This window comes from Rhea americana, unplaced genomic scaffold (genome assembly GCF_003343005.1).
Source record: "Rhea americana isolate MKP2758 unplaced genomic scaffold, rheAme1 scaffold_43, whole genome shotgun sequence".
Lineage (NCBI taxonomy): Eukaryota > Metazoa > Chordata > Aves > Rheiformes > Rheidae > Rhea > Rhea americana.
In genome coordinates this window covers 5918339-6062517 of record NW_028186568.1, presented here as the reverse complement: position 1 = coordinate 6062517, position 144179 = coordinate 5918339, and the positions used below count along the sequence as shown (strand labels likewise).

Genomic DNA, 144179 nt, shown 5'->3' with positions numbered 1-144179 from the left:
TGCTGTAGTTGACTGAAGTTATATAGGGCTTGGCCGGTCTGTGTCCAGTGTTGGATCTTGTTGGAGTGATCCTATATAAGCCATGAAGCTGTTGTTTTGATGTCCCCAATCGTAGTAGTCTGGAGAGAAACTTAAAAAGAAAATGGAAGAATTGGTGACTGGCACATTGGTTCTCAAGATACTTGGTTTCTTCTGGAGGTACTYGATTGGTGAATGGGGACAAATGTAATTCCATAGATGCAGTTCTCACACTGAAGTGCAGAAACAWCCCTTTCTCTTCTCTTCTTCCTGCTTTGCCCTCCCCTCCCCCCAAGCCCATCTTTGGGCTGTTGGTTACATTTATGATCTGTCAATTATTTCAGTTAAAGCATTTCCAGCTTACTGTCTGTTTCTTGGTTCTGCTAGTTCATTAAAGAGTCCCTGTTTTCTGCTTCACTAAACCAGAAGGTGGTTGAAAGTCCCAGTGCTGGACTATAATGCTTCTAAGCTACATAAACTTCTGTCACTACAACAGAGTATCAGTGRCAGACCTAAACCAGTGTTCATGTACGAGAGACTCGTACTAGGTCAGCAACTCTGGCAAAGCGCCTCTTCTCGCACAGGCAGAGTGAGACAGCTCCTGTGGCTGGCTTGGTTGCCACTGCAGCTGTGCCCCTGTTGCCTGGGTGGCTGGTTCCTTCACGTCTTTGTGTGGAAGGCTGTCCTTAGCTGTACGCTGGATACTAGCCTGGAGTGCACCACCTCCAGCATCCTCCACAGGACTAGTCACTAGCTGGAAAACTAGTGCACAGGTAGGATGAGATCTGTAAATAGTGAATACCTAACTTTACTCAAGCATGGTTTGGACTCAGAGTAAGTGACTGCATAACCTTAGGTAAATGAGTGATAGGAACTGGATTGATTACACTGATCTACTACAACCATATTGCAGATACAGGAAGAGTGCTTGAATTACAGCTGCTGGGGTCTCCTTTTAGGACAGGACGGGGTTCTTACAGTTCCTTCCCTTTTCTGAATTAYATGCTATCATTCTTGCTGTGAATTGCTGTTCTCTGGAAGTGTGGGCTAATCATTTTTTACAGGTCTGCAGGGAAAACAGGCTTTCTGTGCCATCCCCAAGTTGTGTTGTAGCAGTTAAGAGGGTTTGCTAAGCTTTTGTCAACTGGGAAAGCAAATGTCCCTTTCACTTCAGGTAGACCCCAAGTCATTTAGCCAYGCTACACAGCAACCAAAGTCTGAGCAGCTTCTTCTTACTGCCACTGTCACAAACTGCTGCCTGTGCTTTCGAGCTTTTCTTTCCCYGAAGCTGGTTAGCTGTTTTTCTAGGCCACCTTGCTCTCACACATATACCAGTAAATGGCACTTCGGCTACTATTGAAAGAAATAGAGGGCCAAACTTGCACCCCAAAGGTCTGACCTTACTTTTTCTTTCTCTCTTTTTAAGGGAAGCACACTGTTGTAGTTCTTAAATTACGTAACTGTTTTCATGAGCTCTCTGAGTGGCCCTTGGATCCTTACAGTCACTCACTGCTGCTTTTTCACTTTAGCTCCCCCATTTGCTTGCCTGCCTCTGGSCAACTCACATGAAAATTTGAGCAGAACAAATTGCAGTAGTATTCTGCAGTGTGACATCTCCCTCCTCTAGCCATTCCTGTCATGAGAAGCAAGCTGTTCCCTCTTGTATCTCACCTGCCTTGTGCCCCCTGTGGTGCAATATTCCATGCTAGATCATCATCGCTGTCGTATCTGCGAGGGTTGTCAAAGAAATAAGATCTGGGACTGAAGCCATGGCTTGGGACCATTCCTGCATTGGCCTGAGGGAAGGAAAATGTCAGTCATCAACTGTAACAGATAAACTACTTGGTGCCTCACTTCTAAAATAAGTCACTGCAGACTTGCCTCCTGGCTTCTGACATAAAATAGACCATCTTAAATTTGCTGTATACAATACGAATCCCTTTGCATTCTCTTTCTCCACCAGTATWGTGATAGCCTACTGACCTTAAGAGCTTTTCCCTTCCTTGCAGCTAGCAGGTATGACCCACTTCCTAAATCACTCTCCAGTAAAACTCTAGTTTGCTGAATTCTTGTCTGTCCTGGACATTTGCTGCTTCTAGCCAGTTGTCCTGAACTAAGCAGCAGATGAGCTGTATGTAAAGAGATTTGGTTTTACCTCCCACRTTTTGGAGCACTTCTGGCTGGCATGTTACCTTCCTCATCTTGGGAACAATCATGTAGAAACTTGGCACCCGGTTAAGAAATTATGACTAAAAAGCTGCCAGGACCTTGCTCAGCATTTTCAATGCCTACCCAGTGATTCAAGGGTCAAACCCAAGGAAATATCCCTTGGTAAAACAGAGAAAGGGGTATATGTGTAACTCCTTCATTTACAAAGCAGTTTGCTTTTTATTTCCCTGTGAGTGAGAGTGGAAAACATACAGGATTCAAAGGGTCATTTTGATTCTTGAAACAGTGCATAGAGACTATGCACTAGCACTCAGCTGAGCCTTTTCCACTGATCCACTGTTAGTACCCCCAGGAAAAAGTGTTCCCTRTGCCTGGGAAGCTTGAATGACGTCTTCTCCTGGGCCTTAAGCCCAGGAGAAGCCTTAAGAGTTTAACCTCTTAYTATTTTTTATATGTAAATATCTTTGATACAGATGAACTAAAAACATGTCCCTCTCYGTCTCTTCTCCATTTCCCATGTTTGTCTGTCTGAAGGTCTGGCAAGGCAAAGGACCAAGCTGACCAGTTACCCTGTGTCAGCACCAAAGCACAGAGATAGCAAGTCCCCAGACTATAATCTTATTTGAAGAGTAGAGATTTACATCTAAACAGTGCTAAATGTTACCTCTACTCATACTTTTCATTCCTGAAGTCCTGAGTCAAATATATAAGCAAATCACAACTATTTCTTGGGGCTTTTCCCTTTCTACAAATAAAGAACACTCTAGATTTTTACTAAATTAGAGGGGGGGGGTTGTTTCTTAACTGAAAGAGGGTTTGTTTTAATTCTATCCTCATGCTTTTTGGGCAAATGTTTTCTATCGCTGGACCATTTRGTACTTAACAGCTGTAACAGTTTACTGAACACATTGGACTATAGTGCTGTGGCCCTTCGTCTCCCTCTTGTGGTAAATTTTCATTGAAGTTCAGTTTTGCCTTGCTACAGAATCTTTTGKTTTTTTTGTTTCTTTTCAACATTGTTCTTTTCAGTTTTCTTCTTACGATGATGTTTTCTAGCAAAATTTTTTTCTGCGTAGAAAAATTTCATCGCTGACTGATCTGCTACGACAGATAATGTTCACCCGAAAAGGTACCCGTAAAAGAAGTGGTATCTCTGATTGACTCTTCTGAACTGTATCTTTAAGTTTGAGATTTAATGCTGTCTGAAAATCAAAATACAAAATATAATACTGTCTGTGCTAACTGCAGTGCTTTTTGACTTGTGAGAGAAAACTGCTTGTTTGACTTCATTGGAACTCTCATCTGAGTAGGATTATGTCCTTATGTGGTCGTCTTCTTTTTGGAAAGTAAGATCAGACATAGCCCTTATTTTTCTTCTCTTGTGAATCTCTTTCACACTGTCCTAAATTGACCACTACATCTAGCCTTGCCAAACTGATAAATAAATGAGATCTCTTTGTGCTCACATTTTAGAAGAACAGCGTCACTGGGCTGYCTTTTTTAAAAATATTGATTCTTTTCTTTACAATTGTCCAGGGCTAATGTGTTGGCAGGAGCAGCCCTGAGGTTTTTGGAAGGATGCTGGAGTAAAGGGCAGCTTCCTTAGTGTGAGGTCATGGATCACAGGTGAACAGTAAGAAGGGCTCACTGATGCTGTCAACTTACTGTTACCCTTTCAGGTGCRGAATTTTTATTTCCTTGTTAGGTTTGCCTTCATTATTGTGTCTGAAATTTGCATGTGAGAATAAAGACATGACCTTATCTAACAAGTTATTCTATGAATTGCTTCACTTGCTGCTGAATTTTCCATTTGCATCCYTCTTGGGGAATATTAGCTTTGGTTTGGTTTGTCCTACAGAAACAGACCCACTAGGTAATCCTAGAACAGTGCTGATACTCTGCATGTGCCTGCCAACATATCCCAGGCTAATCTGGAGAGGTTGCCTGCCGCTGTAACAAGATGCTTGTCCATCTATTGATTGTTAGGTATAGTGAGCACATTTAAAGGTATCCTTACAACTTTCACCTTAATTTCTGTTTTACTGAAACAGCAACAAAAATTGCTATCAGTCTTTGACATAGAAATAATTCAATATGTGCACAATGCTGAAAGAATCCAATCTCTACGATCCATATGCCATTAAACAGTTAGCAAGCAATTGTTTTCACTGCTTTCTATCTATGTGATAAAAGATTCTAAGTTTGGATAGCACACTTATTTTCCATGAACTCAAATAAGGACTATATTAACCCAAAAGGAAAATGACCCTCAGTTTAAACCAATTCCTGACTTTTAAGATAAACTACTTGTCTGTCTTCTGGGTAAATATTTCTTGAGTTCCTCCCATGAGGACTTAGTACAAAGAAGCGGGAAGTGTGGTTTGTTTTTATTCTGCGAAAGACACTTTGAAAAAGAGAAGTTAAAATGTATAAAATGTAAAGCAAAAACTCCCTCAGAAGCTGCACTTCCCAGACCTGCCTGGACATTACACTACCAAAATACATAAGAAGTTCCACTCACTAGATCTTTTGCAGGGTTTCGGACACGGAAGAAATACACAACCAAGGAAGTTGGCAACAGCTCCCAGATGAAGAGGATCACTCCAAACACAATGTAACCTGCRTCTCCCAGCTGACATTTCAGATCTGCCTGTTGAAATGCCAAAGAGAAAAATGTTTACAAATGAGAATGGTAGCTTGTTTAAAAGGTGTAGAAGGCAGCAAGTCTTATTATAAAGACCTATATTTAAGCAGCTGAAACGCTTAACAGCATGGCCAGAAACTCCATCTGGTAAGGCTGGATTAACCCAGCTAATGATTAAAGGCCTATGAAAAAGAATCAATATTCCATGTTGCTGGGTCCATGGCTTCCCTTTCCTTCTAACTTCCTTCCTTCCCATTTCTCTTTTTTCCACKTCTTTTTTGATGAAATCTAAGTTCAATAGTTGCTTGCTAGGTTTTCAGACTGGGAAGAAAGTGATAAAATCAAAGTAATGAGAAACTAGTATTCTAGCCCCTTTCCAGGTGGGAATAATATGTGATGGAACAAACAGTGCCTAAGCCTTCAAGGGCACTGCTGGAAATCTGGCTTATAAAAATTAAGGGTTGGATCCCTTCAAGATGGTGCACATTGTTAGCTTGAACAACTGTGCTGTTAGTCTAGYGTTATGTTTGAACTCCTAGCTACCTTCCTCTCTATCATTCACTGTAGTTGCAGAGGGCGTATTCTGTCCTTTTGTGTGTTCTGTACAGGGGAAAGCAGGGYAATGTTTCTGGCAGGTGATCTGAGGAAGTACCACAGTACAAAAATGGGACTATACTATTAAAAATGACTATTCTGGTACCAACATGAGCACCTGCCCCTTCAGTTCTAGGCCCTTTTCATACAGCTCAGATTGATTGCCCCAAATCAAGGCAGCCCTAATGTCATATCAGATTGGATGTTCAAAAATCAGCAGCTGTGTTCTAGGTSCTGAAGCACTCCATTAAGTTCCCTACAGTCATGGCCTCGGTGTGGGAAACTGGACCAAATATTCTGGCCATAAAGACCCAGCATGTGTATTCCAGGTTGGCAGCAGTTAGCCCAAGAGGTGCCTGCACTGCAAGTCCCAAAGAGCGTTGCAGCCACTGCAACACTCCAAGCCTCCAACAGGAGGTAAATTCAGGAGAGGAATCACAGCCTAGTACCCTTCTGCCTCAAATTAGTGCCTTCTAATCACATGGAGYGGCACAGCCTAGCTGCACTCCTCTCAGCTACGCTGCAGCAGGAGAGATCAGCCATCCCTCGACATACTCAAGTAGCTCTTAACGAGGTCCTCCAGGCAGTCTTACCCTACTGCTTACCTACTTATTTGCAATTGTATCTGCTGCTCAGCAGAAAACTGTACTGGTTCCAGCTTTGCTCCATGTGGCACTGTGAGGCACTTGGATGGCTGGGAACATGGCTTGTGCTCTGCAGATGCTTGTTGAGAGGGTGAGGAAACATCAGGTGTCTGGGGCTTTGAGGCCAAACAAAATTTACTCGTGGTCCAGACCCAGACCAGAGCCTGCCATTCTGGCTAGCCTTGAAAGAGTTGGAAAACTGCTGAGACCTCAACATTATTCTCTCAACTCGTAAGGTGATTAAAAAAAAAAAAGAAAAAAAGGTCTAAATCTACATGTTTCAATACAAGAAAGGAGTCAAATGCCCAAACTTCATAAAATTCAACAAAGAATCACCCACTCGTATCCTTAGGCACTTTTATCACTGTTAGTTTTCAATCATCTGACTTGTCATTTGCAATTAAAAGCTGACAAAAATCATAGTCTGAGAYTGTATGACTGATAGAATTAAATAACTCCATTGCACTGGATGGCAATGGAAGGTTTTACAACAGCTTCAGAATTTAACATTTTAGTGGAATCAAGTATTGTTTTTCTTCCCTCTCCAAATACAGTGCATTCTGGCTAATGGACAAAACATTCTTCTTAATAAAAGGATTTATTTTTTTGAACATTATAATCATGGTAAATAAAATACCTCATTAACTAAAAGACTGATTTTTTAAACTGATTAGCTAGTGCTCTATTTTAGCMCTGTTTCCCCTTCCCTGCCTTATGCTGCTATTACCAGAAGCTCATATTTCTGGAACAAAGCCATCTTAGTGCATTCAATAAAAAAAAATCAATAGGATTTTATTATGTAAGTGCCTCTTGTCACAGTATTTTGGAAATTAGCCACCACATATAGAATGAGTTTTTCTTATCAGCACTTATTTTCATACTTGCCTGATCAGATACGTTGTACCAATCATAATCAAAAGAATTGACTTTCTTGGTTTGAGAAAATGATAAGATGAACAAGTTGTAACAGGCTCGTGAGGTATAAAGTAGTATAACAGTCACTCCTATACTTGTCACCTGACAGACAGATGAGCCCTAGAAGAGATTTAACAACATAGGTTATTACTCAAAAGGGAACTTGATAAGAACATTGTTTTGTATGGACTTTGGGGATTGTCATGCTACTCTGCCTAATGTGACTGATYTTTTTTTCTCTTTCTTTTTACAGTATTTGACCACCACTTTCCAGCTGATGGTAGCAGCTCCAGCCCCACCCAAAATGGCCTGTATCTCATTCCTGCTAATGTCATAGGAGTGCTATTTTCAGAGCAATGGAAGTATGTAAGAATTACACATGGTAGCAGATGGAGCAAGAGAATTCAGCCTCCAGYTCTGCATTAGCTGTAGAGCATCCTGTATCAGATGCTGACTAAAACTGGTATGATGCAMTCTTGCATCTTTTACAGCTGCTTGCTGTGCACCTATTTTCCCCTCTAAGTAAAGAGCAGACAGTAATAGTCTGCAGTTAAACATAGTGCGGACAGGAACAGAACATCCTGCCTAACTAATGTCAGCGTGGAGGTGACAAAGTGGGAGCATAGCCTACAAGTGCAGTGACCACGGCTCTGGCGTGGGAAGAGGAAGGAGACTGCAAGAATGTGAAATCAGAACAGTTTCTTAGTCCTAGGGAAGAAAATGGACAGAGCAAGGGAAACAGCCTAGTCCTGTGGCAGGAATGAGAGAGGCACCCAAATGCTGTGCACAGGACTCAGGGTGTAGAGAGACCAGCACAGGGAGCCCACAGGTGTTGCAACAGCAAGAAAGGAAGGATCCAGGAGCCAACGCTACAAGGGTCAGTGTGTGTGATCATGGAGGCAGACACATGCACAAAAACCAGACTGGCTTTAGAAGAAGAAGCTCAAAGGAAATTCTGCGCAGCTAGTCCTGCAGTAGTGCACAGCCAGAGCAGGAAAGACAGGTTAGTGCTTTGTGCCCTTTCAGAGGAACAAAATGCCTTGAGTCGGTTTGCTTCACTAGCCCTCCCCTCTCCCTCTTCCAGCAGAGACACACCATGCAGATGAGCTCCTCTCATCTGTGTGAGAAAGAGGAGCATCAAGGGCAGTTGTTCCTCCCCTCACAGGACCCTTTAGGACACCTTTACAGCAGTGCAGGAAGCACGAAGGTCTAACATCCCATTCCCTCCATTCTGCTTCCTGATTTGCAGGCTGTAGAGGTCCAAAGAGCCGTGGCAGGTAGATCACACATGTACCAGAGTGATTACTGAAGTATGGGGAGTTATCAAATCACCATGCCTGAAGCCCTGGCTTTCAGGAGAGTACTGAGCCACCTTTGCTGCTCATCCCTGCTTGTGGCTGTTGTCCTGTGGCTCTGCTAGCCAACCTCCTCGGGCTGGGTGTTCCCTGATCTCATTAAAGAGGAGTTCAGGGACTGGTCAAAAAAGCTAGCAGAAAATTARTTTGCCTTCTTTCCCACCAAAATAATAAAACACATGAATTCAGAGAACAGTCAGGCTCAGGAATATTACGAAATCCACAGTGCAGTCAATCTCTCTGTTTGACTCTCTGCTTAAAACAGTACTGCAACTGCCCCATCAAAGGGGCTATAACCTGCAGTGAGGTCAGGAGTGAGCCAGGAGCCTGCTGTTATATGTGAACTGTAAATATAGTTTCTGTATTTATTCTGTACTGTATTTCTGTAAATACAGAAACACAGTATGCAGCGGTGAGAGCAGTGGCAAGACCAGCAAGCAGGAAATGCCACAAAGAGGAAATGTTTGCTAGGCACTTCTCTATTCTCCTTCTGTATTAGCATGTCAGCAATGCTGTCATGGAAACCAAGGGTGAAAGAGCGGCGAGAAGCTGCTGACTGGCACATACTGTATCCCCCTGTTCAGTGGCATTTACGGACTGGAGATAGCAGAACTACAGAGCAGAAAGGGGCTGGTAATTCCCTGTATGTCTTTCCCCATCTAGCTGTCATTCTTGGGAGGAAGCTTGTGGTACAGGGACTTTAACATTTAAGTATGCCACAGGCTTAACAAACTTTAATAAAAAGATACTTATCCTATTTTCACCGTCAGTCAAATGTACGTCGTGGGTTGTTGAAGGGAGAGTGCCAGGGTAAYGTAAAGGCAGAGGAATCCTTTCGCAGTCACAGGAGAGGGGAGCCCTGCGCTGGTAGCACAGCCAGCATGGAGCCAGCCCCAGGCAGCAGCTAAGCGAGGGCTGTGCACCTCCTCTGTGCTGCCTTAACCTTGGTGTGCAGGGCCAGGTCTGTCCCCTAGGCCAGAGCATGGAGGGGAACGCAGTACGTCTGCATGAGTTTTCACCTTCTGACAAATCCCTATCTCCATACACTCAGCGTGTATGGATATTATATCCAGCTCTACTAGAGAATGGATTTTTCTTTTTACCTAGTGTTTCAGCACAACAGTAGCAGATTAAACCAGGATGTTTTTTTCATTGCTGGCTCCAGCCTTCAGTGTCCATAAATATGTGCAGTCAAATCGTACTGGAAGTCCCCAGAGGAACTTCAATTTCAGGTCAGCAGAAAGAAGTAAAGCTCTCATTAATTCTCATTTTCCACAGTCAAACTTTCAAGCAAGTGTTCTGACTTTTCCTTTCTGTAATGTTAGAGTTTGTTCGTTTTCTGTGAAATAGCTTGAAATAGGGAAGATCAGATTTCCAACAGGAGAAGGAAACRGAACCAAGTAATCTACCAAAGCCTCCCTTAGGTTAACACTGATTAGTTACAGAGATTTATGTTTGTGAGATTTGCAGCAATAGAAAAACTTTTCTAACTAGTAAAAATAATCCATTGCTCATGCCCTTTGGTCAGCAAATGACAGATTTGAAAGAAACAAAACAAACAAACAAAGCTGTGTTTTTAAATCTTCCGTTCAGCCGCAAACTTTCAGTTGTGCTCTATGGCCAGATTTGATTAAACAGGAAAAATATTCCTTTCACCTGATTAAGCAAATGGAGAGAAGAATTCTACTGTAAGATTTTCTAAATAGTAGCTGAAAAGTATTTTTTTTGGAAAGGGTTGCTATGGTAATCAGTATTAGTTAAACTCTATTTATTTTAAGAATTAACCATTTACTGCCAATTGTGTGATGCCACCAGTAAACCCAGCCATTTGACMACAGAAGATGTCCGAAGCTGTTAACCTAAAAATATTTATTTAAAAAACATTTTGTAATAAAAGAGACTTTCCCCTACTTCTACCCCCTGGTCTGAATTTATAATGCTTTATAAGTCTTTTAAAATGCACTCTCGCTATCTATAGGACAGTATACAGATTAATAAAGGGAGTTCATATTCCTCTTTCTGGCTCTTCCTCAGCACACTGCTACCTTAAATATTTAAAATAATCAGTCAATAATTAGACAAGGTGAAGGATCCTAAAGTATAGACCATCTTTATATAGTAGTACTGAAATGAAGAGGTCTTCAAATGGGAGTCTGGAGAAAGCCGTATCCAACTGGAAAACAGCTGTGAGAAAGTCCAGCTACCACGTTCTGTAAATTGTCTCACACTTTGTTTTGAGATTTCTGGTACTAGCCAAAAGCACCTGTGCTACAACCTACTATTTAGTATTTCTGTGGGCAGGATGGACAGCCAGGTGCAAGCTGTGAAGTTTAAGGCCTCCAGCTCTCAGGGGATCTAAAGAATTGTAGGCCTTTGCCTTGCACTGCCACTGTCTCCAAGAAGGTACTGTAAAAGAAAACTGAAAATGTACCTTACCTTGGACTCCAAGTAAATGTTGGCTAAAGACATCTTGGAAATCTTATACAGGCAGATGGAGAGTGAGACAGCGCACAGCACAAACAACGTGTCATTAATTGCCACTCGGACAGACACAATGACTTTTCTCTCTGAATTCTCTGTTCTCACCAATACCGCACATGTTAAATTCACCAAGAGGAAGAGGAGACTTATGAAAAGAGAAGCCAGGTAGAGAGGCAACCTGGGAGGGTGAGGAGAAAACAGAGTTTTAGCAACATTGTTCAGCAAGTGTCAGTCATGAGATTGGTGCTGTGCTCTGAGCAATGGAGGCACATGTCCTGGGGCTGCAAGAGCTCGCAGAGAAACCAGCTGCCCAAGCCTAAATCAAAGTGCTCCAGCTTGCTGGAGAGATGAACATTGCTCATTTCAAACCTGCTTTTAAAGTTCTACAATATGCCAGAACAAACTAATAGCAAGCAACAAAACATGAAAGTGTCTGTAGCAGAAATACAATGGCACAGTTCTTATAAATGATTTTAAAAAATGCATGTGCTTTCTTAGAGTATGCACTTCATACAGCACAGACCTATTCTTATGTGACTACTCACTTGCATAAGAAACCTTGTAAAAGACTGAGCTGCTCAGAAAGGACTGGTTTTTATCTTGGTTTTTGTACATGATTATTCCCATGAACAGCATCACTGACTGCCAATGTCTGCAGTCAGATTGCATAATAAATTAACAAAGTGTCTAACAAAAATCTCTCAGGTACTATCTCCTCAGCTCCTTTCTCTGTCCCTTTTCCTAAATATTGTGATCATGAGCAACTTTTTGAGAGGAGAATCAAGAATTCTCCTTTCAAATATGAAATAATCACACTGATTCTGATTTTGCATTTGTCATCCATGCTAGGCAAAGGGTTCATTTGCACAACCACGGGAGCAGAGCTGGAACAGAAATATGAGAGAGAGAGAGAAGCTCAGAAGCTGGGCCATTTTCTCCCATCTCTTTTATCAATCTCCCCAGCACTGATACCTGCAACACAAGTATGCCATATACTGAAGGAAGGCTGCTTTTAATTTCTCTTTACTCCTACGCACAGCTGTAGAGCTTTTCGTTTAAAAAAATGAAGTGTTTTTCCATTTCTAGGGTTGCTTATTTCATTATCACTGCTGACCAAGGCAATTTCAGATAAGGTTCATGAACTGCAGTCACTGAACAAGAGCTTTTGGTCCACAGCCGTTCGTGTTTGCTGGGAATTTTGAATTTGGCTGATAGGAAATGCGCAGACTGTCTCCGAGGAATTGAAATCTGATTGTTTAAAAATACTTTCACCCAGTGGTGATCTTTTATCTCCACATGCTCATATCGTTTGATGGTATCAACCCAGCTACAAACCTGAAGACTAGCTGGCTTTCTTTTTGAGGACAGGAAAGGAAAGGGCCTTCAGATGTGTAACTGGGAGAACTGAAGGCCTGAAAGTCTCTGTTTATGTTTATGAATCAATGCCCTTGTTCTCAGTTATATCTGGCAGTGACCAGGGCTGCTGTCATTTCTTTGTCAGCCATGGAAATTCCCTCTTCTGGGGGGTGGGGGGAAGATTGTGCTCATTCTTCACTTTCTGGAGGAGGGCTCTGGTTTTAGGATAAGTGGCTATAGATCACTCTTATAAACCTCACAGTCTAATGCTGGAATCACTGCAGTTCTGAACTCCYCTCTCACATGGCTTCCTCTGGAGAACTCAGTTCCCAGCTGCAGCGGTAGTATCTTTACAGCTTGTATTTATTAATACTTCAAAAGACTTTAAGTGATGGTCATGTGTCCTCCTTTCCCTGCTCCCCCAAAGCCCATTTAATGGACTCATCTCTGCTCCTTAGCCGCAATGCAGGTAAAATATTCTCATGGGCGCCAGGTTGAGGAGGAAAGGTAGGCTCTTACATCCTGCCAGCTTGCGGGAAGAACATGTTCTCTGGCTGCTCAACTTAGGCAGGGGGACCTTCTGCTTCACTGCAGCCTGCATGTCCTTAACGGTAGCTTGCCACTAGCGAGGCTTAGAGGCTTCCAGGCCAGGCTCCTCCTTGCCTCGGTTTAGCCAAAAAAAAAAAAAAAAAAAAGCATTGTAAGGCTGTCATACCCACACACTCCTGTGTGTGCCAGGGTGAGCTGTCATGGCCAGTCAGTTGTGCAGTTCTTCACATAATGATCTTCCACCCCCCTTATTAACATGATGCGGCTGGGGAAACGGCTGCCTGTTTTGACAACGGCGGCATTGTTGCTGAGCCTCTGAATAAGCACCCATGGCGATGAAGGCTACATCTCCCAGGGCAGTTTTAGGATCTCTGCAGCTGCAGAAGTGCAGAAAGCATTACTGCCTCACTTAAAAGGAAAATGTGTCACTAAATCTCAGTTACCAGGGCACCTACAAGGAATGAATAAACATTTTTTCAGAAAACAGAAAGGAAGGGCAGGGAGATGCTCCCACATTACACCAGTGACTATTTGTCCAGCCTATTGTGCATAATCCTCAATTTGGGGCTAGTCCCTGAAAAGGAGCTCTGTATAATAAAAAGGAGCTCTGGGGAAGGCATGTGCTAGGGTGTTCTGCTCTTGCTGTGCTAGGCTAGATGCACCCTCTAAGTTTCCCTTGAACCTAAAATCAAACTTCAGATGAATGCAGTGAATTTTGGCTGGCTTAATGGGAAAAGCTGTGTGAAACTACTGCATTTTGTACATGGTTTCCTCAGAAACCATACAGGGTCTAAGGCTTGTGTGTAACCAGGCATACACGCACAGTAACAGTAAGCCTATCCAAACCCAATTTGTTTAAGAAATCCCCAGGCCCAAGGAGATGTGCAGCAGGGCTGTTTAAATATGAAGATGGTTTGGAACAGGCCTGGCCATGAGCTCTTTTGCTATAGTGAACAACAACATGAAGGTTGTGCTGAGTAAAGTTCACTTTAGATTCTGGATCTCTGATAGCATTTTATCATTTTTTCCTTATCATCTGGAAAGATTCTGATTTCTGAGACCTGTGTCAATACATAGATGCAGTCCTACTTCACTGCTGCCTGGTTCCTGTAGTYGTTACCTATTGCAGGAATGACAACACCAGGCAACAAGGCCTGACATTTATTAAAGAAAATGAAAAAAAAAATCAAAAAGCAAACATTCAGCAATGAAGAAAAATCAAATTCAGTAAGTGCAGTAAGTCCAGCCCCCATCTGTAGGCTGAAATAATTCATCTCTCACTGGCCTATTATAGTAAATACACACTGCTGTATAAACTATCTGAGTGTATATGTATTTACACCACTTCAGTTACCCTGTATGAGAAAGGAAACCAGGTCAGCTTTATATGGCCCTTACAGGCAAGCTAACCACACCATCTAACAGCTGCAGACATTAAAAAAATGCTAATCAGGTCTTTCACCAGTAGAGCTGAACAAGAGGAAGAAGACTAGGCCAGACCCAAGAGTGCTCTGATAGAAACGCAGGAGACAAGAGGCAGGGTAGACATGAAGGTGTTGTGGAGTGGGTAGTCTGTACAGGAGTAACTCAGGTCACACTACATAGGTATTTAGGAATGGAAAYGCTCCAAGAGCTATGTGCAGGGTGCTGACATACTCATTTCATACCCATTGACTGAAAGTCACAAGCTCCCTTTGCTTTAGGAAAGATACTTTCAAGCATTTTTCAAGAACAAAGCCTTGCCACAAATACCAGTAGCAGGCGAGGTTCAAAGCTTCTGCCTCACCTTTAAAGCCCGTCAGGAACATGCTCACAGACCTGCCTCGCACCACCCTATCCTACAGCCCAGGCTTTCTGCAAAGCCTCTTTGTTCCTCCTGGCTACGGGTGCTGTCAGAGGCAGGCATACTCTGCTGCTCACTCTAGGGGCTGGCTGGGGACCTGTCTGGTGCGTGTCCTGGTTTTTGGCCAGCCCACACTCCAGGGTTTCCTTCCCACAGAAACTAAAGCAGAATGCCTATTTGTGTACCATGGTGCTGACCAGAGAGCATCTGACTCTTGCCCCTTGTGGTTTGGGATGTGGCCAAGGTGTGCGCACAGACCCACTAACTTGGAAACACTCCTGGGTCCACCAAACATGCAGTCTTTCTGTTCTCGCCCTTACATTTGCTGCATCAGTTGTTCTTCAGCAAGGAGCCCCTCATCCCTCACTCAGCCGGCAAGCCCTGCCTGGCCCATACTTTACTGGTCACCAGCTCCAGCACAGCCTGTCCCAGTCCTGCTCTCATTGTACAGGTTTCTGAAACACTTGCTTCAGACCTCTGCCTCTCCAGCTGTATCAAAGCCAAACCTGATAACAAGTTTTCCAGGGCAAATTTGACCTGTTGATACAGTACCATATTCTGCTGAACAGTCAGCAAGTAATGGGTCAGGTTATAGTTGCAAATTACTCTGCTTTCCTATCCCAACTTTAGATTGTAAATTCTTTAGAGAAGAGACAGTCTCTCTCTTATCCTAACTAAACAACTTTGCCCTTGACTGAGGCTTCTAGGTATTGCAACAACAAACACTTATTAATGAGCTCTTCTTCAGCTTCATGGACATCTACCACCTTTGGGGCACCTTTTAAGTATTCTTGACAATTCCTCCAGCTCAAACAAGATCTCAAACAAATCCCTTACACAAATGCAAAGTTGCCRTAACCTCAACTCTCTGGAGTTATGGGAAGTTATCTGTTAGCTCCCAGACACATCACCAAGTTGAATCCATTTTCTCTACCTCCTTCCCTTCACAACTCTTCTCCCACCTTCTCAAAGCTTTTCAGTTTCTCTTTTATTACCTCTGGCCTCAATTCTGAATTAAGACATATCCAGTCTCATTCATTCCTGTCACAATGAATACATCACTCTGCTACCTTTACCAAAGCACTGGATCTGAATTCATCAAAGTACATAGCTTCTTTAAGAAACTGTAAACAGATCACCAAGGTCAGTGTTTCCTGCCTGCAACTGAAACACTTGCCTTTGAAATACCTGAATGTCTAAACATGGTGCTTGTGTTAGGATATGACACAGACTTCTAAATGCTACAGCAGAGAAGTTGGTGTCAGAACCATCATTCATCATTATAAAACTTTTGTATATAAATATGAGTAATTATGACCATTGCATATTATCAAAGATGTAGTGTTTCTCCAAGTGCATTGCTACTTTTCTTTATCACAGTTCTTACCTGTATTTGAGTAGTTCTGGGGAATATTTTGACTTAGCCTTGAAAATCACCTGCAAAAAAGAAAAATATTGCAACAGACATAGTATACATGCAAGTAAGGAAAGACACTGTGATCCACAGGAATCCTGTCTCACATCACATCACAAATGTAACGACACTTTTCATTACACAATAAATTTGCATTTACGGTTTACCCATGGCAGGCAACCTATAAAGAAACTATTTATACTACTCAGCAGCAGATTAAGATATACCTGTATACAAATTGTCTGCATCATTATTTTTGCTTATTTTGGCTTGGAATAAGGTCCTTTATACCAACATTCATAAGAGGACCAATGCCAGTACAATCAAAAAGGTAAATAATTATGCCTGTATGTGACCTATCAGTACATGTCTCTCATGCAGATCAGCTCATACTGGCATATTGGGTCAGATGCTCTACTCATATAAAGAGCCCTTAGTAACCTGCCCATAGTACACTGGCCTTAAATTGGATATATGTGTTTAAACATGTTATATTACCAGAAGGATATTGGTGAGAACCAGACTCTTTGTTTTACTCTGAGGTGTGTTTGGCTTCCACTGACTATACATTCACTAAGAGAACAGTACATATTTTTACAGTGAGATAGCTCAGGCACAATAGTTATCTTGCTGTAGCAGAAAAGACAAAATATTGACACTGTTGTTGCTGCACAGTAGCTATGTAATATCAGTCCCAGGTGTTTAACCACCATCAGAAATTATAGAAAATATATTAACAAATTTTTGCATCTTAAAAAAAAAAAAAAAAAAAAAAAAGCTTAAAGGGAAGCATCATTGCTTTTTCACAAGCTAACACAGCTCCAAGCAAACCCAACTTATAAAGGTCATTTTAAAAAATTCAGCAGCCTATATTGAAACACATCAATAACTAGTATTACAAAAAAATCATGCCACATGATTTATTGTGAGCTATTTCCTAATCATTTTCTTCTCAACTTATCCTGCCTTACCCATTTCATTTGGTTTTGCATACACTTTAATGTATATTGCATAACATTTGTTAGGATTACCATACTTTCCCAAGGAAACAGGACCTACATGATCATTACGAATGTGTAGGCATGCATCTGCCTGTGAACTTGTCTACCTGTACCCTACTATATTTTAAATGGTCTGGTCAGAGAACTGAAGACAGAATTCTTGACGTGTCAAAGATATGACCTTTCTATCACCCTCTTCAAAACAGTTAGTCGATAGAAGTGAAGGACCCTGTAAATGCATCTCATATATGCCCTCTGTATGCAGAATATTGCATAATGATCCTACACATCACCCAAAATGAGAAACTCTGCATAGGAAAGTACCGTAAGCAATGCCCCAGTTACAGAAACAGCTTCAATCACAGCTCAAAGTCAAGCATGAGACATAGATCTGGAGAAATCAGGCTTCACTTGTTCCAGCGCTCCCGGAACAACTTGTCATTTAACTCCTATTCACCATAAATAGCTGCCTTAACATGGAAATTATTTCTGTGGCACATCAGTCTGCTTAGCACTAGATGAAGCAGTAGAGAGAATGGAGCTTTTTAGCAGGCCCTGAAAAAATAAAAAAATTGAGAAATTAAAAAAAAAAATCCCTAAAAATATTCTGCAACCATTGATACTGTTTTTAAACAGCTAACACTTCTGGCACTATCCCTAGAGAAGACTTTTGTGATTCATTATCTAAATATCATCATGAATTCTCACGGGAATTCAGGAACAAATTTTGTGTGACTTACTTGCTACTGGAAGGAAAGTTTAAGAAACTGGTGAATGTTTCATGTTTCCGTGGTGCAGCTGGGCGCTGGCATTTTTTAGAGGTGGGATAGGGCTCCAACTATTTCCTGTACCCTTTTTGTATGAGAYATTTTGCCTACCCTGTTTATTCTGGATGACATTGTGGTCAACTRGGGAGTAAGCAAATTCCTGACCTCATTTAAACTGAACAAGTAAAACTTGTCTCTTGGGCCATTCCACGATCCCCACCTGCTCTAAGTAGCACTTACTCACACATATTGTACCGTTAATTTTGGTAACTTTCAAAAGCAGGGCTGAACGGAAGTGTTCAGAGCTAATGTATGGAACCACACACGACAAGCAATCTGCAGTGGGCCATGAGTTACTCCGGGTCCACAAAACCTAGGAGATTCACAAGTTCTGGAATGCCATCTCCTGTGGTCCCCCAACAAGGACCCACTCACCGCTCTAATGTCACTCCTGTCACAAGACACAGTGCAAGTCTGCCCTACTCAGCAAAAGCTCCATTGCTAACTTACCTAAAACCAGACGTGACATGTGCATGTTGCGTATAATTTGCAGGACAACACCTCTAGAGGGGAGATTGCCTAAATGGCTGCTTTATCGTACCCCTACATTTGGTGGAACTGTCCCAGCAGGCAACACGCTTCTGAATTTTATCAGAGTAAATGACCATTAAGAAAGAAAATGGACACAACACACAGTAAAGGCTGCAGTGTAAGGCATAGGCACTCTTACAAATTCATCACCAGATAGAAAAACAGGTGGCCAGGTTCTGCTACCTTTGCTTACACTGATAATGCCTTATTCCATGAGCACCCTTGCTGGAAGCAGTGTGACTGTCACAAAAAAAGGGCTGTTCAGTGGGACTAAGGAGGTCAAAAGCTGATCTCAATACACTTTACATGTGTAGGTGCAGCTTTTTGCTTTAAACAGTCATTTAACTCAAAGCACCCTGCAAGAAAAGGCTGGTTGCTCAATGTCCCCTCCCCACAAGTGTTGAGAAAGCTTCCAGTCAATATCTGAGTCATCTAAGCAAGTCTTCCAGCAAACCAGAACAAACCAGGCTACTCCTAAGAATAGACTAAAGAGCAAGCAGAAGGCAGACTTTTTAAAAAAGATCTTTCAGAGAGCCCCAAGATGAATACCAACAAGGAAAATATCAGCTAGTGAAATTCCTTGCTAATTTTCTGATGTCTAAAAGATTACTTTTTCTTCTTAAAAACATCCCTCATTTTGCTTGTTCTTTAAAGTAGAAATACACTGTTCTGATTCCTTGTTTTTGCTGAAGAACTGGAAACCTCAAACGAGATTCTCACACTCCCTCCTCCACTCCCCTGAGGTATACGTCCGGCATACAGAACTCCAGCAGTACAAAAGGGCTCCAAAAAGCCCTTGAGCCAAGGAAAATTCCTCTCTTGCAGGACTGATGCAAACAGCTGCAAGCTAACCTTGCAGGATGTCCTACCAGGGCCTCAGCAGAAGAGCAGTGGGGTTGGCAGGAGGGCCCGTGTTCAGTGCAGCTGGAAGTTAAGGGGGCTCCTGCTATGGCTATGCAAGTTACATTAGGAGCCACTCAGGTCCTTTAAGTAGGTGTCCATGTGTCAAAACCAAGTCACATATGCTCAGAGCAAAAGAAAAAAAAATCCTCACTGGAGCAATTTTCAATCCATGCTTTGATTTAGCTCAACTGATATGAATGCTGGCATAGACCTCCAATGTACCCCTAAGTCTAGCTAATCAATTCACTTTTACAGGAACCACAGCTCTCCATAAAGCCTCAGGTATGCGTTAAGTGCTTGCAAACGTTCTCAAGCTGGCTTTCTGTGCAGGAATGAAGTTTACCTTTATTTACTAGTTCTCATTTCAGAAAATTGTAGAGTTCAGWGTGTAATTTTCCCTCTCAGATTTTTTCACCACTGCCCCTCCCCCTTCCGCTCTCACATTCCATGCAAATTTTTTTTGCACCCTGAAAATCTGCCCAATGCAGGCCCAGACCCACCTCCATCAGCTTGTACACCTTTCCTCCACTGTGTATTTCCCAGTCCAAGGCCCACTTTCCCCTCCTCTCCGTTTCCCATATTCATTCTTTCATGTTAAATATTCTTACATTTGGATCAGATTCCCCCAGATATGCACAGTCTTCTTTCTACTCTATAAACTCCACATGACTTGCAAAGTTGTCTACTGACATGGACAACATGACTCACTACCATATGCAGCCTTGTGTAACTTCATAAATCTAGTACAGGTAGGAGAGGGACCATCATGGGTGTGGTAGTCACTGTAAACTTGCATGTTTAGCTCTCCCATCAGATCATTTGCTAACTCAAATCACCTTATTCCTTCTGCCAGATGCTGTCAAACAGCATCTCTCTGTGCAGTTCTGACTTCTCTCCTATAGACCCAACACATTTGTTGATGCTTTACCACCTGTATTTTGAGTTTTGTGTAGCCTATGTACATCTACAGCATGCTTTAAATTAATATAAAGCACTGTAAAAATGGTGTATTGTTTTTCATTAAATATAAATACTAAATAAAAAGCTCTTTYTGTTCTCTCACTGGTGGTATTACTTCTAAAATTCTATCCAGAGTCATTAGAAGATAAGTTCTCTTAACTTTCTTCATAGAGATAACATGTACCTCAGTTACAATTCCACTGAGATATGTAGCCTCTATGAAAGTGTTGCACTGGTAATACCTCACCCTTCAAAGYACTTCTAGCATGGCCAGCTCCTCTCCAAAGGACTCCAAACTGTCTTACCCTGCACAATTTCTCTTCATTTGAAAGTCTCTGATTTTTATCAGCCCTACCTGGGAGGCAGAGTAAACTTCCCAGTCTGGATGCCAGAGAAAGGGAAGATGGTTAGGGAAGAGGAAGGAGAGGTAAATCCACCCACCAGACCCTCTCCACCTGTACAGCCTCTCAGTTCTTTAGCATAGTACCATCTTCCCCAGGTGCTTGAGAATGCAATGGTTAAACCTACAGCCCACAAAATAGCTCGCTGTGCCTGGTCACAGATGGGGGATGGGATTTCCAGCATCCCCTGCCACTCACAGTCTGTGGTCTTGACCCTGTTTTTTGAGTCTGTAACCCTTCATCCTAGCCTTCCTCCTCCTTCATTTGTATCCTGTTCCCCAGGGAAATGTAAAGTCTAAGAGAAACAGAACAAGTCGAAGCAAGCCCTTCTCTGCCTCCCCCCACCCTACCACCATTAAAGGCAATTTTTTATTTTCTTTTTTTTTTCCCCAGATCCTCTTTAAACTTATACCCATGGCACTGACTGTAAAGTTTGAGGACTCATCTCAGTCTCCCCTTGCCATTGGCAGGGAAGAATGGAAGATCTGGCGAGGAAGGACACCAACAAAAGAGCGTTTGAGTGCTGGGATCCTTGCTGTCTGGATTTGGTTAAAGTGGAAAATGTTATTTGCCAATTTACAGTCTTTATTTTATCAAACAGCCAAAATAAACCCGTGGGAGGTGCAGGTGTGAGGCAAACAGATCTATGGGCTTTTCAGTCTCTGTAAGTAGAAATGTACGTTTTTGTTCACCATCTAATAGACCAGGAAGTTTTCCTGGCTTTGTACTATGTGGTTATTTGCAAGTGTTGGGCTATTGTTTTATAAAACTGCCACAGGATCTTATTTTTATTTAAGACTTATTTTAATGATTTCTAAGTAAACAGAGGCTTATCCTGAGAGGTAGGTCAATATTTCTTTCCTTTTTAAGAAATGAGAATGAATACAGACAAAGGATTAATAAATTGTCTTTGGCTGTCTTACTAGAGACCACATACATTTTCTTCAGTACATGATTTCTGAGAGGAGGCAACATTATATAGGCCTTACCTTCAGCACCCCTTTTATTCTGCCAGAAATAGGGTATCAAAACAGTAGGAAAGGACTCTGAATTTGGCACTCAACTTAAAGACCCCTAAGGAACTGTACTGAGTCAAAACTATTTTGACTGTAACTTCTCTCCTCTCTACTGGTCCCCTGGTTTAGCATCCTGCCCCAATGCATTAGAATTCCTTCTGTCTTTCTGTTGAAGTTGATGTGCAAATCTGGGAATAACCCCTGCCCTGCTGATACTATCATGGCTTATTTGTCCTTCTACACAAAAGATACAGTCCAAACTTGTGACCCCATTGCTTAGGATTACCTATTATAAAGAGAACAGTTGTGGATAACTTCCTGTCAGATTCAAAGCTGCTTATTATTAAAAAAAAAAAAAAAAAAAAGGCACTTAAGCACTTGTCAGATGAGTTTTTTTCTTCGGCTAGGAGGATCTACAATTTTTTGGAACTAATATTTCATCTTGTATCCATGTCTAAAAGTGTTCTTAGCAGTGCCCCATGCAGAAATGCTGTGTGCCATACAGCAGATAAAAAACACTCCCAAGTTCCTGACTCATGAGGTCTCTTCTAGTCCTCTGTCCCTAGGCCATACCTAGATTACTTCTTTTCCTCTAGCTTAGCACCAGTTAACTAGCATGGTTTCCATGCAATGAGACATAGCTGTAGTCCCTTGACTTCTTTCTGGAGAAAAAAGAAAAAAGGATAAAAGTTGCTTCTAAACAGGACTGTGAAGTTATAAGCCATTATTGAAAACAAAATTCTTTCTCCCCACCCCTTTCACACTAGTTCTTTCTTGTCTGCTGTGGAAAGCTGGATGCACATTAAAAATACAGTCTCAAGAAGATGCTGAATTTCAAGCCAAACCACCTTTTAATGGTTAGAAGTAAAGAATTAATAACAGTGAATTAAAAGAGTGCGCATTGATTCCATGTCTTCCATTACATTCTTACATCGGCTGTGCTTGTATTTCTTACGGCTTTGTTTTGGCTGGGTCGATATTTGAGATGAGATTTCACAGGAGCAACCAGCTCCAAAGCAAACAGTAATACTAATAATATGCTTGTCTACAGTGGCTCACAATCTTTAAAGACTGTGAGACATATCACAAAGTCTTAAAGTCCTTTTAAATACTGTTTCGAAAGCTTCAAAACAGCTATGTAAAACAGGTAACCATTACACTCTTTTACAGAAGGGCTCAGAGGAAGATTGTGAGGGCTCATAGTGACAAAGCAGAAACTGCGTTAAAGGCAGAACCAATAGCCTTAGCATTTTTCATGTTTCCAACCACTGACTCGTATTTCCTTAATGATATCAGACAGCAATGCCAAAAATAGGCTAAAAGGATGTATGAGAGCATTCTGTATGCTCTCTTCTTGGATTTTTCCTCAGACAAAAGGAATTGGTTACTATTAACACTAAGCCCCTGATTGCTGGCACTCCAATGCACAGAGTGCAGACTGCACTGCATTCTCTGTGCTCACTTCATTCTCAGCTTCTCTCGCCTAAGAACCAAGACTCTGCCTTCACACTTCAATGGGAGCTCTACATGTGTGTCTGAGGAAAGAATCTGTCCCAGGGTTATGATTTAGTCTCAACTGTTGCAATAGTGGTGGACTCTGCCTGATGATGGACACTTGCCCCTTGGGAACTGCACCATCATTAAATGTTCTCGCAACAGCCACAGGATAAAGCATAGGTCACTACACGCCTGAGTTGGATTTGAGTAGCATATAAATGAAAGGTTCCTGTAACCCTGTAATATATCTCAAATCCAGGGGAGAGGAATAGAGTGTGTTAGTAGGTGTTTCAGAAACTGAATCCAGAAAAGTAAATAAACATGCAAAAACGTGTAGGTGGTTCTGAGCATTTAATATCCTCTACTAAAGCCCTCTTCTAGCTTTCATGCCTACCACCTCTGCTTTTACATCTCTGGGTTGGCAGCTCTCACAAGCAGCCTGATCTCTCCAGCCAGGCTGTTCGGAGTTTACAGGCCTGTGGTAGCTGTAACCACTACAGAGACACTCAGATTCAGGCTCTGAGCTGGTCCCTAGCAGGGCTCATGGCAAAGTCCAAAGTGTCCTGAGCACTGCTGCAGGTGCTGGAGAGCTGGCTGGTGCTCCTATGGACAGCTACACCTGTGCTGGGAAAGCAGCCTTTGCCATAGGTCATCGGAGGGCAGGCTTGGCTTCCTCCTCAAGGTACCAGAGTGAGATTCAAGAGTTACTGAATCAAATCCCTGCCCTCCTGGAAGCTTCCTGCAAGTTCTCAGGCAAGTCAGGCAGCCTCTCTTTGCCATCCCAGCCTGTAGCCCAGTGCTGAGACACTCACTCCCACTGTAAGTGCTTCCAGGCAAGTCTAACTGCAGCAACACGGAGCACTGTGCAGCCTAATCCTTCTGGCTWCTCAGCTGTCCACAGCATAGATACCCTCTCAAGGCCTCTTTGTAAAGCACAGATACTACTCTCTTCCCCCTCTATACAGCTAATTTACCTTWACATCACAGTGCCCTTGATGCAGAAGGTATATCTCTGTACAGCACCTAGCACTTAAGGGGCCTAGACACAAAGAGCATTCAGCGCTATTTGTAATACAGATTATGATAGAAATTTGGGGCTGAAGTAGGACTCKGTCAACAATTTGACTATTGATACACAGAAATCTACTCACTCAGAAACATGTTAGTCAACCGATATAAAATCTGGAGGGGTGGGGGTAGCTGTCAGCAAAATTAGAAATTACAATTCTGACTGCACACAGGGGTCAGGCTTGCTAAGCCAGGAAGCTTATGGGGTCTACTAACAACAACAATAACAATAAAGAATAAAAAGGCACTTTGGAGGTCTAAACTTTGAGCTCTCCTATAAATTTTTTTCCCAACCTTTAAATTAAATAACAWCATTTTAATAGACAGTAGATATATTCTTTTGCTAATCCTGAAACAATCACTTCAGGCTYCAGGTTTCACTGTAACACTGATCGGTTGCATATAGATCAAAAGTTAAATTACCAGCCAAATACCTGATACGTGCTTCTTGCCCTGCCCAAATACATTAGGAAATTACATCTTTCYCATGAACCTTAAAAAAATAATGCTTTAACATTATGTTAGATTTAATCAACCAAATGTCTGTTGCTTACCTGTGTGAAGTACAGATTCATCAGAGTCAGGGTAAAAAACTGGAGGCAGACTGGGAAGCAATAGAGAAGCCAGAAGATGAAGGGGCTGAGAGAATTTGCTGTGACAAAGTCTTTGAAGTAAAATGAAAAGAGYACAGTCCTAAGAGAGGCCCAAAACAAGCACAGGAACAGAAAGACAGTTTGGTAACTGAACCTCTTGTGCCTGTAGTGAAGGACCAGCCAGAGCTGGACATAGATGAACACAAAAAGGAGTGAATAAAAAACCGTATATACAATGGTCAGGCCCAGCTTCACATACGGAGGGACAGCTGGCGTCAGGGTCGGCGGAAGGGTGTCATTTTTCAGTGGGTCCCACTCAGGGGCCTCCATTTGATATCAGGAATCGTCAGAATTATTTATTAAGTTTGGCTGTTGCTGTTGCCTCCTCCTCCTTCTCCTTTCATCTTCCTACAGCATAGGAATCAAGAAAATGAAAGAAAACAAGCTGCACTTCCTCTTTGGCAGCTCACTGTGGGCTGGTAGCACATGATCACAATTCAGAATGATTCATTAGGACTGCCTTTGTCAGCAATTGGCAGGGAACAGCTCAGAAAGCTGCCCTTTGCTGATGCTTGTGTACGAATCTCTACCATCCTTAAGAAACAAAGAAATCCACCAGCCCCTGAACAATTTACTGTTGAATTTTCTCCTAAGGAAAATTATCTGGATTTTAAATTAGTTTAGTAACATTGTATATTCTGTAATAGGCAGCTACCTGACATTTTTCCTAGTGATAATCACATCATATCTTCTCAGGATTTTTTGTTTTGTTTTGCTTTAATAAGTATTTTATTTAGCTGCATTTCATTATAAATAATTTTAAACATCTTAATGTACTCATGAAATTCAAAACACTGCAATAAACTGTAACAGTTCAGCTCTGAATTGCAGAAACCTTTATGTCTATAAGGGAGTCTATACCTCTTATGTCTATAAGRAATACAAAATTTGCACAGCAAATCTAATACATTCATCATTCTCTTTTTCTTCTAACATCCTACCTTCCACTAGAATGGTAGAAAAGGTATATAAACATCTTCAAATGGCCTGCATAGAGGAACATATAAAACCCCCTAAATGCCCAAATCCACCAAAGCATACATACAGCCACAGGTTCTTTCCTTCTTGGTTGTTCTCTATTTGTGCCATCACCGTGGCAACAGCGGACCAAACTTGCCTTTTTGTAAATGTGCAGATATGCCCTTGGGATTAAGTCTATAAATTAATAGGTGCTCTTGCAGGCTACTGGATTTGACTTACAGGGATGGGAAGTGAGAACTGAAACTCAGTGGTTTAGATGCTTGTAGCATGGTGGAAATGCTTAATGTATCTCTAGGTCATGTATAGCATCCAGTACAATCAAATAAGCTTGTTAAAAGGCACCTTGGTTGTGGCTACAGCAGTGCTGTGTTTTGTTCTATCATTTTTAGCAAGCTAATTACAAGAAAGGTTTCTTACCTGGAATGATTCCCAGGGAGGATCCTCACATTTCTGGTGAGCAGGGAGAGAAAATTCCTTTAGAAGAAGAATCCACGGAGGAAAGGCTAACACAGTGTAGAGTACAGGGTACGGAGATGTTAATATTAACCCTGAGTACTAAATGAGATAAAGATTTATATTAGTAATGTCTCATCCTGAAAGGAGTTGATGATAACTATTATTTTTGCTGAAAAGGACAATTATTTTGATAATTGTGCTGATTAAGAATATGTATAGTATATATAAGTTTGTATAGTACTTTAAAAAGATTTTTAGATATGCCTGTCATGACCTAATAATACCTGCACTGAATACTTAAAGCTATGTTCCAAAATCCATGTTTATGTACTAAAATGTAAGTGGTTTGATTTTCAAGGTGACATGCAAACTCAGCTTCTGTTAACTGAATCAGATCTGTGTGTTCTCTGTACTTCTGTAAATGAGAACACTTCTACTAAGGAGCCTAGATATGAATTGAAGACCCTCACCATGAACAATGAGGTTTGAGAATTTTGGATAAAAAGTAGATGGAAGCAGAGTGGTACACAGCATTGAGTGGCCTACACATTGACTGAGCTAGGGTCAGAAATCCATACACAGTGAATAATGGGAAAGAGGAAGAAGGATAAGAAACATCGGAACAGTAGTAATTATGTACTTGTCCAGAGATATGTTATAGTAGGCACAGAAGGAGAGTTTTATGGTTTCAATACAAATAATCTTGGACTGAGTTTTATATGAGCACCTGCTACTAGCTCTTGCATATCTCCTGGAAAAAAAAGTAACTGACTCACTACTAGGGCAGAACACYGAGAACTGAGCAGTTAGTGAAGCAAGTTTGTCAGAGCAGCATTCAGGCTAGTGTTCCCATTAGGCAAAGACAGGGAAAGTAAAGGGCCTGGATAGATTTAGACACTATGTACAACAAATAAAATAGATATAATAAAAATAATTTCAATACATACTACAGAAGGCTTTGTCCCCCAGGCCAGGAAAGCGTCTCCCCTAGATTGATACATACTTCCTTCTAGCAGACAAGGAAAACCTCTTCCTAGTCTTTCCCAGTTCTACTAATAGGCCTGTCCTGTACATCTCTTAGAGTCTCCACAACCCCAGTGTATGCATACGCTATCTAGAGGCCAGAGTACAGTGATAATGAGATTCAACGGGTTACACACTGCCTCTCTGCTCTCAGCATAAACCTTCTCATTCTGCTTGTGGCTGACATAACCTAGGGTGGCCCATGAAACTTCTATCGCTTTTTATCAGTGATCTGTAAAAACTGCTCACAGCTTGGGCTACAAGACTTTAACCTACTAAATGAGGGTAAAGGCTTCGGTGATATGCCATCAGYCAAAACACCAGGATTTTCAGATTGCAATACACTTGAAACATACTATAAAAYAGAGAAGCGGGAATCCATTTCCACACCACAAAGTTCTGGTTTYCCTTAATGTCCTTGTGGATCTGACTGCCAACTTGTGATTCAGGGCAGTATGTTGTAAAAAGCCACAAAAAGCTGCTGTTTCTTCGATCAGGTATTGTCAGGGATAGCAAAGAATAGCAGGTGTGCAGACCATGTTACAGACGTCCTTGCCCACAGRTGAGGTTGGCTGGGAAACCCTGCACTGCAGTGTTAAAACTTTTGAATAGATGAAACTTCCCATTCAGATCTCCAGTGCCTAAGGACTTAAACCACGGTTTGGTCTTCATCAAACTCCTACTGCCTAAGGATGTTGGGCAATTCCAAAGGATTTGTTTATATTAATATTTTCTTTCTAAGGGTCAGTGTCCAAGGGAATAAACAGGAGCRGAGCTTGATGGTTCAAAAAGTTGCTTAGCTACGCTGTCACACTGCTATTTGACTTCAAATGATCACAAGTAGATAACATGAAGTATCTGCTTTCTGAGAGTTGAAATGCTGCCCTGTTCCTGAGTAGAAAGGTCTAGGAGTCTCATCTTTGACATTACTTGACCTTAAAAGAGTCTGCTGGGAACACTGTTAATGAATCACTGTGTCTTAAAGTACTTTGCACCTAATGATTCTCACCACCTAGAGTATAGTTTAAAAGGTTTTTTAGAAAGGGCTTCACAGGAAGTGGCACTTCTGGGGAGTGAAAAAATAGTTTAAAATGTTGTTAGATACTGAAACTTCCACAATTTGATTTTATACTTTGATAATCCAGAGAATTGTCCTCAGTTATATTGGTAGGCTTTTCAACCTTTTGAGGTTTCATGCTTTTTGGGGATTCTGTTTCTTACAAATATCTGGTTCTCATGGTTTAACTCCTGAGTACTGAGTAAAGAAACACAGCAGGACCTAACAGTGTRTCCTTCTTTAAAACTTGCTTTTCCTTCAAGTTGTCTGAAAAAATTGTCTGAGGCTGCTCCATCCAGTTCCACCTCAGCTCAAGCACACCGGGACAGGCTGCCAGGCAAGTAGGACTCTTGCTGAATAAAGGAAAAAGAAAATGGTGTTCAGGTTCAGCATTTCTTTTTGCTCTGCACAAACATCATGAGGCTTGTGATTACCAAAACTCAATATCAACATTTCAAAGGAAATAACTCTTGCTATTTCTACTAAACWAACAAGTGGGACAGAAACTTGCTACTGAACAAGATCAGTCAATTAGCTGGTTGAATGTGGAAGTATAGAAACTATTTGGACTAGACAAAAGGTAAAGATACTGTAAAGAYAAAGATACATGATGATTTAATTCATCTGGCCACACTTAAAACTCARGATCACGTCCCTGCAGTTCACTACTTACAATTTTTCCTTATCCTGGTTAGGACTTTTTGGAAAGGCAAATTCCTCTGAATTCATGTAGCTATTAGTGAAGAGGAACTTAACTACCTGCCTGTGTCTACTACTTAGGCCATTGCAATTCGGTATGTTAAATGACATCAGGTATCCTGATGAGAAATGGTGACTAGGATGCAGAAAAGAATGGRCATTTTCTTAGAGCAGGTTCAGGAATGTGACTTAAGTATAGGACAGGTATCTAGGCTAATGTGTGTTCAGCACCATGGATGAATTAACCAGCAAATCTTGAAGACATAATTTCTCATTTGTGTTTAGATTCTGAGAAGCTTATACTGGAAGCTTTCTGAATGCTATTGCATTGCAGAGCATGAATACTTAGCCTTGGAAAACACTGTCGATGGGATACTTCCGGCCTTTGCTCARTGTAGGCTCATCTCCAAGTCATGAACTACGTCATCATCTTTGGGATCCAGCATCTCTGTGCCATTCAGTATTTAGCAATTCTGACAAAAGCCGAACAGAGGGCTGGGAACCAGTTTTCTCAAGGGAAAAAATGTCCTTTCATTATTGGGCTTTCCCTGTGCCTGGGCATGTTAGATTTCATTATTAATCCTGACACAGACCTCATACTCAAGCTATGTCTAAATAAAGCCCTCATAATAAATCAAGATTTATTATTCTAATCTCATTTAGGTCATACAATGATGTACAACAGTACAAATGTAGGGCCCTAACCTATAATCCTTAAGGCAGTCAAAGCTTCCAGCGGTTTCAAATAAACCAATGCCTATGCATCAAAGGCAGGATGCAATCCTCACAAACTAATCTGAGTAATTKAAGTAGCTTTAAAGTAAGAAAATTGAGATTTGATATTTTCAGCTGATATATTTGGCCAGAAGAAAATTGTCTAGAATTAAATATGTTACTCAGTGAATGAAAGATTGAAAAAGATGGATTTTGTGAACTGTAAGCATCAGAATGTCAGCATCTTTGTTTCATTTTGGAGTTCTGTTTCTATCTGGTGGTTATAAACTGATTCCAGGCTCTTCTGCAGATTTCCCATTGCACAATACACAATAGGAGCAGATTTGAGCTTGGAGAAGACCTCTGCATTCCAAACTAGTCAGAAGTCTTCAAAAACCTGAAATTTCTGTCTATACTCAATGTTCCTTGGAGTTTAAAACAAGACTCAGCAATCTGCAGATCTAAGATTGAAAAGCACCAAATAGGCTTTGTTGCTTTTCATTGCTTAAATAGTTCTTTGCAACCTTCAGTTTCCTGGGTACCTCCATAACTTCGGAGACTACTTTAAATCCATGTTAGCTCAAGTGGAATGTATTTTCCCTTTGGTAGCCTTCTCTGCTGGCTATGACTTAGGATTTAGCCTTTCTCTGCATTCTACCCCCCACTCCCACAGCTGGAAAAAACCCCTAAAACAGGCACCAAAGCTGCTGGGTATTTCCTTTCAATGGGGATTTCCCTCAGATATCTCAGTCAGCTGGGTATGAGCTGACTGAAAAAGGGAGGTGGACTAGAGGCAGACCCACAAAAGAGGAAGGTGGATTAGATTGCYAAGGATCACTTGCCCAGTGCCCGGATTTTTCACGTAATCTATAATGCATCCTTGCAGGGAGGGCGTCTTCTCTTTRTAAGAACCTTGATGAATACAGAGTAAAAGCCCATTTAAATAGGTATGACTTTAGCCACATCCAATAAAGGGAGTTAAATTAATTCATTCTCCTCACTTGGCTTCTCATACTTAGACTTATGAAGTGTCTGGCTCACATCAATAAGGTTCCACATATTAGACATTAACTTACCTGTTTCAGCCCTGACTGCTAGTCCCAGCAGCTGAAAATTCAGCTCTGGAAGCAAAAAATACCTGAATCCTGCTGAAACCTGCTGAATTCAATACCAGATGAGGACTTTTAACTCCAGCATCCTATATCTGCTTCAAGAAGTGCCGATGTCCAGATTAGCTCAGAGGATTGTACAGTGTTAGGGAGCAGGCTCAGATACCCGCAGGAGCTTGACGCTCTCTCTGCCTTAGACGCTGGGTTTGGCAGCGCTGCCTTCTGAACGGCTGCGGAAACTGTTTGGCCGTAGGACTGTCCTTGGATTATTAACAAAGATGTTGTCATTGGTGAGAGGCTCGAGCCTGTTCTTTCTGGGATATTAAAAAACATGGTGGAAAGGAGTGGCCAGCATGGCTGCAAGCAAAGATGGGAGCAYGGTTGGGACTTCAGGCTTCGAGGTCAGACAGCTGTGCAGAGGGACAGGGAACGCTTGAACCACACATCAGAGCTAGTGCTCAGAGATGCGCTACTGCAGAGTGAGGTTTCCTTGATTAGCCCATCTGCACTTGTCTGCGGACCAAAGACCTGAAAGGCAGCTGTAACTCCAGGGCTAAAAACAAAATAGGAAGCAAAGCTTTACAGCAAACTTACTCTCAACGTTTGAGGTTAACACAGAAGATTCAGCGAACAGCACCCCCGCTCCCCCCCGATGTATGCCGGTGTTGTATGTTTATACGCATGTACTTGGGCTCTCATTTGGCTGCTGCGGCTGCCTTGAGCCTGAGGGGTTCAGCTGCTCCTCAGCTGCTCCTGCAGCGCCAGCGCAGCGAGCGGGCGCCTCCCCCGCGGTGAGGGGAGGGCGCCGTCGACCGCCCCCTGCGCTGACCTGCGCCCTTCCCCGCTGCGAGGTGGCTCCCTGTCAGCAGCGAGGAGGCGGGGGCGCCTTGAGCCGCCGGCCGGCCGGCACGGGGGGCGCCGAGGACGCGCTCCCGGCGCCCCCGAAGCGGGCCGGGCTCGCAGCCTGCGCCGCTCCCCGGGCCCTGAGGGCGGCGGCGCGCCCCCTGGTGGCGCAGTGCAGCCGCTGCGGGGCGCCCCGCCGCGGTAACGGTCGGTAACGGCCGGAGGCGGCGGCGGCGGCGCAGCCGTTGGAGGGGGCGGGGGGAAGGGGCCGTTTTTGCGGCCATGTTGCGGCGGCGCGAGCGCGGCTGCCGCCTGCGGTACCGCCGAGGCAGTGCTCTGTGGGAGGAGGATGAGGAACGGCAGGGGCTTTACCAGCTGTYGGGGTGCTTTGAAATTGCAGATTTTGTATTCTTAAGAGTTGCATGGTGAGCTTAACGGCTTCTGTGTAAGGCTTTTAAGGCAGAGCCCTGGAAGCCCTGTGCCAGGGGTGGAGGGCAGCAGAGCACCTAGGTCTGCTGGGCTTGAGATGCGCTGCGGTCCCAGCTTTCCTGGAGATGCCTGCGGCTGGATCCACGCGCCAGCGGCACCCGGGCCCACCTGGCCAACATGCTGTAGATAGCACATAGTGTGTACTATGAACGCGGTCATTTTCTACATCCGTAGCAAGTCTGAATCCGAAGAGAACTAAGCCATGTCCTGTGGCAGTTTGTGATTTTTATGGCTATAAAGAAAACAAAAAGATCAGCGTTTCAAGAAGGAGCCAGGTACTGAGCCTGATTCCATGCAGTGAAAGAAGCTGCACCAGGCCACCTTCCTCCCTGGTCAGCATCAAAGAAACCCTCGTGCTTCTGCGCCCTGCAGTCTGGCCTTGGCTACAGGGCCACACCACAGGGTTTCACACCGCAGCTCTGCTAACTCTCTAAGCTGTTCCCCCAGACCTCTTGGTAGGTTCTGCTTTCCTCATAGGGCTCTGGGTTAGACTTTAAGCTCTTTGCAGTGTGTGTATTTCTTGTCTTGGTTAGTTGCAGGCTGCTGCATATCTATATTCAACACTTAGAGTTACGCAGGAGCCTGGAGTCCAGACACGTAGGTGACTTGTCTCTGCTCATCACCTGAGAAGGATTGATTGAGGGGAGATTGTAGTTTCTTTTTTTTTCTGTACCTCCGTCTGCCCTGACTACATCTGTTTTTTCTGTATTGCCTGCCTCTGAAGATGCCTGTTTTCTGCATGAATTTACTCTGGAGGAGAAACAGAAAAGTTACGTAGGTTCGTGTCCTTGAGCCAGCTGTGTTTAGGCAGACAGCTTCCTGACCCAAACAGCAGCTTTTCCAGATTCACCTGGCTTTGTTGCAAAGCAATAATCAGAATGGCCTTGTTCTTAGTTCTGATTCCTTATCAGGCAATTAATTTGTTCATAAATTGTGACTCAGTGGCAAAAATCAGTTGTGCTTCGTCTCCTCTAACATCATTAGAATACATTTCTATTAAATACATATTTAATAGTAGCTGGTTTAGCAAAGTGTTGTTTTTGTTTATGGAAAAGTTCCAAGAATATATTATACGCTTTTCTAAATCAAATTACTTTTACTTTTGACACAGTGAAATAAGAGATGATCATTCCATGAATTTAATGATCATGCGAACCACATGTTTGTTTGTGCTGTGATGAACTTTGCATACATCAGACTACATGGCCTAGCTGGATAATTGAGTGAGTGGAAGCAACACAGCAGGGAGCTCTAAAAGTGTAAAAAAAAAAAAAAAGGAGAAAGTGTGAAGAAATAAAGCTGCAGATGTTGTTACGTGTTTTAGATTAAAGAAAATCAAGCCTGCTAGCAGAATGTAAGTATTATGCAGATCTCTTAACCTTTGGGAAGTTTCTGTAAAATTCATTAAAGCAAGTGGTTATATTTCCTGCATATACTCTCAGATTCAAAATTAGAGTTTGAAGACATCATCATGCAGATAGTAAAGCGTCTGTCATTCTAATGTCTTTTCAGAAACCTGTCTTTAAGCAATTATAATAATAAAAAATAAGATACTATGCAATTACTTAAAAACTGAGAAATGGTGGAGTTAAGATTGTCAGTGCAAGCTTAATTTGAACCCATTTGCAAATGCTTTTTGGTGTTTTCTTTAGTGACTTTTTTTCCCCAGAACCTTTGTTTCAGTCAGAGGACAGGCTGGACAGTGCAACAAGTGTTCAGGGAGGAACCAGAGTTAATAGGGAGTGATACACTTGTTTGTAGGATAGAAGGTGTATGAGAATTGGTGTTTGGCAAAATAAAGGTTTGTCTTATGACACCAAAAGGTCTTTGTAATTGTAGGATGCTTGTCCTCAGTATCATAGAAAGTATTTTGGTGAGCGTAGGATAAAGACAACTGAGGAGCTTTGCAGAGAGGATAGAAACTGCCCAGTGCTACATGCTGTAAAGGGCAAAGAGGCAGAATGATTTAACAGCTGGGATGGAGGGTTGGGAATAGGTATTTATCCTGGACATACTTCTGTCATCTCCGGCCATGCTGGCTCTAGTTTATTTTGGAGCAAACTCCTACATAATACAATAGCAGATTTCCAGTTCTACAAATAGAACAGACAACATGCAGTAAAAAGACTTCTTCAGTCATTTTTGCTATTAAGATGTATTATGAAATGTGTTCCTATATGCAGCTATATTTGCTTCCTCTTAATTATGCCATTGCAGAGCATGTTCTATCAGAAACTGTTGTCTTTTGTCTTAATTTCTCAAATTTTGATGTCTCAAAGCTGAAAAAGTCTAAATCTCAACTAGGCAAAGGTAGTACAACCGTTTTGGTAATGAATAGAAAAAAATATATRTAATTTCAGAATACTAAAATGAAGGAAAATGAGCAGCTGATTTTGAGTCTGATCAATCAGAAGAATTTTGAGATATGCGTGATCTGATTTGTGTGCATTAAAGAGACTTTTGTCAGTGGGATCACTAACAAACTAAAATCAAAAGCGCTAAGTGACAATGCTTGTTGAGATTGCCGTATTTTGGGACTCGTCTCAGTTATTTCTCATGGGCAACATCAGATGCCCATTACACACATCATGCTAAATGTTGTTTTTTGAAAAGAGGATACAGACTGTAGAGAATCACAAATATAATAAAATGATAGTCTTAAGAGCTCTACAGCACCAGGCCGTGTATTGCACCTGGCTAAAAGAATGTTTCCTGTGTTCAAAGGTATGATATAAAAGCATAAAGATAATAAGAAGAAAAATTTGCCAGGATTGTATATTTGAAGATAGACTATGCAAACCTCTGCCTGTGTTTTCAGACAACTGTGATTCTAATTCAGTTACGATCCTCACAAATCTATTCCAACAGCTTACCTGTTTTACTGTGTTTATGTTTATCGATAAATTTGAATTAAGGGAGGCAAAATAGTCATGTGAGAGAAAGATTGCAATGAAAAAGATAGTGTGACCTGACCTGGTAGTCAGAAGCAAGTTTGGGGGTCAGTCTCATGCATAGATTTGTATAAAACATTAGTTGCACAAGCAAAGTWTAGTCTTTCAGATGTTTCCATTGAGGCATACTAAGTGTGGAATAATTTTATTTGTTTAATTTGTAGAATTTTGTAAAAATAAAGTAGTTTTTAGGAAATGATGTGAATAAATGAAAGTAGTTATTTGTGCAGTATGTTCTGTTTATAAGACATTATAATAATGGCATATCAAAAGTGATTTTAATGTTAGGAGACGTAAGGAGACGTTGGAAAAAAGTAACTTTTCATTAAAAAATAATGCAACCATCTCTCCTTTTATGCATTCTATTAAAACCAGTAATTCACTGTAAAATGCAGCGATTAATAAAGAGAAGATAAAAATGGTTCTAACACATTTTATGTTTCTTATAAGAAAAATGTTATGCCTGTGTATGCAAAGTGGTTAACCAGCCCAGAAACTCAGATGCAGGCCCATTTTTCAGTGACTGCTCATTATTTGGGAGGATTCCACCGGTAAAGATCCAGCAGTCTGACTTTGTAAATTAGCTTTAATTTTTTATTTTTCTATTTTTATTAGTTTCAATCACATTTTCCATGGTTTTTACATTTAAACATTTTTATAAGGTAATTTTTTGTTAACTTTTCTAATATAAAATCTGGGCATTTCTAAATGTGTAAGACTCTGCATGCTGCCTGAATATTACAAGGAAGCTTGAGTATCACTAGAAATCAAGCAGGTAAATTTACCAACAATGCCACAACTTGTCTTTTGGGGCAGAAAGAGGTGATGTTGATTTTTATCTTGCAGTTCAGGGCCCTATTTCTGTCTTAGAAGTCACTGTGTATATGTTGTTTTCACTCAAGTTACGACAACATACTGGCTGAAGATCTAATCCAATATGAATTCCTGAACATAGTCAAGGCAAAATTTGTCTAAGAATTTGTAATAAAAATAAGAATTAATCCAGTCATTACATATATATTCTGTGTCCATCCACTCACATGATCATGGAGACTATATTTCACATTCTCATTTGAATTCAACATAAATCTCCAACTTCCATGCAATTACAGTAAGCCTATGTTAGGACTGCAAGTGACCTTTCCCAGTTTCAATTAAGTATTTTTGGTTATCTAATTGGTAAAAAAAAAAAAAAAAAAAAAGCAGAACCAAATATACATTTCAGTCAGTTCTTGGAATGACTGCTGCTCTGCAGGAACAGCCACTAAAATAAAAATACGGCGTATAGACATGCATGGATGCACGTATGTTCAAAGAAAAAAAAATGCAAAAAATATTATGTAATCAGATCATGAATTGATTTAAATATGCCATTATTTTCAGTATGGCCCTTCTGGCAAGCATCCTCAGAGAAAAAAAAATGCATTTATTTCTGGAAGATACTCAGACTGTGGAGTGAGTTTTATCAAAAAATAATCTGCTAGCATCTTTTTACATCCTTACATTGCTACTTTATTTTTTCTAAACTTGGGAACATATGTAGACTTGAGCAGGTCTTTACTATTACAACTTTTTCAATAATACAGAGCATCAAACCTGGTCTGTTTTATGCATCTGCGTGTATCTGTAGTATTGGATACCTCAGTATGACTGGAAAAAGATTTTCCACATCTACACAAAGCAAAGATATGTCAATTGATATTTTACAGGTGATCTTCAAAGAAAAAATAACTTAGAATGTGCTGACTCTGCCTAATCACAGAGTGTCACTGTTTACTTCTTCTAGATCAAATGAAAGAAACTGTTTATAAATTCTCATGCACACAGACATCTCATCTTCTCATGTACAGTGGGTAGAGTAGTGATTTAGATTGTCTGTTTTGCCTTTCAGATTTGAATTTTGCACATATCCAACTACCAGAAGTCTTAGAGGAAGAAAAAAATATTGATGATGATTCTTAATCTTACATTTACCTTTTTATTACCACCCCTGAAATAAGGTCAGTACTATAATTAATATGTTAATTAACCTTTGTCTGTTTGGGAAAAGTGCCTTTTTATATATGGAATCATAATTTATAATACTTATTATTAACACTATTATTAAGTACATGTTCTGTGCCTGAGCTTTAAAATCACTACCCCTGTTTTTAAAAGCATATGTGTATAGTAACTGAAGGCTGCTGCAGGCCACTTAGAGAGGAAACCATTTATTAGAATGATTAGTAAAAAGATCTAGGCTTAACAGATCTAGTAGCATCTCCAGCCAGCCTGTTTACTGCAAGTGACTTTATAACAGGGACCATCAGAGGGTGCTGTTGGCACTTTCCTGTAGTGAAGTATGGYGAAAAAAAGGCTGCAAATAGCCTTGTCCTGGGAGATGTGTAGTGTGAGGTGTGGGAAGTGGATGTCCTGCTGTTCTCCAGGCATGGCCTTGTGCAAACTCCCGCCCAGGACAACCTTAAAAGTCTACAAAGTAACTGGAAGTGGTTATCAGTGAGCACYGTCTCCAGTTTGAAAGATACAGTGTGTTAGCTGTGGTGAGCTGGGGAGAGGTGTCCTGGAGCAGGAGAGGAAGGGCTTTCTACCTGTGAGCACAAGTAACGCATAGACCTTCAGCCATGGTGTGTTGCAACTTCTCACCCTCCTGTTAGCTACTTGCTTCAGGTTAGTCTGAACGCAGGTCTGGGGACAGAAAGGGTGTATGGGGCCTTGGACAAAGGGTGACAAGTGCCACCAAAAGGTTTTGCAAAGCAACATCAAGGTATAAGTAAGACAGCCACCTTTTGCAGGGTTGGCCATGGCAGTGTGGAAGGTATTTCAGGTCTGATGTACAGACCTGGGAATCCTGGAGGTCTTTCCAGAGGAAGGTGAGCCAGGAGGCAGCTAGCAAGCACATCACATGGGGCACTGTGATTGCCCTGGATGAGTCCGTGCTCTGAAACATGAAGCCTGCACCCTGTACAGGCGTATAAGCTGTGCCTGTCCCAATAGGATAGCAGATCACAGATRAGGCTGAGCAGCTGCCTCCCACCACCATACATAGCTTTTTGCAGTGTTCCACCACAAACTCTCTAAATGATCCCATGTGGAAAAAACTATGTATGGTGGTGGGAGGCAGTTGTTCGTCTCAATTTAAATGTAAGAGACTTGACACATTGGCAGGCGAAAGGTTCCTATCAGCCAGTGGTTTCTCTCTGCCTTGCTAACTGTTTAAGTTTGTCTGAGCTTTGTCTCTATTTTGAAGTAACTCTGCAGAGCTGCACAGATAAGTATTTACCTTCTTTAGCACAGGCTTTGACTGCATAGAGAACATCCTTTGTAGTGAGCTTTTGCTTCCCTTGTGGTAGCTGTGGCTACTTGTCTGTTTTYAAGCAATCCCAATGCCAAATTTGAAAAGACACCTTTTAAAGGTTGCAAGGTATACAATACTAAAAGTATCATGTATTGCATCCCTTGTATGTTGGATGGCATATACCTGAAGCTTTGTTCATTGACTTAAGAGATTTGGAACACCTCACAAGGAAAAACCTGTTGGAGCCCTCAGCATCYGCTTCATTATATTTTCAGTCTGTGAGATGTCCTAAAGAGAAAGCCTGAAATGCCGGTAACTCTTTAACAATCACTGAATGGAGTCAGATGATAGAAGGAGTTTATTAGATAGGAGAAGCCCATTGACCCTTGTTGAGTCAATCTCAACAAGAAGCAACCCTCAAAAACACAGTTTAAGCCTCTTAATTCCTTTGTGTGCTGCTCTGTCTTTTTGGTTAGCACCAACTTTGTTCAGTCTATGCTCTTTGGATGAGTAACAGTGCCTACCTTGGGCCCAAAAAGTCACGGATGCTTGTGCCTTTCCTCTCTCTAATCAACCTTCCTGAGTAGTAAGCAATAGCAGTTCTCCTTTACTTCAAACGTTCTCATTTTCAGAATTCACCCGTGTTAGCTGAGTGTTAGTCAAGAGTGTAAGTGAGATCTTCAATCAAAGAAGAAACTTGTGGTTTTTTTGTACAGGTGTCAATACCAGGAGGATCAGCAGACCTTGCTGGGTTTCATTTGGTTGGGTTGGGACTGTATGCATACCCAAGTTTTTCTCTTCTGCTTGTCATTGCAATGTGATCAGCCCCCTCAAAGTGAATGGGGTTATTCTCAGGCACAAATGCTAGCTATGTCAGGGCTTATCTTTCTTTCTTGTTACTCAAAAGGCTCAGGTCTCGTTGTCTTTCCTACTATCCTCCTCTCATTTGACTCCTTTTCCAAATCCCCTCTTTTTCCTTCATGGTTTGTCCCTTCTCAATTTAAAAAAAGACATCTTCCAAAGTAGGTGAGGTCAGTGAGGCCAGTGGAAGTGCAGCGGGCTTCCTCTTCTCTTTTCTGAGTCTGGCTCCACCACAGCTAGGAAGAGCTGAGAGCAGCTAGTGCTGCTCAGATGCTGGGACAGTGACTRAGTAACAGCTCAGTTACTCTGCTGAGACACCACATGCAACATCTGGTTATCTAGTACCATCTAGTACCAGGAGAGATAAAGCATGATTAGTGAGGGAGGGATTCTTTGGAGATGACAGCATTTTCCTGGGCCTTGTCTGTAGAAAAGGCTGATCAGTTTGGGGGAATTTATGTTTAAATTTGTCTGAAAGGCCTGAGGAAACTGTAGGGCATGCTCAGAAATCTTAATAACTAGGAAAAACTACTGGAGTTAGTGGTAGTGAAATAATAAGGGTAATGTGCTTATAAATTCTTCTGTACTTGCAATATTTATGATGCTAAATGTAAGCCCAAGTCTGCAAGTGCTTGAGCAGGACCATTCCCAAGTATTTGAGAAAACTTAGGTGTATGAAATGTGGAGAGCACACTGATGAGTGGTTCAGTGTCATAGCAATATATGTGAAAATCAGCATTAGTAAACAAGAGAAATTGATTTTCGTCAGTTTGCTGTGTCAAATAGACCTGAGGCCATGCAGACTTGAAGGGTAAGGTGGTATTCAGCACAGAATCATTTCAAGCAGTTTTTCTGTAATTTGTATTTTATATTTTGCTGTCTTTGGGTAGAGAGTTATGGAAAAGTATTGTCCTGTCAGAGGTGATCCACTACTGCTGTTKTGTCGAATTAGCCTGTTTGATGTACTATACTCTGAAGCGTATTTCCTGTTTTCAAGGTTATGGCAGAATTTATAGAGATCAGAATTGGCTTGTAGTTATTTAAGACCATTCTTTTAATGCCTCCAACACACCGAATGGAAATTGTTGCAAAACTTTTAGATCCTTCTCTACTTACTGATTTGTATTTATCAATTCTCTACTTGCCAGTAAGGCTGAATTTGTCAGGCAGCAGCAGAATTCTTCATTACATATTTGTCTTTAAAAAGAAAAAAAAAAAAAGAAAAAGACAATACTGTAAATCTTCCAATCTTCCTTGTAATCTTTTTCATTAATTTCTGCCATGTAGTAACTCCCTGARTTATTTGAAGTTGGTGAGCTTTCCTGAGGTTTCTGAGCATTAAGAGTGAAAACACAGCTTCACACTCTGGATACCCACAGAGATAGTTAATGGCTGAAATGGTTAGTTAATGGTTAATAGTTAATGCTTACCTTGGAAAAGAGCATGATCTGGTGCAGTTCAGAAAGCTTTCTGTTTGTCAGGAAATCTCCACTGAGTTTCCTGGGTATCTTCTCATTCGCCATGTAGAATCATAAAATCATAGAACCAGTAAGGTTGGAAGGGACTTCTGGAGATCAGCTAGTCCAACCTCCCTGCTCAGCAGGGTCACCTAGAGCGTGTTAGACAAGGCTGCATCCAGGCAGGCCTTGAATCTCTCCAGAGAAGGAGACTCCACAACCTCCCTGGGCAACCTGGTCCAGTGCTCCGTCACTGTCACAGTGAAGAAATTCCCCCTCACGGTCAGGTGGAACTTCCTGTGCTTCAGTTTCTGCCCATTGCCCCTTGTCCTGTCACACGGGACAACTGAAAAGAGTTTGTCCCCATCCCCTTGACACCCTCCCTTCAGGTACTTGTACACATTGATCAGATCCCCCCTCAGTCTTCTCTTCCCCAGGCTGAAGAGGCCCAGCTCTCGCAGCCATTCCTCATTGGGCAGGTTCTCCAGCCCTCAGGTGGACAAGCTGTAGTCTTTTGGTGCCTTCATTTTTCTGTTTGTGTTTTGAGACGACATAATAATAATGAGAGAGCTGCTGAGACTATTACATTGTAGTTGCCATATGAAAATCTACTTTGTGCTTTAATGCTACTGCAGGAAATAAGTTGGAGAAAACAATTACATTTTGAATGTGCTGAGTACTAAATTGTAGTTACTAATATGGAAGAAACAGAGTGCAGTAGACTTCCCTCAGTAAGAGCACAATGGTCTTGTTTGTTCAAAGGCCATGACTCATTCTTTAGAATTTAGATTCTCTGATGATAAAAATGTAAGTATCTGTAAATCCACAAAACTTAGGTCTAATATCATGCACATTTTCCACTTTGTTCTCAATAATTATGTTCAAAGATTTTCCAGTTGTATAAACTGTGTACACATGGTGAAAAGAATTCTCTAAATGGCAATTTTGTATTGTGTTTAATAGGTGTAAAGGTAGATGGGGATTTCTGGATTGGATCTTTGTTTAGGGGACAAGTGCATTAAATACATTTTAAGAATTTATTAGAATTACTGTATTTCAACAAAGAATTGAGAATTGAGGACCAGATTAAGATAATCTTACTTTAAATAATATGTTTTTATTAAATGAGTATTTTCTTTAAGTTCAGTGGTCTTGTAAATAAGCCAGCACTGGCTGACTGGGCTTTTAAAGGTCTGTGCTGTTGGAAGACATTAAAATGTTTTCCATGCAGGAAGTTTGAGAGAATCATAAAAGATTTTGCAATTAAAGGAAAACAGACATGAATTTCTCTGAGAAAGAATTCCAGGAATGGTCAAATAAGCCATAAAATGGGTCAGCCCTAAGATCCCAAAGGGTTAATAAAAAGCCTGTACTGGTGGACAAAGAGGAGAAAGGAAACAAAAAAGAACATACTGGTACAGAGTTAGGGGTTCTTGTGGGGAAGAAAGGGTAAAAGAAGGAGGATGTTATAGATGGTTCAAAGAGCTTAAGGGGCATTAAAAGGAGAGGAGACACAACAGGAAAAATCATTTAGAGAGAAGTCCARTAGTGGCTGGTGAACAGCAAGAACAAATAATTACCTGAAAATGTCTTTGATATCCTTTTTCTTTTCTAAGTATAACCTCTCAGTTGCTGCCTGTCTTCCTTGAAAAATTCCCTGTAAATACACCTCTGATAAACTCAGGCTGCAGATACATTAAGTACATCTATAGTGTTAAATAAAAGAGGGCCAGAGATCTGCTTCATGCACTAGACCTCTGAATATCCAAGCTGCTTAAATTTTAGCTCATTTCCTGCCTGCTCCAAATGATTGTTTCCAAGACAAAACCCAGGAACAGTCTGGGGACAGTTTCGTTCAAGGACCATGCTCAAAAGGCAGCTGTGCACAGATCAGAACCAGTCTTGGTCTCTACCCTACACAGTCTTTGAAAACAAACCCCAAAGCTTCGCAACTTCAAATACCTGCACATGCCCTCATGTCACAGCCTATGGCATGTGACATGTACCCTCAGTTTTATGTTGCAACTAAACCACTTACAGACTGCGTAATGGTTCACTGTGTTTTAACCACTTTGAACTGAAAGAGCATAAAAAAAACCTATTTTTGTGTCTTAGGGCTACTGGGASTGAGCAGAGATCTGGACAAATGCTATGTAGTTTGGACACAGCCAGAATGCTCTGGTAGATGGCTCTAAGCAGTTGGGATACAATCCAGTCCCTGCTACTTGTCCTCAGGGATCACGCTCTGTCCCTCTTTTAATCACGAGTATGGACTACCGCAGAGTCTGCTCTCAGCAAGCTCTTGCAGGAAGAGCTGTTCTTGCGGCAGCCCTGTAACTTCACCAATGAATAAGAGCTATTGCATCAGCCCTTGTGTTTCCAAATAATGCCTGTTTTCCCAGGGGCATTGATTATTCCTGTGCAGAGTTGCTGTARTGCAGATCTTAATGTTTTATTGTTGCTCTGTGACAAAACTATGTTAAGAGCTAAGCTGAAACATTAAACTAGGTTTGGGAAGAAATGAGTGAGCCGCTGTTTATATTAGTCTGCAGTTTCCAAGTGAAGTGAACAGTGACATAAAGTCCTTGGGTCAGGGAGAATAAATAGTTGTAATTCATTGAATTACTCCTGGTTCTTGCATCTGGACTGTTTCAAGCTAAGGGAAAATTCACGAACTTGATACAAAACAGTTTTTTAAGAGAAAGAGAGAGATATCTTCACTCAGCRTTATAGATGCATAGTATGTTACAAACAACTATATGCATCATGTTCAACTAATTTTAAAAAATAGTTTGTCTCAAAGCACAGAAATTAACTCTTCAGGCTAAACATGTACAGTAAGTTCTTAAACTTTTGTGTATCTAATCTAAGAAGAAATGGTTATATTTACAGCATCTCAGAGCTTCAATTTTAACTACAAKGACTAGAAATCTTATGAGGAAAAGAATGAAAAAGAGATGAGAAAACTGTTGAAAATACTAAATTGTTATCCACAAATTTTCACTAACATTTTGTATGTCTCTCCAATATTTTGCCTGCTCTTAGAGGCTGAGGTTATGATTCAACCATCCTCAGGCCAGCTTTTGAGAGAGTATTTTTGCCTTTAAGCACATGTTTAAGTCCATCCTCTTTTAGCAAAATAGCTTAAGTTCGCAAATAAATTTTGGTAACGTGGTGAAAACTGTGATAGATGCTGAGTGATGCTGTGATAGATCCTGAATACAGAAAGCTTTTTGTTCAGCATGTGCTTAAGTCCATCACTGAGGAGACTCATCACACTGCTGAAGATGCATGATGTAATGAGTGAGTGTAATGAATGTAGAAATTTGGTCAGAGCTTGCATAGTGTTAGATACATAATCATTTGTCAGTAAACACAAAGGACATAAAAATAGATTTCATAAGTTCCACAGCTTCTAGAGTTACTACATGCGAAACAGCTGCTTTACTTTTATCATTCAAGACAAACCTTCAGACAAACTGAACAGTTGACCAGGAGATGTCAGGAAACACAAGTATCTTCTTTTTCTTAATGGAGGAAATTTCTCCTTTCTTAGCAGATCCTGTCCAACAAAGAAAATATTTACAAGCAACCTCGCCATAGGAAATAYTAATACTTAGTGTTCAGTCTGGCCGAGGATAGACTCAAATAAGGAACCTCGTCCTCCATCTATGCAGGGTTTTCACAACTGTCTCTACATGTAAAGATGAGCCACCAGATTGTTTTGAGACCACATCGTAAGAACCAGTGATTACTTTACTAAAGATCTCTAATCTTATCCAATCCTGTTGTAAAAAACGGTAATTAGAATTGTTGGCCTTTGTTGCACCACAGCATTGTCTACCCTGACTGAAAATCCATTTCTCTGCTTTACTCACAGCTGCCCAAGTTAATGATATGTTCTTCTTGATGAATTTCACCRGCTTAGGCAGTGGATTCCACTTCAGAAAATCAGTTTCAGAAAAAAAGTCCTTTACTTTCTAAAAGAGACCATCGAATCATGGATAGGGAAAAATTAGTAAGTGCCTTTTCTAACTTGTGGTTATTTAAACTCATCTGAGACCATGTGTTCCCTTTCTAAATCATAACTGTTTTAACTTGAGTTACTCTAGCAGTCAGAGAATCGAGTCAGAGTTAGGCTCAATGAGACTGGATGCTGTAAAGGCACATACTGCAGTGAACTGTGAGATAATAGCTTGGATGTCACTTGAAAATCTGTGCCAATGTTTCTGGCTTTATTAGCCCTTTTGAATATATCTTCATGGAATAGTTAAGGCTGAGCTTCTGTAGTATCATCTGTAGTTGAATTTCTAGCCACCACTAACATCAGACCAGCAGTTYGCTTTTCTTTTCTTGTTCATTACCATCTAGAGGCTTTACTGCTGGGATTTATGCAAAAAAAATCTGCACTCTGTGTAGCTGAAATTCACGTTCATTTTCATTGCAGTAAAAGTCTGGATGCCTAAGAAAAACAGAAAGCAAAATTCAGCAATATTTTTTAGRTTGAGTGCACATTTATTCTAAAGTGATGGTTTAACATGAGATGCATTATATACCATCTCATCACCGGACTACAAGGAGATGTATTTCCTCTGTGTTTACTATTTCTATTCTGTCTGATACAGTAAGGTATCAGTGGGATAGAGTACTTAYAGAATCATAGAATCAGTAAGGTTGGAAGGGACCTCTGGAGATCAGCTAGTCCAACCTCCCTGCTCAGTAGGGTCACCTAGAGCGTGTTAGACARGGCTGCATCCAGGCGGGCCTTGAATCTCTCCAGAGAAGGAGACTCCACAACCTCCCTGGGCAACCTGGTCCAGTGCTCCATCACTSTCACAGTGAAGAAATTCCCCCTCACGTTCAGGYKGAACTTCCTGTGCTTCARTTTCTGCCCATTGCCTCTTGTCCTGTCACGCAGGACAGCTGAAAAATTTGTCCCCATCCCCTTGACACCCTCCCTTCAGGTACTTGTACACATTGATAAGATCCCCCCTCAGTCTTCTCTTCCCCAGGCTGAAGAGGCCCAGCTCTCGCAGCCATTCCTCACAGGGCAGATGCTCCAGCCTTCTGATCATCTTTGTAGCCCTACGCTGGACTCTCTCCAGTAGCTCCATATCTCCCTTGTACTGGGGAGCCCAGAACTGGACACAGTATTTGAGATGAGGCCTCCCCAGGGCTGAGGAGAGGGACAGGATCACCTCCCTCGACCTGCTGGCAGCACTCTTCCTAATGCACCCCASGAGACCGTTGGCCTTCCTGGCCACAAGGGCACATTGCTGCCTCATGGTCAACCTGTCATCCACCAGCACTCCCATGTCCTTCTCTGCAAAGCTGCCCTCCAGAAGGTCAGCCCCCAGCTTGTACTGGTGCCTAGAGTTATTTCTCCCTAGATGCAGGACCCTGCACTTGCCCTTGTTGAACCTCATGGGGTTCCTCTCTGCCCAACTCTCCAGCCTGTCCAGATCCCTCTGAATGGCAGCACAGCCCTCMGSTGTRTCRGCCWCTCCTCCCAGSTTRRTAYCATCWGCARACTTGCTGMGGAGGCACTCYGTCCTCTCATCCAGGTCATTGATGAAGATGTTGAACAAGATGGGACCCAGTATTGAGCCCTGGAGGATGCCACTAGTCACAGGCTTCCAACTAGACTCAATGCCAGTGATGGCAACCCTCTGAGCTCTGCCTTTCAGCCAGTTCTCAATCCACCTCACTGTCCACTCATCTAACCCATACTTCCTGAGCTTCTCTAGGAGGATGTTATGGGAGACAGTGTCAAAAGCCTTGCTGAAGTCAAGGTACACGACATCCACTGCTCTCCCCTCATCTACCCAGCCAGTCATTCCATCATAGAAGGCTATCAGGTTGGTTAAGCAGAATTTCCCCTTGGTGAATCCATGCTGACTGCTGCTGATCCTTTCAGTCTCACAGTAGATAGGATACAAAGGATRTCTTTTCCATATCTGTCTCCCTGTCTCATTCAATTTGCTTTTCCATGTCCCATTCCCATTGTTTAGAAAACAATGATCCTTCGTACTGTAATCATTTTTTTGCATATATGAGAAGCTGGCTGTACCTTTTGTCTCCCTGTCTCCTATGAGRTTTTTTGCAAATATGAAGTCTGTTCTTAGTGTCTTTGTTTGCAGTCTGTTGTTGCACAGAGCTTAAAATTTTAGATAATGACAAAAAAGTAAAACTCAGAGTAGGTATAGTAGTTTTGTGCTGTGTTGCRTTTTTTAATAGAAGGCTAACTATAAGTCTTCTTGCCCTATTGCAAGTATCTTTTACTTCAAAAGAAGTCAGATTATTCTTCCTGGGGACTCCTTTCTTAAGAAACAGCGGGCATTAGGATGTAAGAATATCTTTTTATGTTTGAAAAAAGCCTCATATTTTTCATGTGGCTAAATCACAGATGGGAGAATTTTAAGAACGCTTTCTAAACTAGCCAGTTGCTGTGAAGCTATTACTTTTCTATTCCTTTTTCAGTCTCATTTTTCTGAGAATATAATCTGGGATGAATAAAACTGTTCGTGCTTCTGTATAAGCATAATTTTACTGCATAGATTCCTCTGGGATTATTTTTTTCTGTTCTTTGTTGATGTAATTATCAGTTCTAGTAATGGGGCACAGAAGTAATTGAAGGTAACCTTAGAAATATAAGTAGTTTCTCCTAACAGCAGACCAAGCAAGAGCCTGAGAACTATTGTTTCTCCCATGCTTCTTCCCCTACTTCAGGCAGTAAATAATACATTGCTGCTCTACCATTATATCCCAGCAGTATATCTCTTCTGTKTTGACCAGGTCATTGGCCAAGTGTTACACATCCCTATGTCTGCCCAGCTGTACTCCAGAGCAGGATATGAGTTCCCAAGGAAGTTGTCCTTTTGTTGCTTTGTAATATTTCCACATGAGAGAAAAAGAAGGTATTTTACCATCTTTTATGTCAGTACTAATGCAGAGGGCGTGATACAATATTGCCTTCATGCACATCTCTTAAGCATCTAATTGTGCTTTAAAAATTAGTCTCTTTCTGTATAGCTCAGCTGCAAAATATCCTTTTTTTTTTTTTTTTTTGTGGTGTTCCTAAATTCTGTGACCTCCTTAATGATATTGGGCTCATGTAGAGTTACAGAGGGGAATCTCATAATGTTCCACTCTAATGAACAACAAAGATTAAGTGCCAAGCCAGAGTGATTTAAATTTATGAAGCTCACTCCATGATCTCCCTGCAAGCCTTGCCTTTGCTTGTGACCCTCTGATTCCCATGACCTTATGTCTCTAAAAAATGTTCCTTCTCAGCAGACTCAGTTCTATTCTTTCCTGTCATTATCCCAACTGTCCAATTCTTTCCAGTTTATCACCACACGATTTCTTTTGATGATCCATCCACTAAAATGCTTCATCATCCTTGGACAGCTGAAGATCCTCATGAGAAGCCCATGTCATTGTTTTYCTTCCCCCAGTCATGCCAGCAAAGGGAACATTTTAGCTCCCTCTCTCTGTTACTAGAACCTGGGGAGGAGGCTGAGAAGGTCAAGAGGGTGATGTCCAAAGCAATATCTGCAGTCACCTTTTCTACATCTCTTTACATCTAGGCAATGGAAATTTTCAAAGATATGCACGTGTATCTCTGTGAACTATTTAAGTAGCATATCAACATAGAAACTCAACTGAAAAATCTGTTGGATTTTCTCATCCCAAGACCGAATACAGAGTTATTCCTCAAGGTTTGTTCTTTAGTAATCCAATCAACCTAGCACTGGGCAACTCAAAGGTTTCTATCGTTCTGCTGCTACTACGCCAGATATATGGATTTCTGAAAATAGACTCCATGGTTGAGAAGCATTTTCTAATGTTTGGTTTCATGTTTTTTTTTAGTTACTTTGATCTCCTAGTTACCTATACTTCTCAAACTTGCACTTACAATTCCTCCCTCTGCTTGACACCCTTAAGATATTTGAGTTGAAGACATCTCATATCTTTAACATGAGATGGTAATCAGATTTCCTCCCTGTTATCATTTAGCTAAGTACACATGCTCTGTTCTTTAGTAAGTCTTTGTATTCACTCCCTCTGGTCCTCTGAACTTTTTAATTGTTTCACTCTGAATTCTCTCCAGTAGTGCATTTTTTGTGAGGTCTCTTTATCTCACAAAAAAAAATGTGGAAAAATAGTGTCATTATTATCCCTTTAGAAAAGGTCATTTGCCTCCTTATAATTAATAAAACCTGCTCATTTGTAGCACAGGATCTAATTGGCTGTTCTGGACATAGTGTTGCTTTGTAAACTGCTGTCATACCTAATTTATTATCCACTAAAAATGTGATGTTCTTTTCAAGCATTTAATGTGTATGTTTTGAAAGATTTTGCTCCACGGTATATTATCTGGCATTATTCCAGTTGGTCTCGGAGTACATTTTTTTTCATCTTTAGTCTCACTAARATCTTTTGCATTCTCCATTCTGATYGGTGTTTGCAATTAGTGTCTCTCAAGTTAATTACACCATCTGTGAGCATGTTTTTCCATCCCTTTTCCAAATCATTAATGAAGATACTAGAAAGGACAACTTAAATATTTCTTTGAGTCTAGAAACTAATGATTCTCATTACTCATCACAGTGGGAGCTGCATATGAGGTAAACTTACTCAATTATGACAGAAACAATACGATCCTCTCAATATAAGAATAGACTAAACAATTGCAATATATTGACTCATGGACAGAGGATTTACTATCATAAAGCTATTAGCGATTTAAATACAGAGCTGTATACATTTAACTCTCTAGCATTCAAATCAATTTCAAATTTACTAAGTATAAACACTTGTATGGGTGAAAAGATACAGACTGCCTAATTGCTTGTAGTTTAGGTATCTTTTTTGTCRGATGAGGAAGAAAGAAAGATAAGTCACATAGGTCTTCTGAGGATAAACCAATAATGACTACTCTCAGGTATGGTGATCTAGCCAAAAGTCTACTTTCGTAGCACTAATTGGCCAGATATCCCTGAATCCACTGGTTACTGTCTTTTGAGATRTGAAAATACAGAGAAGTTGGAGAATAAGCTACAGATAGCACTGCATTGTGTAGAAAGAAGGCTTTTGTTCCCAGACCACCGTGCTACTTGTCTCTGTGGCTGTCTTCCCTGAACACAGAAGTCAACTGTAAGTAGTTGCTAGTAATAACAATGTTCTTGATATACAAGTGCGTTTAGCTCTATTAGGCATAGTTATAACATTACCTTGGAATGTCCTGTGCTTCTGTAACCTACTAAAAGCAAAATTGTGTTCTCTTACCAAAAATAACTTTTATAAGATTTTAGGAAAAAGAAAGATGAATGAAAGACAAGGGCAATTGAGAGAAATGGAATGAGCAGGTGTTTAAAGAAAAGCAGTGTTGCATCTGGGTGTGTAAAAAGGCTATGTGAGTAGTGTTTGAGCTGCTTTCCCTTGTGTGCTTTTCTGCTATAAACATTCTGTTGAAATACTATGGTGTATGCTCTACTGGACAAGACTGAATCCTTAAACTTAAACACTGCTGTTCACGTGAGAGCTTAGAAGATCAAATACATTGGTTCTTCAGCTGATTCTGAGTGTTTCTTGGGAGCAGGACCAAGACTATGAGGCAGGAAGGCGGGGTCAGAAAGGTCCTATATAGATATTTAGCTCAGTTGGTTAGAGTGTGGTGCTAATAATGCCAAGGTCACGGGTTTGATCCCCGTATGGGCCACTCATGTGGGGTTGGACTAGATGATCTCCAGAGGTCCCTTCCAACCTTCCCGATTCTATGATAAGAAACTATATTTCTTTTGTATAAATCTTGTATCATAACTTTTCATTTACAGATTGTGTTTGAATTTTATTTTACAATCAAGTGCAGCTCTGACAGTGGAGTTAATTATGAAACACATTTCAGCTGTTTCTTCCCATAATATGCAGGTGGTGTTGAAAAGATTTCAGAAAACAATGTAAGAATTCATAATTTTTATTCAGATTGATTTTTTTTTTGATCATACTTTGTTTCAGTGTGTTAGCTGTTGGTATACTATCATGATGTACTGCAGCTGTTGGAAAAACGTCCAGTGTGACCACCATGAGAAGAGTTTGCATTTCCAGAACTGATGCAAACCCAACCCCCCCCCCCCAGCAGTGCTGGGAGTGAGCCGTGGCCTCGGAACCGCCCGCTCGATTCTCAAGGAACTGAACCGATCTCGGATCCGAAGCTGCTCGCTCACGGACGACCCACTCGCGCCGCCACAGCGGGGACGGTGCCGTGAGCTCGGCCTCGGCAGAGGCGGCGCGCAGACCTTCCCGCTGCGGCAGCGCCGGCGCAGCGGTAGTCTCGCCGCTCGCCCGGCCGCGGGGAGCCCGGGGCTGGTCGGGCTCGTTCTGCCCGCCGCCTTACGGCAACCTGCGGCTGGCCGCGCCGGGCCGGGCCGCCCCTTCGCCGTCATTGGCGGCGGCGCCGGCCCCGCTCCGCCCGGCCCCGCCGCCCGCGCTTATAGCTGCGCGGCGCCGCCGGGCCGGGAGCTGCCAGCATGCGCGTCGTCGCCTCCGGCTGCCCGCGCTGGGCGCTCCTGGCCCTGGCGCTGCGCCTGGCGCTGGCCGCGCCCGCGGAGCGGCCGCTGCTGCTGCCGCACGGCGTGGAGCGGGGCGACGCGGCGCTGGAGCCCGGCGACGACGCGCGCTCGGCGGCGCTGGGGCTGCGAAGGGCGCTGCGCTTCTACGGCGCCGCCGTCCGCTCCCTCTACGTGAGTGCGGGCGGGGGTCGCGGCAGCTGGAGGGTTTGTAGGGCTGGCTGGGCTTCCCTGCGGGGTTGCAGCCTCCTTGCCTGGCTTGGGTCGAAGCGTAGTGGTGCCCGTTGGGTTTTACATTGTGTTGCAGCATGGTCAGATGCTGGTCTGCAGTAGTTCGGGTCAAAAGAGCTTATTTGTTCCAGTTGGGTTGTATCAGGTCTGTGCGCGTTCACTTCTTGGTGCCGTGGCTGTTGTTGGTTCTTTGTGGTACACGCAGCCCGCCTGGGAGGCAATGCCACAAATGGTAGAAGGGAAAGGAGCATTTAAGTAGTTGCTCAGAATGGATGTTGTCCCCAGATAACTTCTATGCCTTCTGCATGGGATATGTTAACAGCTAAGAAAAGTCCCTGTCGTGGTATGTGTTTGTGTGCTCGATTGTGCCCAAGTCACGCAGCTTCAGCAATGGGTGTCTGATCAGCAGCCTGACATGTCCAACACTGGCATCTGTTAGCATCRTGGGTGTTGTTCTGTCTGTTAGTGTGATGTTCATTGCTTAAAGGTTTGAGGGCGTGTGGGAATGCACAGCCAGAGCAACTGCGAGCTTCATGCTGCAAACAGACCTCTGCCATGTGTGCATGCCTTTTAGCAGAATCTGCCTCCCRGAGTTGGGTGTGCGGGATTACAGCTCGTGGAGGACATTTATTATCTGAAACAGGGATTGAAAACAGATTGCCTGGAGCAGAACTGCTCAAAGGTAACCTGAAGAAAATGTTGAAGATAGCAGTGTGTCTTCAGAGCTTTACTAGTGTCCTGGCTTGTAGCTCTGTCTGTTTTACTACTGATTCTTCCTTTCCCCTGAGGCCTCATCTAGGCTGGCAGTTGAAGACGCTAACTAGCATATTTAGAAGAGACTTATCAGGGAAGACCCGGTGTGTTTAACATGCTAATCTGATTAAGTTAAAACCCACCTTTCTATCCAGATAARTCAACATGCTTTAGCCTCATGGGTCTAAGATATGACTTTTGGGACTAATTACATGGAGACGCTCAAGAAATGTAACTTCACAACTTTTAACTTMTTTGCTTTAAAGAATGCAAGACCCTTCACATGGCTGCTGTCATTCCGAGTTTGGTGCAGTCTTATATACTTGAGTCTGCTTTACTACCAAATGAGAGTTCACATGAGGATTCAGCATGCTTGAATTACATTGAATTGCACTATCATTACTGCTTTTTTCACTCTTTTTCATTTTCTCCACTGTCCCCACTTAGATAAACTCTGAAATTGTGTCTGAAATCCAAGATCCAGGGGTATTCAAGTTATGCCTCGATTGAAAAGGGATGTTTGACACTAGTAGCAAAGGCGAAGTAAATTGCACAYATTAAGTGGAGTTCAGACTGCAGTTTGACCATTAGTTCATTGCTGTGTCTTCACTTGAAGCTTGGTAACTGATTAGCCAACCCAAGTAAAAAATATACTTTTTGGCATATGGACATCTTGAAAGATAGTGGCTGTGTATCCAGTCACTGAGAAACACAGATAACAAGTAATGTGTAGGATAAGAGTTGAAAGGGGACAGAGTTTTCAAAGAGCAGTGAATTGGCTAACAATATGAGATTTCTTTAGTTTAATGATCTTGTTGCTTGCTCATGTAAAGCAGAGGAATGCTACTTTTTTTTTTTTTTCCCTTTCCTCCTTTCCTCTTTCTTTTTTGTCTGGAAGAATGCCTGTGTAAGCTACTCCAGAATCGCCTTTAGAGATATTTCAGCATAATTACTGAATACTAACGAGGAGTGATTTTTTTTTCATATAGGCAGAGTTAGATAATGATATTTCAGTATCAGTTTACATAATACCCAGAGATTTCATTTTGCATTTAATCTGTTAGAAGTATTATGAAACAGAAGCACAGTACCAAAAGTAGGGCAATAGGGAAAGGAAATGCATATCTGTTAAAGAAATGTATTGAACAGTCCTAAATGCACAGTCACAATATACAGTTTTGTTGTATATTGATTGTAAGTACTTACTAAGCTATATGGTACCGTTCTGTAAGCAAAATTTACTGAAGTATTGCTAGCTGATAGTAAATGCTATCAATTATTTGATAGTAAATATTACCAATTTATTAGCATGCAGTTATTTCAGAAATTTGTAGATGAGATTGAGTTGTGCGGGTGAAATACATATTTTSTTATGGTTGATCAGAATAATGTGTAAAGCTTATCCTAATTACTGAGTGCTTGACTTTTTGCAGCTTTCAGCTTTGATCAGCTCAAAATTTACATGGCGTTCTGCCTCTGCTTCTCAAACAGTTGAGAAGCTGAGTTGTTCAAGTTAGCTCTACATATGAATAAATAAGGCAGGGAATTCTAAGGAAAGATTGTTTAGTACTGACTAGTCTTAAAATCCTTGGCAACAAAACTTTTTTCTTTTTATAGCCAGAAGAGATAGTAACTTTTTATATAAATCGAAACATGAGGCTTTCACATRCTAAAATCTTATGAGAGTATCTTCAAGGAGAATGTGGTGTTTTCCTATGCAACAGTAAAACAAGGTTTATAACATTGAATCCTATCCCTAGCTCGTGTTGATCTCTTTGTTTTAATAGGATGCATTTAGCAAAGTTTTATCTTGTTTACACTAGGGCTCACTGAGGAGGAAAAGCTGAAGGATTTGGGATTGCTTCCTTTTAGGGAAGAAAGAGAGTCCTATAAGTCAAGCTTAGATCAATTTGTTAATTGTTACTTTTATTAACTTGATGAAGGAATACTTGGCTGTTTATTTTAGAAAGTTCTACTGCTTTAACTCAACTAGTACTTGGTTATACAAACAAGTTCAATTGTTCCAAACTCTCTTAACTAGAAAAGTTCATGTCCTCAAATGCCTGCTAACTGGTCAGGGAAAAATAGCTCATTTGTCTGAATTTTTGATTTTATGCTATACATGCATAGACGTGCTTTGCTCTTTCCCGCTCACGCACTCTTTCCCACGCACGCTCGCTCGTTGTCTTGCTCATGCTTGTGCACGCTCTTTCCCACACACGCTCACGCTCCTCACGCGCGCTCCCTCTCCTTCTCGCACTCGCTTGCTCTCGTGCTAGTGCGCGCCGCTTCTCGTGCGTGTGCTCTCTCTCTCCTTCTCACGCGCGCACTCTTTCTCTTCTGCCTTCTGCCTCTCTCTGTCTCACACGTGCCTTCTGTCTCTCTACCTGTGTCTCTTTTTCCTGGAGTATTTTGTTGTTTCTTCTTATGCCCCCTTTTCCTCACTTGCTTAGTTGAGGTAGGACTATGTATAGAGTGTGTGTGTATGTGATTTGTTCTGGTACAAGCCATGAATATATCTTAACTGTCATCCAGACGTTTAACATGCTAAAAATACATCTGTTTTAGTTCCTGTCAATTTAAATAGGATTATACCCTAAAAGGAAAGATGTACAGTACAGCTGGTCTGGAGACAACGCCCCCCTGCGGCCTTTTGTTTTTCTTTTCTTTCTCATTTGACAGGAGTGCTACTTTTAATAAAACCCAGTGCTTACTCTGAATTACTTCTCTTTTTTGGAGGGGATTCTCACTTTAACCTATCAGTATGAACTTAAAAGGAACAGGATGAAGTTAAATAATACTATTCACCATCTGTGTCAATATAAATGTATTGTTAAATATGAAAACAGTTTTTTTTCAATAATGATGGATGTTCATTCTCTACACTAGAATCTCTTTACAAAATGCTCATTTAAAGGCTTGCAAATATTTTCTAGGTAGTAGAGAACCTGCAAAGTTTTCAGTCAAGTGTTCCCTTAACATTGAATCTGAACTCTCATTTGTAAGCAACAAAAATGCCAATCGTTTTAATTCTATGCTTGTATCTCCTAAATAAAATTACTCGGTACAGTTAATTTTTTAGTAATCTAAGAAATAAATAGCTAGAAGCATGCCCCTAATGAGTGAAAAAAAGTGTTAGACAGTTTCTTCTGATCTCTACTCCCTATTATGTAATATTTAGTAGTCCTCAATGAATTTTCTCTTAATGTTATTTTAATCTGTGACATAAATGGGGGACCATGTAGACATAAAGTCTGCACACTTAAACTCTGATAAATTTTTTATACTAATTCTCTGCTCTTTCAAACACCAGTCATCTCTTACAAGAAGATTTAGAGTGGGACTTGGGCTGCTTGTGTAAAAAAAAAAAAGTATAAGCACAGAGAAGGAAGGGAGAAACTTAGACCTGATACTATAAATCCTTACTCTCTACCTACAACAGGTGCTCTGATGTGCCAGTTTTAAAGGTGGGGTCCACCTCATGCTAACATGCTGTAGTAAGCCCACTGTAATGTTCACCATCTTTCTTATTGTCTTCCAATGGTACAATACAGCTGATGGCTTTTAATTTTTAGGATAAGTCTTGGCTTTGTTTTACAGTGATGAGAGGTATTTTATGGTGTGTGGGTGTAACAGATGTTCTGGGAACCRTTCTGAACTAGCTTTCTGTTGCATTGCTACTTGCAGTTGGAGAGTCTACACTGGGTTGACCCATACTGTCTCTTTAGTTCTGTGTTCCTAAAATTCATAGTTCACTTCAGGGTCTGAGGCCACTGTAAGTCACAAATAGGAGAGAGGAAAAATGATCACTTTATTTTCTTCTTCTCCCCTTTTCTAACATGACCTGCATTCCCATCATGCTTAAATACATTATATGTGCTGTTTATGACTAAAGGCAACTTTGTGTTTTTTACATGACTTTAACTTTTGTACTAGTATTTTTCACTGTAGAATTTAAATACTGATTTATAACGTCTAACTGAATTACTTATGCATCTGGTGATGATACAGCCCATATAGTTAAGCATTCTTTTTTTAATCACTTCTGATACACCATGTTAGCTGTTTGCAAAGTTGACCATGGTTAACCGTTATTTTGTATCAAGATGACTGACCGTTGGTCTTTTGCAGGGCATGTGTTCTGACCGTGGGTGGTCAAGAGAGGGCCCAAGGGGTAGGTGTGTGCAAAACGTGAAGGGGTGATTTGTAGCTTAAGTACCTGCACCAGCTTTTTTGTGATTTGCTGTCTATAGCAGTAGTAATGGAGGTCTGCATGTTGAAGGATGTTGCCAAGACGTATGCAGCCAGGATCCCTGACAGACTTGCATGGCCCACACTGACTGGTTATTTACTATTGATACCTGTGYTAAATAAGCCTACAGCAGGTGTGTTGGAATGTACTGTAGTTGTGCTGGGAGCAACTTGCTCTGCATCTTAAATTTTCATTTCCATCCCCTTGGAACAGCCATTTCTGTCAGGTGCTGAGTGGACTAATTAAAATTTAGATTGTTTTTATGAGGGGCACCAAATTCTGTTTTCTTTTTCTTTGTATTTTCATTCTACATTGTAAGCAACAAATATGGTAACGCTAGTAGCATCTGAATTCTGGGGTGTTTAGATTTTTGGCTTGGTTTATTGAGAAAGCAAAGATTATGAAGCGACTTCTGAACTATTGGTGAATTTCAATAAACTAACAGTTAGGAGCCTAAAATCTTTATTATCACTAGAAGTTTCACGTCAATAGGCTTCACAGTTCTTGTGAAGTGGTCTTTAATAATGTTTTCTCTGAAAGGAATTGTGAGTGTTGTACTTATTAGATGCTAGAGAAAGTCCTGGAAATGACCTGAAAAGGCAATGAGCAGTGAGTTGAGCAAGCCTGCTGATGAAACCTAGTTATTCAATACAGTTAGGATGAGGGAGGACTAGGAGGTGTTTCAAAAGGGCCTTACAGGACTGAATGACTACATAATAATTAGCAGATGAAATCTTCTGTAGATAAATGTGAATAAAGAAAAGCAATCCTAGCTTCACAGGAAAATGGTAGACATTGTCATTCTGGAGCAAGACCTTGGAGGTGTGATTTTAAAAAAGAAATCCATGAAGACATTGGCTCAGAAGTAGTCAAAAGTGTTCAGAAGTATTAGGAAAGGAGTACAAACTGGAAGTCATCATTATGTCACTGTGAATCTGGGGTTCATCCATGCCTTGACAGATATACGTGGTTCTGGCCTCTTTGTTTTCCAAAGGATAAAGCAGTGGAGGGGAGGAAAAAATCAGAGACAGTGAGAGCAATCAGAGACATGGAACAACTTTTATGCAAGAAATGAGTAAATAGGCTAGAGGTCTTTGTTCTGGAGAAGAGATTACACATGAAGAGAGGTGATAGACTGGGCAGGATTTGACARTGTGTCTGGAGCTAGATTCAAAGAAAAAAAAAAGAGAGCAGAGTATGAGTCACAGATCTGTGGAATTTCTTTTTAAAGGATTTTGTGGATGTGTAAAGTTTGTGTTCAAGGCTAGACTTAACAAATTTTTGGAGGAGATCCACTGAGGGTGACTAAACAGTCAAACCACAGGGAATCCCTCTGGTTGAACATAATTGGAGGCTGGTTAGTATTTGGGGAAGTATATGTATGTCTTACTCTTGCTCTTCTGAAGCCGTAAGCTGGAGGCTATAGTCAGGGATAGGATGCTGGACTAGCTGGTCTCACAGTCTGAGTAAATGTGGCAGTTCCTACGGTCTTCCAGGCATTCACAAAGGTTACGTAAGTTCTGAATGTTTCAAACATGAAAAAGATCAAGGGGAATTTGTTCTTCTTGGACATGCATGTGAATGAGACAAATTTCTAGAAAACTGCTCTTTTAGTTTCATAGCTTGTGATGCCAGTTTGGGGATTTCTGTGCCCATGTGAGCCAGCTGGATGTGTGGCAGCAGCTCCAGAGTCCAAGTGCATGGCTGCCTGCAGGTAGTCAGATGGTCTTCTAGTATCAGGAAGTCAAACACGTGAAAATACATTTGTATGTGACTGATTCGTGTGGTGTTTATACATCTGGAAGAAGGGCCTGGAATAAAAAGGTGTGAGGGTGCAGTCTATGCACTGCAAAATCTGTTACCAGTAGTCTTGTTTGCCTCTTCTGTGAGAGTCAGCTCTGGTTTTCTGCCTATATGTGGAGTCAGAAGTGGTGGGCTGCAAGTAATCATCTCACTGGTCATTTAAATCTCCCTGAGCCAGTCATGTTTGCAGTCTTCAGACCAAGAGTTTCACTTGCATTTATTACTACTAAATCTTTTTCAAGTAATGGAGCCAGTTGTCCGTAATACTGTGACAGGGCACCCAAAGAGGAACTGTCATTGTACTAGCCTGTACCTGTCACAGAAACTCTGTCTCCTTGGCTTTTGGAGTAAGCAGCAGCTTATTGTGGTCAATCTTGCACAGTGTCAAAAAAAAAAAAAAAAGTTCCTAGAAGGATGGTTATAATGAAGTGAAAATTAGAGCAGTCCTGGCCAGTCAAAGTAAAATCTGTCATTGTCTCTGAAGACTTTCATCTAAGCTTCTATAATATTTAAGCAGAATGGAGCAGCTTTTTGGGTGGACATCTGTGTAGACTGGTACTGTGCCCAGAAATTCTCTTATTGCCTTCTGAGACAGTGCTGTAATATCAAAGAAAAGCTCAACTGAACTACTTCTCTCCTAACAGTCTATCAAGGATTTCATGGAAATGGTATAACCTGTTGTGGTATGACTTCATCTTTGTGTGTGAGGGGAATAAGAGAGCTACTTACTTTCTGCTTTCCCCCTTTTCATCAGTGCCAGTCTTTCATAGGAATAGACAGTTTTCTAAACTGTTCAGATTAAGCCTCTTCTGCTTTTATAGTGGAAGTTATATTCTCAGGGGTCTAACTTAGTTATAGCTTCTCTGTAGTCAGCTCTGTTTTAAACACCAAGAGAAGAAACTCTTGCAAGTACTTACTTCCTCCCCACCGTCCTCAGTTTTGCTGTTGTAAAACTACTTTGCAAGAGTAATAGCGAAAAAGTGAGATGAGTTTATAATAATCTAAGCAGATCTGTGCACAATTCTTGACAGACTCACAGAAGGGATGCACTGGGTCTTGGTCTGTAAGACAACTGGAAAGAGGTGAAATGTGGGTGTTCTATACATCTTTGTTGGAAGAGACAATAAATATTTGAAATACCTAAATACCTAAAATCTTGTTCTGGGAGGAGAAGGTTGGTTTGCCCCTAAAGTAGACAACTGTTTTGGGAAACTGAAATCCCAAACTCCTGAGTTGGGATATAAAACAAAACAATGTGTGTAAAATTACAGTTACTTCAAAATACCAAAGTGACTTTTGGCTCAATTTAGTTTAGAAATGCAATGAAAATACCATGATCTCAAGCACATAGGTGTGAGAGACAGTCATATGAACAGTATTTATCTTACGATTTCCACTTTTTTATTAGGTTGCCACTAACGGGATTATTGCAGTGAATGAACCTTCAAATGAAGAAGAATATCTTGGTGAATTCCCAGTCAGTTTTGGGGCTATTGCTCCCTTTATGGCTGATCTAGACACAACAGATGGACGTGGAAACGTATATTACAGAGAAGATTCATCCCCAGATGTTCTACAGCTTGCTTCAGACTACATCAAAAGAGGTTTTCCTGAGACCACATTTGATCCCAGCAGTGTTGTGGTTGTTACATGGAAGCGTGTGGCTCCTTACCAGGCACCTGGAGAAGATGTTACTTTGAATGAAAAGGTGAATGTTCAGCAGAGCTTTAGTACATGTAGGACAGCAAGTTCAGTGAAGTTTAACACCATAGCCTATTGTTCTGAAGGCTTGAATTCCTTTATGTGTGAATAAATCCTGTACAGTTAAGAATGCATTCTTTTGTTGTTGAAAAGAATGTAGCAAGATGGGAGCTTTCAGAGTTTTTACTTGACTTCTATTTTATAGTATTTTAGTCATTTAGAAGAAAATGCTTAAGTCTGAATAGATAAATTTCTTTGTATTGCCTGACAATCCTTATTTTGAATCTATTAGTTGCAATGTATAACTGGAAATACATGGCAGGACATCTAGTACCTGTGCAGTATAATCCAGTTAAGAGTTCATTGAACAGTGTAAACTAAGTCATTTTATCTGGTATCAAACTATCCAAAATGTGATAGGTATGTGGACTGATGGAAACTTTAATTGTAGTGAACTATGAACTCATTTTCGATGGATGCCATTGCATTCACAAAAAGCCCATTCATTGTAGCTACTATTTTGGTAGGAGACTTATCTTCCTTGAATGAAGAAATAGGTAGCTTATGTGTAAGGGGCTTATTTTTTTTGTATTACTTGCATTTCATTTTCCCATTTGAAGCGTGTTGGGTCCTGTCCTGTGAAGACTTCCGAACATGTGTAACTATGCACCGTAACAATCCCAGCTTATGGATCTGCTCACACTGTATTAAGTTGAGAGCATCGCTGTGACTTAGCAGATGTTATTTTGCCTAACATAATTTCTTGTACCTGACTTGACACACCAACTGTTTCACAGTAATGGTTCCACACTGTGGTGGTGATGAATAGCTGATGTATCAGGTACTGTGCTGATGATTCCTACAGTATGTAGGAGTGCTCCTATAAAGAATAACAGAGTTGCAACAACATAAAACTTGAGTTTTTCTTTAAATATTCTGTTTATAAACATATCAACTTTATACATCTTTCTAATTAGTCTAGTACATCACGCTGTTTTAAGGAGACTGCCTAGCATGCTCTGCATTTTATGGAATTTAGAATTGTTGTGTTTTAGGCAGCCTCTATGGCTATTTTGTAACACGTTCAACTTTTTAATATTTATGGATATTTAAGGAAAAACTTAAACTTAAGGAAAAACTTGTAGCAAACTATAAGCTTAATGTTGATTTATCTGAAATGTTGATTGATCGATCTGTAATGAGTACATGATACATTACCTTTTATGGAAACTCAGGTTTTGATTCTTTGTTTATAAAATATCATCCTCTTGTCTATCTTGGCTATTTTTCCATGAATAAGTGGATTTTAAATTTTCTTCACAGAGAAACACATTCCAGGCTGTTCTAGCCTCTTCTGACTCCAGTTCCTATGCTATTTTCCTTTATCCAGAAGATAGTTTGCAGTTTTATAGTACGTACTCCAAGAATGATGATGGAAAGATTCCTGCTATGGTTGGCTTTAGTCAAGCCTCTACAAATTACTACTTTTGGGAAAAACCAGGATCCTACAATATCATTGCTAATGATGAAGACACCATCAGAAACCTACAGAAGTATGCTTCTTTTGTTTGTTTAAACTCCCCAAGAAACACCAAGGAGTTCCACGCTCTTTTTAATAATTGCAGCATGAGACAGTGAGAAATAACAAGATGCCATTAGCAATTGCATGAGAAATTGCAAAGTCTGCCTGCCAGTGATAAATATATACCCTCTCAAAGAATATAAGGACTTTGGTCTAATTTGTCAGAAATCCATAGTCCTGTTGTCCCTGGTAGCTGCCAGGGACAGTACTTAGCCCTTCTAAAAATTAGACCTCTTGTTTAGAGCTTTAACTCTTAATACTTTTATGTGCACAGTCTTTTCTGCAGAAATGTGGGCAAGAAGAAAGGGGAATGTGTTAGAAAGTTCTAACAATTGCTAACAAGACCTTTGTGGTTCAAATGTCTCCTCTTTTTGTTCCCATCTCTTTGGAGACAAGGAAGGTAGAAATTCTCAAGGAGAACTCTGACTGTGGAAGGGAAAAGCTACCCAAATGACCAGGGATGTTTTGTAGCTTTATAAAACGTACCTATTTAGTACTCTGTAGAGAAAGATAACTCAGCAGTTTTATCCTGGTATTTCTCGATGGAGTATAACCTCCACCGATAGAAACAGATTATTTATGTGTAGGATGTAAATATCACAGAATTTGTACTTGACTGGTTTGATTTGGCATATGCTTCTCTTTGACAGAAGTAGCAATGTTGGCAGGCAAGGTGTCTGGGTGTTTGAGATCGGTAGCTCTTCTGACAGTATTGTGCCTGCCAAGATCAGCAGTGTTTTGGAGAGCCTAGAGTCCAGTGAACAAGACCAAGAGATGACTTCAAAACCATTTATGTCAGATTATGGCTCCACTGAAATAAGACTGGAACATGTAACCAGCCCTATGGACAGTACAGAAGGGGATCAGCACCACCTTACGTATAGTGTTCCTCACCTAGCTGCAGAGGACTTTATGACTTCGTACCAAGATGTAACAGAAATACCTTCCACTGAGTCTTTGTATGGTCATCAAGATTTCCCAACAGCAAAAGCTCCACCTCGCCAATTCCAAGTCCAGCAGTTTCCCCCACAGCAACCCCAGGTCATAGACGTGGAAGAATTTGATGAAACTGGGATAGGTAAGGTCTCTTGTAGTGCTTGTGTCCTCGTACAGAGAGTAGGTTGGAAGAAATCAGACACACATGAAACTGAGCTATTAAAGGAGTAATCTGTTTCTTTTTCACTACCTTTGTATCTAAAAATCTGTGCATATTTAGTAGGTTTGTGTTATTCATGGAGGCAGTTAAGTTGGATGTCACCTCTGATTCAGATCCTGCCGGTTTAGTCAGCTAATCCTGCTAATCAGGCTCGCAGGAGAGCAAACCTGCAGTGTCTCTCTGAGACCTCAATCTGTCGTAAGGAAAGCCTCCTATAGAGGTGCTGATATTTCTAAAGCTAGCACATTCGTGGTAGAAACTACTTTATCCTTGTATTTTGCCCAGGAATTCTTGTTAAAGGTATGATCTGGACTTCAATAGCTGCATTAACTGTCTGTTCGTGGTGAGGATTTTATGATCAGTTCTATTTAAAACTGGATTTTTGCCTTTCATAGACATACTATTGAATAAAAGTGATTTAATAAAGGATGAGACTAGCATCTACTGTAAAGATTGTCAGCTTAGGAGTTCATGACCTCTTGTAATACAAGGACAGGATTGGCAAATCTAACTTCTGAGGGAGTGTTTATAGAAAATTCAAAAAAGTATGGCTCACTGCCCAAATGTTAAATGTTCCTTGAACCAGATAAGATTGCCGTCTCTATGAATGAATGGGGTAAGCCAACTAGAATTACAGGGTACATCAGTTGGTACAGGCTCTTAAATATTTTATTGATGGGATTTGTTCTGAGTTTAGAGAGGCTGCTTTTTGTTTTGGTTTGGAAAGCAGAACGTGTTAAACTTTCTATGTGTTTAGTTTTACTGAGACAGTTTATAAACCACTGTATATTAATATAGGTCCACTGAAGTCAGTAGAACTACACAGATTTCTAGCATCTGAAACCCTGATGTTTTCTGGAAAATAGTGGACTACTATTTGCATAATTCAGTGTTAGCAAGTCAGCTGCAATTGTTTCTTTTCCATAATGACAAAATGAAGAACCTATTTCAGTGAGTCTACTGGGATTTTGAAACTACACCTGGGATGTGTGAATACTGCAGTAGCTATGTAGTTTAAATGACTGGTCTTATTTTCTGCAGTGTTCCGCTACCACACAGATGTCGAACAGACCTGTGCTAACAACCGTCACCAGTGCTCCGTTCATGCTATTTGCACAGATTATCCCAATGGATTTTGTTGCAGTTGTATTGCTGGTTACAAAGGAAATGGCAGACAATGTGTACCAGAAGGTAACTCTTTGAAAATTAGACACACATGCAGCAGTTACACACGACATTTTTGAATGGGATGACCTATTTTCAAGAGTTTTTTTTTTTTTTTTTTTTTTTTTTTTAAGATATGTGGTAAATACTACTTAAAAGATTTAGCAATAGAAATGTTTTGAAAGGTGTATTAAGTAGTGAAATATACTTTAAAAGGATTGGGTTTTTAAATGAAGCAAATTTATTTTGATCAATTAAATGCATTATATTTTAGCATGACTCTTTAGAACAAATAAGCTGCTATGTAATGAACATAATTTAATTGATAGTGTAACATTCAGTGTTTATTGCTGAAATTATAGTCATGAAGTTCTTCTACTGTGTTGTATAATCTGATCTGGTCTCCACTGTAGAAATGGACAGTTTAAAAGGGATGAACAAATTAACTTTGATCATCAAAGTAAAAAGCATGGCTCCTCTTTATCCAATTCTTAAGCTTCTGTACTAAAGGGCTAATCTGCTAGATTTTTGTTAGATAGCAGTTTAAACTTTGTTCCTGTGTAAGATCCATGAAGGAATTTCTTATGTATACACTTGTAATCCTCACAGTAATTTCACTCAGACTATGGATGCATTTTGACAACTAAAATAGCTGACTGCAGACTTCGTGTTTTATAAAGCAGGAAAGCAAAAACTRCTGCTTAGTATTCAGTTGATGGATTTCCCAGAGAAGGAAACAAAGTTTCTGATGATAATGCTACATGAACTTATCTTAGGTACTTAGGGAATTATATACAAAAGACAGCTAGTAATCTGAATGTCTAATGGTGGTAGCCTTCTAATAGGGGATGACCAAATTTKCATTCAGGAGGTATTGATATGAAGTGTGATCTTCCACTGAAATTACTGTATGCCACTAGTGGTCAGAGATATTGTAACAACTTAGTCTGTTCATTGAGTTATCCACAGATGAAAAATTGTTAATGAGGATAACAAACATCTCTTAAGGCAGTTATAGCCACTCAGTCACAGTGTAATGACGAAAACATATATAGACAAATTCACAGGTGATTTGTAGGCAGTTTCCTGTCTAGCCTGTCTAATTAATTGTTATTTGCTTGTTTGTTTTTGCTCTTCATGTTGGTATTAATATCTTTGTTTGAAATAGTGAATGCTCTGAATGTGTTTCTTGAGAGTATGTGAGAACTGCCATTTTATTCTGATTCATTGTATTGATTTGCCAGGATCTCCTCAGAGGGTCAATGGGAAGGTCAAAGGAAGAGTCTTTGTAGGAAATAACCCAGTTCCAGTTATATTTGAGAATACTGACCTCCACTCCTATGTTGTGATGAACCAAGGACGTGCCTATACTGCCATCAGCACAATCCCAGAGACTTTGGGGTATTCTTTACTGCCGCTTGCCTCTATTGGAGGTATCATAGGATGGATGTTTGCTGTGGAACAGGAAGGATATAAAAATGGATTCAGTGTTACTGGTAACTTTTTAATTAAAATAATGTTTATAAATGGTGTTGTTCTTTTGTCTGGCTTGAGAGAAAAGAAATGTTTATCTAGTAGAAATACAGGGTGAAAACTTGCTTGCTTTGAGTTGAAAATGGGTTGTTTTGTCAAGAAACTTATCATTTTTCCTGTTTCCATTATATAGATATTGACATTTTTATTTTTCGTCAGTGCACAAGCATGTAAGTCCCTTTCAGAGAAGGATAATGGATTGGCAAAGGAGAATGAATTGGCCAATTCCCATATAAGAAACATTATTAGAAACTCACTCTCTCTCTCTTTTTTTTTGGTAACAAAGTATGCAGAATTACTGCAATAATACTACAAGAGGTGTAACATGTTTCTTGCCAGTGGTCTTCTAGAGCTACACTCTAGCTGCATTTTCACCTCTTTGATGCCTCCCATCTCTGCTGCTGACTTCATTCTCCTGACAGACTTATTTTCAGGGAATTAATATCTGATTAGGTCTGTGTTTACTGCCCTTGGCACAATCTAAGCCAATGAAAGTCTCGCCTCATGAAGGTCTGAAATTCTGAACAAGCAATTTCTAYGTGAATGTAGACTCTAATGATTCTTTTAACTTGTTTGAGGGAAAACCCCATTTCAGAATTCAGGCTCTTCATAAGTAGATAAGGGCCTAGATTCTTATTTGTGCACATGAATTTAAGCTGTAGGTCCAGCCTGTTTTAGGAGAATGTGTACTTTTTTTTTCTTCTTTATAATGCTATTGTGTGAATTTAGATTTATATCATCATTGTGTTAGCTGAGCATAACTTTTCTTGATTTTGTGTGTTTAAAGATTTTCCTGGAATTTACAACAAGCATTTCACTTGATTTTGATTTGGAAATAAGTGTATTGAATCTCCTTAACTTGACTGTATTTTCAATTGATATAGTCTATGATTCTGTGATTTTCTCTAAAATGTGCAACTCCTTTCCCATTGTAACTAATACAATAAAATCTAAGGTTTAAGTTTTTTAACTACAGACTTCCTTGCAGTTCAGCGTGTTCAGTACTTAGGAGAAAGTAGTTTACTTACAGTAGTCAGGAATATTATCTATACAGCTCTGGAAGTTATTTCTGTAGGAAACCAAACTGTTAGCAATTACACTGCATAAAAGCTGACAGAAAATACTCATTTATATTTTAGCCACTAGAAACAATAGTTTGATAGAAGGAGTCAGAAATTACTGTTAAGTGGTTTAAACTAATACCGTTTCTTTAGGTGGTGAGTTTACACGGCAAACTGAAGTTACCTTCCTTGGCAACAATGAGAAGCTGGTTATCAAACAGAAATTCAGTGGAATTGATGAGCATGGTCACCTTACCATCAGCACAGAAATGGAGGGCAGAATACCTGAGATCCCTTCTGGTTCATCAGTCCACATAGAACCGTACACTGAGCTCTATCACACTTCTAGTTCTGGTAAGGTGCCCTAAGAATGAAATGATATGAGAGTGCACATTTCTCAGAGTGGAAAGTAAGACAATCTGAAAAAATGTTACTTTATTGCATCCTTCAGATGTGTTTGTGACCAATTGATACAAAGTTGCTTTTTGCCTCTTAGGAACAGGTCCTGGAAAASGTGAATTATAACTGAGATGATGCAAATACTTCTAATCTTTGTATTGAAGAATTTCTGAGTTTAACTTTCTCTGAACTGATGTTTGCAAAACACACCAGATTCTCATTCCATTGGTCTTGTTCTTATACTACTGGTGCAGTCATACAAATTACAAAACTTTTTGTGATGTGCACAGCTCTTCAGTAGGAGCTAGACTGGAATATACCTATTTGTAGGGATTTTGTCATTAAGTAGGCTTTGATCTTGTCCAGGGAAAGTGTACAGATTGCTTATATACCGGTACATGTTATGTAAGCTGCATAGGAATGGCCATGCTGTGTGCTAGTAACAAGCATTTGTCAGCATAATTTGAATTTAATTTGAATAACTGACCAGAAAATTAAGACACTCTTAATTTCGGTACCAGTTTTTTTTCCCACCATTTTTTCAGTGCTTCTCACAATTCCTTTGAAGTCTGAGATTTGGTAAGAGTGATCTGCTTTTCATGTCACCATTTACAGTGGGATACCTCTTCTTCTGCTTTCCTCTTCTTGGCTAAAATTATGGGTGCTTCAATACAACAAAATCAAAGTGTGGCTGGAGTGTTGCTGCCATCCATCCAGCCCCACTGTCAAAGAGCAATAAAGATGCAGTTGCCTTGGGTGTACCCAAGCACCTGAGTACGTTTGGATACTTGGGAGAATAAACTCCAAGAGCATGCTCTGGTTGCTAGAGACAGCTCCAAGTGATTTGGCAGCGTTGTTGCTGCTCTATTTTCAGTAGTCAGTTTTGAACTCCTTTTCCTATTTTGCCTGTTGTTTTGAACTGTGATGCCTTGGAGGCAACAAGAAGCTTCCGCTTTGTGCCAAGCTACTTCAGAGTTTTGGAGGAGTTGTTTGGGCAATGTGTGCTGTGCTGAACATCTACCTGCTCTGTAGAAAGGCTGTCCCCTCTGGTGAAATTGAACTTTACTCTGTGGAGTGACAATCTTTAAATTTTGTCTAGATATATTATGYGGCTGGTTCTTCAAGGTTTTGCTATCTGAGGACAAAATAAGCCTAGTCAAGTGACATTTTATTCCTTTGCCTGGAAATAGGTCTGCTTTAATAGCTTCTTGCTGTTTGTTGCCATTCTGCAGTGATCACTTCATCGTCCACCAGGGAATACACAGTGACGGAGCCAGAAAGGGATGGGATTGCTTCYTCATACACGGCTGCCTATCAGTGGCGACAAACCATCTCCTTTGATGAATGCATTCATGATGACTCTCACCATGCTGCTTCTGCTACTCAGCAGCTCTCAGTAGACAGTGTGTTTGTCTTGTATAACAAAGATGAGCAGATTCTGCGATATGCCATGAGTAATTCCATTGGCCCAATCAGTGGTATGTATGAATTGGAAATCTTTTTTTCTTCTCTTTTGAGAATAGTTGAGAGCCAAGCTCCTATAATCTTCTATCTTAACTTAGCTAGGTGCTAATTAATTAAATTTATTAGTTGCATAGGTCCTTGAAAGTCTGGTTCCATCCATTAAGAAGAAAAATAACCCTGTTGAAGGGTGTATTTTTACTTGGGGAAGGAAAACTAAGGGATTTTCTCCTCTTGAAAACCTGTGGAGTTTGTGTGCCACATTGGCTTGAATCTAATGCTGTTTGGATGCATGGAATGTATCATTGATTTTTACCTGAATTATAGTTCCTTTATGAATATTTTCTTTTTTGCATTGATAGAACAAAGGTTAAAACAGGGCAATAAGGTCTGCTATTGGAAGGACTACTTTCTATAGTTCATCTTGAAACATGACATTATATCTTTGGAAGTTAGACAGCTTATGAAATGTCTTGCTGGGATTAGCTGAAAACTTGCCAGCATTTTGTCAGTGTGTTTCCTTAATTTGCAGTTGTTCTGTGTGTTTTTTTTTTTTTTTTCCCCTCCATGAAAAGGTTGCTTGTGAGTCTGTTTCCGTTTTTTTCCCAAATGCATTAAAATCAGAAGAAAGCAAAGGAACAATTTGATAATGCATGCCAAATGAGCACAGGAACCCTGTATCCTTCCTTTTTATCTATCTATGTATTTATCTATCTGTCTATTTTTATTCTAAAGATAAAGTTTGACTAATTACAATGAACAAAATGGGCATTAAGAATCATATTTGGGGCCTGGAGTCAGGTATCTTTGTCAGTTTTGGGGGGTTATGTTTGTTTGTTTGCTTGTTTGTTTTTTAACACTCAAYAATTCTTTGCAGAAGTAACAAAGAATATGGGTGCTGTTGTCATATTTGAGACCTGTGTCCTGCATATTGCCTGGAAGGCCCCCTCTTCCTGGTGCAAAACATGTCCTTTTTCTTTATTTGACATGTACTACAARCAATCGTCTGGGCTGTGTCTTTATCCTTCTACTTGGACAGAGTCATTACAGCTAAATGTGATCTCTCTYGACAGATGGTTCTGCTGATATTAACCGAAATCCTTGCTACACTGGTACCCATAACTGTGATACCAATGCAATATGTCGTCCAGGAACAGGGAATCGTTTCTTCTGTGAATGTTCAGTTGGCTTTCGTGGAGATGGACAAGTTTGTTATGGTATGAGGAGCATTTCATTACAAAATAAATGACAGCTAACACAGAATCTGGTTTCTTTGGAGTGTATTGACCTTCAGGACTAGCTATTCCAGTAAAATGAACTGTCCTAAGAGATTGATTTGGGGGGAGATAGTTTAGAGGGATGCTGAAACAGCTGGCCTATCTGAATAAGCAATTTAAAAAAATTGGTCCCTCTGGAGGGTCACCTTGAGTATTTCTTGCTAGCCTACAAGGCATCGTTCATAGCTAATTCCTATTTTCATAAAAATTGTAAGAACTTACCTGTGAGAATTTTACTGCTCAGTAAAATCTGGTTAAAATTGGTCTGCTAAATTAGAAGTTGTTGAGGGAGAGGAGGAATGGCGTATGCACGTGCATACAGAGCACAGGCATGTAGGATACAGGGCTGTGATGGAACCCCTTGAAACCATCTAACCAGAAACTTCCTTTCAAGGAATCTTTTATTCAYAAGCTCTGTATAGCATTCTTGTTGCCTAAAATCTTCTCTCTATACTATAATGACAGGATTTTGTAATAGTTACAGAAAAAGTTAAAGTTCCACTTATTTTCTGGCATCTGTGTTGAATGCAGCATTGTAATAACTGGAATCCTTACAATAATCTAGATGTTGATGAATGCTCAGAGCAACCAGCATTATGTGGCATTAATGCAGTATGCAGTAACCAGCCAGGAACCTACCGATGTGAGTGTGTTGATGGATACCAGTTTGCAGAAGATGGACAGACGTGTGTTGGTGAGTTTCAGACTTCTTAAAGCGCTGCCTGACTGGTTTTGGGTTGTGCTTCATCTAGCAGAACCAGAAGACAGAGCTTCTAGAAGCTGTTCTACTTCTAGCTTGAGTTGAATTTAGGARTTTGTGCAGCAGTTATTGATTACAATCCGTTAGGTAACCAAAGAAGGTGCCTACAGTACTTTTGTTTTCCTCTCATAAAAATTGCCCATTCATGCTCTGTCCATATATAAAACAGAATTGTTTATGGAATGCTTCTACCTTTTCTGTACCATTATTTAGCTTCAGATTTCACACAGAAGTGAAATTCAAATTTGTAAAAGAAAAAAGTTAATAGGAGCCATTAATTTGCCCTCATTTCACAGCATCTCAGTCTCAAGACTAGGTTGCATTTAATACACCATCGCTTTAAATAATTTTCTGTAGTCCTGAGCTTTGGCTTTTTGGGATTTTGTAGTTTTTTTTTTATCTCTCTTTGTTAATTCTAATTCCAAATAAATGTTTATGATTYATCATTTAAACAGGGCAGTGCCCAGGTCAAAACAAGTGTGTCTAAGTTATATGCAGGTTTATACTGAAGTGATGATTAACTATACTGAAAAGAAATTATAACTACAGATTATTTCACTGTTAAAATCTTTGAGGTTCTGAGGAAACCTGGCTGGTGTAATAATGGACTATTAAAACTCCAAATTCAGTAGTTGTCACTGAATTATGTTTATTTAGTGTTTTAAAAACATTTCTCTAGGAGAAGCCTGAGTTAACCTGTACTTGCTGGATAAGATTATCTTACCAAGGGCTCTTTTTTCTTATTTGTTCTGAGTTTTTTTCCCACTAAAATTGTAAAAATTCCATGTAGTAGCTACAGAGTTTGAAGCTGTTTATGTGGAATGTGTATTGCAAATTTTCCTTATAGAGGGAAAAYCGTTGAGCTTTACCCTAGTGAACATAAAGCTGATTCTTTTGGGTGTCAGTTACATTGCAAGTATCAAAGGCTATAAAACCCCCAAAATCTACAAATGGCAGATTTGAAGAAAGGGTTATGACTCTTCTGCAAGAGCTCCAACTGTTTCCCCCCCCCCCATTTCACTGTTAAATAATATTTAAGGCAGGGTGTCCTGCCTACTTCCAGTCTGGAAGTCTCCTCATTGGGAAAATTTCTCTGGTCAAAGAGGAYAGGAGATTATCTTTTTGTAATTAAAATTTTTGTCTTAGTTTTGCAGACTGGCAGTTTTCATAAACACTTATTTTTGTGTCATACTCTCCATACCTGATATCAAGGGACATGTGAAAAAGTTTTTAAAATGCAAAAAACAATTGCATGCTTTCAAAGCCTTGGTTTTACTATTCCATATATGGCAAGCCCTTTCAGCCTCATTTTATTTTAAAATAGGCTTTATTTTTTTCCCCATAATTCTCTGRTTGGTATATCTCTTGATAACAAGACCTGTACACACTATTCCAGTGTGATTGTACCAATTCCTCTTTCTCTTGGAAATAACTGAAACGGGTGAGGGTCACCTTTGCTTCTTTCATGACTGTTTCATGGTGGTAGCTCAGCTAACCTGTGATCAGCTAATTTGTTCAGCTCATCATACCTGTTCCCAAATGAAGAGCCTCCATCTTACATCAGGAAGTTGCATTACTTCCCCTAGGTGTGTGACCTTGCATGCTGTGTATTACATTCCAGCGCAAGTCCATCTCTCTCGTCCAGTAGGAATTACCATTTGCATCTGCTCACGTGCACCCTGACCCTCCCCTTTATTGCAGAGCATTTGGAAAAAGCAACTTCTGCTGAGACAGTGGARGGGGTAGGGTGCAATGTGAAAGAAGAGCGTTATATTCTTTCCATTATATCCACCACTGCCCTTTTGACACTTCAACCTGAAAGGACTCCTTCTCTCCAGCCATGACCTCACTGGCTTCATTCTACCACTTCCCTGTGAATCTGACACACTTGTTCCAAATGCTATGYAATTCCTTGCTTAGTTTGAATGATTTCAGTATGATTGCTTCCTTCAATCAAAACCAAACTTTGCATCCGTAAGACTGAGTAAGCAGAAGATGAACTGTATTTTCCCAGCAGGCTGAAAAGAAATGTTTTGGTGTTCTTGTCCCCCTTCCCGYAGAGGGGTGCTTTACAGCTCATAGACAACATGAACTCCTGAAGAGGCAGCAGTTACCATCTTTGTGCTTTTGTTGCTTGCTTTGGGATACCAGGTCTGACTCAGCTTTTTTAGAACTGCAGCTTTTTCATACTAGCTCTGTGAATCACCAAATGGTGCGAGAGAGTTGTAAATAAGTGCTGTTCTGTATTTGTAGACTGCAGAATAGAAGGACACAGGGACTTATTAGGAACTAATAATCTAAAATGAGTGCTTTTAAAATGCAGTTCTAAATAGGTAATTTTGTAGTCTAAAACTTACTTCATCAAGTGGAACAGATCTCCTAAATGATTTTAACAATGTTGCCTCCCCCAGAGAAATGGAGAAAATAATCTTGCAATTGTAGCAAGATCTGAAAGCAGTTTTGTTATTTTCATGCTGATACTGTGGTAGTTTCCGTCCATGTATGTGATGGAAGGAGCATTGTAGAGTCTGGTCTCAGCATCTGACAGCTCTTAGTGACAACTATGTAAAGAAAGCCTCAGTGACTTTTTGCTATAGCAGCTGAAAGTCTATTCCTAGATGCATATGCTGCAGACTTGTGTATTTCTGGGTTCAAGAATTTTGTGATATTTTGCCCCCCTTCTCTCTCTTTTTTTTTTCCCTTCCCTAATATCATGGTCTCCTTTACTCTTCCTTGGCTTATCAGGTAAGCATGGGGAGAGTTCTGGAGAGTAGCTGAAACATTTTTGTGTGTAAAACAATGAAATGCTTTCAGAGTCACTGCTGTCAACACTGAGAAAGTAAGTTATGAAAAGCTGCAGGACTGGCCCCAGCTGCCTTAATTAGTCAAAATCTCTCCATTAGTTGACAAATGTGTTTATCTCCGATTGAGTGAGTCATAGYTCCTATTTGTTGCCAAGTGACAACAACCCTGGGTCAATGCTAGGTTAGTGTAGCAGGATATCTAATAATTCCCAGAGCAGTAAACTGGCCACTTAGCTAGTATGTGAGGTATCTCTGTGAGATTCCTTACATTTCTTCATCCAGGACTCTCTTGTATAAACAAAAGTATCTTGGATGTTAGAGTCTGTGACTGTGGTAGCCTTTCTCCCGTACTGCATGTTAACAAACATTTGTGCAAAGCTGAGAGGAGTCAGGCCCTTGCTTTAACAGTGTTAAACATGTAGCATGAGTGGAAAGGGAGATCTCAGCATAAAAACCTTTCCCCTTCTCTTTTGTATGCTTTCATGGCTGTTCTCTCTCTACAAAGATATTACAAGCTTCAGAGTTTGAGGAGGGAAATCCAAATGTTCATCTCTCTTTTCTTTTTTCTTTTTTTTATTTTTAATGCGTATTACCTGCAGCTGTTGAATATACCATAAACCATTGTCAGACAGGCACACACAACTGCGAYATTCCTCAGCGTGCCCAGTGTGTGTACACCGGAGGGTCTGCCTACATCTGCTCGTGTCTCCCTGGCTTCTCTGGTGATGGGCGTGCCTGTGAGGGTGGGTAGCACTCTTTCTTGTGTGTGTGTGTTTTTTTAATGCTCTTTATTATGCAGCTTGGCTGGTTATTGCAATGTCCTGTAGTTACTTCTGATTTAATATAGGAAATGTCATAGCTTAAGCCCCCCAGGCAAGCACTGCATTAAGCTCTTGTCCTTTCCTCTCTCCATGTTTGAATTCACTCTTCAATATTTGTGCTACAGGTGGTCAGAGATGAGGTAGGTATAAAAATTGGAGCAGTTGCAGTTAGCAGATCAGATTGTCATCTGCTGGAACTGTTTGCACTAGGCTGGTTTATATTATTAAGGTAATGCTTAGAATTCTGAATTTGTGGAAATACTATACTGTGTTTCATTTCTTTAGGTAGAGCTGCTTCCCTGCTACACTCCAGCTGACATGTTGGAAATCTTGCTATCCAAATTCTAKCCCTCTCTCTCTGTTTATTGGTCTGTACCTTGCAAAACATGGGCAAGTTATTCTAGAATACTGTGAGTTAACAGTGCTAGTTACTCATCAACATTGTTCATTTAAGAATAAGAGGATGCAGGGATTTAAGAGCTAGAATCTAAAATACGTGCATACTTTTTTTCTTAATGTTTCTGTACAGATGTTCTTCCAAATTCTAATAATTCTACATAAGTTTATAATTCTAATCAGATAACTGTTCTTCCTGACAAACAATAACTTACAAATTATAGTGATTAATTAAAGTACAAGTCTGTTGTATGACATTCAGGCACCTATTTAAGGTTATCTGAAATTGATCTTTTATCTTACAGATATAGATGAATGTCAGCAGGGCCGCTGTCATCCAGATGCCTTCTGCTACAACACACCAGGGTCCTTCAGTTGCCACTGTAAGGCAGGTTATCGTGGGGATGGTTTCCGGTGTGTGTTAGGAGGTAAAATTTTATAGTTCTTGAAAGTAGGACCGGAAATATAATTTGGRAATTGGATGACATGTTAATTTGGTTTTGAACTTCACCATGCTGGTGTTAAAATCTGTTGCTTGGCTACTATCTCTTTTCCTGCTCAATATCCCCTGTATTATGTTTTAATTGTTCTATTCCCAGCTGTCCTTGGTTCCAAAGTAGTGGTGTTTTTTTTTTTTATTACATTACATAAATATTTGGCAACTGACTGATTCTTTGAATTCTTTGTTGCATTTCATTTACATTAACAACAGTTCCAGATGTTTTGGGGCAAGGGGCTACTGTGTATGCAGAAGAATTACAAGAAGAAAGTAAAGGATAAGACCAGAGTACCCGCACTGGTGTTTTCAGTTGGATCTAGATGCCTGACTCGAGTTTCTAAATAACATCTAGATGTTCCTGTTTTCACTCAGCAGAAGGTTTTTCACCCCCCTGCATTTCTGGTCTTGCGTGTATGCCCTGCAGTTTGGGCCCTGAAGTATTAAACTCCTGATCTTGAAGGCATGCTAAAAGTAAGAAGTAAAGAACACTGAAGCACGAAGTAGTCTTGCTGTGGTTACTTTCATTCAAAAGTGTGGCAAAACCAGGAGACAGTACCCAAGTTTTGCAGAATAGTGCATGCTCTCATTCAGGAAATAAGGCCTAATTTCTGAGCAGATTCAAACCCACTTTTCCTGCTTTCTAACAGTCTTGCTGCCAGACAGAAGACCTTGTGTAGATCGCAACTCTGAACTATGCRGCCAAGAGTACAGAAGTCGTAGGACCAGAAGGAAAGAAAGCAAGAATTAGTGTATCTGAGTAGGCTGTCTTTATGAATCCACCTCTGCATTGTAGTCTTAATGATGTCCAAAGTCCATATCTTCATGACACAACATCATTACCTGCTGTGTAGCTGGAACATACTTTCTTTCTTTGTCCCTCTGCCTGCCACCGTCATCCCTAATTCTGAAGCTTTTACTTTTTTTGCACAATTGGGGACTAATGCCTTGAACCAAAAGAACAGATGAGCATTCATTGGAAAGGCAAAAAATAATTGCAAGGTGATTTCTGTTTATAGATCCTATTTATAGGACGCTTCCTCACGTGCTGAGCAGCACATRTGGTATGTCAAATCATCCAATGTCTGTAGATTTTTCTCTTTCTTTCATAGGTAGGCTTCAGGAGGTTTTGCAGCATTTAGTTCTAAAGCTATAGGTTTTGTCACTTTATGCCAGTCTTTCAATGTTATTTTAACTTATTTTTCATGCATGAATGCCCATTTGTATTTTTCATTTTAATGTCAGATGAATGGAGAATTACCTAGTATTTCTGGCCTCTGTTAAAATATTTCTCCAACAAACCTGCAGATAAACCTGCAGGGTAATTCTTTCTAAAGGAGGAACTTGATGTGGATAGCTTGAAGCAAAATCAGACTGTAAAGCTTACAGTTCTTCAGTAACATTTGCAGAGGCAGAAGTATTTTGTCTGRCACATCCTCTTTCCTGTAGCTGAAATGGGTGATTTGGTAGACTGTGATACTTTAAACAAATTAATTTTATTACYACGATATATTTAATTTTTTCTGCATATAAATGATAGTATATTTAAGCTTTTTCATTGAAAACAACATCTTTTTGCATATGGTAGTGTATCTATTTAACTGCTAAGTACAGTCTACTAGTTCGTAGTAGCTTTATATTTTTACTGTAGATTTCTTGATTTTTTTTCCATGTGCAATTGTACCTTGAGTGTGGATCTCTCCCAAAATGGTATTAATAACAAATTGTTTTGGAGGGCTTTGTATCTATTTGTTCAATGGGAGGGGATCTGCCAGGTTTTGTTGATATATACCTTTTTTTTTTTTTTTTTTTTAATTCTGTTGTATACTACCAGTGAAACAGGCTTTAGAAACACTTATATCAGTTGATTCTATTCATGAAATGCTGTGAGCAGAAAAACTTGGTAGATAAGAAATCTCACTTTTGCTGACTCCTGTACAGGAAACTATCACCTGTGCTAGTCTGCATCGATGGCAGTGTTCAGAATAAACTTAGCTGCTCTTCCCTCAGAGGAGAGGTAATGGAACAACAGCTGCCCTTGAGATGTCATCTATTGCTAAAGCAATATGTACTTTTACAAGTATATATCCAACAATCCAGCAGCTAATCATTTCTTGTAGTTAGGCTCAAAATATACTTTCTAAGGACTAATGAAAAGCGACTTAGTTTATTTTAGCACCTAATTTGCAAAGCAATTTCTAGGATGGAGCTTCCAGATGATAGTCTTTTGTATTCAACTTTAATTAGAGGCTCTTTCTTCTCCTCTTTGTCTGCTAATTTTTTAAATTTAATTAGCCTCAGCCAGGTCACTGAAATCCTGGTTGTTAACAACATGGAAAACTTTTATTAATCCAAATACTTGGTTCTTTTTACTCTATCTTTCTACAAAGCATGTGTACAATTGCTATATGCATGGTATCTTTATTATTTTATGAAGCATATTGTTAAATATAGCTACTGCTGAACAGGAACTCTTAAGTACATTTGACAAGTAAAATGAGTTCAAGTTGCATATTTTGGTCTTGCATCAGAAATTTACAAAAAAAAAATCWGTTTTGGTCTTAGAAATTGCTTTTCAAGTCTTGTAGTCAAAATACTAAGGAAAATGTCTGTAGTATTACAGTTGTTCTAGAGTACGCCAGTGGGTTAATGAAAGAGTTAATGATGTTGGAATGTCCCACTGCTTGCAACTATTAAGAATGTCTGTACTTCATTATTTCCTCACGCTTCATTTTTCCGTTTCAAAAAACCAGATGTCTGAGTGTTTCTACCCCTGCAGACCCCAGACACTGTTTACTAAACAGAAACAAATCCAGATTGTTAGACAGGGGTATGGCCCTTAAGAGCCCTACGCTAGTCCTGCTAGTCTGTATACAATCCATTTCACATGAGAAATGCACTTAGGGAGCAACATTGTAAGTGAAGGATTGCAAAGCAAAATGAACGGACAAAGGGAAGTGTGTTATTTCTTTACTTCTGTTTTTACCTCTTGTTTTATTGGCAATGTCTGAGAACACCAATTAAAAATCCTAGTATAGCTTCTTGTGATATGTGAGGAATGAAGTGATTCAAGTTAGAAATTTAAAAGTACTCTTTGATTATGGATAAARTTTTAAAGCACTTCTGTAGCTTTAGCTTTCCAGTGTAAACCTGTTTGAGTAGCTATATCAAGTCTTTACAAATTTTTGAATGATATAACAAAACTAAATAATTGAATTTAGTATAGTGTATCAGACTGTGATTCCTTCTGCAAAGTGGAAAGGAAGATGTCCTGTACATCCCTGTTTCTCACCCTTTATTCTCAGCCTCAGTCTTTCTAGAAAAATCCATAAACTATCTTGTGCAGTGCTGCTGCAAGAGCTTTCCTTCATGACCAGAAAGACTTTGAATGTTCATATATGGCTTTTATTTTTTCCACATTCTATGTTTTTTGCTTACGTGGGGAATTTGTATATGCATATTTTTAGTCTGACCCACTTTCAGTCTTGATGCTATTTTCCATTCATTTTTTTCAAGTTCCATGATATACTTTAGTGACTTTTAAATTCTAGATCGCTAATGGTGGGTTACAAAGCAGATGCAAAAAATTGTCTAAAACGTAGTATAACAATTTAATTTTCTGAGGAAAGCAGTTCATTTTGCTGTAGTTCAAAATGCACAATCCTGTGTATCTAGTCCAACTTGTGTGTAATGTGGTCCATGAAACAGTACTTCTTTGTCTGGCTCACGATCCCTGTTCTGAACTACAGCTTCTCTTTTAGGGGGAATTTTCTGTACACTGGTTCAAATTTTGACTAATATGTTGAACTTTGGATATCAGAACTGGATACAGTAATCCATGAATTGTCTCACAAATCTCATGTACAGCAATAACATTGCTTCTCCATACCTGTATAGTGTTCCCCCTGTATATGCTGAATTCTTTTTTTATATCCTCTCACACTCCCTATGGCATTCAGCTGAGTGGTAACATTGAACTGACTGTCTTCTGATAGCTTTTTCTTAGTCATCATTTTCCAAGAAAAGTCTCCATGTTTAGAAGCTGGTCTACACAGTATATTCCTAGAAGTATAACTTTCCATTTGACTGTGTGAAATGACCTGGTGATTTAATGAGCTCAGTTTATCTAGTCACCAGGTCATGTCATTCTCATCTTTTGCAGCTTATTTGTCTTCTATAAATCATGCAAACTATGTTTGTATATATTCCTCTAGAATCCTAATGAAGAAATTAAATTTCTTAATAAAGAAATTTAAAACCAAGACTAAAATAAGGTGGAAATTTACTGAAGATACCAACACTTCATCATATTTGCCCATTGACTCAGGTGTTTTTCAGGTTTTAATCAGTTATTGAATTGAGGTAACCTATAGTATAGTGCTCTGTTTAAAAAAAATAACACGGTCTTGTATGCCCAAGTAGAATGCCATATAGAAATACAAATGGAGCCTTGAAGTAGGTATGACTTAATTTCCATTTTCTAGAATCAGAAATAGTAGTAGCTGTAACAACACAGTTATACCAGGTAAATATTATTTGCTCTTGACTCCTATTGTAGTTAGTGGAAGTTTCCGTTATATAAGAGTCAAAAAGATCAGAAAACTTTCCCTAATGTTAATTGTTTTGCATCTTTGAAGAACTTCAATTAGATGAAATATTGCTATGTTTATATAAAAGAAGAAGCATTAAGAACCTTTATCAGACTGGTGTGCTGAAGGAAAGAAAAATTACTAGACATAGTGTCTGTCTGGAAGCTGATTTATAAAGTAGCCCCTGTACTACCTAAATACAGGCCAACTCTTGCTGTATGTTTTGTCTAACTTGTACTGTTAACTTGTCAAGGGAAGGAATGTACTGTATTTATTGTGTCAATCCCATCTTTCAAATTTAGTCATAGCTAGCCTCCTTTCAGACAGTTAATTAAAACAATGTAAGGTTTGCAAAATCGGATCATCATGTCTTAAGAGCACTGAGAAAATGTGTGACTATATAACCCGACTGTTCGTCACAACCAGCTGTCACCTGTATCTAAGTTTATTGTGCTTCCATTGCTCTATAGGCTACAATGCTGGTCTGGGTTTCAGCTTGCTTTCCGTTAGGTGTCTCTAGTTAAGCTAGCTGTTGAGACTGYCTTTATAGTGAGTGGAAATCTAAGCAGCAGTTAGTTCAGGGCTTGATTTAGCTGACTAGATGTCAATGTCTACTTCAGGATAACACGAATTGCCCCTGGATAATCTGCTATGTTGACTAGATTTCTCTCCTCTTCAGAGGAGACTGTGGCTGTGATGTAGGTACCCACACTTAGTCAGACTCCTCACTCCTAGTTGAGAACYCTAACTCTTAAGTTAAGAAGACTTTCTTGTGTGTGCTGACCCAGTGATGTCTGACTAACACATGCTCAAGGGAGCAGCTGCAGTGTGCCTAGAGATGCAGGGAAGATGCTGTTACAGGATGTGGGAGATGATTTTTACCATTTGCCTGGTAAAGGAGAGGTACATGCTCTCACTGCTAATCTCTTGGGTAAAAAGTGTTTAAGAAGGATTAACTACTTCCTTCCTCTGAATAGGTTTTGAGGAAAGTTTAGCAAAGATGTCTACCTGCAAATTAGTGAGCYGTAGCATGGAGCATAGTAATTTGTCCCATGATTCAGAAAGGAGGAGGAGAAAAAATACAATATGGATACTAAGCAAGTAGTTTAGACTGACATAACTTGTTAAGTCTTTTTTCCCCCAATTATAAGTGTAATATTAGCTAAATTCATGATTATTAATTGAAATTGGTGGAAAACAGCCTTGGAGGACTAGTTAAAATGACTGAGCCTCCATCAAATGGAAATGATGACACTGCTTTTATTTCTTTTCAGAATATTTATTTAAGGTAGACAACATATTGTGCTTTATACTGGTAATGTTTATCATAAATATATATAAGAAAAACTTTCAGCAGCAGGGATAGTAAGAGATCTAGTTACTACTGAAAGTGAGTGGAAATGGGTATTTAGCATCTTTTTATGCTGTAGAATATCTGTGTTAATAGGCTTTTAAAAAAGAAAAAAGTATAATATGCAGTCTTCTAGAAACAGAATTCTGACTTTGAAAACTAGTTTTTGACTAGTCTCTTGACTAGTTGCATAGGCAGGATATTTGTGAGGTGGGTTTGATCATTGCAATGTAGGTAATCTTCAAAACTTCCATCAGTATTCCTGTTTCAAATCTGCAGATATAAATGTGAGTTGTCTCGAAATTTGAACAGACATCAGTATTTCAAGTTCTTAGTTATAGGAGTATATTCTGTGTATAGTAGCTGAGTCCCAGCTGGGAGTTAATACATTTGTATGCATAGTTAATATCTGCTAACTCCTTCATAAAATTTATCTAATGTTCTTAATTTGAAAAATTGCAAGCCATTTATAAGATATTTGAGATTTTCTAATTCTGGGAGTTGGGGACAGGAAGGACAAATGGCCAGCTTCTAGACTTTTTTTTTTTTTTTTTTTTTTTATGCTGAGGAGGAGCTAATAGTGCATCTCAAAGATAACACAGATGGATTGCAAAACAAAACCAAGATGGGGTCAATTTACCAATACTCTGTACCCCCCTGCTTTCTCTTGTGAATGATGCACGTAATATGACCTCGAAAAGAGCAGTGTGGGAAAACTCTCTATTACTGGAATTCAGTACTTTTTGTCTTTTTCTTTTTTTATTTCATTGAATGCATGCAAATAAAGTATTAAGTAGATAATGAACGCCTTCCTTTGGGGTCTGGTTGTGTAGGTTGTCTCAAGGCTCCCAACAACCCACATTAAAGTTGAGGCCAAATATTTCAGTTGTTTAGAGTGAGCTGTTCTCCAGACATTTATATTTCTCTAATTGTGTCCAGGTGCATGAAACTTATCCAAAGCTTTTGCTTGCATAACTAGTGTAAATAAATAATAAAAAACACAACTATGCTGTTTTGTATTTATATGACTGTTACACCGCAGTAGTTCACAGGCATATGGGATTAGCTGTGTGTTCTACAGGGCTGGGTCTGGCTTGAGCCACACATAACTAATGCTATCTACCAATGCAGTCCACATATAAAAGCATGCAAGGAATAAATAGAACTGTGGTGTTTAAACCTCTTCATCAGGCAGTTTGCAGTAAGTATTTCTAACTGTCTACAGAAATCGTTGATAGGAAGAAGATAGTGTCATAATTACAGCTCTTTCTCTCCCAATGCACAGAGTGCTTCAAGGGTCTCAAGGGGAAGGTAGATCTGACCCAGATTTGGTTATCTGGAGAAGGGAAAAGGTTATATTAATAAATGTTTTAATTTCATCAGGCTGTTTGACATCTGGAAAGATGTATTGATCTAAAATTGTGTTCTCTATTGCATAAGGGATAGAAACACGCACACTCAGAGAAACATATGATACAAAATAGCTACATCACCTAAATGTATATTACTGTAGAGATTACAGAGGAAAGATTCGCTTCCAAGATCATCAGGAAGTTCAGAGATAATCGGTTCTTTTGATTTTGATTTTAAAAGTCTAGACTGAAAAAAAACATTTTCATATGTTGCTATGTGTACCATGCAGTGGACAATCTGTCCTTGCATTTCCTTTCTTTTGCCCAAAAATATGAAATGGATGCTCAAATTTGATGCCTAAACTTTCAAAATCCTAATGTGTGTCAGAGCAATGAGTTGTCACACTTCCCAATTCCTGTAGGGACATGGTGTCAGCCTCTTCTCATGATTTTTCTCATGTGACTCTGAACAGAGACTCCCCTTTGCACTACACAAAAAAGCTTTATCTACTGTATTGCCTGGCTAATTAGTCAAACTTTAGGACCTGTGAATAGATGCAAACTGATTGGGCATTGAGGTAGGCTTAGTTCAGCTCCATTCACATGTTTCTTGCTGATGTGCCCCAAAAGAAAAAGACAGGGATTTCCAGTTTTTGTTTAGGGCCCTATTGGGAAGGAAGCTGCAGAGAGGGCGACGTTGAATATGACATAAATTTAATGCAAACATGTCACATTTACATAGGGCAGAGTGTTCTTGAAGGTGCCCTGAAGGCATATGCCTTCAAGATTTGTAATGGTGCTGTGGTCCTTTGAAGATGAGGAATGCTTATGTTGTAATTTTGTTCCATTCATAATTAACCAGATATTAGTTAAAAATAAGAGTATTCATTGAACTGTATCTTTTCACAGAAGTAGAAAAGACCAAATGTCAGCATGAACAAGAACGAGCTCTTGGAAGCGGAGGCACTTTCTTCCCAAGAGAAACAAGAGTTGGTCAGTTCATTCCCCAGTGTGATGAGCATGGGAATTACCTACCCACTCAGTGCCATTCCAGCACAGGATATTGTTGGTGTGTGGATAGGGATGGAAATGAAATTGATGGCACCAGAAGTGGCCCAGGAGTTCAACCACCATGTAAGTGGTTAAAGCAGCTGTTTCTTGTGGTGATGTCTTTGTTGGGAGTGCATTGTTTCCCAAATGCAGGGCTTGGTCACATTCCTGAGATAGTGCTGGCTTAGGGCAAGCACTATCTGTTATCCCAGCAATCATACGCCTTGTGCATGTGCACTCCAGCCCTTTGGTAACTCCAAAGTATACTGTTCCTCTAGCTAGTGCATCTGGACAGCTGTAGTGAGCTCTGAATGAAATGGTTATCTATGTTCTTCCCTGCTTTAAAACCATTGGATTCTCTGTAGTTCCTGCCTTCTGGAAGCTGTGGCAAATATGAATGTATGGCAACTAACTATAACTTCTGGATACAAGGATCTTCCTACAGCTTCCTCACTTCAGCTGCAAAATAGCATGAATGTTCAAATAAGCTTTTTCAAACATTTGAAAGAAAGCAGTTAAAGAGCTAAGCAGAGTATTATGTCAGCTGCTTCTTCTCTGTCATCTAAGGAGAAAAATTCAGAAGCTTTCCTCATCTGATTACTGTTATTAGTTTTCACTTATAGGGCTGTTTCCTTCTAAGAGGTCTAGCTGTAATTGTGTCTCTGTAAGTAACATGGGGCCTTGTTATGTTGTACAAGCTAATCTTGTTTCCATCTGTTTCTTTCTTTATCAACAAGGTTTGAGCACAGCTGCTCCTCCTGTTGTTATTGGGCCCTCCGTTCGACCAGACACAATACCTCTCCCCCCTGGAACGCACTTGCTCTTTGCCCAAAGTGGGAAAATTGAACATGTTCCGCTAGAGGGAAACAGCATGAAGAAAAATGCAGCAAAAGCACTCTTGCATATTCCAGTAAGTGCTCTTCTATAAAGGGCCATGTGCTGTGCAAAGAACTGTAACAAAGATGAGAGATTTTGTTTTCTGTGTCATTTGATTATTTAAGTTCCAAACTCAGTTTTTACTCTTCATTAAAATTTCAGTATCCTGTCACTTTGTTATTGAAAATTCTTGATTTGATTAGTAAAAGACCATAAAACTGAGCTATAGATAAAAATATTTGCCTTTAAAGGAATGAATCATATAGCAAAAATCTAATATTTGTGATCTTGCATGCCTCTAAGAACACATCATACAAACATTGCTACACTCACACTCTCATTGGCTTTCTGTTCATTTTTGACTCTGGTATAACTCCAAGAGACCTAGAAGAGCAATAGGAGAAACAATTTTTTCTCAACACTGCCTCAAAATTCTGTCCTAATTGCTTTTGTTTTCTTCAGTCGRTACTCTGCACTTCTTGGCTATAGATATATAGTCCCCCCTCTCCTGCCCGTTTCCATCTCCTTTTGTAGGCCCAGTGGGTGGTAAATCTTTTTCCCACGCTTCTCACCGCTGTCTGGAAAATCTTCCTTGAAGATGAATCTCTGATAGTGAGAACTTATCTTTTCCATTGCCTATGACACACTAACTCTTTCCATCTCCAGCTTTATCACATACATTTATTCTATCTGAAGCATGAGATTCCTGTTTTTCACTCCAGCATTACTGTATTTATAACAGCTACCAGGTAGTGTGCCTGGTATCTTCTGTGTGTTGCTGTGAATATTTACTAAACCAAATACTGACTAAATTAGAGTCAGTTCAGTGAATAGTATCATGAATTGTACTGTGAGGTAAGGGAAAAGTCAAGCTCTGTCCCTTGTCTAAAGCAGTGCTACAGTCATGTCTTCAGTAAAATATGATCTGCAAATAGGGTAGTTACATTCATACGCAGGCACAATTCTGAATCCTTGTCAGCTAGTCACATTACCTACCTGATCTAGCTTAAATAAATTCATTAAGAGTACCTTCAGGAAAGAGCTTCCGAAAGATAAGGTGCAACTCTTAGTTAAATCTTTTAATTAAAATTAAACTTGTGGGGTTTTTTTTGCTAACAGTGCTGCCTCTATTTTTGGTTTTCTTTTTTTAAGACGATAGAAATTTCTGTAAATTTTAGAACATTGCAGCATAATTGRGAAGAGACAGTGTATAGCAGCAGGGAGATGTTCAGATTGTTTTATAATATGCAATTCTATTGTAGGCTCAGAAATAAGCAAATCTCTGTTTTAATTAATATTTAGAGGGGAAAAAACATGCTTAGAAAGTCAGAAACTTTCTAAGAAGGTAATGACCTTCCATTTTTTATCCAATGAATGAGAATCTTAAGTTACAAAAGCATCAAAAGGCACAGGTTGAGGAATCAATGTGAAATTAGTGTTTTGCCCATAAAGTCTTTCTCATTTGCTTGGAGGAAAGAGTTTCAACTCTAAATTCAAACTCTAGTCCAATTTTTTTCTGCCTAGACTATTACATGTGTATGTTCCTGAGCATGTTCACTGCGGCAGAATGGTTTATGGAGTATTTATTTTACTGGATAAACTGTTTATGTTTAAATGTACTTTGATAGAGTTTTTTTGAGTCTAATGATGGTACATAGGTAGCACTGCTGAAATGCAGCCATTTTGCTTGGACTGGTGAATACAGAAAAGCAGTGAGACTTTGTGAAGTCATTATTCCTCCTTAAAGGCAAAGAATGATTGAGAGGTAAAAGTAGATGAGGAGTAACACAGTCAAATAACTGTATGAAGCTTCTTCAAAAGGATATGCAGATGAAATCAGATGAAATAGAAGTGACCCACAGTTCAGCACTAATATCTACAATACTTTTTTTGAAATAAAATACTTTTTTTGAAATAAAAGAATTGTAAATGGTGTCTGCTAGTTAAAAGGGACTTAAAACTGAAAATACTATTCTGAGCTACTGTTAGACTGTCCACCCTACCCTTTTCCCTGCTCACCTTCCTCTGCAACTCTGTCCAAGAATATTGTTGCTTCAGGCTTAAAACTTAGACCCATAATCGTTATTTATTATGAGCTTTGCTAATTTGCTTGTTAACAGGACAGAGTTATTATTGGAGTTGCATATGATTGCATGGACAAGATGGTTTACTGGACAGACATCAGTGGCCCTTCAATCAGTAGAGCTAGCTTGCATGGTGGAGAGCCGACAACAATCATCAAAACAGGTAGCAACATAAGTTTCTTCATCTTGTTCCACCCTAGGAATGGCAGTAGGGACTTGAATTTAGTAACAGACACCTTCCAGGTGTTGCCTGAGCTCTAGCATTACAAGTTGGTACTAGCTGGATAAACAAGATCCAAAGAGCGTAGATAACTTAAATAAAATCTATTTCCTCTGCAATAGCATTTCATCAGCTTCCTCCTCCTGAGATGGGCAAGAAGTCTGTTCTTTTTATATAACCTAAGTTTAAGGCCAGGAATGAGAGCAGCTCATCAGTGATATGTTTCTATTCTTACTTTGAGTTGCTGTTATACAATACTGTACCTATCTAAGCGTTGCATGTTTTGTGAACAGCATGGGAACATTTTAAAGGAATATTGGGGGATTTGAAGGATGAATTGAGCTGTTGTGGTGTTTTTAAAGCACATGTGAAAGTATTAACAGGTGTTGGGTTCAGAGCCTCACAGTTTAGAATTTTGAGTGTGCCCCAACTGATCCTCCCACAAATGTTTAGAGGGTTTCTTACCATTTTACAGCCTTAGGCCATGTTCTTGCTGCATTGAAAAAAGAAAAAACAAACAATCAAAAAAACCTAAAATTCTCCTTTGGATGCTTTGACAGCTCTAGGAACAGGTCTTGAGGCAGGCTTGAGGTCTGGTTCACCACCCCTTAGTGCTTTCCACCTGTGTTGGCAACCTTCGGGGTGCCACCAAGGTGGGACAGGGCAACTAGTACTTCCAAGGCAGATTCCCCATGTAATGAAACATGCTCAGAACCTTACTTTCCTATGACCATTGGCCGTGCTATGCTGTGTCGAGCCTGGCAGCCTCTGAGTAGCCCACCTATTTTATAGTAACGTCATGGCAACCATACTGATCAGAAAGGGTGGTCCAGCATCTTTTCTGAAAGGTTCTGGTGTCCCTGGCCATAAGGAGTGGAACATATGGGTAGCCTAAGCTCAGACTGCTGTAGATGGAGACATTGTTCCTGGTTACAATGTTTTAATGGCCCTAAGATGTAAATATGTGAAGAAGGGGAAAAAAGCATAAATAAAATGAAGTTGGGAAGAGTTAACGGTTTGGATTAGTTTTTTATGGAGGAAAATCACATCTTGTCTTTGAGAGCTTTTCAACAGAATCAGTGAGCATATAGGTAAGTGTGATCCAATAAGTACGGTGTACCTGGATTTTGAAAACYTTCAGTGAAGTTCTTTGCAAAGGGCCTTTGAATAGACTAAGTTGTCATGAGATTAGGGGGATGATCCTATAGTGGTCTAACAGCTATTTATTGCGTGATTAAAAGATAAGTGACAAAGGGTAGCAGTAAATAGCTGATGTTCACAATGGAAGTAAGTTGCCATTAAATTCTAGGTCATATGCTAGGGCAGACCCATGTTGTTCAATGTATTTATGATCTGGAAAAGGGGATGAATGGTGAGTTATCAGTTTTGCTGTTAGACAGGTGCTGAATATAATTAAAACCAAAACTGACAAAAGACTTGCAGACAGGTCTCATATTTTGATATGTTCACACAGAATACCATATGTGTGTTTGACTTAGATTTTTGTTCTGGCAAGTAAAGAAGGTAATCCAGTGGCCAGGTGAGGTTTGGTTACGTATAGACCTTTTCTCTTCTGTTCTCTGCCTCTGAAAGCTGCCTTTCTGCTGAGAAGGGACTGGTAAGAGGGGAGGATGAAGAGGAAAACTCTTCTCTGTTCCTGGGCTGGGGGATCAAACAGCTGAAAGATGGTTAGAAACTGTTTCAGCTGTGACTTTCCTTGCTTATCATTAATACTGTAAAAGAAAAGTGAGTAAACCCATTTTGCTCATTTCTAACCCTTAGAGTTGCTCTAGCCTTCAAGAATTAGGCTAGAGGATATTGTGCTTTTACAGTTCATGTGTTCTTATACTGATTCCCGAAAGCCTTTGTAGCTGACTCCAGTCTGTGTTCTTTTTCGTAAGAAGGATAAGTATACACCCATCTTGAATATAAAAACCTTTTGTAAATGGAGTGGAGTGAGAGAACAGGTAGGGAACCAAGTGAATGTGGAGGCATTAAAAAACAACAGCAAAAGAGTAGCTGGAGGAACTTTGAGTGCTGGAGTCTTCAGGATACTGGAACAGTGAAGGCAAGATACTGATGTAGGTTGTCCTTAGTTTTGAACCTTTGCAGCTGTCATCGCAAAGATTTAGGAAAATTTTAGCAAAACAATCGATCAATTTTAAAATTCTACAATAAATGTATTCAGGGGTAGCAGAGAGCTGGGAGCAGCCTGGATCCTGCCATTGCCCTAGGAAGAAAAGAGGGGGAGCTTAAATCCATCCCTAACTAATGTAGCAGCTATAGCGTTTGATCTTTCTGTCCAACTTGATGGCTGAGATACTTGAGAGACTTTCTTTTCAGCCTAACATACTTAATATAAAAGAGACTCTTAACTCCTAAAGTGAATGTGTACCTCTGTAACTACGAATTCAGTGGAGGAAGGGTTTCTAATTTCCACTATCGACTGACAGAGTTGTTCATGTGTGCACCAAAAATCTTTCAGTTTATAATACATTTTAGAAATATTTATGAAAGCTTTCAACTAAATTTGATTATTTTAGGTTATGCAAGGTGCTTACAACATAGCAATGCCATATGGAAATAATAACCTTGTGGTTTTCATCTTCTGCAAAAATATCATGTGTAAAGGCATCTCATGATTTCTGTTGTCCTGTTACTTGTATAGGATGTGGATGGCACTCCTGAAGACACATTAACTAATGCTGCTTTTTGCTTTCTATATGAAATGTTAACTGGCTCTTTGATAAAGAGTCAGAGCAATACAAGGCTGAGAACTCGGTATTTGAATGGATGTCATCTTTGCTGGGCATGGCTGGCCAAAAMTGAAACTTTAAAACTTTTAGGAAGAAGAAACATGTCTCTTAGAAGGCCCATGAGAATTTCTGACTTTGTTCTGATCTTTGCCTTTTCCCCCCTCTGTGAGCTGCAGCTGCTTGGTTTCAGTTCACTTGTATTTTTGTGGAATGCACTTTTTTTTTTTTTTTTTAAGCTCTTGTTATTCAAGTTGGGTTGCTTTGCAGAGACATGTTTTATTGTGGGGCCCCATCCACTTCTCATCTGCTTCTGCAGCTGTATAGCCTGTGGAGGCTTTCTGAGCTCTGCAGCTGTGGAGGCAGGTCTGGAAGGAGAGATTTCTTCCTTGTGATAATTGCTTAAATCATGTCAGCCACACATATCTGTATGAGCTTGTCTTTTTCCCAAGGACAGAGCCTTTGACAGGACCCCTGAGCTCCTGGCGATATAGCAGTAACACAGTTGTGCTCCTGGAAAGATGGTGAGGTGGAGGATGGTGGTACATGAAGTCTGTATGTTTCCTTACCTCTTCARGGAGGCCGTTTTTTTCTGACTAATTGTCAACAAGACAGGAAAGAAATTTACTTTAGATTAATTTAACTGTCCTAGTTCATAGCTGAAACGGGAAGTTGGCCAGGGAGCAGGGGCTCCTGGGAACCAGTGGTAGAAGATCKCTTCCCTACTGCTTTCTTTTGTTTCCTAAAAAGAGACTGGGAACTCTCTTGCCACCATTCACTCAGTGATCTTCTCCTCATCCTGGAGATGGGCTAGGGATTGTCCCTGTCATCACCTCAAAGTGAGGCCATCGTCAGCAGCTCCTGCCTTTAGCAAAAAGGAGGTAGGAACGTTTTTGGGTCTGACTTACATGAATCATAGAATTGATAAGGCTAGAAGGGACCTCTGGAGATCATCTAGTCCGAACCGCAAATAAGTAGTCTGTACAGGGATTGAACCCACAACCTTGGCATTATTAGCACCATGTATTAACCAACAGAGCTAAGCGGTAGTTCCTTGCATATGACAAGTTTATCTCCACATGGGCACTTGGGGAAATAAAGGCAGTGGTGTAAGGTCAGTACACCTAAGTTAAAGTATGTCTAAATGCCCTTGAGAGGGGTAAAGCGGGAACTGATCAGCAGCTTTGTTGGGAGCCTCCTTAYGCGTGAACTGTGCGTCAGAAGTGGTGAGATACTTCCCCAAATCTTATTTGTTCATTTCCACCTCTTTAGCAGCGGACATATGTTCAGAATGACCTGTGTCCAGGACGGGTTTAATCTATCCAGATTTAGAGTACTGTGCAACTTATTCACAACAAAGTTGCAGTAGCAAATTTAAGACAGCTCCATCCAGTGTTCTGGCCCAARTGTCTTTTCTCCAGAAATGCAGTTTGTGCATTGTGTGTACAATATGCAAATACATATTATTTGTTTAATGGCTATCAGTAAATAAACTTGAGAATTAACAGAAGGCCACTATGCCTCATTACCTCATTCTTTAACATGTAAATTACATGATGTGTGGATCTATATTTGAAAGTTTCCTTTGTGAAATGACAAAGGGTTATTTTGCCCTTTTTTGAAGTGACCTTTTGTTTGTTTGTTTGTTTGTTTGTTTGTTTTTAACTGGAATTGAAGTTAAAAATCTGTTTATACCTGCCTTTGACTTTCTTATATCCCACATAGCCTGTTAGTTCTTTTTCAGTGAATATATGGACCTTGAAAAGCATAGAACAATTTTTGTATTGGCTGAATTAAAACTTCAAGTGCTATATATTTATTCTACATCCTTCATTTGAGTTAGAAACTACTAAGACTAAAGCAGTAAGGTCATTATTTGCTATTTCCTGTTGCTTTTGGAACAGCTAACTGTCCAGGGAAAGCTGCGCACATACAGTACCAAAACATGTTCCAAAAATTGCTTTGGAAAAACAAAGAAATTGATCTAAATTTCCTCAGTTAGCTAATGTCATTATCTCTAGTGCTTTGGAGCTTGATTATCTTTAAGTATTGCATTGGCTAAAATTAGAATAAATCCAGGGTTTCAGATGGGTGTATGCCAGTACCAAAGATGGGGGATCATTAAAGATTATGAAATCCATTCCATGTCCTGGCTTGCTGAAGAGGGCAAAGAAAGATTCTGATAAACGCTACTGTGGTTTTTTTTGGCTTCAACTCTTAGGGTCAGGGTATAGCAGAACAGTCTGTGTAAATGGGGTTAGACATTGGTGAAACCCTAATATACTGAAGAGAAGATTGACTGATGTAAGACTTTTATGTTAGACAGTTTCTGCTGGCTAGTACCTGGGCACTGTGACCCTAGGCAGAGAGATGTGCAGCTTTATCAGTGTCATCCAGCTGCATTTGTTACTACATCCCAGAAAATCAATGCCCATGTAGTACAAGAAACTAAGAGCTGGGAAAGCTGCTGCCTGGTTAATGTCCTGCCATTTTGCTATTCTTGAGCCCATTAGGCACTCCAGTGCTCCAACCACTTAAAGGTGTACTGGAATTCCAGACAAAACATGGATGTATTCAGTAGTGACACAAGTATTAGCACTCGGATTTTCTGTCTTTCACTGATTATAGATCTTTTATTTGTGCATCAGAGGCATCTCTAAGAATACTATGTATTTAAACTTCATAAAGCAAAATACATACTCCTCTTCTGACATGCTAATGTATTCCATGTGAAGTGGCTGTTGTTAGACTACAGTCATAAAACTGAAAGAAGACTTCTAAATTGAAAGCTGAAAATGCTTATGAGGCTGATACTGTATATTGGGAGTAAATGCGATGGCTRAGGTTGTTCTTTGTTCTCTTGCAGACTTGGGAAGCCCTGAAGGAATAACTGTAGATCATCTAGGTCGCAACATCTTCTGGACAGACTCTCAACTTGATAGAATAGAAGTGGCTAAGCTGGATGGACGCCAACGTCGTGTCCTCTTTGACACTGGCCTGGTGAACCCTAGAGCAATTGTAGCAGATCCCATGAGGGGGTATAGATATGTTTTCGAGATATGCATGCGAAGCTTGATTTTTTTTTTTTTAACTTTATTTCTTTAACATGAGTGTATACTCTATCTCCATGTTTTTAGACCTTCTTTAGAGAACAATAGGACTGTATTTTCCTAAAACAACTAACAAACAAAAACTGAATAAACTACTTGAGTGTCCTATATGTGAGTAGTATATTGGAAATAAAACTTGTTTAAAATGTAACTACATAATCTTATGATGTTTCACTGAGAGGAGCATGAAATGCTTGTTTGTACCTTGCATTCATTACATTTTTTTTTTTTTATAAGATGACAAGCATTTCCCCTATCTAGAAGAATTTATTTTTGCAAGATTCCTGGATTAAAATACTAGATTAAGCAATTTGATATTTTCATTTCCCTAGTGACAGACATTTTTCTTGTACAGTGTCCATTCTTCAAAAACTCTTAGTGTGTTTTCTGTCATCATTTTCATTCCTGTCATTTAGTTGCCTGTGAAGGTCCTATTAAGCTTTTATCTGAAGATATAGATAACTATATACTTTAAAATTGGACTCGTAAAATGCAATCACAGAAATAGCCCTGTGGGGTTTTAGTAGGAGAATTTAATTTTTTTCAGGCTGCAAAAACAGAAGCAGACATACTTTTATGTAGTCTTTGATCTGTCGACATTATTTTCTGTGAATATGGAAGAAATACAGGGAAAACTAGAACAAAYAGAGCACCCATGGTAATGCTGAATGAGTGTTCATGAATTTCTGAATCAGTCTGCTATTGTCCTAGTGCAACTTTATGCAGCAAGGTCACTGCTGAGAAGAGGCATTTCAGTCAAAAATACTCAGAAGCAGAGAGGCTTTTTTTTGGTCATGAATTTCTGGAAAGCTCTAATAAATGATTATTCAGTTGATGTGAGGCATTTGGAATGCTGTTATGTGAGAATTCATTGTGAACACATGTAGTGTATTGTTCAGTGAGACATTTTTGGAAGATGCATCCTCATTCCAGATGTTTGCAAACAAGGTTTGTAGTGGAAAATAAACCAATGCCTGCAGCATTTGAAATTGCAGGTGGTTGAAAATTAAGTGAAAAAGTAATGGTACTGACTTCTCTCATTTATATAATATAATATAAACCTTTCAACTAAGTCAGAAAATTGTGAGATGAAAACATCTGTGGATGAACAGCAAGTGGCAGCAGGGTAGAGAAATCAAATGCACTTAATTGTGTGAAGTGAGGGGAGAGGCACAAGCATAATCAGACTGAGGGGGATCTTCTATTCCATTAACAACCCCACTGACTCTGGCAGAGCCCTGGGTTCAGATCAAGCAGCRCAGACTTCTCAATTTCCCAGTAGATTTATTTTTTAGTGTTAGAGAATGAACAACAAAGGTGCTTACTTTTAGGGGCCATGTTAATTCTCAGCCACAGAAAGTGTATCCAGATTAAAAATGGTCACTAATAAAAGGCTGTTAATAATAAAGCATGTGAACTAATAGTCTTGTCTGGGTTTTTCTAATGACCATAAGCTGCTTTGATCAATTCTGTTGTGAATTGCTTAGTTAGTGCACTGAAAAGGAAAATGTAGTTTTGAATGAATCCCATAAATGCTCCTGGTGCCTAACCTGAGCAAACGTTACAGGCAGTGAGGAAGGAAGCTTTAGGTGAACATTCTGAACAATTCAAAACTGTTGAAATAGAGATGTTTTTGCCTGGCATCTTGCAAATAATATACACAGTAGAGTGAAAGCATTTTGTGTGTGTGCGTGCATATGTGCATTTGCTTTTTTTTGTTTTTTAATGGGGGTTATAACATTTGATACATCTTTACTACTCTTACGTATTCAAGTGCAATATGGTTCTTCTTATGGCTTTAACCTTTGGTCTGTTTTGTTATTTTTGTTTCCTTAGCATTTTCCTTAAATTAAGAAAATCATTTAGGATCAATCACTGTCTTAATTCTTACCTTTTTCTTCCTCTTAAGGAACTTGTATTGGACTGACTGGAACAGAGAAGCTCCCAAAATTGAAACCTCCTACATGGATGGCACAAACAGAAGAATTCTTGTTAAAGATGATCTGGGGTTACCAAATGGGCTGACATTTGATACTTACTCCTCCATGCTGTGCTGGGTAGATGCAGGTAAAGAGATGATGAAATGTATCTTCATAATAATAGAGGACTTAAGTATCTCCAGTCCTGAAAGATGGACAGCTAATTAATTTTTATAGTTCTGTGGACTACACCTTAGACTTCACACCTTGCTCTTTGGCTTTAATAATCTCACCTGATTTGTTATTAGCACTGTAGAATTTGCGTGAGAATGTGTGCAAGTTGAAAGATTTAAATTCTGACCAGGTAACTTTCTAGGAATGTTAACAGGTTTACATCTATGTTTTTTATATGCAGATATATTTTAGACAGTATTTAGCCCCTTGTATAAGAAGTTGTGCCTTCAGAGATAAGAGTTAAGACCAGAAAAATGCATAGGCTCATCTAATGTGGCCCTAAGGAATATCATCTTGTCATTATAAAGTTGCATTTCTCTCTTCTTCCATTTTCCCCAATCTTGAAATTCCCTACTTGAAAGAAACCTGTGACTGTTTATGCTCACTGGTGRTGTTTTTTGGGTGTGTAGTAGGATGCTTCTATCTGTACCAAGAGAGTTAGCTTGTGAGTGATGGCCATGGCTAGAGTGGACATGTGAGAACCTGCAAGTTAGATGTTGTGCTGAACAGTGCTGTCACAGCAAAGTACTTTCCCATCCAGTCTTTGGCACATACAGATATGTGGCACGGGCAGGGCTTTGGCCAAGTATGGTCCTGGAGGACTTCCAGGAGATTTTACTCTGTTCATGCCTGTGTGCTTATGCTTGTCCTTCATACCCCATGAGAGCTCTCTTGGTCTTATACAAAGACTTAATTGTTTCACTGTACTCAGGCACCAAGAGACTGGAATGCATGAACCCTAATCAGCTTGGTCGACGAAAGATCGTTGAAGGAATTCAGTATCCTTTTAGTGTTACAAGCTATGGGAAGAATTTATACTACACAGACTGGAGAAGGTATGTTATCTGCTAAAGAAATTATGGAGTGCTTTAATTTGTTTTCCCTTTGGCACAAACTGAAGTAAATAAGTAAATACTGTGTTTCTCATTTTTGACCACTTGCGTATTCCTTTCTTTTCTTCTTTTTTTTTTTCCTCCTTTCCTGGCAATAGCTGATAGAGGGTGGAGTGGATATGTAGAGTTGACCTCTTGGTGTTGCCAGTTAACTGGGAGGAGGGGGTGTCAACTTAATGGTTTGCCTTCTAAGAAAATGCTTTTAACCCTGAACATTTTTGGGAAAGGAGTGGGAGTTAAAATGTTTGCCTTGTGGCTGTACTTACTGTCATACAGAGGGCAAAAATTAGTCATTTGAGGCTTTTTATCCTTAGTATTAACTGAATATTCAACAAGAAATAAGAAAAAGACATTTTTACTGTCTTGACAACATTGTCTTCTGTTGTAAATGATTTTAAATATCTAGACATTACAGTTTATTAGAATTCCCAGCAAAAATTACAGACTRTGTATTTTTAAATCTATAGTTTTACTTGAGGTTAATAGTGATGTAGGCTGTATCTGCAAACCTGTTATAGGAAATGATTCCGTCAATTGCGGCAGGAAGAGCTATTAATAAGCGTTCTTATTCTTATTAATAATAATCTTAATTATTAAATTCTTAGTATTAAATTCTTATTAATAAGAATTTCCAACGTATACTGTAATAGCTCTGAAATACTGTTCTAGAACAGTCTTGTATAAATGGGAAACARTGTTACAGTTCTGGTAGTTGACTGCACCTTTGTTTCTAGAGAGAAATGACTGGTTCTGAATGGTTGTATTCCTGTCTTCTGGATATCAGGCTCCAGCTGAAATACAATGTTGTACATAATCATTATGCATAATAACTAATRTCAGCTATGCCACTGAAAATATTGGAGAGGCAGAATATGGAGAAGTGTGTCAAAATTACCAACAACTGTGTTCCTTCAGAGGGATATAACTCTATGTTGGAAGCAGCTCCTTGATGCTAGATCTCTTTGCTGCCTAGAATGAGAGTTGTAATGTGTTTGAGTTGTCCAAGAAAGATGRGGTCTAAAGGGATTTATGCTTGTGAAGTCACTGGCATATCATGAAAAAAAAAAGCAGCTCCAGATTTCTTCCCTCCCCTCTCCTTTTATTTTTGTTCCCTGTACTTCCACGTTCATCTCACTTCTGAATATTCTCTCCTGCATACTGAAGGGATGCTGTTGTAGCTGTGGATCGCTCACTTTCAATCGAAAATGATAACTTCCAGCCTCACAAGCGTTCTCGTCTCTATGGAATCACTACAGCCTTTGCTCAGTGCCCAGGAGGTAATCCACACGTTCCTCAAATTTCTCCAGTTTGCAGCACCTCAGCATGTAAATTAATTTACTTGCAGCTCCCACTGGGAGCCTGCAGACCAGTCTAGGTAGTTAGTGAAGAGCTGGTTATTGTTTAGATTCCTGTTTGCTGAGAAATTAAAAAATCACTTAAAATTTGTTCTAAAAAAGCAGTTTTTGTAGTTGCCATATAGAACCAGAATGGGGAGGGGAAAAGGGGYCTATTTTGTCCTTTATGGAAAGATCAAGAAGAGAATTATGAACAAGATGAAGATCTGATATAGCAAAAGCTATTATGTTGCCATCATCTAAACTGAATGCTATATTYGTGGCTGGGGCCTTTTATTTGCTTATTCTTAACTTAAAACTATAGAAACATCGTGGTTTTCCAGATGTCCTTAGTGGACAGTATTTTAGAGAATGAATGTTCAGAAAAYAGCAGGTGGTGGGGTGGGTGGACTGATCCTTCTTCTCTGTGAATGTTAAGCTTCTCAGATGTATTATTGAAAAGCCTCATGTGAAGCTTAGAACAGAGGAAGTTGATAGTCTTGAAATAACAATTTGTTCTTTGAGAAGCAATACCACTATTCAGTTATGTTGTTTTTAGCAAATTGCAGTTAGGAGRAGAGTTTGCATTTTTATTACTACAATTCTGCTAGAGTTGTGGTTCTGGTCTTTTACTGCAGACCAACAGCTCCCTCCACCCCACTCCCCCCCAAAACCTAAGATAACTTGTGTTCAAATTGTATATGTTTTTTTATTTTATATGTATTGCATAATWTAAATGAGTGTTTCGCTCAGAGTACTTGAGAAGCCAGTTATTTTGTTACTACTAGTTAATTCACAGTTCCATTGTGGTAGGCACTGTGTGAGTATAATAAAACAACATTGTGTGCTCTGAGTAAATGCTTATGTTTATATTATTCAGAACCTTGGCATCATTTCTCTCTTGCCATATGTCTGTTATGTGTTTCATTCTCTCAGGCTGATTTCCTGTCAGCTTTTTCCATGACACTGTCTACTTTTTCATCTTATCTCTCAACATCAGTTGTCTTCTCCCTCACTCCTCTTTTTTTTTTTTTTTTTTTTTTTTTTTTTATGGATCCATTTCTCTGTGTTTTTGTAGTGGCTGCTCTCCAGGGGTTTTTGTAGAGTTTTGGACTTGGTCCTTTTCTTTTTCACTTCCATATTTCTTCACTCACTGTCTCTTCATTCTAATGTGTGTGTGACCACTCAGCTAATTTATAAAGCACTTTTCAGAAACAGCCCAATTTCCTCATTTTGCTTCTCTTGCTCTGTCAYGGATATCTGGATCTTTGAGGTAAATATCAGAAGTTGACACAAAGGATATGATAACTCCCATCTCCCCAAAGTTTCACTCTGAGCCTCAGTGTGCCTTGTCTTTCTAGGGTAATCATGAAATCTGCACTTTTGCAGGGATTTGTTTGTGTTTTTATTTTTGTTTTTTCTCTAATGTTTTACATCTCTGTTCCTTTTCAGGACATAACTACTGTACGGTGAATAATGGCGGTTGTACTCACCTTTGCCTGGCTACCCCAGGAGGCCGTTCTTGCCGCTGCCCTGACAACACAGTTGGAGTGGATTGTATAGAAAGAAACTGAGCATTAAAACAAGCWAGAGCAGCAGGCTCCTTTTGGAATSTACTGTAACTACTTCAATCCTGTCAGTACAATCAGACCCTGAAGATAAGTGCTCCACGCTGCCAACAGCAGGCCACAACAGATACCTGCAGCCATGCACACTAGCAATAACCATTTTGTACCAGTTAGGCAAGACTGGGCAGCCCAGGTTTGGTCCGGCTGCTGCTGCTTCCTTGTGATACTGCTTCTTGTTTTTAAAGGTGAATGTGGGGGCCTAGCTGCACCTGTGCTGGATTAGGAGGTAGTGTCTCTAGGCAAAATTAAAGTACAGAATAGAGAGAGGATGACATGACTTAATCCTGAGACTGGGTTGTACCTTGGCGCATGCAGCAGTTCATCTGCATAGTGGTGTGCTTAGTCCAGCACAAGCACAGCTGGGCCACAGCTTTAGCTGAGAAGCAACCATGGGGTCCCAAGGATGAATAGATGTGGGTGAGAACACCTAGTAATAACACACATCTAACGCCTAACTGCTTTTCTTCCACTGCCTGCACCCTCCCATTTTCAAAAATTGAATCTTACCTTCTGACTCTTGTAAGTGCTACAGAAATGCCTTATCAATTTGCTGACATGGTAGTTCTTGTCCTGTCTGTTTTTAACATTTTCACTGGTTTTCAAGTGATTTATTTTTCATCAGGTTAATGTGGATTCCAGAGTAGTTTCCTAAAATTCACAAAACAGGCTTTAGATATGGATCTCAATTGTTGATTGTTCATCAAAGAATGGGTGTTGATTCATCTGAAGGTCTTTGATTCTTAAAGAGACAGTGACATTTGTTTGCTTCCTAAGGATTTTTAATAATGTCTTTATGTTTTAATCCTATATTACAAGCCTGAAAATGATTTTTGAATTTCATCCTAGCCATCTTTCTTCTTTAGCAAACTTGACATGCCCTTTTGTAGACCATGGCAGTTAAAAACCTGATTTTCAGAAAGGTCATCTATCTGTGTCTTAAGGTTTTCGAAAATAAGTGAAGGTGATGCCCAATTCCTATGCCAGTGTTCAGTAACAGCAAAAAGCTATATTGGAAATCAAAGCAAAGGTGAAATGTTTTTATTATCACCAGTGAGTTTGGAATTGGGAGTGAAAATGAAAATGCATATTCTAATGTCAAAGTAGTGGTACGTGTCTGGGAGTGAAATTTAGCTTCCACACTGTATGTTTGGAGGGCAGCTTACCTGCAGAAATAGAACAAAATAGGGCTTTGGGACCTTCTGTCAGAACACAGTCTGATGATCTGAGCAGTAAGCTATTAACATCCCCGTTTCCCCACTTCTTCTTCAAACACTACAGTCTCTGGGCAATTCTCCTCCAGGTCTTAAGAGTTTAAACAGGCAATTCTGAGTCTTAACTATGTGACAATTTCCTCTTTAATTATATATTTATCATAAAAATAACAAACTATATAAAACATTTTAAAGTTCTTTTGTATAACTTTTTATAACTGTTAATTCATTTTACTCATACACTTAATCAGTCTTACTGTAAATATCAAATGTATTGAAATGAAGGTGCTTGATAACTCTTTCTCCAGAATTATTTGCATATCTGGTGAAATATTAAAGTTTACACTCTGTACAGGTATCTACAGTACAGCCAATAAAGATTTTTTTTTATTTTCTCTATAAAAAAAAAAAGTGTGCCTACAGAAGAGAGTGGTATGTTGTGTCCCAGTTTCCTGCAGAGTTCTAGTTTTCAGCTAATTCTCATAGCCATTGTTGATACTTCTGTTCTAAGACACAACACTATAGGAAAAACTGCTGCTTGGTCTTCTGTATTTTAAAATTAGTAAGATATTYGTATTCAAAACAAATATGTGAGAGTACTTCTTAAAAGAATATGCAGCTTCCTCTGTTTTATGACTTGGATGACACAGACTTTTTATTAGTTTTTAACTGCTGTTTAACATTGTCAAGTGAACATAATTCAGTTATATGTACTTTAAACTTCTGCATTAGCCCAAATATATGGGGAGGATTAGACTGAGTGGAGAATAGAATCTGTTACTTACTCAAAGATGCTCTCAGTCCTGAGAGTTTTGTTTTGTTTTGTTTGATTCCCCACCAGCATCATCATGCGGCTAGAGCTTAATGATGGGGTTGCTTTGCTGCCCAGCAGCACAACACTGTGAGGCTGCAGGTTTGCTGTGCCTGCAGGACAACTGCAAGCTAACTGAAGTGTGGACTGTTGGAGATGGCAATGCTGAGGGTTAAGCTCCTGCACCTTTACTGCTACAGTGCGTCCGTGCCTCAGTGGGGATAGCAAAAAGCTGCTGTTAGTACTGAGCAATGGACTTACTAATACCAAAGTTGACAGCTGGAGAGCAGCATGCCTGGCAAGTGAACCACGGGGAAGATAGGTAGTGAGACAGCAAGCAGGGCTGCTGGGATCTAAGGGGTTGTGTGGAGTTGCAGGAGACTGGTGCTGAGCCATTCTGGGAGCTACACAGGAAATTACTGGTTATCTGGCCTTTAGAGCATGCATAGGGCTCATTCTTTACTAAATGCCTTTTTTTTTTTTTTTTAATTCTGATCCTTTAAAATTGATAATTGCCTGCTTTGCTTTTGAACCAGTACAATATTCCTCCTTGTGAATTACGAAAATCATTGTTACTAAGCACGGGTTAATTTATGCAATGAGCAGTGACAGACATTAAAGAAAATATACCGTAGCATACGGAACTTTTAGTGTTAATATGCAAGTCCTAGAGTTCTGTTAAGTCTGTTTAGTCTGAAGAGATAAACAATATTAGTATAGAGAGAAACAATATTAGTATGAACTGAGTTTCTAGACTGAATGTCTGTTAACTCCAGTATCACATTTGACAGTAGCTAGCACTAGATCAGAGTGCTAGACTAGATATTGGAAACTTGAGAAGATCTGTGCCAGCAGTATAGATGTGGCAGACCACCTAGCTCTGAAACAACCTTCAGAGTTCCAGACGCTTAAAATGAGAAACTTGTTTAAAGCTGGAACATCAAGTTTTTTTATCAGCAAATGCTCATTGCTAGCTTGATATTTTAACTCTGTCCGGGTGCAGCAAGGGCAAGTTGTTCCCTCATGGAAAGGGAGCCAGGTATGGAGCATAGTAACAAGACAAGCAGAGGTAGTGGCCTCACTGGCAAAGGACCCAAGTGAGAGGAGCAAGTGAAGGTAGGCAGGTTCAACCATAAGACCAGATCACCAGGCAAGTCTGAAGTGATGGGGCAGATCCAAAGTCAAGCTCGGGAAGTCGACTCAGGGTGAGGATGAGGTGTGGAGACGGTGACCAGGGTCAGACACAGTCCAGTGACTGCTAGGCAAGTCCATAGTCATGAGGCAGGTCTGAGGTCAAAGCAAGCAGGAAGTCCATGGGTCAGGAAAGTCCATGGTTGGTTAGATTTAGCTCAGTTGGTTAGAGCGTGGTGCTAATAATGTCAAGGTCGTGGGTTTGATCCCYGTATGGGTCACTCATTTGAGGGTTGGACTAGATGATCTCTGGAGGTCCCTTCCAACCTTACCAATTCTATGATTCTAATTCTATGATTCAAGGTCTGGATCAGTGGAGTACATCACAAGGCACAGGTAACAGCGCAGCTCAAGCAGGCCCACAGTGAAAGTCTCAGCTTTATAGCAGCCCTCAAGGGAAGGAGCTTTGCTCTCTGAGCTCCTTTTAGCTTTGTTCACACCTCTTGTCAACCAGCTGGGCTTAACCAATCAGCTAAGCTGCTAGTGAAAGGGCAGCGTGCTCCAGGCCCTGACACTCTAGACTAGATCCATTATTCTGATAAACATCTGCCTCCTCTTCGAATCTTGCTAAATCTTTTGGTCTCTAAAGTATCCTGTGTGTTGAATTCCACATTTTAATCACTATCTGGGGAGGAGTCTCATCCTTTGAGATTTGGTATTAGCCATTCCAGGAAGTTTGTCTCAACCTATCCTATTTTTTCATTTAAATGTTCAGGAGTATTTTGAATGGGACATTAAAAATGTGAGTTTTCTGTTTTCTTTCTTCTAACCCTAAAGAATTAATTGAATCTTTTTTTTTCCTTTTTCTTTTTTCTTCTTCTTTTTTTTTTTTCCTAACACAGCGTTTTTCCATGCTGGCCTAGGTCTAATTCATCTACCCAGTCCCTTTCCTGGCTGTTGCTTATTACTGTTTTGAGTACTGCAATCTTGCTTAGGAGCAACTGAATTTCAGATATATTTTTACACTGTGCATGGTGTTAGAAAAGTATAATGGAAGATAGTATGCTTTATTTCATTATTAAAATTAATTTATTTCACCATTATAATAGGCTGGGACTGGCAGTCATCTCATTTTCTGGTGCTGTAGTGTCTGAAGAAACGATTCAGTATCACTACAGTTCACTTTGTTTTCACAAAAGGAAAATAGTAGTTTCTCAAGTTTTACAGGAAAGGAGAACAATTTGTTCAGTGGTTAAACAAAAGACAATCTATTTCTCAGATCCTATGCAGACATAAGTTAAATGTTTGGTGAAATGTTTCCACTCATATCTTCCAGAAAACATAAACAAATGATAAGAACTTTAGTAAGTTTTATCAATAATGTAATAGGTAGCAAATGAATTAATTCTATTGAAAGTAGTACTGACTTCATGATGAATGGATGGGATGATTCAGAACCTTTCAGTCTGAAGGGTATTTGAAAACCCTTACTTTTATGCTTTTTATCCTCTAGAGAACTCTCTCCTTATGGTGAAAACCCAATGTGGCTTGCTGAAAGCCAGTGTCCTGTCCAGTATTGTTCCAAGCTAGTAAAGTGTTTAATCTGCAAATCTCCAATTGCACAGTTTTGTCACAACAGATTAGATTTTTAACTTCCAGGCATGTGATTAAGAATGACAGATAATTATTAGGGGATAAGAGGATAATGGCCCCTCAGTGACAGTTTCACATTGCATCAGTTTAATCTATGGTTAAATGCAATCTATTTTTGTGTATGATTTCATACTGTCTTGCTTGAGAGAAGCATCAAGACTGCACTGGAAAATGGAGATCTTGCTTAAAAAAATCAAGTGGGAAATACTTCTGGTTAAGGAGAATACAGCTGTGGAAAGCCCCCTATTTGTCCTCTCTGAATGAACTAAATACTACCTCCATCCAAGTCCCCAGCTGGGGCTCTGGCAGCAATTTGTTCAATAAGTGATGGAATCACCTTCTCTGTTAATTCTTTAAATTCTGCTTCACTTGAAATCTGTCCTTATTTGTGAGCTTGGGACACTCTGATAACAAAATGGATGAAAGATCCCTATATTATTTCCCACAAATATATCTACTGATGACTGAAGCTCTGTTTAACTACCAAAAGGCTCAGTTGCCTGTGGAATGCAGTGAGCAGTCGCTACTGTGGCAAAGCAGTTGGGCTTGCAGTAACATTTAATGCTCTTCTGTGTTGTACGGAGATTTTCCTCAAGAAGGATTCTGACGTTAATGAGCGAAGACAAACTACTGGTCTCACAGTAGCCAGAATGGCATATTTCAGCCTTTAGTTTCTTTGTCTTAAGAATTCACCACCATCCAGTCTCTGTTTGCCATGTCGTTGCACCCTGGGCAAGCAGTGTTTCCTGCCTTGATGGGATATCTAGAAGACATGTGAAGCATACAGAGGAATATGTATTACAGAGCCTTCAACTTGAGAAAAAAGGCCTGCAAGTGGGGGATATGGATCTGCGCTGGCAACTTATGCAGTAGTCTGGGGGATGGCAATGGACATTCTCCCTGGAGCTGAGTGTAGGGTTATGGAGAAGGGAGGATTGTGGTGCTATGGAAGGCAACTGAAGGGGAAGAAGATTCTGAGGCAGTAGATGCAAATATGTGTGAAGTTGTGGGGGGACACAATCAGGATGGTTATAGTATTCACTGTGCTTTTGCGGTCATCAGTTAGCTCTCTCCTTCCCATCTTTCTGCTTTACACAGATAATAAACCTTACTAGATAGGCAGAGGAGAGTCAGAGTGCACTCTACTCAGATCCCTACCAGATGGAGGATGTGCTATTAAGCACCGTCTCCCTCACTGCTGATACAGGCACAGAGCCACTGTTGGTGTTTCGTGATGTAGGTGCTCTCCCAAGTGCATGCTGCCAAAACAGCTTCTAATCCCTGCCTGCACTATCTCTTTCAAGACAAGGTTTTCTAGCCATGACTTTGCAATGCGTTATCAACTGTGCACCAAGTGTATAGGGGGCCCTTTAATAATAAACAGCAGCAGAACACTAGTCTGCTAACAAGCTGCTGRACCTACCCAGCAGCTTGAATCCAGGGATTACTGATGACACATTTGTAAGCATGAGATTGTTTCCCTTGCATTGTGTCACAGTCTGTCTTATTGGTTTCTAACCTTTAAGTAGATGTATCTTGTGTATTTTTAATTGATTGCACTTTGATTAGTCATTTATCTGAGAGGCCTGAGGTCCTATCAAACATATACGTATATGAAGTAGTGGCAAAGCACATGGCTAAACTCTTTCTCTTGCAGGCAGAATGTCCTTGTAGGCTCTTGTATCCCAACTGACAGTCAAACTATGACACTGATTTCTTTAAAATAGTAAGAAACTGGTATGTTGTAATCRGTTTCTGTGCTTAATGCCTTGTAACTCAACTCTTATGCTACACTGACATTTATAGCAGACCTTAACTTGTAGAAACAATATTTTTTTGTTTTCAGTTGTCTCAGCATAACTCCTGGTATGTCTGCTAGATCATGTACTGTGTTGCACCCAATTAATAGTCAGAGTGCAGAGGTTGGTGTAGTCTCTATAGCAATTAAATAAAATGTATATGGTCCTAGGACAAAAAGATTTGGCATAGCACATCTTTTTCAGATAAACATATCTGTGCTCTCTCATTGCAGGAATAACTTTCTGCAGTGTCAAATGGCTGAGGTCCTTATGTGCCTTATGTGCTCTTTCTGTGACTTATATTCCTCTAACTGATAGATTTTACTGGTTAATTTTGTGAACTTTGGAGTCTGGACTTTGTCAGTAAAGTTGTTTTTTATGTTAACCATAGATTAAGACAGAGAGGAGGAAATTGTTCTCTYGAAAACTTATGCCAGAGATTTATGTGCTCCCTGTGAAAACTCCCAGTCCTCACTACATGTTCCCTGAAATCCAAACTTTTCAAATTCAAATTGGCAGTATTTACATTCGTCTTGATCAGTCCTTCATTTGTCTACTAGATTCAGTCCTCTCTAAAATGCAGCCATAAGGACCGAAATGTGTGTAAATTTGTTCTGAYACAGGATTTTATTAGTAGTGGAATAAAAAAAATATTTTTGTTCTCCAGTACTGTGACAAATTTATGTTTCTGCAATTGTGCAATTCACGTTTTTTTCATTTTCAGCTTCATTTTTATTTGAATGAAGAATCGCAAAGGGAACATGAGCATTTTCTTGTATAAAAAAGGCCCTTTAAGACACTGTTTAATGAACAACAAATGCACAACATTAAATTGCTAATTACTGGCTAGTTAAGGAACATGCAATAAGAGTTTATTCATAGATTTTTATCAGGARTATTTTCTCCTACAGCCTCAGCTCTTAGACTCATGATCCCCCCAAAACCTTGATTCCTAAAGGCAAATTAAAAGACCTAACCCACATTATTTTTTTGTGTTTAATATATACTTTCTTAGACAATTCATGGAGATATTCAGGTTGGAAGGTACCTCTGAGGCCTGTCAAGTCTAATACCCTGCTCAAAGCAGGGCCAACTTCAAGGTAAGAGCAGGTTGCTCAGGACCTTGTCCAGTCATATTCTGAAATCTCCAAGGATGGGGATCCCACAGCTCCCCTGGGCCACATCGCAGTGCTGAACTGCTTTGGTTGTGAACAGTTTTTTGTTTAAGGCAGTCAGAATTTCCTTAGATGATACTAGTGACCTTTGCTTCTTGTCCTTTCCCTGTGTGTCTATGAAAGGAGTTTGGCTTTAGGACCCTTCTTTCAGGTAGTGGAAGAAAGCAATTCCTTCACCCTTTCCTCATATGCCGTATACTCCAGCCACCTCGTCATCTTAGCGGTCCTCTGCTGGACTTTCTTTAGTTCATGAATATCATTCTTGCCCTCAGGGCACAAAATGGCACAGAAGTGCTCTAGTTKTAACCTCTCAAGTCCTGGGGGCAAAGGAATAATCGCTCTCTGTTCCTGACCAGAGCTTTGACTAAAATTCTGTTACTGCTCACTTGCAGTTCTTAGGAAGAACTATCTATAGAATCTGTGTTTTGGTTTTTATATGAAGTTGGTATTTTTTTTCCCGGCCATTCTAAAAGCCCTTTATTCTTCACAGTTCTTTGCTTTTCTCTTTTGCTGGAGTCTTATCCCTGCATACAAAATAGGCATTTCTGCACTTGTAGATCATATTTCAGTTTTTGGAACTAACAAGGAGGAGCTGCACCACTGCCCTTCTCCGATAGCCCTGGGCATAGCAAGAGTCCTGGAAGATAAGAGCTGTATTCAGTCTTCCTCTCTGTGTCAGGAGAATTGATCACCACACTGCAGCTGTAGAAGATGGGGTGAGCAGGGGAGTTTTTTTTTGTCAAAATGCAACTAGAAGGCTCTTGTGCATGGGAAAGCAGGAGCACTTGGAGGTGCTCGACTGGGAAGGATGGTKTGAGACAGGCAAAGGAACCACTCACCGAGAGCCTTCCTGGGGCGTAGGCACTGTCAAGCTATTGGGAGCTGAGTATGCACCGGCTGAAATTCGGACCTTGTAGAATTAGGCAGTGACTGGGCAGAAGGGTGCATGAGGGTCTCATCTCTGATGAGATTTAAGCCCACTCTCTGGGATTGGTCCTCATTCCTTTGATTCACTGAACAATGGTAGCTACTGGTGTCATGCAGTGTTGTGGGATGTTCTGTGTCAAAATACTCTCCGTCTGTAAGTATTTAGTATAAAGTAGTAAAAACTCACCAGCTGGATGTGAAAACTTTGAAACCCTTGGATGGTTGAAAACAAACGTCAGACTGCAGTCTGACAGCGGGGAGTTCAGGGGCACTGCCATCAAACCTCTCCGCAAAGTTATACACGCCTGCCAGAGTCCAGTACTCTCTGACCACGTTCTTTTAGATCCTCCACACGTACAGAGAGTGCAATGTTTAATATAAAAGTTTACTTTGAAAATATTTGATCTTACACGTGATTTTTGGTTTAGCAAAGTGATTTCAGCAATATACTGAAATTATAATGCAAGTGTACACTTATGCAGTTCAATCACACCACCAATGTAATTGATATTACCGGTCACTATAATATGCTCACCGTCAGGACGCTGGGCGCTCCCAGTCTCCAGAAAGGMATATGTGGGTTGAAGGCAGCTCAAGCCCGTTGCTCTCTTTGAGATTCCTTTTTTAGATGTTGAGGCTTTGTATTTTATGCTGGGCTGAGCCATGTATACATTTCCCCCATGCTGGTCTGGCTAATCTCAGGGAGACATTCACAGTGTTTTGATCAATTCAGGAAGAAACATTTACACCTGGTCCAATCAACAGCTATAGCTACTTATCTCAAACAAAAGTCATCCTCTGGCCCCCTTTGTGTTGAGGTAAAGTCAGTTCTCTGTGCAACAGCAAAGATTAATGAGCTGCATCCTACRCTGTTCCTTAATTTCAYGGGCACTTTGCYCTCTGAGCCCTCCTCCACTGTACGGGTTATTGATCCCCTACAGCAGCACAACGCTGCAAGCTCAGAGTGGTTGGGGCAAAGTGTCTTCCCAGAGGGCAAGAAGGATTTTCATGTAATCAATTTAGATAATGTTAAAGTCAGGTTCATTTAATTATTGCTGTCATGGAAAATGGAGTCTAGTTAAATACCTTTTTTCCCCTTATATTAAAGACTGTCACTTCAAAYGTTAGCAAGGTATAACACAAATAAATTAGTTGTGCTAATAATGTAGCAATCTAAAATATGGTAGAGAAGGTAGAAATAGTCAGGTGCAGTTGAAGGCTATGTCAGAGATAAGATCTCTTATTTTCTGTATCTGTCTGTGTTTCAGATTCTGYGTTTATTCCATTCTGAGTTGCCATTAGTCTCGGGAGCTTGTGAGATGTTTAAAAGACAGTCTAGTCACCACTGAATACAGTATGACTTCAGGCATGTCACAGAGCTTAATCTTTGATGTCAAGGTATATCCTCAAGTGGCATAACATATATAATGTTTTAAACTGTGAGTACTCTGTTACTTTACTCTGTAGTCACCTCTGCAACAACTCACTTGGCTGTAATTCTAGTGTTTTATATAAAAAAGAGTAAAATCAAGGTAGTTCTATAGAAAATGTGAGTTACTCTGAAGTCATCTGATTGTCATACATGGCAGAACACAGTGACTGAAAATTTTTAGAGTATGSTAGCAATTACAAGCCCAGGGTCTGTAGCAGAAGGACTGCATATATAATCTGACTGACATCAGTGAAGTCCATTTGTAGTGGGGGCACTGATTTGTAATAATCTTACAGGATAAGAGTCTAAATTGTTCTTTTATATACAAGTATCACTTCAAGGAAAATAGAAAAGAAAGAACTCTCTTAATTACAATGAAACATCCCTGAAATCATAAGCTCCACCTCTCACTTGAGCTTCCTTTTCAAACAGCATAGGTTGCTATAAAAACGTGTCATTACCTATTAGTAGAGCTGATCAAAATGTCTTAAACTAATCCTTCTTTTTTTCTCAGTTGTAAAACACTCATTTTCCCTATACAACACTCTYGTAACATAAAGGTTTTTTGTTGTTTTCCCCTAATACATGCCATGCAAATAGTMTAACTGAGCTGGAGTTAGGTTTTCTAGAAATTTCATTACAGATTTCTGTAATGAGAGCTTTAATGCTCCTCTTCTATTGCTCCTTCCTCCTTTTCCTGTGGACACATTTTTTACTTCTGCTAAATGAAGTGTGTTAGTTCAGCAGGTGAAGAGTTAATGCGATGTCCTTTTCTTGCTAGTGAATGACTGAGGCTTCCTGTTGCCTGCTGCCTTGTTCATTAGCAGAGCTGGGAACTGAGGAGTGAGGCATTGTGGTAACTGAGTTTTCCATGCTTGCCCTGTGTTTAATTTTATGGATAGTAGAGGGATAAAGGTGGAAAGTGAAAAGGCTGTGTTTTCCAGTGCACATTGCTGTTTGGTTCTTGAAAACTTTACTCTTACATTTTATATATATATATATATATATATATATATATATGTATGTATGTATGTATGTATTGTTACTATCTCTGGGCTCTCTTCAGTGCTCTCTTTCTTTTTCTTGCAGTTTTCCTCACAATAGCTCTCAGAGGAGAGGTAGAACACCACATGCCAAGATCCCCACCAGACAGGAAGAGTTTCATTTTGCTCATACTGGTTTTCATAATCTTTATTGTTTGCTCAGTTTGGTACTGGYTGTAGTATTCACTCTGGGCGCCCACTTGCCATTCTCATTTCTGATTTCCCCTATACTCTTAGGAAGGATATTTTGCATTACTTCAACCCTGGCTAACATTTCCTTGTTTACAGTTAGATGCTCTGTAGTTCATGGCTTCTGTTTATGCAAAAATCCACATCAAAGACTTCATCGTTCCTGGTTTAAAGATCATACAGAGATCAAGAATAAGACTTCAAAAGTCAAATCTCTCTGGAAAAGAGCTTACTCTAAATATCAGCAAGAGCTGTAAGAGTGAGCATTCAGCAATTCTGAATGTTGTTTTTCTGATTAATRYAAGTGCTGTCGTAGCTTCTGTAACTGGACACCATCTAGYGGCAGAAGGTCAAAAATAGTCTKGTTAGAGTGATATGTTGATCCAGTGTGTGGGGTTTGTTCATGTGTTTACACAGGAGAGCAAAGCATTGGTTGAAAGGTCTTGCTGAAGATCTTCCTGTGACCACTAAAAAATAAATTAGTTATAGTGATTCACAAATTCAKTAAGTGTAAAGGTCAACTTCTTGTCAAATCATCTATCAACCTTCCCTAGTGTGTTTATTAATTGGAATGATTTTCCAATGAATACAATTGATCAGTATTTTTTTTAGAAATAATCTGATTTTAGAATTCAGTAATTTTTAAATCATTTGCTTCCTCACATATTTTTTTCTTCTGCTCTGATTTGAAAACCTGGATGGTTTAAGTGCAGTGCTTGAAAGCATGGGTGGTTTGAGTGCAGTGCTTAGGAACAACTTTGCAAGCAAGTTCTGTTTACTATTCACAACACAGGTTTTTCCCTAATATTTGCTTAAAACCTCATGCATTCAGCTCTTCTGAGATTGATGGAGAGTGCAGTGTCTAAGGAGGCAAAAGGCAGTTTGGTGTTTGGTTTGGTTGTTGCTTATACAAACAAACATTTGTCAAAGCTTTAGTGCCTTTTGCCCTTTCTCTGTAAATAAGGTGTTACTTTCTGACTTCTACTTGCTTGCATGCTGCAAACAGGATGTTGGCTTGCTTTGTGTTGGCTACACCACATGATGGATGAGTTGTGGAGGCTCTAGGATAGTAGTATGGATTCCTTGTGTTGCCCTTTTCTCAGCAAAATACAAACACATTCAAAAATAAGGAATAAATCTCAATCTTAATAATACAATGCTGTTATATATAGTACAAAGTACTAAAATTGAGAACAGTGGTAGGTACTTTTTTTCTCTTAATAAATAGGGCAAATCTCTTCATAGTCTGCAAGGTCTTTTAGTCAAGAATGAATATTTGTCAACAGAAAGTAAAACTTGAGAGCAGATAACTTGAAATTCATCCTTCTCTCCTCCATAACTCATCTTTCTCTCAAACACAGGAAGCTGATACAGAATTTACGCCTTGCTCACTGGAGCTGTCTCCCAATACAGATACCTGTTAGCAGTGTATTTTGATTCCATACTTCATCTTAAGAAAAGCATTCACTCCTCAATGGATGCGTGAAAGATGAGGTCACTGCTTTGAAGCCCAAAGGTCTTAAGTTGGCGTCTAAAATCAGAGCTGCCGAGCTGCTGACAATAAAAAAGCTGTCCCCAAAAAACCAGACCAGTTACTAATTTAAGGCATTCAAATGGGACAATGGGGTTTAGGTGTTGTGAATTCCAGTGCATAGGCACTATGTTTGGAATGAATCTGCAATTCAGAAATTGCTATGGAATATAGGCTATGCACAGAAAGCTTGAGGTATGAACCTCTGTCTTGAGGCAGATGTGTTAGAATAGGCTGACTGTACACACAAAGSCAGAAGAAATGAGTGGGTGTCTTGCACCAAAAGGCACATACCAGAAAATCTGGTAGATGTAGCCCCACTTTGTCCAGTAATTCATCTCTAATGAACCCTCTGAAGAGTTGGGGACCATGTAACTAGTGAAGTAAATTTAAAACTTGTATTTAGTATAGCTCAAGCTCATTTTTATTCAAAACACCTTAAAATACAGCCTCCACCTTCCACAATACTGGAAACATGAATGGGTTGTCTTAAATCGTGGTTTTAAAGAATCAAATTATCTTTAGGAAAAACTATGATTGGAAGCATCGAGTAGCAAAAAGCCCAATATTGATTCCATGCGCCYTCACTTTTTCCTAAAGGGCACTGAAAAAGGCCTAGTCAATCCTTGTGGGAGCATCCAGCAACCACTTCCTACTCAGCACCATCCACCCAGACCCAGCRTTTTGAATTAGCTCTTCTTCTTTCTTAGGAAACAAGCAGTGATACACCAGCAGGGGTAGGCAGCCCCAGCAGCTGCCACTTTCTACCCGCCTAGCAGCTATCAGCTCTTTTTCTGTTGGACAACATCTGGAAGCTTTCCCCAGGCTTCTCTTCCTCTCATAATTCACYTGCAATGGCCATTTTTTTGCACAGCTCCAACCAGTTATCTTTGGCGCTGCTTTCAACAGAGAAACTTGACAAACTAACTGATTGGATACACAAGAGAGATCTCTGATGTCTCTCTCATTACGAAGAGGCCAAGCAGTGCCCACYCCTGGAGCTGGCACCACAGCTGCTGGCCCGCAGGCACAGGCAGCCTGGGCGGCTGTTGTCAGGCCCCACGGAAGAGCCTGGAGGCAGCAGAAAGGTCTCCTGAGCTGGGGCGGCGAGGGGCACAGCGCTGGAGTGGGGCAGCGAGCAGAGGCGCTGGCTGTGAGCGAGCTCTGCCCTGGTCCCTGCCCGGTGCGCAGGCAAAGCCCAGGAGCCCAGGAGACCTGGGTCACCCACCTTGCCTCCCTGTGGCTGCAGCTCCAGGCCGTGGGCTTCGACGGAGCCGTAAGTGTCGCCGGGAGGCACTGCCCCAGGCGGGGGAGCGTGGGAGGGCAGCCGGTCCCCCCAGCCACGGTGGGGTGGATGCCTCGTGTGGGGCTGCGCCTGCTCRGCACCYGCCAGCCCCAAAGCAGGGCAGCTCCGCAACCTCAGCCTCGTTCTTGCAGGCTGCCAGTGAGCAGCRCMCCGTCTCCATCCCCCCGGCTGCTGAAGAGGGCCGTGGCCACTGCGCTGGTGAGTTTGGGAGAGCAAACTCTCTCCAGAGCAGCAGCCTCTCCGGCCACCCTGGGGCAGGGGCACGCTCAGAGCGCGAAGCCCGAAYGGCTGCCACAGCAAGCTGCCCAAGCGACAYGYGGGCCCTGCAGGGACCCACAAACCTTGGCCATGCCCCAGACCTCTGCCYGTGTCCAGCRCSCAGCAGGTACTKCCGTGCCCTGRGTGCCMCCTGTTSAGGGAGGGAACAGACACGAGAAGGTCCRAAGAGCAGCAAAGCCGGGGTGTTCAGAGGCACGGTCCCGGCTCCACAGCTGAGGTGCTTCCTCCCTCATGAAGCCCTTAGCTGTCTTCCCGTTCCCCCCGCTGCAGCAAAGCCACTGCTTCACACCCAGCTCTGCTCTTCGTGTGGCATCACCCAGCCCTGCACACCCAGATCAGGCAGTAGAGCTCTCTGCTCCCGTCCTTTGAACCTGACTCACGCTTTCCTCTTGCTTGCAGCAGCTGGGAGTGAGAAGAGAAAGAGGCTGACAGCGTGSCCCTTTGCTYGGAGGCGAGCCTTGGCCAGCAGGGACAGCCCAGGGCAGCCGGTCGCTGTCCTCAAGCGGCCTCTCTTTGGGCAGCCTCTGGSTGCTCTTTGCTGCGAAGAGGAGGCCCTGCCCCAGCCAGCCCAGGTAACCCAGCCCRGCCATGCAGCTCTCCTGCTGCMGGCAGGTCAGGCCAGGTGCCTTGCGCAAGTCCAAGGGGTCAGGGGTGTGGGTTTGTGCAGCCCAGGCAGCTGCCGCAGGAAGTAGCTTATTGAAGTCATGAAGTCATCTTTTGCAAGATTGGAGGGACGTTTGTTTTCTTCTGGTCCTCAGCCACCTCTCCCCATTGCCATGACTTTTCCAAAGAGATGGAAAGTGCCCTTGCAGTGACCCTGGCCAGCTCCCTGAGCACTTCTGGGTGCATCCCATTGGGGCCCATAGATTTGTGGGTGTCAAGTTTGCCTAAGTGATCTCTAATGCAGTCCTCCTTGACCAAGGGAAAGTCTTCCTTTCTCTAGACTTTCTCTCGTCTCCAGGGTTCGGGATTCCTGAGGGCTGGCTTTAGCAGTAAAGTCTGAAGCAAAGAAGGCATTCAGCTCTGCCTCCTCTGCATCCTTCATCACCAGGCCACCCACCCCATTCATCAGTGAGCCCACATTTTCCCTCATCTTCCTCTTGCTATTGATGTTATTGAAGAAGCCCTTCTTGTTGTCCTTGACATCCCTTGCCAGMTTCAATTCCAGATGGGCCATAGCCTTCCTCATTGCATTCCTGCATACTCTGACAACATTCCTATATTCCTCCCAAGTGTGCTGTGCTTTCTTCCATTGTGTGAAATTTCTTCTTCTGTTTGAGTTTTGCCAGGAGCTCCCTGCTTATCCAGCAGGTCTCCTGCCCCTCTGCTTGACTTCTTTCTCACAGGGAGCTTGGAGGAAGGGATGCTTGGACCCCTCTTCCTTCTAGGGCCCTAATCCATGGGATTCCTCCTAGTTGTTCCCTGAAGAGGCTGAAGTTTACTCTCCTGAAATCCAARGTTGCCATCCTTTTTATTGCCCTGCTTCCTACACACAAGATCCTAAACCCCACCACCTCATGGTCACTGCAGACAAGGCTGCCCCCAACCTGCACATCCCCAACCAGTCCTTGTTTGTTAGTACAAGGTCCAGCACACCTCTCCCCATTGGCTCCTCCACCACCTGGGCCAAAAAGTCATCACCATTGCTCTGCAGAAACCTCCTCGACTGTTTGTGCCTAGCTGTGTTGTCTTTCTAGCAGATACCAGGGTGCTTGAAGTCCCCCATGAGAATCAGGGCCTGTAATGGTGAGGCTACTTCCACCTGTCTGTAGAAGGCCTCATTGCCTTCCTCTTCCTGATCAGGTRGCCCTGGGTGCCTGTGGATAAATACCCTGTCGGCCCAGTTGCCTCCCTTGAAGCCATGCCCAGCTCCTCCTCAGCCAGGCCACTAAATCAGTTCCTTGATTGCAAGTCTCTGGGAGGAGTAAGAGCCCTTCTCCTCCTGCAAAAAGTGACCAGTTTCCAGCCGCCTTCTGCAGTGCTATGATGTACCTAYCCTCCCACACGGCACAGAGCCCCCCAGTAACACCACTGCTGTGGGGGGCTGGGACTCTTGGGGCTGCACAGTCCCCGAGAACACCCTGTCTTGTCTCCTGCTCATTTCCACAGATGCCTCCCAGCCTACTGACTTCCTCCTGTGACTTACCTAGGGCCCTCTCCCTAGGTGACTGAGGGTGCTTGACCACCCCGGTCAAGGGCCACCAGGATCAAGCGCCCCAACTCCCGCTGTCAGGAGCAACCAGCGGAGCTCCTCAGCAGCACCCACCCCAGCAGAGCTTCTCCCAGGAGACCTGAAGGTCTCTGGCAGTCACACCGGCCCAGCTCTCCTTTCCTCTTAGCAGCCATCACCCTCTGGTGACCCCTGGGGGGGGGGGGTGGAACCAGGAAACCCCCACAGCTTCCAGCAAGGTCCCCCAAATTTCTAAGCTGGGCCCGGACGCTGCCGCGCAAACTGCGCCACACGGAGAGGGCGACGCGGGCGGGGGAAGCGCCCCCTCCCTCCGCGGCGGGAGGGGAGGCGCCCCGCGGGAACGGCCGCTCGGCACCGCCCCGGGGCGGGGGGCGCTGCGGGGCTGTTCGCGCCGCGGCCGCCCCCCCGCCTCCCGCCTCCCGCCCCCGCCGTGGGTCTGGCGGCGCCGCGGGCTCCGTGGCCGTGCGCGGCTCCCCTGTGCGCCGGGCCTCGGCCTGGCGGTGGGGTTTTCTGCGCACGAGTTTATTACTATTTTTAATTTATTTCCGATGTACTCCAAATAAAACAATTTTTACAGAAACAAATGGAAAAACTGGAAATTATAACCTGTCATTGCCATCTCCAGTAGGAAAAAAAGTCGGGATCCGCTCCGGGGTTTGGGAGGGTCTTCCTGCAGCAGCCTGGCCGCCAGCGCCCCGAGCCGTGGGCTCACCCGGCCTCCACGACGGCCCCGAGCCGCTCTGGCACTGCGCGGGAGGCTGCCAGGCATGTGCTAATTTCCTCGTTCTCTCTTTGGGCACCTTATTAAAGCTCGCAGCGCTTTCGGTTAGCTTTCTCCTCGGTTTCCGTGGGATTTGTCAGGGTTTGCCACGTTTAAAGATCAGGTCACACGTATGCGTTTGACTTTATGGATGCCATGGGGGCGCTGGGTGCTTTAAATCYGCTTGGATGGAAGGGTCTGTGAAAGTGCCAAGTATTCTACTGCTGCATTTTGGCTTCGAGGGGCTTCCTCAGGTAAAACACGGTCATCTTTATAATATTTTTTAAATGAAAAAAATCTGCTGAAACCGAGAAGCCGCTCAAACAACGAACGCGACAGTCGTCAGCTTGTTCTGCGCTTCCTTGTTTGGAGCAGGAGGCTTTGAGCGGGTTTGCCTGGGTGGTGCCAAGGGGCCCTACAGCCGCCATCCGCCCGGGGGAGTTTGTGTTTACTCGCCGGCTCGATACCCTGGTGATCCACAACAGTAYGGAAGGAAACACTGAAAAGCGTCATGACGGAGCTGGTTTTAGTGTTCTTCTCCAAACTGAAATCAGCTAGTAGCCTAGGGAGTGTTAAATTTTGTATATAAGTAATTTCCTACCCTGAAACCTCATACACTAAGTATATATATCCCTCTTTTTTTTGAGATTACAACATATCAAACTGATGTAGAAGCCTATGATGGACCATTATCATATTTACGTTTATATTGACTGGAACAAAAGCTGATACCATCAAGTTACTTTCTTCAAGATCTCCTTATCAGTGTCTAGGCTTGACCATCTTTCCTTGCTGCAGATGTCATGGAGGTTTGCCCATAAAATCAAGCCCCTGCAAGTTCCTTCACTGCTCTGCAGTGGTGGTGTGTGGTGCCCAGCAAGAAGTCTGTGTTTGGAGAGAGCTTCAGCAAACCTTGTTTGTGTTCAGAGCCCATCACTGACAGTCTTCAAGTCGTAGTTGTTGCCCTTTGCTTGGAGCAGAGCGCACCTGGAACGTGGAGACTGCGCCTGGCGCACCATGTGGCAGCAGTGCCACAGGCCATGGGCAGCCTTTCTACAGCTCCTCCTTTTCCAGAGAGTGACCTTCCTGCTGGCAAATGCTAGCTGCTTACCGTTTAAACCTTGTGGCCTTGTACGAGTATCTAGGTGGTTTTTCTGAGTATGTGTTTGTTTCCTTGGTCTTTTAAAAAAAGAAAACAAACAAACAAAAAAACAGAAAAAGACTTGCATGTAGCATTATACTTGCACCCACGTAAATCACTGGCACATTGGAACTTTTAGCTCCYCTTGGAATGGATCTAAAGCAGGGATCTGTAGTAGAAGCTAGTTACCATATCCTGTGCAATAGGAAGGAACAGTAGGCTCCAATGTCCAGTCCCCCCAGAGTTTTCCCAGTCTTCACTGATGGCARAAGGATGAGGAGACCTGGGAATCTGGAGATCCATCTTAGATGTTAGTGAGAATTACAGCAGTGTGTCATGGGCTCTGCTCTTTTCTCTAGCTTTGGCTTAGCCCATCCTTTCTGATCTGTCCCTGGCTTGCTCCTTTGTCTTCACCACACATAGTTCCTTTTTGCACTCCTATTGAAGATATGTTCACCAGGGTTCTCATTTTAATGTGCATGTTCCCGCTCGGGGAGCCTGGGTTTTGATTGTTTTAGATTTGTAGGTCCCTGAGATTTTCCCAGTAGAAGTATAGATTACTCTAAAGGAAGTTTAAACCTGTAAACAACACCATGTTTCCTAGCTCCACATGTTGGATCTGTCAAAGTAGCCATCAAACCCAGCAGGCTATATATACATCATAGGCAAACCRCTTACATTAAAGTCAGAAGATGGTATTGAAACATTTTCTTGCAAATGAAGTTCCTGAAAAGTCCACATTTTTCAAGGAGTGCAAATAAACTACCTTTGAATCTTCCTGTAGCAGACAAGATGGAGGCCCAGGTTGGGTTTGTTCTTCCGTTCTTTTGTATGAATAGAAGAGTAGTGGAGAGGATGCAGTCTTGGACCTCTACTGTCTATTCCTTTCCTCTCCTGTCCTGCAGCCTCCACAAAAAGTGTCCAGGGACCAGCAAGGGAGGTCTTTGTGGTCCACAGAGAGCATCCAGCATGGTTGTTGCTTAGTTCTAACATAGCAGCATTTGAGGACTGCAAGTGAAATTCCATGTTTAATTATGCTGGGCATATGTATCTCAGGTTATAAATGTTGAGAGAGAGACTGTCCCTCCTCARAGTGGTCAGTGTAAGTAAACTGGCYGCTAAAGGATRGGAATTGAGCAATGAAGTGTCTGATACAAAGCTAGAGAGCAGAGCAGGGAGTAGGGGACAGTATAAAATGCAGGTGTCCTAGATTTCAGGCAGTGTTCTTGCTGCATCTATGTTCACTGAATATTGCCCCTTTGGTGGTGGTTCCTCCCTGAGACCTGTGAGGGGAAGTTCTTCATCACAGTGCTTCCTACTCTGGGCCAGTCTTATGAACTAAGCCCGAGCCCTAGTATTTTGTAGAGCCTTGCGTTTTTCAGTAACCGCTTGTTATTTCTAAGTCTGTCTAACCATCTATATTTCTGAAAAATGAAATAATAAAATAAAAATGCCATTGGACAAGAAAGACTAGGAAATAAAAATAGGGGAGGATGCTGTCAAAACCAAAAGATTTTTCTTTCCTGGAACGTAAGTTATTGAATCAGTTATTGACAGAGCGAATTTTAAAGCTGCTTTTCATCAATAGTGCTGTTGATTTACATTTAGCACATTTTGAAATTTTACAGCTAAATCTAAACCGGCAGGGTATCTGCTTTGATTCTGTTCTGACACCTTACTGGTATGAAATGTGGATGCACACTACTCTCCTGTTTGTGCTTTAGCTTCTATGAGAAGGAGATCCCAGCACAGAGATGAGAAGAAAATGCTGGCTCATGCTAGGAAATGCTAGGTAATTCCAGGCAGAATAGCAGAATCTGCTAAAACACATRCTGTCTGCACAATGTCGGTGTAGCCTTTGAGTTGTGAATTGGCAGAGGAATTTTTAAATACGGAGGTCTACCTTATTCATGAGAAGTAGTATACACCATAAGAAATGCCTAAACACGAAGTCCAGATACGGTGATTCCTTCTTATTAAGACACATTCCAAACCAGATTTTCATACTACATCTTTGTGCTATTTTCAGAGTCCAGAGCAGCAGGACCAAGTGGTGAGGCAACAGATGGAGCAGCTACAAAGGCTGGTGGCTGAACAGCAGAAAATCATTGCATTTTGCAACCCAGGTACTTGGGGAATTTCTCCTGAGGCTGCAGAGGTCATTCCCCCACCCCAGCTGCTTACACTCCAGCAGCAAAAAGTTGCAGTGCCCTGAAGAAAGACAAGGTTTGCTGGCGGGTTGCATTGGCAGAGGGCTCTTCATCTGACACTTGGACTAAAGTATTTATTTCTACACACACACTTGTGCACAGACTGTAAGTCCCAGGAAATGTTTCTTTCCACTTGTTTACATTGAATTTCCAGGAGGAATAATAAGAAGRATCTTTTATGTTTAATAACCCACCTCCATGTACAGACATCTTTTGAAGTACAGATTTGAATGGTACTGCAAAAAAGCTTTAGGATAGTGGGTGAGTATTACAGAAAAGTTGGAGAGGAAAAAAAGTCAACAAACGATGCTTCTGCTAACAGACTCTTAACATGAATAATACAGCCTGCTGCCCCCAGCGTGATACAACTTGTTGAACAGCTTCATCTTTACAAGTTGCATTGCCAGAAAGTGGCATCTGCTTAGGAGTTAGCAAAGGAGGAGACCACCCTTCCACCCTGTCTCAGCAGTAGCGTATTTTCCTTGGGTGTGACTCAATGGAGAAAGAAGACTTTATGGAGATCATCTGGAGTTGCTGAAAAATTATGTGTGTCTTTAACAGGAGTGCTCTACCTAACAACAAACAGGCAACATAGACCAGGGCACAGGAAGGCCAGATCATCCATGGCTTGCTGCTGTCCTCAGGTATCCTGCCAGAGGAGGCAGCTTTACCTAATGGGCAGGATGTGGTAGGAGCCTGATGAGCCTAGCGCATGCCCTGCAGGCGTCTGTGCATTGACCTGGCCTCGGTTTTCTCTAATTTCAAGTTGCTTTGCCCAGTTAGGGTCCATCAAGCATCTCCTTCTGCTAAAATCCCTTAGGACTGTTAGGAGAGCTAGGTTATGCCCTCTTGCACTCTAGTTTAGTGCAGCCTGATGGRTTCTCAGAGACAGCTTTCAGGAGCTGAAAAGGTGATTTCTTTTTTCAGTATCTTCATCCCATGTTCTCACTGTATGAAGTGTGAGGAAGCCCTRTCTGTGGAAGACAACCACTTCTTTTACTGTCACTCTATGCACATRTGAAAACACTTCATAATGCATAGCCGACTAATTTGGAGAAAACTTTAAAATCAGAATGGGGGAAATTTGCTTGATAAGGTCCATTTCAAACAATAGACCTTACGTTAGGCGGAAGTAATGATACTAATAAAAAACTCTGAGAATTTATTTGACCTCTGTGTGTATCATTATGCATGTTTTAGGACTGCTTGCTTTTTTTTCTCTGGAGTCTCTAGGATTTTTCCAATTARCTTTAGAGAAACAAGGTTTTATATTGTCATTCCCATAAAGAGAAATGGAAATTGCAGCAAGTCTTCTCTACCTTGATAATACATATAATACAATTATTGGGCAAGGAAATAAAAGGATTTAGAAAAGTAGGTTTAAACAACAGTGGTCAGTGCAAAAAAAATGGAAGAAAAGGAAAAATAGTCTCCTTTCAAAGCTGTATATGTGCATGCATGCATCTGTATACATTTATCAGATTATCTCCACTGATTTCAKATATCAGTATCCTTTAAGAAAATCTGTGCTCCTTTTCAGCTGCATGGGGTTAGAGAATTTCCCGTAGAAACGCTGCAACCATATTCTTTRCACTATTAAGATAACTACAGCAGATATTGATATCAGGTATTCTAATATCAACCTGTAAAGTTGTACAGGTGTCTGATCTCTCCATGATGTGCACAAGCCTTGTGCCCAGCAAAAGGAACATGGTGTCATGCCTGATGGTGCAGAAGGYGATCTCTCCTTCAAACTTGATGCTGTGGTACTCGATCATATTTCTAGGTTGGGGGGTAAGCAGGATGTCAGCTATCCACCCTRCTACCAGAGCTAAGCACCACCAGGAACGATTTCAGCAGTCCTGGCTGTGATTATACTGATTTTCYGGGTGGAGCAGACCACCTGTGAATAGATAGCAAGAGCCAGTGCTGCAAGGAATACTATGGAGACAGACTGAGAAAGAAACAATATGATGAGTCTGATTAGATATATTAAATTTTTGTGATCCCGTGCTTTTTGTGTCAGAGGAAAGACCAGTTGGAATGACATACAATGCTGAGCAAGCCACCTGCGATGACCAGGTTGAACAAGCRCTCAGTATGTCCACAGAGCAATTATATCAGTCACTAATCCCAGCCCAAATTCTGCTCCAGGTGAGATGCTTGTAGTTATTTCCACTGCTTCACTGTCAGCAGAATAGTATAGACTGCACCATTTTCTTCTGGGTCTTGTTCAGAAATTAAGAGGCTCTTTTTTTTTTGGATCCCATGCCCATATCAACCTGACAAGATTTGAATCCACAGATCAACCTTCTTTCAAAAAATTCCCCAACTAGAGGCTAGAAAGTATTTCCATCACAGGCACTCTCTGTTCCTCATGTTGAAGTTGGGTCACTGTATAGGAAGGAATCATAGGTTGGAAGAAAGAAAGTCAGAAGAGGGGATTCTTWCCTGGAAGCAGTGAGGCCTGGGTGCTGGTCCCCTTGCAGAGCTGCTTGTATCTTTTCCACTGGGAATCTTCTAATAAGATGCATAGCAGGCTGTGCAGAGTTCAAAAGAAAACATTCCTTTTTCTTGCAATGAGGCATGCCTCAGAAATGCTTTGCAAGACTTAGCTTTTACCTGCTAAGAGACTGAAGAAGAGCTAGAGGAAAGGTGTGTTTTAAGTGTACTTTTAAAGATTTTTTTAATGGCAGCATTCTTGTGGCATTCAATAATTCAATAATTTTGATTATGTCTCCTGGTTTTGACAAGCCCATTTTATGATTCCAAAAAGATAACAGGAACAATAGTTGATGCTTTCACGCTGAATATGCAAAACGCCATGGAACGTGGAAGCACCAGTGTCTTTGTGCAATACTAGTATAGCAAGAGGTTTCCAGCTCAGCTGTCTGTATATTTCATAGATAYAAATATATCTATCAATAACTGTCCTATGCTTGTCTAATGGTTCTTYTCTGCTAACTTTCTTTCAGGCTTTTCAGGTTCTGGTGGGATTCCTTCTCATCTGGTTGCCACAGTGGCAACCCTGCCATGCTTTYCTGCTACTTTAATCCCTGTCCAACTCCCATCAGAAAAATCTTCACAGTTCCAAAGCCACGACTGCTCACAGGCTGGTCTCTTGATAATGCACTCTACCCAGCAAAGAAGATCCCCACTGTTGGTGCCAAATGAGAGCAGTTCGGAAATCTCAGGAGAGCACCTGCATCTTTTGGATTCAGGTGAGTAAAGAACATGGAGCATCTGGGTCTAAGGATACTTTACAAGTCYTTTTCTCTGAGCTAAGACTGTCCCTGATTTTATTGCAAGGCAGGGGGTGATTGTTTTGTTTTGTTTTGATAGCTTGTCATAAAAGCTTTTAAAAAACTGGAGACTTATCTAAATGGAGGAGAAAGTCATTAAGATGGGAAAGTTAAGTTATATGAAATAGAGAATTTATTGCTTTTAGGGGAAGAAGTTAAAAAGTAGAAAATGAATCTCACTTCCAAAAATGAGAGAATGTGTCTGTTTAGTGGAAGAGGCCAGCTCTTTATCAGCAATCTCAATGTTTCTCACATCGCCCTGTAATCTTGTTGTTTCGAGGAAAAAAAAATGAAAGCCACTGCTTGGCTTCCTCTCTTTGCTATGATTGGCTAGCCTTGTTTTCTCTGAGAAGATACTAAAGAGTAAGAAAGAAGAAGGAGTAATTTGTGAGCAATCAGACGTTTAAAAATGGGAGGGAGAAGGAACAGAAAGAAGAACCGAAGGGGAAGAGGATGTGAATAAGACCTCAATGTGAGATTGTTTCGGACCTCTACAACAGGATCTGCCAATGATGCAAAGATGCAGTCTTAGAGAACAACTGAGATTTCAGTTTCATATACTTTAGGTTGGCTCAGACAAAGGCTCTCACTGAAAGAAGCAATCTTGACTCCTTCCTTTGTCCAGGAATATGGATTTTTTGCTGGGTTAATCTGAGCCTGGATGAGTTCCATGATACAGTTCTTCAGAGAGCTGTAGAAATTCTTCCACTGCAAGCACAACTGGGGGAGGGTAAATGAGAGCAACGGGAGCATGATGACATGTTTAACACATTTCATGTTCTTATTTGAAGGGATGAACGCAGAGCTGCTGCCTCAGTGTGCTGGGAGCCCCACAAAAACAGTTTCCAGACAAGATGCTCAAGAAGAGGACATAACAGAAGACAAAGGTGAATAACAGAACTCCTTGGACCCTTTTGTTGTTCCACTGTACTGGGAATAACTAGTTTTTGGTGTGAAAAAGAAGAAATGTCCTTCAGAGAGTTGTCAGGAACATCTTGTTCAGCTGTATTTTGTATTCACTATTTCCTTTTTAATTTGAAAATTGCAGTGGCGGGGCAGCTCTCCTGTTAGGGCATTCCCATTGCCACTTTTCTCATGGAGAGATGGATAGGCCATCTGAAACACTGGTGACAGCATAGCCACACATGAGACTGGAAATGCGCAGGGATATGTGAGTTGTGTGTCCCTTTCTGCCATGTACTTGCTGTGTCATCTCTAGCTCCTTAGCCATGTTCTGGTCTGAGGCAGGTAAGAGGGTTGCAGAAGCAGGATTGCTTGTCCACCATGAGACTGAAGATTTTTAGAAACTTTTATGTTACCGGTGCTGATGGTTTATTGGAAATCACTTGCATTATGTTACTGAAGACAAAGGGAAATAATTGTTAACCACTATACTCCCTCAGCCAGGTGGAGTCATGAGATCTAGCAAGAGCATTGCGAGGTTTTGTGGAAGATGAAGATCAGAAAGTGCTTTCAGTATCCTACAAAAGATTTAAGTAGCATTGGATGCCTTAATTTCAAAGGAAGTGAGCTGTGTGGCTTGTGCCTATACAACAGTGTTTAGTGTGAATGAACCAATAAAGGCATTCTGCTCCAGCAAACAGTCCTAACTTGAGCTGAAAGAGCAAGTCTCCATTAGCTGACATATGTAAAAAAATGATGGGGGTAGGAGCCTTTTTGCTCTAGTGAACATAGCCAGTAAACGTCAGTGGGAAGTTGCACAATGTGAACACTATGGTGAAACAGAATAGAATACGCTTAGTTACAAAATCTGCTGGATACAACTACTCTTCTCTGTTTGCTTAATGAACTGACTTGCAGTCCTATAATCACAAGCATATGAGCAGTTCAGTACTGTCCAGCAAAGTGAAGAGAAATGTTCTGCAGTGAGCATGTTAAGCATGCATTAGAATTCTTTAGGGCACAGGAGTAGAAATCCTACCATTTCCTCTTTCCTTCTTCCCAACCATTAGACTTGAGGATTAGAAGGCATATTTTTGTCATGAGCTGCATCATTCCTTCTACTTAATTCCGAAGCATTCGAGGAAGTATTTTCAAAAACCTAAAATTTTCATGTTGTTGAGAATATTACTATTTCTATTTTATTTTGTTCATTTTTCATTTATTTGTGTAAATAAAGGCTTTGCTTTCATTGACCTTTTTATTCTGTTTAGGTAATAGTCAATTAGAAGAAAGAACTTTCRCTGAAGCTACTTCTGCAATCAAAGAACAAGTTAATGAGGAGATTGCTCCATCTCCCCTTGGCATGAAGGCGACGTTGAAGGCTAGAAGTCCAGAAGACAGGTGAGAAATGGGTTTACTCAGTTGGGCACAGTTACAAAAGCATGTTTTTCTTGCTTATATGCATACTGTATGTGTTGTATTTGCAACTATTTGCAACACAAAGGCTCTTTCCCTTGCTTAAGAGTGACCAGGATGAATGGGCAAAGATGGGGCAGGTCTAAGAACTGGCAGTTGATATACTTCCACATTTTCTGGGTTTGCTGGTTTTTGTTTTGGTCTGTATTTTGTTAGAAGATAATGTAATAATCTTTAATAAAAACAGCCTAAGGCCATCAGAACTAGCCTTGGCTTTTCTTTCCAATGGATTGCCAAAGTAATGTGTATGACTGTCAGAAAGATTTTCCATTTTAAGACTGTAACACTAATGTGAACAAGAATACAGGAGATTAAGACTTAATACTTTGTATTTCAAGGACCAGAATTCAAGGACTCTCTATCTTACTCCATTTCTATGATGAAAACTGAGATGTGTTAAAACACCCTGGTAATCACACTAAAAGTAGCTAGTATTAGTGAATGGTTTTCTTGTTAACATCCTTCACTGGGTGAGAGATGCATTTTACCACAGGAAGCAATTTTGAATGATCACCTCTTTTTATATAGCTTCCCTTTCCTCTTTTTATATAGTTCCCTTTTCATTTTATAAGCAGATCAGCCTTGTGAAACTCCTTGTATGCCAGAATGCTTCCTGTCCAGTAACAGATGTTACCCCACAAATATTTTTTACAAGCCCTATGTATTAAAATAMTGTGATTCAGCTTCTTATAAACTCAAGAGAACTACAAAATATAAAATTGAAGTTTTTCTATTTGTCTTTGTCTTAGCATTCAAAGATTAAAAAATTTTTTAAGGAGTAGCAGCTGTGCGATTATGATGTTGTAAGGATGTAAGTAAAGCAAAAATTGTATGGGAGAGATAATATCTTTTGTTATGCCTTCATTTCTTCTGCAGTGGCACCACAGCCTGCAGTGGCCATCACTTGGTGATGGCAGTGTCAGTCTGTGCTTGCCCTGCCTCTTCAGCTGTGCCAAGACCAATCGTTATGTGCTTATATGATAAACAAGATCAGAGCAGTGATCCAGGTTAAAGTTTTCTGGAGAGGGGAGATATATAATTTTTAGCTTCTGTCGGTGCTCTGATCTAGTTCCYCACTCAGTTGCTGAATGAGTTGTACCAGCACACTGGCATGGAGATAACTCCGGGCCAGGCAGAAACTGGTTAGCAGCACCTTTTCTCACCTAATGCAATACAGGAGATTAAGACTTAGTACTTTGTATTTCAAGGACTGGAATTCAAGGACTCTTTATCTTGTTCTGTTTTTGTGATAAAAACTGAAATGTGTTTAAACATTTGCAAACAGAAGCAGCAGCTTTTGAGGACACTAAGCCCTCCTTCAAGTTTTAAACAGAAGCAGCAAACTTCTAGCCAAAATAGACTGAAAGTAATTACTCTGCTCCGGTTCACACTGTGGTGTGGTCTTAGAGAGCACAAACTGAATTTTSTCTGGATGAAACTAAAGCAGAGAATGTGCTCCAATTCTAGACATTTTTCTCGTGTGACCCGGCTGCAGCTATTTGGCAGTGACCCTGCCTGAAATGCGTAGTATGTCCTCAGCAACAACTGTTGCTCTGCAAATCTACTCCTGTTAGGCCATGCTGCTTGCTAAAATGGACAAAGCCAGTCCGACGAAGAAAAAGATGATCTGTAGTCAGTGGTGTTAGGTAGACGTGTGGTATGGTAAAAACTGTAACGTGGTGTATAGCCAGGATGTCTGTTATGTGCAGGATTTTTTTCATATTCAGCACAAATTTTTAGGAAGTGCCTAAATTAAGCCTCTAAGTACATTTCCAATGAAATAAGGTATGTTCATGTATGCTGCATTATGCTGTATTTTTAGTCAGACTTCAGTTTGTCATTCCAGAACATTGTAGACATCCCTTTTCTGTCACTTTTTTCACCAGTTTGTTCAAACCTCTCTGACAGAGAGTTACAGAGTTCTTTGTGACTGTAACTAGATCTAGTCTGGGGAAAATGCCTGAAATACTTTTCCTTTTGGATAGTTTCTATTTTCCATTTTTAAGAAGAGGCTGATACCAGCCTAAAAATGTAATCTACTAAAAGCATAATTTATGTTCAGTCTAAACAGGATATTTTAAATTAAAAGTTAATACTGGTCTTATTGCTAAGACACTTCAAGTTTTTTAAAAAAAGAGGCATAACATTGGAATTCTGAACTCAGTGTCAGCTCCCTCAGAATTACCAAAACAAAACTGGTTGGAGAACCTTACAGTTTAGTACTTTCTTGCTTAGGCCAATCACACCAGGAACTGGTATAAGACAGAAGACTTTTGAAGAATTTGTTGAAGAACAACTTAAAGTAGATGCTCAGCTCACGGAAAAACAGCAGCAGGAGCAACAGGTACTGTCCCACGGGTGCCTTCGCTGAGTGATCTCAGTAACTCATACCAGACTTCTCACAGGATTAACAGCAGAACTGGCTCTGAGCATGGTCAGGTTGGCATGTGCTGCTGGCACGGATGCCAGTGGTGCCTGGTGGCAAAACAGCCGTGGCTCCACTGCCCGTTTTGCCTCCGAGAGCTCTGAAACGGCAGCGTGGCAGCGCCGCTGTCCGTGTGGTGGGGCTGGCGCAACGGTGGCAGTGACTGCTGCGGGAGGAGGGGCAGGTGTGCGTGCACGCACGTGCACACGCAGACACCAGCAGCCGTAGATGTCCGATCATGCGTCCTGTCCCCGGGGCGGAAGGAGGAGCGCTGGTGCTCTGTCCCTTTCCCTTCCCTTCCTTGGAGCAGTCTAGTTCTAGCCATACCCTCACTTTCCATCTATTAAGAAGCAAAACAATTTTTTATTTTTTGCTGAGAAACGCCGAGACAGCTCTGCTTAGAGATTACTGTGAGTTTGTGTTCGGAGCAGAGTTGGCAGCTTTATGCCCTCCTGCCTTGTGAAGAATTGTGCCCTGCAAAGGCCTGGAGGCTGAAATACTTTGTTCACAAGGGAGATGCAGCTCACACCAGCTGTGGAAGGATCTCATAAGCTGTCTTGTTTTTGCTTTTTGTCGTGTATATAGTTAAAGGTTGAAAAGATTTTTTTTTTCCCCTCAAGGCTCTTCCTGCCAAGTCTGACAACAGTTAATGTCCAGCTTTTCAAGTAAGCTCAGTACTGGGTGACTGTTTTGTTGGAAACTCCTGAGTTCTTTTGAAAGTCTAACCCGTAGTGCCAAACATAGAGGGGATTTTTTTGCTGGGAGCCTTTAGGTGTTAGACTCTGCATTTTTTTAGGCTAGTTGACTGGGAAGATGCACRTTGATTATCAAGCAATTTTCTCAACATCACCCTGGAAAAATAACAACTCAAACTGATGCATTTATATATTTATGTGTAATCTTATGCAAAACATTTGAACTTCCTTAAAGACAACTACAAAGACAGAACTTCTCCCATCTCAGTAGTTGTTCTTTTTTTCCCCCACATGCTCTTAAAAGTAAATAAAGCAGGAAGGTGTAACAGATGCAACACTTAGCACCATCTCAACCATTTGATTCTACTAATGAACTAAAGGAGGAGTCACATAGCTACTGATTCTAGAACCTCTTATCTTCCCCGTGGTCTGAAGGCTGTTATTCATGCAGTCAGCTATCCAAAGACATTGTCTTGGATTAAGACTTCTGGTGTCTCAACTTTTTACATTACCATAAATATCTTCCTTTTTGGGTAATATTTATCAGTTTTTGATTCTCACAAGCTTGTGTGATTCTCACAATTTTTGGTGTTTTTCAGAGCAAGGCAAAACTAAACTCTCGAAAGTCTTTTCTGAAACGTAGAGGAAGTATTGTAAGGCTTAAAAAAAATAAAGAGAACCTTTTAAAAGAACAGAGAAAGCATTCTAGAAGAGCTGTTTTTGACTGCTGGAATCACTCCTCCTGGCCTGGCCCAGGGCATGCAGGCAAACTGCAGCTAGGGAAATGCCCTCAGTTAAATCTGCAGGCCAGAAGCTCCATGCAGATAGGTGCACATAAACAACGAGCAGAATGTGTTTTAAATGAGAGGGAAATGAAGGCTCAGACTGAATGTGAAGCAAAAGCACCTGAGCAAAGTGCAAAAGAAAGAGAAGGAATTGGGAGAGATGAGGATACAAAGGGGAGTCCTACTGCCTCATCTCAGATAAACTGGCCTGAACTCCTGCAACTCTGTCCTGAAACAGTAACAGAAATGAACGTACGAGTAAGAGAGGAAGATGAAACTCGTCATGCAGATCCTCTAGAAGAAGCAAACAGAACTGAAAGAAGACCTGTGGAGGGTACTGTGCAAGAGGACCTGTGTGTGGTGGACCAGCCTCAGGCAGGTGATTTCACAGAGAGAGCAAAAAACCCCTTTGAAGGCCTACAAAGGCATTCTCCACTTMAGAATTTAGCAGGAGGCCAAATAAGGCATGCAGAAGGGAGTGCAGCCCCTGCGTTCACTCAGAGTCAGAAGGGAGGTCAGATGTGTGCTGAGGAACTTGTCACAGGGAGCCAAAGCTCAGAAAGCAAAAGAGGAGTCTCTTCTGGGTTTAAGATGGTCAATGATAAGATAGTTGCCCATAGCTCACCACAGGCTATGGAGAAGAAAAGCTCATCCCTGGCATTCCAGCAGGGATGGCAAAGGAACGGCACAGCTGCCTCGATGTGCCGTGTTGCATCTTTGTCTTGTGAGTCAAGCTTCTTGTCTTCCAACAGTGACGATGACCTCAAATCTCACCGTGGTTGTTTTCCCTTGAACTATAAGGCTCCGGGGRTAGACTGGACTGGTGGGCGTTTGGATCACTGTGATGATGATTATGCCAGTGATGAGCCCAGTGGAACTGAAAAAATGCCTGTGAAGAAGTATAGCAGATCAGCTCTGAGGAAACAAGATTTTCAGGAGCTCTCAAGACAGCAAGGTCTGTCTCTCAGCACAAGCAGCAGTGATTCCAGTACTGGAATTGTCAGGCCACAGGTGAGCAAGGCTCACACTTCTCTTCAGCGATCTCCAGTTCATCTCACAACGTCCAAAAGGAGAGGGCATGAACCTAAATCAAAGAATGTGAATAGTGTCAGGGATGTTAAAAGCCTGGATGTGCCACCCTCAACAGCAGTGAGCMAGATTCCTACTTTCAAGATTAAAGAAATGCTTGTAGTGGAGGAACCACGGAAAAAAATGTCTGCAAACCCATTAGGTAAGACCTACCTGAGTTTTGATTTCCACTGATACAGGGAAAATAAATTTTTCACAGTATATGACTCATTCTGTGCATACTACCTGTGTATATGCCTCCATCAGTGTTTCTAAACCCTAATCTGGAAAAAACAGAGAGGAGAGAGGGAGAGGAGAGGGAGAAGAGGAGAACCTGCAAGCCCCTTACTACGCCTGGCTCCCCATCTTTACTGGCTATTTTTCCTAAACTTTTTGCTTGCAGTGCACTTTCAGATACAGAATCTTGACCACATGCTCTGTTCAGTGAATCYGTGAAGTCAGTGCTGGAGTTCCCTGTAGTGTAGATGTGTTCATCCAGTGTTCCCTTGGTAGTGGGAGGTCCATGTTTTCTATTAACGCTCCTCAGAGATAATGTGATTTCAAAAAAAGAAGGACAGGCTGGGCAAAAGGTTTTGTCAAATTCACTTATTTTGTACCTAAAACACAGAGTACTTCACATCAGTGGAAAATGGTGATTTCCTAAGAGCACATTTTCTCAGCTAATCCTGGCTGTTGTTACAGTTCTTCAGCCAACCAATCTTTTTAGCTCTTTTTGTCCTGGTCATCTTATTTCTAGCAGTGAAATGATACACCRCTTAGAAGAGATTTAGTCCTTTTTATTAAACTGCTTTTTACACTTTTCCCTCAGTTTCCACTGAAGGAGTTTTTCCCCCCTTCATCTTGTCTCCTTATCCCAAATCCACTGGCTGTCTCTGATTAGAGTTAATCAAAATCAGTTGTCCTGCCTGCAGCAATCCCTGAGGCAGAAACTTTCATTTCTGGTGGTTCTCAGTTGCTCTGTCACAGCTTACTAAGCATCATGTGTCTACTCCACATTGAGTTCTTGCTACAAAATGAGCACCTGAGGACTATCTGAAAGTTRCATTCAAAATAAGGTTAAACTATCAGTTGGCATTCACATACTGAATAAGGAATTATCCACTGACACTGATATATCCCCAAATCTACTTTCTTGTCATGTTCAGTAGGGCTTGGATTCCACCAGCAAGAACTATGCTGGGAGCTGAATATTGCATAGTTAGGCACAAGCAAGTTAATTCTGTYTGAAAGGTTAAGCAGTAAAACTTACTATACTTATGCAGTCTGTTTGTGGTTTTAAATATGTAGACAGGGTTTGTCAGTATTCACAAAATGTTGTGTACTAACATAGTTGTCTCTATATAAGAAACCYAGAACATCCTTACTAGAGGATTAGAGGCTGGTGTGTATCTTGGARGAACCCCTTCACTGACTAGGATGAAAGAAGAACAAGAGAATGCAAGGCATTTTCTCAGGTAAATCTRGATCCACTGAAATCTGTTTGAGTATGAAGTAAGGCCAGTATTTCCTTCAGGATCCTTACAATGAGACTGCTAAATTGATATTTCCTGGCTAGCCTCATTTCAAGGGCAGCCATGTAGTCTCTGAAAACTGAAGTGCTGAAAACAAACTGTGGCGATAACACAATGAAGTGTTTGACTGAAGGGGCCAACTCTGAAAATGCTGGTGCGTTGTGTGGGCTTAAAGCTGAGTAGTGCCAAGTGTTGTTTTATAAGTTGCTGAGCATCTTCAAATTACATTGAAATCAGTAAGAACTGAGGATATTTCATTTTATGGGATCAGGCCTATAATAGAGTAAAGGATAAACTTCTCATGTCATGTGTCTCATGTGTCACATTGTCTCATGTCAAGGGAAGCCTGTATTTCCAAAATCAACCCAAAAATGTATTGCGCATGCCAATGCCACTGACATTGTRATTTCATAAACACATATAGATGAGATCGAGGATATGTTTGATACTGTATAAATGACAAAATTGAAATGTCAGGAGTTGCTTTTAAAATTATTAAAATGCAATAGAAGTGCTGAAAATTGCTTTGCTTTKGTTTTGTTTTGCTTTTTACATCTTCATAAAAGGGAAATAAATCTTTAGCACAAAATCCCTGCAAGAAGTAAGTTTTGAAACTATGGAGTTCAGAATGTAAGTGCTTTCACAACTGTAATTACAGGTCATGCAAACGAGTGTAATAAAATTTTAGTGTATTTACAATCAAATCAAACGTCTTTTTTTTAAAAAAAATTATGAAATCTATTAGAAATTACTATGTGCCATCTGCTGTAAAAGCAGATGATATTCTTTTCCTTTTTGTATTTACAGCATAGTTCTCAATAGGTATGCAAATTTGGTTTGTACCAAATAAGAATAATGTATCGATTTAGCCTTTTACTTTAATAGATAATGCAAACTCAAAAATCATTTTTCACAACTATTTGTCCATTTCTCTTAATTTCAAAGACCATGTGATTAGTGCAAAATGGTATTTCAGAATAATATTTATCAATCTGTATGATTTCCTCTCATAGCTATCTTTTAGCAAAATACATTTGCATATCTTAAAATAAATGGCTTCATTAAAGATCCATCTTGTTTGCGATCTTGCAGCCGTCTTGGAAGATGATCTCCAAGTGACTGTGATAGGAATTACAGAYGTGAATATTTGTGGGATTGGGCAGTTTATAAAACTACTAATGAAATCAGGTGCAGCTTTTACTTTTTCTGGTGTTAGTTTTTGCTCTGGAATGGTATTTTGGTGCAGAGTGACTGCAGTATGCTCTCTGCCAGCACTGCTTTCTCTGTCTTCTGACAGCGTTTCCCGATTAGCCTGCCTTGCAAATGGCAGTGTTTTGATGTTTTGTAATACCATAGGTTTTTAAACAAAATTTTAGTGGAGTTATTCATATCAGCCACAGTACCCTAGCATTTTCACACTGATATTTATCCAAAAAATGCATGAGAAATTTGACGTGTTCGTCTCTCTGTTTCCTTTTTCTAAATTATGAGTTAAAACTAACTGTGAAAAGCAGCTTATCCTCCTCGACTGCATTGGCCCTGCGCTGATTTATGCAATTGGAGTATCTGCTTTGTAGGTTTAAGCCAGCGAGCCTACCAGGCGCCCTGGCTGGTTACTACAGCAATAGCATTTCACCTCTGTCGTGGTGACGGCGTGTGCTCCCTGGAAGCAATGAAAATCCTTTTGAGAGCAGCATGACTTGCCTGGACYTGCCCAGTCTATCCATTCATCGGTGTCCAAGCACTTTGTTTTCAGACCTTTGCAGGCATGATAGATTTAGGCAGGAAGTTTAAAGCAGTTGGGGTGTAGCACGTTGTGTTTATCTTGTGCCTAAAGGAGCCTGGAGAGTTACCGAGGCAGCGGGCTGCAGCTGCACCCAGGCAGTGCTGAGGGAGTTGCTGCTAACTCTTGGTGTTCGTTAGAGGATTCAGTGACGATGATTTAAATTCCCTCAACAAGGATAAATTCTCTGCCATTTGTAATACATAATTTGCTTGGAGTATTGGATCGACAGTGTTTGTGGAGCCACAGCAGTAGCCATCTGTTTTTTTTTTTTTTTTTTTTTTTCTCCTTCCAATCTGCGTTTGGCTAAGAGGCTTTTTCTGAAAGCCTTTCTGAAAACCTTTCTGACCTTTGCTTCACATGTATATGCTTTTCACTTCACAGCTAACTCGCTGCAGTGTGTTTCATGCAGAAGTACGCTCAGGAGTCATGCAAAATTTTGAGTTCATACAAAATAGCCTTTTCTCTCCATTCTACGTTTCTGATGGGTCTCTTGCTCCTATTTGCAGTTTATAGCAGGAGTATGAACTCTGCTATATCTAAGGCTCATAAGAGGTTTTGTTGTGCGTGCTTTTGATATTTTCAGCTATTGCATCTCTCCGTGGTAGGGACTGTTGGCCTGGAGACCAGCCATAGCACCTCCATACAGCTAAGCTATTTTACCCTGCAGACTAGGGTGGCTGTATCCAAACTACCTATTGGTTTAGCTCAGTTGGTTAGAGTGTGGTGCTAGTAATGCCAAGGTTGTAGGTTCAATCCCTGTATGGGCCACTTGTTTGAGGGTTGGACTAGATGATCTCCAGAGGTCCCTTCCGACCTTACCRTTCTGTGATTCTATTGGGAATGATTCCTGGGCCTGCACTAACCTCCAGGACTTGCCGGGCACTGTCTAGTGGCGTGGTGGCTATCATATGCCAAGACCAGAGATCAGCAGAGTGGCACTGTGGACAACTCCATGCTTGGGTTTGTGSTGTAGCTCTGATTAGCTTACTTGTACAGATGTAACTCTTGTGTAGTTATGAAGAGGTTGATAYCAGCTGAGATGCTGGAGGGAATAGCTTCCTGGGCTTTATTTTACTGGATGCAAGAAAAACAGTACTGTTCAGTTTTCGGTGGAAGATATTCTATACAGAACTTGGTTCTTGCTTTTCTTCAAGTGTATTGTATTTCAGGGCACTGATCTGGATTCAGAGAAGTGGTGGGCTGCCTATATTTGATAATTGAACTGGATTAATGTGAGAAAAATTAATATTTTTATTGAATAGTGATGAGACATTATTTTCAACATGCATTTTACCAGTATATTAGATAGTCAGATTTAAGATAGAACACAACCAAAAATTAAAAATTAAGTAATAATTGTAATGGACAGCAGGATATGGAAAGCTTGTTTGTGTACTTTCATGTTTTTCTGCTGAAGTGATAAACTGCATTACTGAGAGGAAAATACAAGATCATGGCTGACTCCTGTAGCTCTTGTTGCCTTTCAAATAATACTGATGGCCAGATGGTGGCTGTAGGCCATTAAGTGAGCTGAAGCAGGAAGCTAACAAATAATTTAATAACATATTAAAAATGAACTAAGCAGCTGTGGTGCAGTCATATGAATGTGCTGCATTTAGGTCTATACAAAGTACACTTCCAGACAACTCATGCCTTGACACCTTAGGTTGGAATGCAAAATGTCTTCTTGATACTGAGCTTCCACATTTAACACTTGGAGTTTACTTGTCTGTGGCAAGCAAAGTAGTTTACCTCCTTCCATGCAGTTGCATGACTTTTCTCATTTGTGGGAATGATGAGGCTACTAGAAGTACAGCTCAGTCCCCAGCTTTGCATGGTCAAGTGCTTCATCTTCCTAGGTGTAGTGCCAAGGAATAATCAGTGCCTTCTGCAGGTCTATTCTAATTTAGCTTTCCCTGTACCCACAAAATGAGTTTGAAAGTCTCTTAATTCTGTGGTCATTGAGCTGTTTGGAAAGAAAACCCCAATGAGAATTGTTTCCATCTACTCAGTAGAATAAATTCTGCAGCTGAACATGTGCATGACAGTTTCCCCCTGACAAAGGACCTGATTTTGAGAAGTGCTGATCTCTTGTTGTCATTCCCAGCAGTATCAGTGTATTTGGGACATGCTCAAACTCTCCAAAAACCATGCCTAAASAAGACATATCTAAAAGCAGTCCTTTGTTGTAGTCTTTATGCCAGCTTCATGCTCCTTGTTTACCTTCTGAACAGAACTCAAATGGATGAGTGTGAGACCATCGGGAACCAGGAACTGACTCACCCTTTGGAATACAGTAGAGAGCAAATTCAAACACTACAGAAAGAAAAAGTTGAATATAGCAAGTTCAAAGGAAGAGCTAGAGTCACTGGAGAAAATGTGAAATCAGAAGAAATACAAGTAAGCTATCTTCTGTAGAGTAAATGCACTGTTCTCTTCCATGTGTATCCTTCAGTGCAGGCATCTTATGGTAGTTACTGAATCCTTCCATTTGTCACAGGTGGCTATTTGTTTTGCTACTTCTTGGGAACAGTTGTCTGTACAAAAATGAAGATTTTTTTTGTTAGTAGGTCATTGTTTTGTTTTTTGTTTTAAATGTACATCCCACTGTCTTTATATGAGAAGAAAAAATAGACTGAAAAAATGTGCTTTCTATTTGGTACAGAAGGTTGTGAGGTCTGCCTTATTATTTTATTTCTGTGGACTGGCTTTTCCAGATTTGAACTGGCACTTGAGAAATTTCGATCTCATGCCATACTGGACTTTAAATCTTTGTGAAGGTTTTTAACTATCCTGATCTTTGTTTTTCTGGTACCTGGAATATATCTAGCTGTATATCTAATTTAACAGCCTAACGTGCCCAATCAAATCCCACATTCATCCTAAAAAGGCTCTAGGTTACTTTAAACTTGAGTGCCAGATGGTAGACACTGGCTTTCTGGAGACATGAGGTTACACTCAAGACAGAAATGTGAGTACTTCCCATTGTACTTTCCAGACATAAAAAAAAGAATCTGGGAGTGGCTTGTTTCCTAATTATGCTATATTTCCATGAAAATCAGTCTTGGGAGCCAGGTTGTATATATAAATCTATTCAATCAATCCCTTTCCTACATGCCTTGTCTGCTCTTATAACTGACCAAAGTTTCCAAATTCACTTTCACAAGTTTCTCCAGAAGTCTRTAGTTCTTTCAGCCAGCCTTTTCTCTGACTCTGCACCTGTTGACAACTAAACTCTATTCTACCTACTTCAAATGAAACCTACATATACAAAAATAATCCATTTTACAAAGCTTTTCTCCACAGAGCTATCCATAAAGTCTCTAATAAAGGCATGGAAATCTCCTGAGGAAAGTCAGTGAAATGGAATCTCAGTGTCCTTAGAAATTGCCCAAAGTGCCCATGGGAGGCAGAGCATGCTCTCCAACATCACTGTCATCAGTAGTCTCTGAAAACTCAATGTAAGAAAGTAATAATGAATTTACCAGAGTCATGAGAAATAGAAAGAAAGCATGAATTTCATGTAAATTTAGTGAGAATGTCATCAAAACCTATTGGTTTGAAGTGGATAGTAACACTGAGAAAGAATAATACCAGCAAAGGCAATTTGTCTGCTTCTTGCTAGCTRTAAAAGGCTTAGTTCATGGATCAGAAAGGTTTGAACTTGAAAAACTCTTGCTGGGTGGATGAATGTAAGGTAAGAGATGATATATAGACTAATTGAAAAGTTAGTGTGCCTGAAAAGGGAAAGCAAGCTCAAGCATCATTAACTCATTTAGATGTGGACAAAGAATTATCTCCAAGCRCTAGAATAAGCTGTGAAGGCCATTGATCGTCTGGTTTTGCTGAGGAAATGCATTACAACATTTGTTTTTAATAAGAATTTGAAAGCATCTGATAAAATCATGTCAACTGCATGCTCTGGTGAGCTGCACTGCGGTAGTCCAGGTAGGTGAGGAAAGATGTGCACAACTAAAATAAAATTATAATCTACTGCAACAGGATAGTCTCTACTTAGAGAGGATAGAAAGCGTGAACTGCAGTTGTTGCTTAGGAGAMTCATGGTATCATTGAGCTACTTGCTACTGCATTGTGAATGGTACCAGTCCTGGATGGATATTCTCTCTCTCCAGGTGTTCTTCAAAYGCCAAGTTTCCTGTAGGTGCTCTCGAGTTCATTTTCCTATCATTCATTGCAAATTCTTCTAAATTTCTTTAGGGTAATTCCATCTATTTGGATCCTCTACTTCAGTCTCCTTAGCAATAAAGTCATATTTGAATATCTGTCTGGTCGCTATGATCCCTAGTAAGAAAAGCTAGACAGAACAATRTTCTGCCGCACAATGATGTTTGATCTGAATTTATAGACTTGACAGGAACCTGCCAATTTCAATTAAATTCTTGACCAGAAAAATTTTGGAAAGAGTCAAAATGCCAAGATAATACTTTGTTCAGACTTTATGTACTTTTTGCTTTTTATCTATATGTTTTTGAAATACGTAATTTTTGTACTATACAGATAGTGAATGGTTTCTCTGGTCATGTTTCATATTTCTCTAAGTGAAACATTTAAAGCATGTAAATTTAAATAGTTTTAGTGAGGTTGTTTTAGCTTTTTGAATAAAAATATTTTGAATGTCTTCTCTGCAAACTATTTTGAAACATCAGCTTTTTTTTCCACTTGAGCTTTTAAAAAGTTGTTAGAATTTCTACTGAGGACTAATTCTGTTTCCTGACTAGGTCTAGCCCAGGAAGTGAAATTTGATAGAATTGTTTTAATCTTTTGTTCCCAGCTGTCAACGTAATGAGCTGACGTTCAAAAATTAAAGTTTGCAGCCGAACAGTAGTGTATCGCTGAGTCACTTGCCTGCAAGATTCCCATGTTTGTGARTCTGTTTCTTCTCAGCAATGGCTGATTGATGTACAGACTTCTGACAGTTCTGGRCAGCTCCCAGCAAATAAAGAATGGTGATGAGATGGACAGAATTAGGCAGATATACAAATGAAGGGGAAGCAGGAAAAAGGGAGTGCACATAACAGTTGGTAGACTACAGAGCAAATTRCACGTTTCTTGCTTAACTCTACTGGTGTCACAGTTTCAGTATCCAGCATGAGTGCTCTGAACAAAGAGGAGGACTGAGTTTTGGAGACAGCATGGGTGAGTGCAGAAGAAGAGTATAGAGAAAAATTATAGTGACATAGGCATGTGAAAAGTCATCTTCAGAGTGCACCGAATTTCATTATTGCTGTTTCCCTTAGCTCAGTTACAAATTATGTCTTTGCTRTTCCCTGCTGTTTGGGGGGACTCTTCAAGTACTCATGTGGCCTTGTCACTACATGAGAAGCTGATGAACTGCCAGTTTTGACTTTAAGACATATCTTGCCTTTTTTTGGAAACATCTGCATTTAATGCTATTTATTTGCATGATTAATTTTCATTTCCTGCTTTTTCTTCACATAGACCTCCCTCTGTTATGTTTTAAGAGTATTGTCATGCCAATGACTACAACATAACATGGAGAGGATTGGATGCTGGTTAACAGTTTTACTTGGTGCAGRGAAATTTATTCAGTTTCTCAAGTGGTTTTTGCTGTGTTTGCTGAGCTCTGTGCTGCCAGGGCTAGACCTTTTATCATACCTAAACTAGCTCATTTAAAACTAGCTCAAGAGCTCTGCACTGTGGTCAATACCCTTTGTGTTAGGTTCTTTATCCATTGCCTTCAGAAATGAGCATCTGAAATGTTTTGTTTGTGTCCGTATTTCATCAACACCCTTGGCAAATCTCATGTAAACTTCTTTAACTTTCTTTTCATCACTTTTTCCTTTCTCTTCCTTCTTTCAGATATTTTTCAGCCAGCTGTTTCCGTATTTTTGCTGCCTGTTCTTTGTCTACCTCAGTTGTTCCTATGTTCACTTCATTTCTACCCCCTACTTACAGTTATGTCTTCTTCTTCCTCCTCCTTGTTTTATCTTCTGTGTTTTGCTTTGTTTCCTGCTATCTACATGTTATGCTTTCTTCATGCTTCTTCAGTGGTGCCATGAAATTGTCACCGTTGATCTGCTTATAAATGTAGCATCTTTGACTTAACTGTCTGCCTGGTAGACTGGGTGATACATCCTGTTGCCCTTGTAAGTAAACCCCTTGATAGACTGTTTCTGTCTTAGTATCATAATGAATAATACATCTGTTGCATTGCAATGTTTAAGAGACAGTATGTGCCTGAAATCTTGAAAACTGGGAGAGGGGGATTAAATTGCACCATTTAGTCTATAACCAAAGGTTAAATTAAATTAAATCAGTGCAAACTAGTATATTGAAAAAGATGCAGTATGATAATAGAGTAGTGAAAAGATATTCTGAAGTACAGATGTTTGAACACAAAGAAGAAAATGTGATTTTACAGACCAGTGTATTGTCCAGGAAAAGATGTTCTAGGTGAATTGCTTACACTGTATCTTGATGAAATGATGTGTTTAAGTGGACAAGTGGCAGCTATGGGTATATGAAGGTGAACATCAAGTTGGCAGAATGAGATATTGTTATTTTTATATATGCCACTGGTAAAAGCATTTCTGAAATTACAGCTTGTGTATGTTTCTCAAAAAAGTTCATGAGAAATTGGAAATAATTGAAAAAAGAAACAGAAATAACTGTATTTTGGTTTTTAGTTCTAAACCTAATTTATCCAAAAAAGGTTGAGATGATTCAGTCATGGTTTACAAGTACCTACATGGTGAAATGGTTTGTAATAGCAGATGGTTCATTGTTGCTAGCTGAGCAGTGCATATTAAGATCTGTTGCTTGGATGTTGTTTGGACACTGAAGGTGTATGTAGTCAGACGGAAATATGTTGCGTCTTTTTAATATAAAAGGGACAACTTACAGTTATCCAGAAAGTTGGTGGATTCTGTGCATAAGTTATTGGGTGAGATATCATGGCCTATGTTATGCTTGAAGCTAGACTCAGTGAGTTTTGTGAACAATTCTGGCTTTGTAATCTAGCCATTCTGAGCTGGAAAATATTCTCAGTCAAGTGCATATCATTAAGAATAAAGGACTAACTGAGCAGCAAGGATGAACCTTTCTTTGGTGCAAGGAGCCAAGACAAGTAAGACATATTCTTATGCAGTCATTTAGGTTTGCATTCATTTTTTCTTTTGCATTAATTATTGGCTAAATGGGTGGGTGAGAATTAGTTTGTTTTAAATACAGGAGTTTTCAGTGTTTTTTTTTTTTTTAAGATCAATTCAAATATGTTCTTTAAATATTGCAGTAGACCTTTAAGCAGTATAAAATTCTCCATGCTTTCTCCTGGGTGTGTAGAATGGGCATGCCTAATCCAGAGCCATGCAATGATGTGGCATGCTTTTTCCCTATTGGCAGATATTAAAGCAGCAGATTGCAGGACTGCAGGAAGAGTTCAAGAGAAATGAGTCCTGCTGGCATGCTGCCTACAGCAAGCTAAGAGACCAGGTAGAGGTGCTGGCCAGACAGAACATGGAGCTTCGACATGAGCTCAGAGTTTCGGAGCATCAGAGGCTGAAAGTGGAAAAAAACCCAGGAGCTGTGAATTTCATGGACAGAAAATCAGAGACCCCGGTACTACAAGACRTTATCTGTTTAACACTTTCTGAAAAATTCAGAATTATTTTTCTTTTGAGCAGGCGTGTGTGAATACTCTTCCTCTACTACTTCCAYGCTTAGCCTGCAGGAGGTAAAAATCAGCTCTATAGAAAGCCATGCTTAAATATACTTTTTGTGTGGGACTCTTCCTTTAGGGTCTTATTTATCCATGAGGTGTGTACCTTCACGACGTGATTTAAACCACCTATCTCAGACACATCAGGACAGATAGTATCTGTCTCCCTCCACTGACAAGGGAGTCCAGATAACTAAGTTACACAAAGTACCTTAGATCTTAGTCAACTGAAGTCAAATTAGATTAATTCTGCTCTTTATGTATATAATGCCATTTACTTTTTTAATAAAACAGCCCAGCTGCCGGCTGGTTGCTAGCAATAGATATAGTGGGACCTTTTAGTAAGCCTCATTTCATTTCTTATGTTGTGCTGTAAATACTCAGAAGAGAAAACACTCTCAGTGGCCTGCCTTACAAAAGCAGCAGCTGGACAACTGAATGGGAGTTAGTGGAGCAGGGAGGAGGAGCAGATTGGAGAATGTAATTGGCTAGTGTAAATGTCTCTGCTGATCTTCTGACATGGAAGAGGTTTAATCATAGTTTAACAGTTTCTTTTGTCCTTTCTCATTTGTATCATCTCATTCGTTTAATACGTTTGTAGGATCCTTYGTTACCTTACTGTGGAACTGAGTAACCACATTTACAGCGTACTGGGAGGGAGAAGAACGTTATTATCCCCTTCTTACAGTGGGGAAAGCAGCCTGGAGAAAKTAAATGGTTCAGTCTGGAATTCAAAAGACAGAACTCTGGTTGAAGTTGGTCGTTTCATCTCCTTGTATACTCAATAGAGAAATATAGGTGCCTTCAAAGAGTGATTAATTTCATCCTATATGAGATGGAAGATCTAGAATAGAAAACTGTCTTCTAGATGGTGCAGGCTGGTGAGATGAATCCTACTCTTCCACAGAAAGCATGCTCCTAGGAGAGAATTGAATCTAGCCCTTAACTCCTAGATATTTCCCTAATTTGTATATCTAATTTCTATTAATGAATCTTTAAAACATGTTAGAACAACCAAGTAACCTGTCTCTTGCTTTATGTAGTGAACAAGTTTTTGATCTCTCTTTTTATTTGGTTTTAATGTTCTCATTAATGAAACTTATCACCTAACACTGTTATGTTCATTTGAAAATGTCATTTCAAGTTAGCATTTCACTTTACTTTTAATTTGCCCACACCTGTCTTTTAATATGGCTCATCTTTTCATATATTGTTAAGGTCAGAGAAGAAAAAAGATCAGACTCACATGTGCAGAATAAATGATATAAAAATTCCAGTAAAAGGATAAGAAAAAGCCAACTCACTTCTACTGCAGGACAGATTTCTGTATTATTTCCATTGCTTTGGGACATTTGGTGATGTAGAAAGCTTTCATTCCAGCCACTGCAGAATTYTTTTGTGTGAGAGTAATTCTTGCCTGGCATGAGGATGCTTTGCCAATCATTAGGATCTGTAAGTAAAGAGATTAGGATGCTACATTATAAAGACTGCTGCATCAGGTACTGGGGAACATCAGCAAAACAAAATGTGGAATTTTATTCAAATTTTATTCATTGTGTTTAAATATATAGAGGTTAGATTTCAATCCTAAGCTATTAAATATGGCTTTTTTTTTCATAATGAAAGACTACCATCCTCTGTGGAAATCTTTGCTTTGAAAGAAATTCTGAAGTTATGCACCATTTTAGCATACCTGATTAATTGCTATCAGTGTACTTAAATGACATCATTCTTATTACAACAGAAAGCCTAAAGGCTTTGAGAGTTGTTGCTTATTTTTGCCAGATTGAAGAAGTGTCTGATTCTACTAGAAGCAGCTTGAACTATTAGTTATGTATTTATAACAAATTCTCTATTAGCTTGCAGAAGCCATTTTGCGAGAGACATCATCTTTGTCCAAACAAGAAGAAAGATCGTGGAGAGACAGTCATAAAAACTGCAGCATCACCCCTGTGGGGATGAAGACATCTTTGCAGAAACCCTTCTTCAGAAGTGTGAATAGCGAAGTATGCATTGCCAGTAGTTCCGCAATTTCGACTATTGATTTTAGAGAATGCTCTCTGGGATCAAAATTTGTGCAAATGAAAGTGTCTATAAAAGCATAGTCTTTTTTTTTTCTTTTTTTTTTTCTTTCTTTTTTTTTCTTTTTTTCTTTTTTTCTCTTTTTTTTTTGCAGTGAGTGTGTGCTGTGGTTCAGCATGACTTTGCTTGTATTTGTTTTCTGGTTTTGCAAAAGCAGGAGAGAAATCGTCTTTCTCCCTTTCCTAACTGAATTGCCTGATGTTTACAGATGTACTTGGAATTCGTTGTACCTGCGGCTTCGCAGCTTGGTTTTACGRAGAGTGGCCACAGAGTAAGGCTGCAGTACCATATGGACTCCACTTAGAGGAGCTCGTTCCAACCTTTCCTCCATGAAGCATAAATCCAGAATGGCAAATTTTGCCATTCGAGGCATTACTTGCTAGTAAAATGCCACAGAATTTGCCCTGTGTGTAAAACAAAAAAATTRTCCCTAGTGCTCTTATGCCTAATAAAGTCAGTGGGAAAATCACTTAGCTTTTTACAAGTTGTGGTACGTTAGCTCTTTACATCAGATGAGGTGTTTGTTTCTGAATGGTGGCTCTGTGACTGCTCTTTCACAGCTAGCTTACAGTATGCTTAATACAGCTCACAGTTTAGAATATATATATATATATAATATATATTGTTGTGCTTTTCCTTCTCTTAGCTTCGTATTTCTTGCTTTTTGAGTGCCTTGATTATTACAAGCCTTCCTTCTTCCTTTTGGTCACACTTAGCTGAAATCTRTTGGAAATTAATAATCTTCTGATAGGAACAGATTCCATTGGCTATGCCAAAATTAGCTCAGATTAGCCAACATACTTCCATTCTCTGCCTGTTTAGRGACTGAAATGAAATTTAAAGCATGTCAGATGAGAAAGGGGGCTCCTATTCTCTCATAGTGGCAATGCCAGAGTAGCTTGAAATTCACTAGACAGCGACTTTAATGAATTTTGTATGGTACTAGATATGAAAAAAGGTGATCCTAAGAATGACTCCAGACTGGATATGCCTAAGAAAGCAGTTAGTCATGTCAGAAATAGCAGCTTCTGAAAGCAACAYGGATGTTAGATGTCTGCCTTCAACACTGGCTACCTTCCTGAGCATTTCAAATGCCATTTAGAAATCAGATGTTTGATGGCTTTGGTGCAGGAAATTGATTTGTTTGTTCTAAACTGATGTAGGACCTCCGYAGTCTCTTCCTTAGCCGAGATCTCCCTGTTACTGAATGCTGAGGTGAGCAGAGTTGTGCACCAGCATAATAATGTGA

General features: G+C 40.5%; 3 protein-coding genes across 3 annotated transcripts in view; 2 read left to right on the top strand and 1 right to left on the bottom strand.

Moving 5' to 3' along the window:
- Positions 1–25232, bottom strand: part of GPR137B (G protein-coupled receptor 137B) — a 25719-nt gene extending 487 nt beyond the window's left edge. The window contains exons 1-7 of the mRNA XM_085315555.1: positions 24741–25232; positions 15956–16005; positions 10776–10998; positions 6951–7104; positions 4709–4833; positions 1690–1814; positions 1–130 (exon numbers count right to left, since the gene is read on the bottom strand). The exon at positions 1–130 is cut by the window's left edge and continues 487 nt beyond it. Of these exons, the coding sequence (XP_085171681.1) occupies positions 19–130; positions 1690–1814; positions 4709–4833; positions 6951–7104; positions 10776–10998; positions 15956–16005; positions 24741–25109 (1158 nt within the window). The 5' untranslated portion in view covers positions 25110–25232 and the 3' untranslated portion in view covers positions 1–18. The remainder of the gene's footprint in view (positions 131–1689; positions 1815–4708; positions 4834–6950; positions 7105–10775; positions 10999–15955; positions 16006–24740) is intronic.
- Positions 25233–51300: 26068 nt separating this feature from the next.
- Positions 51301–99414, top strand: NID1 (nidogen 1). The gene is made up of 20 exons (XM_085315554.1): positions 51301–51519; positions 59793–60092; positions 61409–61638; positions 62318–62745; positions 63865–64014; positions 65232–65483; positions 66735–66935; positions 68213–68458; positions 69515–69658; positions 70284–70412; positions 73882–74025; positions 74805–74927; positions 83197–83421; positions 84075–84247; positions 86334–86460; positions 92137–92308; positions 94290–94447; positions 95246–95369; positions 96591–96703; positions 98213–99414. Exons 1-20 carry the CDS (start codon positions 51307–51309, stop codon positions 98332–98334), a joined length of 3774 nt encoding a protein of 1257 aa, XP_085171680.1. The 5' UTR covers positions 51301–51306; the 3' UTR covers positions 98335–99414.
- Positions 99415–112245: 12831 nt separating this feature from the next.
- Positions 112246–144179, top strand: part of LOC146589923 (uncharacterized) — a 44505-nt gene continuing 12571 nt past the window's right edge. The window contains exons 1-12 of the mRNA XM_085315424.1: positions 112246–112981; positions 113275–113447; positions 118997–119093; positions 122162–122398; positions 123271–123366; positions 124654–124783; positions 127094–127202; positions 128578–129994; positions 131198–131306; positions 135384–135549; positions 140533–140748; positions 142708–142854. Coding sequence (XP_085171550.1) covers positions 112246–112981; positions 113275–113447; positions 118997–119093; positions 122162–122398; positions 123271–123366; positions 124654–124783; positions 127094–127202; positions 128578–129994; positions 131198–131306; positions 135384–135549; positions 140533–140748; positions 142708–142854 — 3633 coding nt within the window. The remainder of the gene's footprint in view (positions 112982–113274; positions 113448–118996; positions 119094–122161; positions 122399–123270; positions 123367–124653; positions 124784–127093; positions 127203–128577; positions 129995–131197; positions 131307–135383; positions 135550–140532; positions 140749–142707; positions 142855–144179) is intronic.